At 26.0% G+C, this 108,681-nt stretch overlaps 5 protein-coding genes across 17 annotated transcripts; 3 read left to right on the top strand and 2 right to left on the bottom strand.

The window, feature by feature from the left end:
* The first annotated feature begins 440 nt into the window (after window positions 1–440).
* Window positions 441–22,138, top strand: LOC114133132 (solute carrier family 22 member 6-A-like). Of its 12 annotated transcripts, none has more exons than XM_027998774.2 (11): window positions 8,547–8,808; window positions 16,032–16,129; window positions 16,257–16,503; window positions 17,282–17,450; window positions 17,545–17,803; window positions 17,870–18,038; window positions 18,126–18,264; window positions 18,445–18,580; window positions 20,629–20,811; window positions 20,910–21,094; window positions 21,176–22,138. In XM_027998774.2, exons 3-11 carry the CDS (start codon window positions 16,289–16,291, stop codon window positions 21,341–21,343), a joined length of 1,623 nt encoding a protein of 540 aa, XP_027854575.1. In that variant the 5' UTR covers window positions 8,547–8,808; window positions 16,032–16,129; window positions 16,257–16,288; the 3' UTR covers window positions 21,344–22,138. The 12 variants fall into 12 exon arrangements, with proteins under 12 accessions (XP_050060203.1, XP_050060204.1, XP_050060206.1 ...); XM_027998773.2 differs by lacking the exon at window positions 8,547–8,808 and adding an exon at window positions 13,782–13,988; XM_027998775.2 differs by lacking the exon at window positions 8,547–8,808 and adding an exon at window positions 14,025–14,181.
* Window positions 22,084–31,294, bottom strand: LOC114133133 (TBC1 domain family member 19). Of its 2 annotated transcripts, XM_050204252.1 has the most exons (13): window positions 31,171–31,294; window positions 30,946–31,109; window positions 28,267–28,464; window positions 26,634–26,772; window positions 26,388–26,475; window positions 25,828–25,888; window positions 25,096–25,225; window positions 24,926–25,038; window positions 24,710–24,844; window positions 23,868–24,021; window positions 22,959–23,160; window positions 22,625–22,811; window positions 22,084–22,234 (listed from the first exon to the last, which is right to left on the bottom strand). In XM_050204252.1, the coding sequence occupies exons 2-13, from the start codon at window positions 31,045–31,047 to the stop codon at window positions 22,157–22,159; spliced, it is 1,587 nt and encodes a 528-aa protein (XP_050060209.1). In that variant the 5' UTR covers window positions 31,048–31,109; window positions 31,171–31,294; the 3' UTR covers window positions 22,084–22,156. The 2 variants fall into 2 exon arrangements, with proteins under 2 accessions (XP_050060209.1, XP_027854578.1); XM_027998777.2 differs by lacking the exon at window positions 31,171–31,294 and having other exon boundaries at window positions 30,946–31,156.
* Window positions 31,295–37,903: 6,609 nt separating this feature from the next.
* Window positions 37,904–56,133, bottom strand: LOC114118932 (metacaspase-3-like). The gene is given in 10 exon segments (XM_050204253.1): window positions 37,904–43,479; window positions 43,482–44,881; window positions 44,938–45,170; window positions 45,235–45,315; window positions 45,386–45,669; window positions 47,215–47,351; window positions 47,474–47,519; window positions 48,751–48,790; window positions 48,913–49,330; window positions 55,532–56,133. Coding segments are annotated over 9 exon segments (4,713 nt in total). The 5' UTR covers window positions 49,270–49,330; window positions 55,532–56,133; the 3' UTR covers window positions 37,904–41,344.
* Window positions 56,134–56,253: 120 nt separating this feature from the next.
* On the top strand, window positions 56,254–60,868 carry LOC114133117 (39S ribosomal protein L20, mitochondrial). Its single transcript, XM_027998739.2, has 4 exons — window positions 56,254–56,635; window positions 56,801–56,911; window positions 60,402–60,545; window positions 60,673–60,868. The coding sequence occupies exons 1-4, from the start codon at window positions 56,549–56,551 to the stop codon at window positions 60,778–60,780; spliced, it is 450 nt and encodes a 149-aa protein (XP_027854540.1). The 5' UTR covers window positions 56,254–56,548; the 3' UTR covers window positions 60,781–60,868.
* A 9,901-nt stretch (window positions 60,869–70,769) lies between these two features.
* Window positions 70,770–74,532, top strand: LOC114118913 (putative uncharacterized protein DDB_G0270496). The gene is made up of 3 exons (XM_027980346.2): window positions 70,770–71,579; window positions 73,092–73,315; window positions 74,309–74,532. Exons 1-3 carry the CDS (start codon window positions 70,772–70,774, stop codon window positions 74,402–74,404), a joined length of 1,128 nt encoding a protein of 375 aa, XP_027836147.1. The 5' UTR covers window positions 70,770–70,771; the 3' UTR covers window positions 74,405–74,532.
* The last annotated feature ends 34,149 nt before the right edge of the window (window positions 74,533–108,681 follow it).

Here is a 108,681-nt window from a genome sequence, read left to right on the forward strand (position 1 = left end):
ATTAATTAACCGCCAGATACAATGAAATACTCATACACATAGTAATTTCCTACTTTGATCCGAATTCTGCATAATATATACGCGATATCAACTTTCCCTTCATCATGATTTTTGCGTTGATTATTGCGTATCTGTACAACGTTTACGAGTCTAACACAGACCAAGCACTGCGCGTATAAACGGTTCTTAGCAGTAGTGTAGGTATTAGGTTGGTTGGTTGGTATGTGTATAATAGCTCAATTAAAATATAATAACACGTATATATATTTTGAATCTTAATAGACTACGTCCTGTTTATGTATACATTACCCGTGCATAGTTTTTAAACCGATGATAATATTATTAAATTGATGTTTATTTGGGGAACACCAATTACACATAATATTATAGTTTTTAGGTATAGGTAAATCAATTACTTTACATTAACAGTGAAAGGAAACTATAATGTATGAACAGTGGTTCAGTAGTTTTTCAGTCAGTTAATAGAGTAGACGATGTACATAATATAATATCATTACACACGACGTTGTTTTAAGTAGAAGATAAAATTATAAAACAATAATTTGTTACCTTTTCCGCGTAATAGTGAGGAGAACGTATTATGTATATTCTATATACATAGTATTAGTACATAGGCTCATATTTATTGGAATTTTTTTTCCACATAACCTCGATTATCGCGACGAGTACGAGAAGTCTTCGCGATCGAGATTACCTATCTTATATCAACTAACCGAATAACTCAATATCTTATAAGCTATATTCACATACTACTACTTACATATTCCTTCGAGCTGCAGTATAATGGCTGATGATCTGGAAAAATACATTGACAGTTACTCCAAACGACGGTGGCAGGTTTTCGTCTTGTTGTTGATGGTCGGCACTCCTGGGATATTCAATGCCATACAGCTATCGTCGTACGTGTTCCTAGTCGACAAACCTTCGTACTGGTGTGATATACCGGATCTAACATCGGCAGGTTGGAGCGACCGGATGATCATTAATGTTACCACGCCGTAAGACTAAATGAGGATATTTTTTTAATTTAGATAACCCACCATGAATCAAGTAGATACATATTATATACTTACGATATCCGCTGTATAGATATTGACGGTATAATATAGGCACCTCCGTTTATAAGTGTATTTATCGTTGGGATAAAACTATACAAAGTGAGTACAAAATATCAAAAGTTTAACTGATTTGAGAAGAAAAATTCCATCATAAATTACCTACGACTAGCCAGGTATCTATAATAACTATAAGAAATCTTTTATTACCATCTTTATTTTTCTTTTCTTTTTAAAGAGCCTACGACTGCACGCAATTGTGCAACTCAATACGTGGTGATCAGTGGCGAGTGGCTCAAGTGCAGAACAGTACTTCATATGTGTATTTTAAATGCGATTTCAAATATTCCCATTAGATTTTTATCGTACCCTTCAAATTTATTTATTTTGTTAATTATCTATCTACATTCTACATATATCAATAAAATAGGTATTATAATAATGTGACACAAGGGCGTATTTCTGGGGGGGGCGATGGGGCGATCGCCCCCCCCCCCAGAGCCTCTGTTTTTATTTCTATTTAATAGTACCTACTTTAATATTTTCGTAATTATATGTAATTATGATACAAAAAGTGTACACCGAATAAAGTAAAATAATTAAACATTTTAGAATAGCGCTCTTAGTTGTTTAAATAGGTTAACATATACATTTTTGTATTTTTGGTTTTTTTTTTTAAATTGTATCAATAAGTCGCCCCCCCTTGAAAATAGGGCCAGAGACGCCCTTGATGTGACATCATGGTCGAGTTTGCTTTTTGAGTAACAATGATCTTTAATTTTTGTTGCTTAACACATGACCAGTTTTTGAATTGACTCCATCTGCGATGGTTAACACCTGGACACAAATGCCCATGAACGATTTTTCATTTTTTTTTTTTTGTATAGACATTGTTTTTATGAAATTTTTATTTATTTCTTACAATTATATTTAAATTTATAATTCAAATAAAATCAAAGCCAGAGTGGATTTAGATTATTGTTAACATTGATATGATTTTTTATTATAATGCTAAATCGCCAAGGGAAAATTATTGTAATAAACTCCTTTTACACATTTTAAACCAATTCTGACACTGCTATTATAATAATTAATACTTACCAACTCAATCTCACAGAAAAATATGAAATAATACTGTAACTACGTGTGGCGTACAAACACAATACGCACTTTATAATCGCTTGATATTATTTTTAGGCATCAAAATTATTCATCAAACAAAATTGAAGAATGTTCTTATTACGATCGAAATTATTCAATATTTGCCAAAAATGGTTACAATTGGTCAATGAATAATTTAGAAACTGCCTCTTCTAAACCTTGTCAGTATTATAGATATAGTAACAGAGAATCTGTTGTAACTGAAGTAAGTAAATATTTTTCAAATTAATATTAATAATCTACAAAAAAAAAGATACCTATTATATTTTATTTTACTAAACCAATCCATAAAATATTTAGTGGGATTTAGTTTGTGATAATGTAGCGAAGAAGTCAAATATTCAAGCAGTTTTGGCTTTTGGAAAGTTTATTGGTGGACTATTATTTGGTTCAATTTCGGATATTTATGGCAGGAAGTTTGCTTTTAATTTGGCAGCTTTAATTTACATGTTTTCGGGACCGTCTGCTGCCCTAATTGATTCATATGTATTATTTTTATTCGCAAGATTTTTGATCGGTGTTGCTGGATCTGGACTTTATGAAACATCGTATACAATATGTAATAATTAAATTAAAAAAGTAATATGGTGTGTTAGTAAAATTAAAACTTTTTTGTTAATTACAGTAACTGAGCTGACAAGTGGTAAAACTCGTACACTGCTTTGTCTTTTAATGAATATGTCGTATCCAATTGGTTATATTTTGACATCAATTATTGCTTATTATATACGGCCCTGGAGAAAGTTACTTTTGGTTTTGTCTTTACCCATATTCGGATTGTTGATACAATGCTGGTAACAACTAACTGCTGTTTATTATTTTTATTGTACATGATAATAATTCACTGTTGATTTTGTTATGTTTAAATATTTTAATATGTCAACATTTATTTAATTTTTTAAATAATAAATAATAGTTATGAATTAATGTATATAATTATGAATTACTTAGGTTTCTACCTGAATCTCCTAAATGGTTGTTGTCTCAAGGTAGAAAAAAGCAAGCATTGATGACAATGGCTAAACTTGTTCCTTCTGTAGTTAACACGGATATTGATAATAATGACAAAGATAATGTACAAATTAAGATGGTTTGTATATTACTATGTTTTTTAATTAAGAATCATTAATTTATTATTATTATTAGTCAGTTAAAACCTTTAAGTGCTTAAAGTAATGAGTGGAGGCCTAAAGTTTTTCTGTGCTTAAACCCTCCAATCGCTTAAAAATGAAATATTTTTGAAGTTATACCATTTATTATAACTAATTAATTACTCATTAAGAACCCGTTTTTTATACTACAATTCTCGAATAAATAATCTGCTTGAAATTAAATTAAAATTACATAATTTTGTTCAAGAATAAAACGCTTAAAAAAGAAAACTATAAAAAATATATTGTTGTTTTATATTACAGTGCACATTGCAATTAACACTATATTAATCTTAAATATTTTGTGAAGTTGTTTAATATTTAATTTTATAAATAACTGTATTTTGTTGGAACGAATTAGACAAAAAAGAGTAATGGAAAATGTATGGAATTTTTGTCAGCTTATACGTCATTGTTTTCTACTCTGGATTTGTCAGCTAAAACCGTTATTTCTTTATTTTGTGGATTATCTTGTGGCTTATCGTATTACGTTATTGGTATGTTGGACTGGAAAATATAATATATAATGTAAAAATATAAAAGTAATTTATTAATTTATTATAATCTTGATTATTCTAAAGTAAATACTGCTCATAAATTCTTTTTTTCTTTTTAATTGTTTTGATCATTTTTTATAGAAATCAATTAATTATATGAATATGTTGTTATGTTATTATTTAGCATTGAATGGGGATAATATAACTGCTGATCGTTACGTTTATGTTGCTTTAAGCGGAATTTTTGAAGGTGTATCATACGTATTTACTGTTCCTCTATTAATTTATGTTGGACGCAAGAAAGCAGTTTCATGTTTATTTTTCTTATCTGGAATATTGCAACTGATATTATTTGCGATTCCACAGGGTACTGGCTATTAAATATACTTAAAACATGAATTATTTTAAATATTATGATAATATTTAGTGATTATTTAATTTTTTTTTTTTGTTCTCAGAAAAAGTAAACATTTTATTATGCGTGACCTTAGTTGCAAGATTTTTCGTAAGTGCCTTATTTTCAACCATTGTACTCTTCATATCAGAGTTATATCCAACTATAATCAGAAATACTGGTATCGGAATGTTATTGACTTTTTCTCAAATCGGATCTATTATTGCACCATATATAGTTGATATTTTGGTACATACAAATAGTGACAATCGTGCATAATTAACGATGTTTAATAATTTAAAATTAAAGTTTTTAACTTATCATTGATATTTGTATTATTGAAGGGAGCTAAAGCGTGGTATATTCCAAGTACAGTATGTGGAGCACTTAGTGTCTTTGTTTCAAGCTTGATTCTGATGTTGCCCGAGACAAGGAAGACAGTATTACCAAATACTTTAGAAGAAATGAAAAACATTAATTCTGTCAAACTTAGCAATTGTTTTAAATTTTGAATGACTTTCTTAGATTTATTTTTTTCCTTGTACGACATTTTATTTGTATCAGAACTCATTTTTATTGACATTAAATCTTTGGAATTTAATAGATAAATGTATTATATTATAGTTGTTTAAATTGTTTTATTTGCGTGACGTGACAGATGGAAAATAATAATGATGCAATACATTTGAATAATTATTTATTTAAAAAAATATATATTATCTATACTAGCTACCTATACATTTATTACTGCTGTAAATAAATATTTATTGTATAATTATATCTATTTATATATAATTTATTTCATCATAATATCCAATATACATACCAATAAGAAAATTACTCCAAACAATCGATCCTGTCTGCTAAGACTCCTCAAAACATCAACAATTCTAAACACATAATACTTCTGAATAATAAAATAGCTATAGGAACAAACTCCTTGAATCCAAAATGGTCATATAGCATACAATATTCTGAGTTTCAGTCAAACCATTAATTACCAATTATAAAAACTAAACCTCCAAAAATTAACTTAAGTTCACTTTTATATCTCAAACAATAAAACATTTCATAACGACTTATCCATCCCAACAGTATATATATGTAGTAAAACATAACTATTAACTAATATTATCAATAAACACTTTTACTTGTAAAACCACAAAGTTTCAATAAAAAAAAAAAAAACCGCTTTTACTTAAATCTATTCAACCATCTTTTAATCTAAAATTTAATTCTAACAAAACGCTAACAGTGGCAGGACTTTTTAAATGTTTAAAAACCGTTGTTTATTACAGTAAAGTTCCATAACTGGATGGATTCTTCCTTCAACACCACTAACCAATCACTATTCACTATCTTTACATCGTTTATACTTATTATAAAAAACATATTTACAGATTGTTTAGCTAATAAATATTTGAAAAAAAGCCATTTATTTAAAAATGTGTTATATATTAAGTAACATGGACATGGTGGCTTACTGGAAACACCAAACAACATATTACATAATATAAACTATTATACTATGCACATTGTTTATAGATATCATAAACTTTATAATATTGCGAGTTAAATTTTAAATCAATATTTATCAATATTTTCTATACATTCTTTTGTTATTATTATTATTATTATTTTTTTTTTTTTTTGATAAAACATTGAAACATACGACACATATTATTAAACATATATATTATCAACGACGCAATTGTACAATGTTTATGACATATATATATATGTGATATTTATATAGTAAATAATAATTACTTAATACATATAATTTCAGAGCTCTGAACTTTATATGCTAAAAAAATCAAAGAAATGTGTACACTGTGCAAATTGAATACATATTATATGCATTATGCATTATACAAATCCTAAATAATATGTAGTACTTACCTATGTTCAGTATGCCCTAAAACATAAAACTATTTTTTATTTTTATAAAACAATACAAATTTTTTTAGGAAATAACTACGAAAAAATCATATTTTTTCAAAAATAGTAAGTCATAATTAGGGCTCAGAATTTAAAGCATTTTTAGCAACAAAAAAAGCAAACGATTGTTTTTAAAAATGCAAAAAAGAAGCATATACATTTTTAAAAAAAACATAACCAAAACTTAACATGAACTATTGAACTAGTTATAAAAATGAATAAAAAAATTTGAAAAATTAATTTAATTTAAAAAAAAATAATTATTTACCATGTATTTTCCTTGATTTGCAGGAGTGAAACTGACTCTATTGTCCGACAGAATATTTTTAAACGTATAGAAGACAAACTCTCTAATCTCTATATCCACTGAAGTGATCGGTGCATGCTTCATACCAAAAACTTCAAATTACAACACAACATTTTAAATTTTGAAAAGATCGATATCGATGTTATAGCCATACTGACAGTATAGGTAGGTACTGCAGGCGTTATTATGCAAATCAATAATTTATAATTTTTTAATACATTTAACAAACAAGCTGATAACGAAAACGATAATAATAATATAATATAACCATTTAATCTGCATTCTGGGTTTTTACAATAATTTGTATTATTAATTTTTTTTTTTATTTATTTATTACAATAGTATAATAAATACATAAAAAAACACAGTTGGAATAATTTTTTTAAAAAGCAGTTAGGTACATAAAACTGTCAAAATAAATTCATTTATTTGGAATTAGAATGACGTGAATGTAGTTTATATTTAGGTATAACAATTAGATTTCTATCTCATATATAATATGCATAAAAAAAGTATATTCTTTAAAATCCTAGCCTTAGTAATAATAATATATGCATTCTTTTATATTATTATTAAAATATTTTTTTTATTTTTTAAACAAAACTTTAAATATTTATATCAAAAATAGGTGCCTATCTTGGTAATAAATAATAATTATTAAATATACTATAAGGGTTCTGCAAAAATTCCAAACATAAACCGTATTCAGCGCTTCCGATCCAAAACCCTAAGTATTTTAACTAAAGCACTCAATCAGTGCTTACATAATAATCTTGTCATCTCACTCGTCCACGATGTATCTACAACTTTCTACAGGCAATTCAACTTAAATGTTCAAAAATCCAAAACACACTAATCCCTTAATCAGAGGGCTTGTATCACTAAGTATTTCCGGTAACCTTAAGAAAAGATTAAAAAGGCGGCGGTGTTACTAACCTAGTTTAAATTTAAAATTGTATTTATAATATTATTGAAAACGTATATGCCTATGTAGGTATATGAGTAACTGACAAAGTGCCTTTATTAAAAAGCTTCTTTAATCCATCTTTTTCGAACCATAAATTCATCAATATTTTTTACTTAATGTTCTATTTTTTAACGAATTGTAGATTATATTATAAAAAATAAAAAATAATAATAACAATTCTTAAATATAGACGATCATAAAGAGGCATGAAGGTTATTATTATTAAATTTGTTTTTTTTTCAATCAAAACTTAAAAATTGTGTTAATGTATATTAATAAAATTTGATTTAAAATGAATAAAATCACTTAAATTAGTCAAACTACGAAAAAATATGCAACATATGTTTTTGGAATTTATGAGTTGTATTGAATCTTACTTTGAATATACAATTTCCCATAAGTAATATCTATGTGAAGTTTCAAGTCTTGCTTATTATATTTAGGTACTGGGTTATATTAATTATAACTTGTAACTATTCATCAATTACATAATTTTTAATTTCAAATAATAATAATAATAATAAATAGCTAACATACATATTATAATAATCTACATATTTCCTCGTGGATCTAGTAATATATTTATGATAGGTACATATTGTCATTATTTTTGTTGGCAAAATAAACATGAATAATCATAAATTAAAATTTATAACCAATTATAATATTCCAAATAATCTTGTAACAATAGAAACACAATTTAAGTGTAACTTGCATCCTTCATTATGTATCTACTGTAATAATATGATACATTATATTATTGTTATCTAAACAATTCTAAATTATTTTGTATTTTATATTTTTTTTTCATCGTAATAATTTTTCAATTTAAACCCGGTACAGATATTGTATTTATGTATATATTTACAATTACTACGGTAGAATATGTATATATCTATATTTATCACTGTACACAACAGCTTTACAGTTTGACCTTCGATGATGTAAGTATATCAGCTATCATAGAATATATGTCAATTATACAATTTATATATATGCTGTGTTTTAGTAACTATGTAGTGTCTGTATAAGTAATTAAATCGAATAACGACGAAATATTGTCAGTTGCTAACAGTTTAGCGTGTGTCATAGTTAAAGTACTCTATGAGTCTTACGATTCGAAATCGTAAATCATCGTTTAATAGATACGATTTAAAATAATAACAATTTTTATATTTTATACACATATAAGTATAGAAAAATACATAAACAAAAATAATTTCTTTATTCTTTATATAGTGACGGTAATTATTTTTTAGTACCGGTATAATATATTGAGTACATGTTTCAATTTTTCCATTAAACAAATAAAAGGTAAGGAGATATATTATACATATATTATTTAACAAGTAATTGTATATTAGAGCACTTTGCAGAATTTATTTTTACTTTTGTAATTAAATGTATATTGTAATATTATAGCTAATAACATTAATAAATAATAACAATGCAGCTTGCAGCTATAGTAGCTACAATATAAAGATATAATGTATAGTATATAATAGATAATCATTTTTTATTTTTTTGTAAAATGTTAAAAGAATTAAACAAGCATATAAGTAAATTCAATATATATTTTTGATGATTTATCTAACCCTGAAAAAAAATCTGTTTTTATTGATGACAATTTTAAATAATTTATTATACAATTGGATGATAAATAATATAAAATTATATTGTTAAAAATGTAAATGATTAAATTGTATAGATTTATTATATTTATTATTATTATTATTTTATGTAGGCATAAATTTAATTATTTATCTTATCTTAATAGTGTAAAGAAAAATATGTTAGTTATTTGGTTTCTATCTTTATTGTATTTATATCATATCACATTATCTGTCATTCTGCTCATTCATATTGTAAATTTGACTAACTGTCCATTATTTAAAAATAAAAAAACAGAACATTTAATATTGATAAGCCGATATCCTGACGCCTTAAATGTACAATATCCATAACTACACTGGTTACACTTTTATTTTATTTATTTAATGCAACTAGGTATAACATAAATTATAATAATAATAGATACGAGCAGAACACGTGTAATGTTCATATATGACCTTAAGCTAGGTTAACCTTGCACGGTTAAATATTTAACCCACTGTGTAAAGTAAAATTAATAATGGTTTTTATTATAGAAGTATTTTTTAAGAAGATCATAAATTTAGAAAAAATTAAAATCATGATTCGTGAAACTCTATGGGATAATTTAAAAATTAAGTTTAAATTTTAAATTAAGAAAATAAAGATAATTTTAATAAAACATCTAGTGTAAAATAAAGAGACGAAATTTTGAAGGTTACATGTGAGGTGACCTTCACATTTAGGTGGGTACCTACAGTATAATACTACAAAAAACTGTTATTAAGTTTGAGAACCAATAATAATTAATGTAGGAGTGGTACGGTATCGGGTTGGGTCAGTGCATAACCAGGAAAGTTTAGCTGTGATAACATGATGGATATTTAGAGATAAAAACCAAAGTTGTAGATGGCTGTTTTAAAATATTATTTTGTATCTGGAGACTAAAAATTTTAGAAAATTTTTACATCTTAACATCAAACATTTTTTTAATATAATATTCTTATATAGCAAAGTTATATTATAGTACCACACACGGGATTTTTTCAGACGAGATTGAGATTATCATTTTATTTTCCCGAAATTTCATACTAATAAATGTCTACTGATACTAAATGAGAGGATCATTTTTTTTAAATATATTTTTATGAAGTAAGACATTTCTCAAAGGATTGGCTGTGATCTTTTATTAGTCCCTCCACTATGACTGTGTTCGCCAATATATGTATTGCACTTATTTCAGTATAGGTACCTAGCTATTTGTATATATTTAAGTCTCTTTTACACGACTACTTAGTTTTTAGCAGTCTATCTAAATGCTTATCAATAATTATTACTATATAACATTATATTTATGGTATTACAGTATTGCCTATTTACCTATACAGTAGTAATTAACACCCATCTAACATATTACAATTTTTAATAAATAAATAATTCCTGTTTGTTAGCATTATTACTATTATTAACCATTACCAATTACTGACTACGTAGGTAATCTATACTAACTGTATACAAGTGTAAAATATAAGTATTGCTATAGCCTATACATGTAAACAATTAAGAAGTAAGAAACCAAGAACGAATAAAATACTTGAAAGTATCATAACAATATAACAATTATACTACTATAATGTAGGTATTACTAATACCGTATTAGGTAATACAATGTACCTACAAACGTTTTGCCTTTTTTATCGCTACATTTTATCCATAATTTTAGGATTTAAATTACCTATTTTATTTGTCTTTAATCTGAATCATAAAATACATAAATAAATACTTATAAAAAGTGTTAATTTTATTAATACTTCTCTGTTAACTGAGCACAAAAGAATTACCTAAGGTTTGAAATCGTGATATTGAAATTCATATTTAAAACGCATATTATAGGTAGGTATATTACCATTGAATATTGACTATATAAATACTATAGCAGGAGTTATATAATTTTAGTATTTGAAATAAATAGTATAAAAAATTTACAACGGATGTGGACCTGTATTAAATTTAATTGATGCGATGTTTCAATTTACATTCATTTATGAACAATAGTCACGCATAATATTATTATGCAGATTACCTATAAATATACACGTTTAAATTGCATTGGATTTAATAAATGTTAAATACCGACTTTAATTCTAAATAAATGAATAGTTAATAATAAATACTAATATATTGTTATTATAATACGTCTTAAATAGTAGGTAGATAATAGATACCTACCTTCCTATTATAGGTTAGGTAAGTTAGTGTGTTGTTTATAAAGTTATTTTTATGTTAAATCATTGATAATAAATAGGTACTGATTTCTATCAATAGTTGTATACTTGTATGTTAATTATTTTGTTTTTATAAAATGTAAAGGAAATTATAACATTATAATACTATGAAAAATTAATATTATTTTTATTGTCAACTTAGTCATATTATATATTGAATAAATAATGTTATTAACACGTAGAATAAGTTGCAATTAAACACGTTTACAGTAAAGTGTATGGTAGTTACTTTAGCTAAAGTCGATAGTTTTCCTCATGCTGTTCTAGAAGTAATTTTAAACTATATAATACCTACCAAACACTAGTGTCTAGTTATATAATAAATACATTACAACTATATAGTTATATATACATATATAACATATTATAATATACTTTAAAGGTTATACCTACCTGATCCTGCATGATGATAGTATAGTTCATCTTGACATCTTGTTAAGTGTACCTATTGTGTAATAGTATTTAATATTATAAACCATAGTCCATAAACGTACGATAATAATAATAATATAATACCTAAAATTGTACCTAATACAACAATTATCTATATATTATACTTCATGTCATCAATAATAAATATTAAGTATAACTGTTTATTTAGGATTGTATATAATTATCTGCATAATATGTACTCTTATACGACAATATTAAAATATGAGCTATTTTGAACACTAAGTGAAACGTAATATCATTTAAGTAATTAGGTACGTACCTATATATAAATACTGCAACTTTAGCTATAAAACAGCGATGAGTAATTTTATAAATATGTATTTTCAATTTTGGTAGCCCCGTTGTATGTGTTGGAATACTTAAAGAATTTAGATGAAGATTGACTCTGCAGTAACGATTAAAAAAAAACATAAAACACTGTAATTATCGATTTAAACAACTTATTAGTTATTACTATAGTACCAATTGACAATTTGACTAACAGAAAATTAGTTAATAGAAATCATAAAAATAAAATTTTAATTTATTAGGTTAATTAGGCATTTATAGGTAGATGATATAATATAAATAGGTATATTACTTGATAATAACTTGATATAAAAAAAATAGCAACTAATCAAATCGTAATGGAAAGCGAGGTAGTTCCGTACGAAAACTACTAAAGGCAAAGCCGTATACTAATGTTAAACTATATTAATGTTTTACCGTAAGGTTTTCTAAATATTGGGTCAAGATGGAAAAAAAATGATTGATATTTATTTATCCATGACCGTATGTTTATTTTTATCGACAACAATTAACCTCAATTCTAATAAATTTCCGCTCAAATTTCTATAATCATAAAAATATTTATACATCATTAAATCATTTTGTTGTGTGCACGAAAATTGTTTCAAACTACGAAAAATTAAGTTTAGATTATATTTAATAATATAATTTAGAGGAATATTTCTTATAATTTTTTCTTAACTAAGTACTGTTGTCTGTTGTCTGTTAATTTAAAGCCACCTAGGTACTGTGGGGCAAAAATGTATACCATTATGCAAGCTGTCTACAATGATAATGAGTCAAAAATAGAAATATTTATCAAAACTAAATATCAGTTAAATATAAATATCACTACCTAGAGTAGGTACCATGGTTGAAATATATAGGTACTTTCAAAATTTGGATTTTTTTTTTTAAGTTGTTAAAATTTTTTAAAAATTCCTAAATATTATTGAAGCTATAACAATATTTGTAATTTAATTATGCAATCCAATTTCAAATACCTACTTAAAATGTTGTAAGTTCTATACAGTGCTTAGAAGTTAATAGTACGATTCTGCCCCGCCTTCCCCTACTTGTGTTTTCTGGTTTAAAAAAAAATAATAATAACAATAGTATTAAGTTTTTCTAAAAGATGATTATTTTTATGCTAACCATTTCATTTTTGATCTTGTAATACCAACCATGGGTAGATTTTTTTCGTATTTGTGCGTGTATACGATTACAAAAGCCCGACATCTATAAAAGAAGTTTCACTTTCCACTCACGTAGATAGGTACTCGTGACACACATTATTTGTTTGTCTAATCTTATTTCCACGTGCAATGAAATAAAACAGAATATATTTCCAAATATTATCATAAATATAATTATTATAGATGCTCATTTCGATAGTCGAAGGTTTAGCACACGATTTTAGATTTCTATGGGACCATCTAATACCTATACAAAACTATGGTCTATAGTGTAGACTCTATAATATGCTAAAATGTAAATCGGAATGATGGGTTATGGAAATGTCCCGGGAGAAATTGTCCTACATTCGTTCCAATCATACTGGAGGAGGTGATGAAAGTCACTTATTAATAGATCGCCTACTACCTGGTTTCAGAATTTGTTCTTATTTATTATAATATATGGATACGAGCACAATGGCTGACGAGGAGTATAAGGCGAGGTGAGTAGGTACCTACCAAATTGAAGCGTTGAAATTGAATTTCTACAGCTAATGTTATACGGATACGAAAATCGATACCTATACATGGCTGTACATCTTAGTCACTTACAAGAGAGTTAGTCGTTGTACCGACGTCGGGTCCATAACTGGTATTGGCTGTATTTTTAGATTAGTAATCAGTGATCAGTGAATTCTAGTGTCTTGTAATGTGAATTATATAGGTACCTATCTATTATATTAATATTATTTTCTCAATAATTTTATTTAGATTTTTGGGTCGATTTTTCAAACTAATCAGTAATCGTGTTCGGTACTGCCGGGGAGTCGAACAGAGGACATCTCGGACATCAGCTAATATTATAAATTATAATCATAAACCTTATACAATTTATTTGACAAATTATTAAACTATCGGTAGGTTTTTTTTTCTACCCACTGATAATCGTAGACATATATTATATTATATTATGTCAATACTGATAAGGGCCGGTTTTTCAATTGGCATAATAACTGCCAGTTAGTTAACCATCAGTTTAATTTAACTATCGTTTAAAATGCCAGTTAAATAGTGCACTGTTTATCAAATGAAATTGATGTGCCAGTTAATTAACTAGAGGTTAATCGAAAAATCAATATATCTTATGAATGGTCATACTGTAAAAAGTGTATTATCTTATTTTGTTTTTGCTATTATCAGTTATAAGTTCGAATTTATACGAAATATGTCAAAATTGCGAAAATTTGCAAGTAATTTTGTGGTTGGAAAATCGTAAAATTTTTTTCTTTTATAACTAAGTTTTGAAAATTTGGTACAAGGTTCTCCATAAATTTTTTTTTCAAATATCTGTAAAAAAAACTCTACCGGATTCAAACAAAAAAATTTTATGAGTGTTTGAAATTTAAATTTTTACAAAACCGTGTTAAATAACGATTTATCCTCAAACAATTTTAAATATTTGTTATTATTCAAAAAGTATAAGTCATAGATACTTGACAATTTTATCAGTTATTTAGATTGGCATTTTCTTTACATGATTTAATTTTCAAATATTTTGAGTTTTTTTGAGCTATTTATAGACAACTGAAATTTTCAATTTTTCTGAAGAATTTTTTTTGAAGTGTCGATAAAATTTTTTTGGCCCTATCAAAATAATTGAAAATTTTATACAAAGTTCCTCATATGTTGTTCTTATAGTGATAAAAAAATTATAAGAATACACATGCACAATTTTTTATTATTAGCATTTGAAGTTCAAATTTTGACAAAAATTCGTCAAAATTATGAATATTTGCAAATTATTTTGTAGGTATAATTCATAAAAATGTTTGTATAGGTAGCTAAGAGTTGAAAATTTAATACAAGATTTTTCATAAGTTTAGCTTACAATAATTATAAAAGAACTTAAATGTTGGTGTATTCAGGCCATTAAAACATAAACCACCTTTTTCACCAACCACTGGAAATTATATCCTAGGCTGACAAGTCATCTTCGTTCAGAATCGTTTTTCGTATACAATGATACCTATCATTGCATTCAAATTTAACCTACCCTAGTCCGAGGTCAACCCCGCCCCCTAATGTACAGCAGAACGGTACCCAATTGCCCACTTTTTTTATTTTGACCCCCCCTAAAATTTTACTTATGGGCGCCCATGGTCATCATAAAAAAGTATTTAATTTTCGAAATTCATAGTTAGTAAGTAAGTATTTTAGTAATTTAATTCAAATTATGAAGAAAAATAGAAGTGAAACGTAGTAATAATAATATAAAATATACGTAATATAAAATGCACTTGCTAAAATAGTAAAATTATTATTATCACAAGAATAATCAATGATAATTATTAAATTAACTGACAGTTAAAATGTTAATCGGAAGAAATAGTAGTGGTTAGTTTAACTATCGGTTAAACCTGATGGTTAGCTTAACTGGAGTTCCAAAAACAGTTTAACTGGGACAAAGTATTAACCGGCAGTTAAATTCTACTAACTGCCAGTTAAAGTCAATTGAAAAACCGGCCCTTATTCGTATAAATTTATATTTTACGTTATCATTAAGTTGTATATTATCAGTATAACAGAAATATCAACATTCGACGTTATTATTATTGTTACCTATTAGGAATTTTGGTAGTTATTTACTTAAAGATTTTAAAAAACCACAACTATGACGACAAACACCGATGTCGCCAATAAAAATTGCCAAACGACTATAATTTATGATGTAGTAATACCTGTTACGTTATGTTTTTATCACTTTCAGCTGAAAATGTCGATTTCTGTATGAATGTATGCAATGATGTAAAACCAAACTGTTGGTGAATATTGATGAGGAATGTTGACTGGTTGTATATGAGGCAGGTAAACATTTAGTTAAATTGATCTATTATATAATTTATGAGATTATATTTTTTCATTTTTAATTACATAATCAACATCATTACTTAGGTGGTCAGTATAATAATAATTGTAATTTTTTTTTATCCAGTCAATTTACTTTCATGCACCACTAACTGCAAGATGGTTGACAAATTAGACAAATACATTGACAGTTACTCCAAAGAATGGTACCAGGCGTTCCTACTATTGTTGATGGCCGGTACACCGGGCATATTTAATGCTATACAGATTTCTTCATACGTGTTCCTAGTTGACAAACCTTCATATTGGTGTGATATACCAGTTTTGAAAGCAGCCGGGTGGAGTGATCAAATGCTCTTAAATGTTTCTACACCGTAAGACTAAGATACATTCTAATCGACCAAATACCTACTAAATTATATATTGATATTAATAAAATATAATCTTAAAAATGTGGTAGATTAAACTTCCATTTTAAGTGATGTATGTTTATAAATTTGGAGAAAAACTTAAAAAATATAATAATTAATCCTCTTCATCTCTGTTTTCTCTATTTATGTTGATTGTAATAATAATCAAATACTAATTAGTTAAAGTAATAATTTATTATCTTAATTTAACATACAAAGTCAAAATTATGAATACCGCCTTTTTAAATCTTAATATTGTTCAGTACTTAGAGAGATCCTATTACATAAAAAAAAAAAAAAAATTAATGACTTAGTTTTTTACACAATGTATGGGAAAAAATTCAATTTTCAAGTGAATTTTCCAACATTAAGACTGAAATTATAATTAAAGTAACTATAGGTACTGGAATTATGTTAAAATTGTATATCAATTGGAAATTAACTCGGAAATTAATGATTTAAAATAAATATTAAATTATCTAATTTAATCCTCTTTCACTTTGTAGTCAGTAGGTAAATAAATCTAAGTATTTCTCAAAACTTTAAAATATTACATACAGAAAACTGATAGTAAAAACATCTTAATTAAAATTCAAAGATAGTATTATTAAAATTGTTAATTTAGTATAATAAATAAATATAAACTACCCATGTATTAATATCTCTATTGGCATTATTTTTTTTTTATTAATGTTTATAAAAATATGTATTGATACCAAATTTATGAATATTATATTTTTAGGCATCAAAATTATTCATCAAACAAAATTGAAGAATGTTCTTATTATGATCGAAATTATTCATTATTTGCCAAAAATGGTTACAATTGGTCAATGAATAATTTAGAAACTGCCTCTTCTAAACCTTGTCAGTATTATAGATATAGTAACAGAGAATCTGTTGTAACTGAAGTAAGTAAATATTTTTCAAATTAATATTAATAATCTACAAAAAAAAGATACCTATTATATTTTATTTTACTAAACAATCTATAAAATGTTTTAGTGGGATTTAGTTTGTGATAACGTAGCGAAGAAGTCAAATATTCAAGCAGCTATAGCTTTTGGAAAGTTCATTGGTGGATTATTATTTGGTTCAATTTCGGATATTTATGGCAGGAAGTTTGCTTTCAATTTAGCAGCTTTAATTTACATGTTTTCGGGACCGTCTGCTGCCTTAATGGATTCATATGTATTATTTTTAATTGCGAGATTTTTGATCGGTGTTGCTGGATCTGGAATTTATGAATCATCTTATACAATATGTAATAATTAAGTTTAAAAAATAATATGCTATGTTTGTAAAATTAAAACTTTTTTGTTAATTACAGTAACTGAGCTGACAAGTGGTAAAACTCGTACATTGCTTTGTCTTTTAATGAATATGGCGTATCCAATTGGTTATGTTTTGTTATCAATTATTGCTTATTATGTACGACCCTGGAGAATGTTGCTTTTAGCTTTATCTTTGCCAATGTTTGGATTATTGATACAATGTTGGCAAGTTCTATAATTTATGTTTTTATGAAAAGTGCTCAAGTACATATATTATATTTGGTTGATTATAATATAATGTTTATTGTTAAGGTTTCTACCAGAATCTCCAAAATGGTTGATGTCTCAAGGTAGAAAAAGACAGGCTTGGGAAGTGATGACTAAGCTTGTCCCTTCTGCTGTTCATGCTAATAAAGATGATGATGACGAGGATATGGTTGAAATTAGAAAGGTTTGTCAATTACAATTTTGTAATTAATGATCAATCACATTCATTATTATTGCCTAATATTTTATTAGATAATAATATAATGAATTTATAATGTATATATAATTTATCTTTCAGTACATTTAATGTAATAAATTGTATAATCACTTTTATTTTAACAAATATTTTGTTTTAATAAAGTAGTCAAAAAAGAGTCAAGGGAAATGTAAGGAATTTTTATCTACTTTTACTACACTGTTTTCTACTTGGGATTTATCTGCCAAGACAAGCATTTCTTTTTCTTGTGGATTCGTTTGTGGCCTGTCATATTACGTGATTGGTAAGTTGAAAATCTAAATTTATTTATGTAGTAAAATTAGCTCACATATATAAATATACCTATTCACTTAATTTAAATAAGTCCTTTATAGAATAATGTATTATAAATTTTATCATTTATGTTATGTAATAATTTTTTTTTTGGATTACTTATATTAACTAATTATAAAATATTTTCTTATAATTTTTTCTCTGGCTTATCATTTGTATGATGCCTGATGATATAATATTTAAATATTAATTCATTTTTACCACATACTTTGTTAGTCCATGCTCTATAAATACTATTTGAATCTTTTTTTATTTACAATACAATTGAATAATATAATATGTACTATTAGCATTTAATATAGTATATAAGGTGATTTTTTTATAATACAACATTCATTATTTCAAAATTTCATAAGTTTTTTGAAAATATTTTGTTTACATAATCTCTTGTCAAAATAAAGCAATGTTTCAAAAATTATATATATTTTTTTTGAATATTTGTATTATAACTCTGAGCTTTTTACTTTTTTAAACGCCAACATACATTTTTAATTTAATATTCTCCGTCAGTTTATGAAATTGAAATGTATATTATCATTTAAAAAAACTCAAAATGTTATAACAATAATATAAAAAGTGCTGTTTTATTTTGACTGGAAATTATATTAAACATATCCAAAAACATTAAATATATTTTGAAATAATAAATGTTTTTCAATAAAAGAATCACTCAGTATTCATAATTAATAAAACATATATATTTTACCAATATAATTGGTTTTATAAGTGACATAATGGTTGTCAAATGTTTGATCAAAAATTTTTAATATTTAAATTATTAATTTTTATTTCATTCGGTTGATATAACATTAATTGATATTCAAAATTTTAAATATAAAGTATAGAATATTCATGTTCATTGTATTTTAAATTTGAGTTTACTTTTTGTTTTCTATCTTCATTTTATTACTGTAATAGGTAATACTATAAATGTGCTCTCTACAGTCACTACTAGACATAAACATACTACTCAATGATTTTTCTTAAATTATACTACTAAATTTAACTAGTTTTACTTTAATTTTACTGTAATAATTTACTGCATTTAATCTAAATCTAACATTATAAGTATTCATAAGTATATTTCCTGAATATATGGCGACGAGATAGATTATGGACACACAGAGTGGTGTGTGCAGCAAATAGATGAATGATTGTTGTATAAAAGAAGGAATTCTAAAAAAGATTCTTTTGAGATGATCTGAAACAATCTGAAAGCCCATTTAAAAAGAAATTAAGAGATATATTAAGTTTTTAAATGTCTGTCGAATAAAGTGGACTTTACGGAAGGCCCAAAAAGGTGAAATTTTATGCTAGATAACCAGACTTTTGAGAATGATAGAAATGTAAGTTAAAAATCTATTTTGAATATTATATTCAAGGTAGTTATCGTCTTTTGCAAGGAAAGGCTTTCAACACTATTTACGGTTAAGTTCTTATCATGTTCAAATGAAAGAGAGAAACTATAATAGTATATTCCAAAATTATCTTATAGATTTTGACAATGAGCAAGAGAATAAATTATATAGACAATTGTTATGACATCACCAAGGAGTCATCAGCATATAAGATATTTACCTTTTTTAAATAGGAAATAAAATGAATTGATAAACAGGTTTAAAAAAGGCTAAAATGTCCATATTGAGGAACTCTAGGCTAGACCAATATTATTTAGTAGTATTGGAGTATTATTTAGTTTAACAAATTGTGATTTCCTAATGAAATAATAAGAAGTGTGCCAAGATGGAAGCAGGTCCCTATTTCTAACTTAACAAGTTCTTTAGAGACTAGATTAAGTTGTAATCTATACTTCTATAGAAATAAAGGCTTTGAAAAATAAATAAATAATTAACATTATAACATTATTATTGGTTATCATGATAAATCAAACATTTCATAATAGTTAAATTAAATTTTTTTTTAGCATAATTTAATGAAATCAAAAAACATTATCTTGAGCATGCTAAAATAAATATACTTTTTATTTTTATTTTATAGCATTAAATGGCGATAATATTACTGCTGACCGTTACATATATGTTGCATTGAATGGAGTTGTTGAGGGCTTAGCATATTTATCAACTATTCCATTATTACTTTATGTTGGACGCAAAATAGCAGTTTCTGGTTTATTTTTTGCATCCGGAATTTTACAGCTTGCATTATTGACAATACCACAAGGTACATATTATATATTTTATATTTTATAATATGAAAGATAACAAGTATATTTAATTTTAAATTCTTGTACTAATACATTATAATGTTTTTTTTTTTAGAAAATGCAAATTTTTTATTAATTGTTGCTTTGCTTGGAAAATTTTGTGTGAGTGCAGTATTTTCAGTTAGTTTGCTTTATATATCTGAGTTATATCCAACTACAATAAGAAATACTGGTCTTGGAACATCGTTGACTATTTCCCAAATAGGATCTGTTATTGCACCATATGTAGTTGAATTATTGGTAATAACTAATGACCAATGGCCATTAATGCATGTTATAAAGGTTAATGTTAAAATTTACTGTTAAATTTTTGTTATTTAGGGAGCTAAAGCCTGGTACATTCCAAGTACAGTATGTGGCGTATTAGGTATTTTTGTTTCAAGTTTGGTTCTAATGTTGCCTGAGACAAAAGGAACAGTATTACCAGATACTCTAGAAGACATGAAAATTACTAGATCTGTTAAATTTACTAATTGTTGTAAGTTTTAGTGCTTTTTGTCATTCTATTACTTTTAAAAATTATACTTCTTACTATAAACATAATATGAACTATTAATTATGTCTATACTTCTGACAATATTGAACTGTCGATTACAAATTTTTAGACAATATATTCTATACTGTTGTTTTATTAAGGAATCAATAAAATTGATGTTAAATGGATTGAATACTAATGAGTTAAAATTATTCAGAAAAATAAAAATTGAATAATTTCAATATGTTAAATGTTAAAATACAGTTTTCAAATAATTTTTGCACATGATCTCAGTAATACTACTTTTATCATACTAAACAAGAGAATTTATTCTAATTTAGGTGTATTGGTTTATTTTTTATATCTCAATTTAGATCTTATTTATGTCATTGTGAAAATGTTTGAATTTCAAATGCACAATTAAATTTCTACACTTTTATTTAATAATATAATATTACGGTGATCAAGTGTTAGAAGTTGTATATACAATAATTAATTGTTAAATTATTAGTTATAAATATTTCAGCAGAAATGCATAGTAACTGCTGCATATTATTTTTGTAATTTTACTCGGATGTTATAATTTTTATTATAAAGTAATTATCTAACTATCAATTTTTATGTACGTTTAATGTTATTATGTTATAAGTCTTATTCAATATTAATATATTTTATGTTATCAACAATCTCAGAAATAACTTATACTAGCAAGTAAATGTTATGTTAAATGTTTTTGTTTGTTAATTTAGAATAATTGTTTGTTTTGTTTCATTTTTATTATAAATAGTTTATTTAAATTTGAACATTTATTTAACAAGTATTTTTTATTACATTTTAATTGGTCCTTTTAGTGCTAACTGTAGCAAAGACATAATGTTTAACGATGATAAATCTACCAGAACAGACTAAAAAAAAAAATATATATTAGTTACAACAATAGTAATTCCAGTAGAATATTGATTATTTTATTAACCAGTTGATCACCAACAATTATGAAAAACAAATATGAATATTTAATAATTAAATTTTAATTGAATGATTAAAAATGCTTATTTACTTAAATACCTACTCAGTTTTAATAAATCTGAATAAAATAATTTAAAATTGATATTAAAAGTATTTAATATTTAGTAGTACCTATGTATAGTCTATGACACTTATTTGTAAAATTAGGTACTTTTACTTATAGTTCCAATTAATCAAAACTATAATCTAAATGCTTAAGTCTCTCAATTAGATTAAATAATCAACATCCTACTAGAGTATTATTTTAACCTAATCATAACAGTACTTACATCAACATTTTGTAACGTGTTTACTTGAAGCAGATTGTCTTTTCTGAAACTTAAAATCGCTACTGCCAAAAGTGGCAATACTTCTAGAGAGTCATAAGCTATGATCATGTCCCACAGATTAAGTAGCTGTTCAGGAAGTAAATGTCCACTGAATCCTTTCATGAGCCATTTAAATACCACTCTGATACTGACGAGTAAGGAAACGTGAATTCATTATTAATTGGTTTTTAATACATGTATAAATAGAATTGTAGAATATACATACGCAGTCATAATCGAAAGTAAGATGTCTGTCATCATGTCAATATACTCAATAGGTATATTAAATACTTACGGGTGAATGTTGTGGCTCATAAAATGTGACCAAATTTTTGTCTCATGTCTCTGTAAAAGTCGCTGGAATAAAATGCATAGTCCGAGTATACTTTGCGGGTGTGAGCTTATTACGTGCAATCTGAACCAGTAACGCAGATAGAACGCTCTGAATGTGTAGTACAATGGTACTGGGTCGTTGAACAAATAGCAAACGGGAGCAGCTAAAAGTGAACAACGATCATTTTTTGTAAATATTATTTGACAGAGAAACAAAACGTTTCACATTTACTGAGAGTGTGGTATGTTCAAAAGCGCAATTCATCTATTAAAGTATTAATATTAATGATGCCTATACGAAGCCAACGGTTTTTGAAGCGGATAAGCTGAGCTAAGAAAGGCAATTTCTTGTTTTCAAGGGGGGAAACTCTTGAAAGGGCAGAAGAATCAATTAGTATGATCAACGAATGGAGAATGCTGAAGGCAAGAGGGATACCACCGCGTTAAAGATCATACAGATTCCCTAATCCTCATAACTGTATAGGAAGGTAATATATCGTTATATCACGACAAGGCGCTGCCTTTAGATGATGATGATGATTAATGATACTTAAAAAGACTGTAAGAGCATAGCGCAAAATGTGTAGGATACGCGTTGATCGATGATACCTACAGCATCATACGCAGTCACACTCTTCAATCACCATGCTATAATAATACGTAATTTACCCGATTTTATAAGTGTTTTGTACAGCGCTGCGCGACTTCTATAAGTAAGTATCTCGGATTACGTTTCTAAACCTATCTAAAAACAATTTTAGGATCCTTTTTTATTTTTGAGAGTAGGCCAGAGTATTGGCTTACACAGTTTACTACTATTTACAAGATGTTAGCGTTTTCGGCCAAAATGATGATTTTTCTTTGTCCTTACCATACATTGAGAATCCGTGAAAAGGTATAATGCCGTTTGGAGGATATATTGCCTCCATAGGTGGCTTACCCTTCAACGATGTTAGGATTGGATGGCTGGTTGAGTTGTTGAACACTGATAATACGTCAGTGTCTCGAGTAAAACACAACATGATCTAAACACCAAACACGGATATTAAAATATTATTACATCTGTACTTTAAAAGCCAATTATGCTACTATTTATTAGTCCTTCAAGAAGTAAGCATAACAAGTAATCTACGAAAAGGTTAGGTATAAAAATGTATTTTAACATTCAAATTTGTATAGACTTTAGAACCTAACTCATCAATGCCTTATAATAGTTCATTTTTATACTTCGCGGAGACATACCTAACTATAAAGTAAATCAATTTCGTTTTATTTTACCCATGTGAGGCCATTAAGTTAGTTAGCTAGGCTAATAGACTAGATATAACTACATAAGCAATATATTATATACTTAGTAGGTAATAGATAAATATATGTATGTACCTAAAATAAAAACCCAGTATAAATAAATTTGAAATAATCCATTTCTTCAAATTTACATTTGTTATTTAAGTAACTGTTATGGGTATTTGAAAGTTGTCATTCCCTCGAAGTCCTAATAATATTTAAAATAGGCTTTCTGGCCTATAACGGCTATCTATAAACAAAGATTTTCTTGGGATTCAAAAACTGATCAAAGAGATTCTTTGATCTTTATCCTCATATCCCCTCGGTGTTAAATGTTAATACGCTTCAAATCGTACGAAGTCGATAAAATAAAAGTAGGTACACATGCACATTGTACTGGTTACTGGTATTATATTATAAACGTACTTGATGTAAGACATCTTCAAACACGAAGTATTGATCGTCGTTGCAAGCTGTCAGTTGAACGTCTTTCGTGATCAATTTGTCGATCAGCATATCGTAGTGCAATACACGCTGTTTTAATTCCGAGTAATGTTGTTCCTGAATAAAATATATACACAATGTTCGTTACTCGTATGGACAACATATTTTAACAATAAAAAATGCGGTTGTAATTCATACAGAAGTTTTTGAATTGGACCCTAGAATTTGTGCCCAGAGCCTACCCCGGAGACTGCGTGGTGCGCCCAATTTTAGAAACTCTTGACACACTGGCGCATGCTGATGTAGTAAAACTGAAAAGATAAATATTACTCATTTATTTTTGACACCGGTGAATTTAATAAATAAACCTTTTTCTCCCAAAGTAATTCGTTCTTGTTCTCCTTGGGACGTCGACCCACAAGACAACGTCGTTAGACATTGACAGCATGTTAAGCCCAATAGCAAATCGGCAGTGGCCAAATCCCTGAAATGGTGTCTCTAAAAACAAAACGACATTTAAAAACTATTTTTACTGCAGCTAAGCTGCTTAGGCACTGTTAAGAGTTGACTATGGCGCAGTATCCAAAAGCTAAAACGAAGTGACCATCTATATTCTAAACACAATCACAAATTATCCAAGAATATTTAATAGGTACATACATCTTTATTATCTTGTTATCTTGTGATTATGCTTTCAAAAGTCGTACAAACGATATTAAAAGAGAATTTAATTTGAAATATTTAACAAAATGTTAAAAATTAGTATAAGTAATTATGATATATAAGTATATAGGTATCTACTATCTAGTTATAAATTCTAATGTTAATTTGATTTACACATTATAACAAGGCTATTGCCAAGGGGGTTTTAGGATTCAGACCCCCCCCCCCCAAAAAAAAATATATATTGCTGGCTCCAGCCTTGCATCATAATGCTTGCGGTGCACACGCATGCACATTTTAAATATTAAGTATTAACATAAAATAAAGACGTATTAGATGCACCACAAGAACTTATTGTTGAACTAAGTAAATTAGTACCTTTATAGATAAGTATCTATAGTGAATAATGAAAGTTAACCTTCTATTAAATAACTTACGAGTTCTGGTAGTGTCTTAACTTTCAGCGGCAAATACGAAAAATCCCATATCATGTCATCGCTAAATCAAATTAAAATATACTAATCAAACACTTTTTATCATTTAATATTTCATGCTATTATTAGGTTAGATATACTACACCTTTACTCCAACTAAGAATACGATTTCAATATTATTATTTAGGTAGGTATTAGTATATCTGGTATACCTATTGTGTATTGTGTTCAATTGCAGGTATTGTACGCATATTGAATATATATATAAATGACAAATATATAATTAACAATGTAAAAACATTGAATCGAATAAAAATATACATATGTTTTTTAAAATTATAATTTATTTATATAATGGTAGGTAGGTACCTAATTATCCAAACTATCGGGTCTTAGTATAACAAATTTATATGACAACACGAAAACGGTAAGAAATAAAATTTTTTATAATCAGTCCATAAATATATAAATTCTCATTTCTCAAATAATTTCAATATTCATATACAATATAGTTTCTAATTTTTAGTAGTAGGTATAATGAGTAGCCGGCAGGTGATACTTACGATATCATTCGATAGTTAGGATTATGCAATGAAAATAACACTTCTAAAAAATCTTTTGGCGCATACACCGGTCTCAGTCTCTCTAAACCTTAAAACACAATAAAACTTTTTAAATATTTGATGGAAATATCCGTATCGACAGTAAATATATTCATAATTGTACAATATTTTAAATTGGGTATAATAGCACTAAGTAATGACAAAACAAGTTTAATTTTAAGAACTATAAAAAAATTAATGTCTTACTCGTATTATATGTACTGAGTTCATTCCATTTTTGTAACATTTCATCTCGATCGGCACTGGATCGAAGACAAGATAGATTTATACCTATTTCTTCGCACATCGATTCTAATGATTTCTGTATCCTTCTTTCCCACGTGATCTACATATTTTTATAAACTTAATACGTTAAAGTGTTTTTCTATTCATAGTCGTGCGCAAAGTTTCAAGTGGGTAACAGTAAATATTTTACAAATGGCCTACAGGAACATTTAGTTATAGTTTATAATCTTTGTGTTACATAAATATTTCATTTTTATGATACGAAAAAACGATATACTTTAATAATTTTAAGTTAATTTCGTCGGTTTAATATAATTATACTGTTGTCTGCTATAAATATAGTGTGATATATTATAGAGTAAGTATAGATGTACTCAGGCCTTGTAGATTTACTATTTCATCGGTCCAATGGCTTTTTAAATAATTTATCAAATATTCTTGTTTAAAAAATCGTCATTCCTGATTAATTTAAAAAGACAGTAAATAGTTTATAATTATACATAAACATAATATTACTAAATTGTTTACGCATTATAATATACATAGATTTAATAGGCACCTATTATATACCTGCTTTAAAAATTATTTAGTATTTAATTTGAAAATGCTGGGTGCTAATTCGTAGTATAAAATATTTTTCTATATGTTTGATTTAATTTTAGATTCTGAGCGGAGCGAGGAATGTAGTGATTTTACAATGATGTTTATTTCTTTTTTATTCTGTAAACTCTTTTTCTCCCTTTAAATTTGTTCAAAAGTACAAGTGTAGCATATTTTCTGAAACGTTATGTTCTTGAGCTGGTACTTTAAAGAGGTCGTTTTTGGATTTTCAAAACGATACTCAAAATAAATGCGGTTAAAAGATAAAAAACGTACGATATCACGATTTTGTAATATTAAATAATTACGGACGACTATTTACAGCTTTGTTAATCTTCATAGAAACAAATAAAATTAAATAAAAAAGATCCCCTCGTCCGCTGAGAATCGTTTTTTATCAAATGCAATCATTACATTCAAATCGAATACCTACAGTAAAATTACACTATCCTGTCCGAGGACCGAAGGGACGATATTCCCTTATTTTGAATTTTGAAATTGAAGCATTATTTCGAAAAGTTATGCAATACACAGACACAAAAAAAAACACACACACATCATTGTAAAATCAATACATTCATCACTTCGTTCAGAATCTAAAATGAAAACATATACAACACCATAATTTATAAAATAAGATTCAGTTTAAATAATAACTCATTATTTATTTTCTCCGTGTCAATGTGTAAGTTTTTGTGACAATAATTATTATTAATTAATTAATAATTATTATGAAGATGTAATAAGTTAAGATAGATATAATTTGAGAGCCTGCAAGATAAGGACGTGGTGGATTATACCCGTGATGATAATTTATAAGTTATAACATAATATGGAAAATTGTATCATCAAATAATTGTATAAAGTTATATCAAGTATAAGTCAATGCATTAAACATTAAAAAAAAGGCTCTAGGGGGATCTATCGTGCGCATAGCTATTGTGTATAAATGTATATACCTATGTGTGTTTCTATAATATTGTGTTTACGTTACTTGAGCTTTTCTTAAATAATCTAACGACTCTCTGCTCGTCATTTCGTCCCTAACCACAATTTGTTTATTATTTCCGTGACTTCTCAGCCAATGGAATACCGCGTTTCTCAGATTAGTTTCCATGCTCCCTAAGTTCACAGCTTGCACCAGAGTCTTTTTAAAGTCGTCTATGGATACGTCTTGAGAAGCAGCTAGCATCTAAAATCAATAAATACTCGGCTGTAGATACTGCATGGTATTGGAATGACTTAATATAATAATATATTATCTTTCAGCATTGCACAACGGCATTCATAATTAATAATCGTGATGTCATAGCTTCGCGAGTGTCACAATCGATCACTGTCGCGACTCGCGATCATAAACCAAGGTCCAGGGTGATATTATATTATTATTATATTAATATTATATTATGTTCATATTATGGAGTGATCGTGTCGATACATCAATATATTACACGCTGACGGTATATTTCACGAACGCGAACAAATAGTACGATGAATACGGAATAAGCATATTATAGGTATTATAATAACCGGCCGAACAACGTGATAGAAACCTCCTGTAGGTGCAGTTGTTATGGGTAGTTTTACATTTACATAATGCACCATACACCAAACGTGAATGGTGTCCTACACTGAATTTTTATATTATAAATATAATATAATTTTGTTTATTTTTTTTTTTTATTATTATTTATTGAAGTATACCTATTACCTTTTCAGTCCTAGTATTCTTAATAATATCATGAATTCGGGCAGTGACATAATTCCTATTTTTGGAGCCCCCCCCCCTATGACGTAAGTGCACTTAAGTGCAAAATAGTGGTTATACTCATTTTTTTTAAATAATAGTCAAATAAATACATTTCTTTTAAACTATGTTTAAAATACACTTTTTAATTTGAAAACACTTAATAATTATATTTGAGTAAATTTCATTATTATTACGAGTGTTAAGATACAAAAATATTGAATGAAAATTGAATATTGAGAACAGTTTATTTGCTTTATATATTATACATATTATTACCTATATTATTTTAATTTTATGTACCTATCATAATTTACAAAACTTATTTTATTACATATTTTTTTTTCAAATTTGTTTTTATCGAAACAACCATCAGAGTCTTCATTGAAGTCTTTTCACTTGGGGGGAGGGTAGAATGCAGTGTGTAACACTTGTACCCCATTCTCTAAGAGAATTTTCACGTACCTATGTGTGGAATTCACTCCCAAAGGGGGCAATGTTGGCAACCAGAATGATAGCAGGGGAGAGAGACTACAGTAAATTCTGCAGAATATATTTTGTGCTGAGCCAAAAAGAAAAAAAATAGAAAAAAAAAGAAAAAAATAGAAAAAAAATCATATTATGTATGTGGGGGCCCACCCCTACCTACGGGGTCATTTATGTAATATTATAGTAATTAATACTAAATATTACCAGCTGGTAGATACTGTTACGAATTATTATAACACACAATTTAAGAATCATATTACATTGACTTATTGATATAACCTGATGGTAATAATTGCAGTTGCATCACTCGCACACAATAGGTAGGTATGTTTAATTATAATATATTCTATGGTATAAATTGTAAATATCGTCTAACACACTAACTACTACTGTACAGTGTTCACTGTATACGACAATTTACTATAAACCGATACTTACTGTTGTAAAATTGTAGGCATTTATATATTTTTGTAGTAAATAATAATTGTTATATCATAATACCTATAATATGACCATCGGCTAAATGTGTATCTATTACCTATTTAAACGTTAAAATATGTATAAATTGAATATTACATCATATAGGTAATTAGTAATATCATTATTTAATATTATATACTTACTGTTATAGGTATATGTATAATATATAGGTTGGTAAGTCAACCGTAGAAAAATGTGAATTAGTGATTGAGATTGTAAGAATAAAGATTTATAAAAGTATAGTACCTATGCAATAACTTGAAATTAATCTTATAGGCAGTTAATAATTGATACTTCAAAAATGTTGTGTATAAAAAATATTATGTAACATTTTTTAAGAATATGTCATTATTATATACATTTGAATAAACACCAATCGATTATGGAAAATGTATAAAAACGAAATATAAAATTTTATTTTTAAATTACAGTAAAAAGAAAAAAACAAAAAAGTATCTTATAACTATACAAGTAAATTTCAAGATTTATAGATGTTAAAAAGGCAATAAAATAATTTGTAGGTATGTTTTACTGATTTCGACAACTCAAAATCTAAAAGGAAGTATAAAAAATAAAATGTATACCTTAAATATACGTAATTTTTCCTATGAAATAAAAACGTAAAATTTTATATTACGTATAACTGAGATAAAACAATTGAAGAACAAAATAATTATTAGATAATTACTGTAATATTTGCCATTTGGTATAGTCGATAATTACTCGATATAAATAGAACGTAAACCAATTTTTATTACATGCTGATTTTCTAAGAAAATTATATTGGAAATATTTTAAGAACTTATTATAGAACCAATATAATTAAATCTAAATCGTTTCACAAAAATATTAATGCGACGTTTCATTATTGTTAAAATTTCAAATTGATTATGATTAATATTATTATATTAGCATATATTCTTAAAATGTAGACACATAAAATATTTAATGTAATACCTGTAAGTCTTCATAAAATTCATTATAGATATCCATTTTTTGGAGTTCTTCGGCTAGTTTTTCAGCGGTTAAATGTAAACTTTTGTCTTTTAATTCTTCCATATTTAAGATTTATTAATGAAGTTTAAACGATTGATTAGGTATACACTCAAAAGGTTTTATACCTAGTTAAACACGTATGCGTTTTACATTAGCTATACAGGCTGCAATTTATAGTTACCATACTGTAGTTGGTGTTATTGATGCAATAATCAAAAAATGTCACCTTGGCAACCAGAACACGAAGCATTAACCGTATTTTAAACTTTTTCAGTTCATAGTTTGATGTATAATATGTATTACTGTTGAAGTATAAAAATATGTTTAAAATGTGTAAAGAGTAGGTACAGCCAGTATAATAGGCATAATGCCATAATATCATATAACGTGTACTCATCTATATAAGTAAAATAATGTAGCTAACTATACTTGTTTTAAAATGTTATTTAAATTATTCGGAATTCAGAATTACATAATAGATATTTACGAGTACTTGCAATGAATACAAAACATTACATTTATATCATACAATTTATTATTAATTATTATTAACAACTATATTATCATGTACATAACTAATCGAAAAAAAAACTTAAACAATAATTGTTTTACTATGAAAATCTAGTTGCCTACCAACCTTATATAAGTAGAAAATGTACAATCATGGATATTTATTTAGTTGGTACTTCGGAAGGCTGTAATGTGTTGATTTTTGACACTGAAAAAAAATATTATTATTAATTAGTAATAATTAATTGCATTAAACTTCCTGTACTTGTATTATTATTTATTATTCGTTATAAATACTAGTATTTATAATTAATGGTATTATAATTTATAGGTATACAACACGTTTTATTAAACAGGTATGTACCTAATACGCCGTTTTAGGTATGTAAGGGCCACTTCAATTATAAACAATTTACATTTTTTTTTCAATATTAAATTTAAGTACCTATCTAACTTTTAATATAGTAATATTTTTACTTTATTAAGATTAACGTATTGGACCTATTTTATGATTTTTTTTTTTTAATTTTTCAAAATATTATGATTTTGTTATTTGTTGAGAAATACTGAAATTCGTAATCAAGTATGAAAATAAATTATTATCGGTTCGGTCACAATCACATACCGGTAAAATGTGCCTAAAGTTAAATTCAAAATATAACACAATATTTGTAAAGGTAAATATTATAAAATTGTTATAGTTTATTTTATAAATGTCCGAACTCTGTAATAATTATTAGCATGTTTAGAAAAGTGTATTATTAGTATATATTTAATAATTTACTTTGTGGTGGTTTCAAAAATTTTGTTATTGCTCTGTAGCCACGTTTTCCGTCGACTACGTAGTTTACATTTCTGATCATTCCATTAGGCTCTAGAAAACTATACGACCCTCTTACGTAATCACCATACTTCGATTCCCAACGATGTGTCACAACACCCGAGAGTAAGTCATTGATATTGTAATGAAATTCATAAGCTAACTGTAAAACAAAGCATATGGTAAATAAAAAAATAAAAAACTTTTCTTATTTAAATTGTATTATTATATTGTTTACATTGTGATTTATCGATTCATGGTTTATAAATAAATGTGTATATACGAAATAAATGCAAATATCTACCTCATTTTCTTGAACTGGAACGTAGTAATTTTGAGAAAGTGTTTTTGACCATAGCATGGCAAACGATAAAATAAGCTAAAAACAAGATTTAAATTATTAAATGTACCTAAACTACCAAAATAGGTATCAGATATATCCCACGCCTGTAATCTACCTATGGATTATGAATTAACTTCATATTATTTTTCATTCGCTAATAAATGGTAGATCATTCAAAATCTATGTTTAAATCGACAAATTGTTATCGTTTAGATAGGTATATAAAATAATAAATATAATATTATCTAGTTGTTTTGAATATCATTGGGTACTGCATGGGTATTAGTTATTAATTTTAAATTAAATTAAATATAAGATCGTAATCGAGTAAATTAGATACTTTCCCGGCGTGTGTAGCCAATATATAATGAGCAATAGATTTGTACATCATCATTATATGGATTATTTTTTAAATTAATACTATACAGCTGTTTCCGTTTTTAATATAATATTTTGTATACAAGCATTAGGTATACACACGTATTGATATATTCATTGTACGTTACCTGCAGGGCGAACTTCATCTTCTCGCGAAAATTATTAATTCAAGTCTTCATCGACTGTCGGTTGCCAATTCAAAACTATATCGGAGCGGCGTCGGTGCAAACGGTTTTGTTTTAATAAATCCATGTCTGGGCGTCGGGCTCGCAGAAAATTATACGTTTGGTTTATATAATATCTGTGTACCTACCTACCTACCTATACCGGGGAAATGAAAAAGCATGAAGTGCACTTGACGGCAAATGTCAAGGTGATTATTAGATCATCTTGAACTCGCGCGTACGAATAAGAGAATGGACCTAGTGTAGATCCTGGCGCGGACCGCTGTAGCATTGATGCGGTCTATACGAAACGCCCCCGCGTGTTATTCGTCGTGTACTATATATATATATACCTATGTATTATAATTATTCCGATGACCAATTATACCGTGACTACAGTTTATAGACGACAGGTACGTAGACCAAAAGTGCATACCTATTACTTATAGTTTAGTATATACGGTTTATAGAAACATAATATGTACCTATGTATAGGTACCTAATGATTAAACGGCGTGTTGGTGATGTGCATTCGCACATAAAAATATAAATAGTATATACTTTTCACACATATACAGTTGATTACTGTTTATTTAACACATAATTTTTTTAACACAGACATGGTTAGGTTAGGTTAGGTATGGTAACTATATGCTTAATTTAATATAGGTATGTGTGTGCTGCGTGTGACACAACACACAGCATAGACCAATAACCTATAATATTACGCAAAACGTATGAAGATTTAATAGACCTATACTTATCCATAGAGTATAATATACTATATAGAGTCTATATTATACACAACAAATAACATATCATAAAATTAATATACGGCCTAGGTTTACAACATATATGAAAATATTAAAATACCTATATATTGGTTAGATTAGGTTAGATTATGTTATTACTAGGGACAGTTAAATAACATGTATAGTTAAAATTTAACTAAGTTTTTTTGAAAATTATCAAGAATTTGTTACCTACCTAACACTCAAGTGGATATGAGTATATTCTGAATCTTTTGAATTAGAATACATAATAATTAAATCACAAGCATTTGGGCATGCTATTTTCAAATAAATACATATACCTGCCTTCACTACCTATACTTAATAATTTAGAATTCAAACAATTGGTATAGGCATATAGGACATAGATATTCTAATAACAAAATGACCATCAGCTTCTCCGCATATCGTGGTTTATTTAGTATTATAGTATAATATTATTAATGTATATAATAACTTTTTTCTCTTTTGGTACATAATGTAAAATGTTGCTAAATATTTATGCAGTATGCATCATGTTATCACATTATTTTAAGTATATACCTACACGAATTGATCATGGACTACCTTTGATTCTAAAAAAAAACAAGAAGTATCTCTAGGTTTAAAATAAGAAACCAATCAAATCAAGGGCCAAATTAAAGATTTATTTTCTAAAATATTTGTTATGTTCAAAACTTAAGCAAACGGTTATAAGTAGGTACCTACTAAATCAATGTTTTTAGAAATTCATCTTTATAAAACCGACATTTTCGAAAGTAAAATATAATGATAGAAGTACCTATGTTAATTATTTGTTTAAAAATATTTTAATTTAGATATCAGCCAGCAGGTTTTAAATCTATAATTATTACTCTCAACTCTCATCAAAAGTAATGTTACAGCGAAATATTAAGTTGATAGTTCTAGATAACTTTATAACCATTTCTACTACCTATATAAAACGCTGGAATTAAAAGTTAAATTTTAAAAAATCTTTTTGAATTTAATAGCCAAACAAAAATAAAGGAGATACTTAAGTATAGAAAAACCGCTAAGCGAAAACGAAGTAATAATATGGGTGGGTGTTGCGATGCTGTAGGTCAGGAACTGAAAATATCAGTTAATGATGAAATAAATTTAAATACCTAAGTCCTTTCAAAGAGGCAGCATATTTTACGAGCAACGCAAATCAACGAAGTGCACGATAACAGCTATAATAAAATAAATGTAGGTATAATATACAATGCTTTTATTATATTATGTAGTTAGGTACTTATAAAGTTATAAATACTAATAAATTGTTAGCTATTAAAAAAATATTTTCTGTAGATGATGAATTCTTGGGGACAGGTACATTTTCCAAGTGTAGAACACAAAACAGAATTTTGATATAACTTAATATATATTTAAAGTCATATATATTATTATATTAATATAGGTACATTAAAAGTGTGCAGAAAACTAGAATACAGCTTATGTATAGAAGGTAATAGATAGATACCTACCTAATCTAATAATGGCAATACCTTATGGAATTTTTATTTTGATATTAAATAGGTAAAATTTTTACCTATGTCTACTTGTCAATATAATATTAAGTACATTTTTAAATCATTTAATTTAAAGTAAATTATTAGAAAAAAAGTATCTACTTCAAACCTTCATATTTTAGGTATTTATAATACAAATAGTTTTAATCAATAATATAATTATTATTTATCATTAAATATTTTTATTTTGAAATTTTTGATTTTATTTTTTCGACTACCTACCTTATACACTTTTTTTTTTTTTAAACAAAAATGTCATTATTTCATGTACCTATTAAGGAATCTTGAATTATTATTAAAGTATATTGAAGTACTATTTTAAAATGGTAGCGTCAACATCGTATGTTCTGTTATTAAAAAATTAAATATTAAATAGTTCATGGTCAATCGTGCTCACTGCTCATCGTAGGTTGCGTGATGTATATTTAGGAATACACCACATAGCCGATCGACATTTATATTAAATGTTGTATAATTGTATATTTGTATATATAAACAATGTACATAGACAATTGCTTACAACATGTTGATCCTTGATGATATAATTTACAAATCATACCTATATTATTTAAATGTAATGCCAAATAACACGAAAGTCAAGTTGATAACTGTCTTTCAAAATTCACTCAATTCAAGGTTGCTGTAAATGATATTATTGTACTGCGTTACACTGCACGAACTGCATGGTATATTTAAGACCTATCTATACCGGCTATCGTTAAAATCTATATTATAGCGACATGTATTACTTTATGAACATACCAGGCCCTTGCACTCGAGTTAACCCGAACCCGTAACACCCCTACCCTTAAAAAATCAAACATCCGAAATTCACGTAATCCGAACGATATTTATTACAATCTTTATTGTGGTTAGTTCGGTTGTGTAGATGGTTTAACAATACTATATTAACGGTCGACGGAAACATATTAAAATTAATTATACGTAAATTCAATAGCTAAACAATTATCCAATAAAATAAATAATAGTACCAAATTGATTTCCCATCGTCTTGGTTTTTGTAGTTTCTAGAAGTTTCTTAAAATGTAACTATAGGTACTTACTGTACTTTGATAAACCGAGTTTGATCTAAAACAAATGTGCATTCAGGCTTTTTTTTTAAAAACTTTCAAATTCTATTTTATCAATTATAAAATATTAAATAGTAATTTTTTTTTTTTTTGTAGAAGAGGTATTAGCTTTCAATTAAATTTTGTGATTTCTCTAGACTATTGAACACCCGTATTAATAAATATTAACCCAAATGTTTGTTTAGATTTATTATTCTAGTTTTTTTTTTTTTTTTAATAAAAAACGTTATACAATTCTTTGTAAATTTTAATTTTGATCGTATTTATTACCTTTTTATGACATAGTTAACATATTATGTCGTAATTTCTGCAATGCTACAAAATTCGTGAAAGAAGCACGAAAATGCACTATGGCACATTATAACATTTTAGAGTTTAAGGTACGTTTTCCCTGCAGTAGCGTTTAGACGCATTGTTACTAAATACATGTATTGTGTATGTGATGGTTTTTTTACTTGCGTTTAACTCAGCGAGTTGGTAAATATCGCAGTACGTTCGTACGCACTAGTAGTACCAACTGCATCGCCTGCATCAGACTATGTGAGGGATATTCGGCACAGGCACCCGAAAGGGAGGGGCAAGCTGGGGCATTTGCCCCCCCCCTCCCCCGGCTTTTCAAAAATATGTTTTAAATTGAATGTTTTAAGATAAATTACAACTTACTATACGACAAATCCTAACATTGCCCTCTTCTAGAAAAATTTCTGCTGGCGCCTATGATAGTAGGAAAACTAATTTATATCATGAGACTATGAGAGGTACTCAAGTTAAATGACGGAAGATTTCTATCCGACATTATTTTGTACCTATACCAAGTTCTAACGAGAAACTCATATTGGTGAATTTCATTCATGTTTGGATTCATGATCGAAAACATAATCTCACAACAAAATTGAACAAATATGAGTTCTATTCTAATATCTAATACAGGTACTTATAGGTGATGACACAACTGCAGGACGTTTCGCGAAAATACTTCAGCAAATTGGCAAAAGAAAGTTTTTCGTCGATTGTGCCTACAATGAATGACACTACATTTTCTTAGTTTTTTTCGATATTCATAGGAAGTGTACTTCCTAATATCCGATATCATCATCAATCACAAAATCTGCGAGTGGCTCTGTGGGAGGGCTATTTTGTACTCTACATAACGATGTTGTTAACAATACTAACAAGTTAGGTACCTATATTGTCATACTGAACACTTAACCAGAAACGATAACTGCTTACAAATGGGGTAATAACCAATAGGGTAAAAAACTAAGGAGAGAAATAAGTGATTCAATAAAATTAAAACCGTGAGGTGATAATATATTTTTATTCTAAGTACATCTAATTGTTTGTACATAAAACATAAAATTAATTGCATGGCTTAGAAAAAATAAATATATTTTAATTAATGTAATGCATTCATTTTTAATTTCAAAAATGTAGATTTATAGTGTCCAAATACCCTGTGGGGAGGGGTTGATACTTTTGCACTTTCTCAAAAATGTCAGAGGGTAAGTGCTCCCTTAGCCACTCCCCCATGGCCCACATTATGCCAATGAATCCATGGATACAGTTTTCTATCAAGAGCAAGTAATAAATTATTCTACTAAGTTTTTGAACTTCTTAGAACCTCTAAGAGTGGGGCATAGTTTTGAAAAATCGACCCTTATTTAGATTTAAGATGATTTCATTTTTTTAAATTTTACAATTGAATGTATAAAATCTAAGTTATAGATAATGATAATTTAATTTAATTAGTTTATTACTTGTTGAGTAGAGACGTATAAAATAGTACTTTAAAGACATACAGTAAAAGCTGATCCTGTATAAACTTAAAACTCAATCATTATTATTTGCTTATTTAATTTAAACAGATTTTTTTTTTTTAATGACTCATTTTTGAACATTGAGCAAATATAAAATAATTTCAGTAATTTTTATATTTATAAGTAGGTTTGAAGTGACTCACGATACCACAATAGTAACATTCCAACAATGTTGGACAAGTTAGTCAATTTTTTAAACTACGTATTTTAAGTTAAGTTAAGTATCTTAAAAAAAAGTAATTAAGTTTAGTTATAAGTTAATTTTGAAATATAAATTAATGTGAATGACCAAATTAAGTTACTTTTTATTTTAAATATACCTTTTAGTTATGTTCATAGACACTTTTATCTCATTGAAAGGAAAATTACTAGATTAGGTATAGTACATAACAATAGCTAATCGCCCATATACTCGACAATTATCTTCACAGACAATATCCAATATCATTGAGTTCATCATAGCTGCCGAACATAAAGCCAAGATTTAAAATCCATTAGAATAATTAGAATGAGTAGACAATATATAAGTAATTAAAGCATTTAAACATTTAATGGACAATGAAAAATAAAAAAATAATCAGTATTATTATTGCTATTTCTAATTGATAGACCGGTTTTGTATAAACAGTCCAGGCCACCACGATAATAATATTCTTATCGCAGAGCTCATATGATAGTATTTATCTAAATTTAAAATATTATATGATTTTAAGTTATAAAAAAATTACCATAAATTAATGTAAAAAATATTACAATACAAAAATTTGTAAATAACTTTATACAAATAACTTGAACTTTAACAATAATTTTATTAACCAAGTTAAGTTACAAGACATTTTATTAAAAACAAAAAAAATTAAAAAGGAATAAGTAAATTATTAAGTTATTATTTTTTTAAACTAGTGTTATCAAAAAAAGTAATTTTTGGCTTTATAACTAGTGAATTTGTTATTATATTCTTCGTTGGTTTCAGGATTACAGCATCTACCATTTGATACAGATTTTGACATAATTTTTCATACATTTTCAGATACAGGTAAGTACTAGCTATTTTTTTTAGTCATATTGCATGATAATTAATCTCTTCACAAACAATCCAGTTTTTAATATCATTAAGTACTAATTGACTCCAATTTCCAACTGAGTTCTATGCACTTTTTTTTTAAAAAAATATCACGGATATAAAATATTACTTGATCTATCAAAAGCATCATCAAATTGGTAAAATTTGTAAGCTTAGACATTTGTTTAGTAAGTAATAGGTATTAGGTACCATTATATGTATTAAATATTTGAATTGTCGTTTCATTGGCAGTTTGTCTGTGTTCCCCGGAGAGCTCTGCAAAATAGTTCGTGATGACTTTTTGGGTTTCGGATTAATATAATCAATTAATAACTTTTTGTCCTTATTAAGCTTCAGTGTCATACATGGTACACATCTTAAAGTAACTAAGAGTAATACCAATCATTGCTTTTAGATAAAAAACATTAAAACAGCATCCAACACCACGTTTAATCCATATATTCAAATTAGCTTTCTTCAACGGAACCATGTCTGGTAAATGCCCAATCCACATCCACTTCTTCACCAATGAATTTTGTATTTCATGCACTTAAATTTCTATATTTATTCACAATTGATAAAAAAAAAAAGTTAAACTATAATGTACAATTCATTTAAAAATTTTACATTTCCACAACATTAACCTTACAACTTATATAAAAAATTACTGTTTGTTAATGAAAAAGCTACTGAAGTCACACACACACATAATGTGAATAAGTTAGGTTAGTGCTTACATTGAGTTTTGTAAAAAAAAAAAAATTAACAATAAAATATATAAAACCTACTCATGCCCATACATTTCCAATCAATATAATATAATATACATAAATCTTTTAATGTCATCAAATATGTGAATATCAAATTTTAGAGGTGTTTATATAGCATTGTATGTATTCATTTAAAGTCTATTAAATTGTTTTAGTATTTTAGAAAAATTGTAATATTCTTATTTCTTAATATTCAATGGCACCTAATCATTTTATTTGAGCAATAATTTACCAAGTAATTATAAGCTATTAACATTTTCGTTTGTTGGTGTTAATGTGTATATTAGGTTCAGTTGGTTGTACTAAAATCATTATTAATTAATTTTAATAATAATTAAATCAATATCTATTTTCATTTTTAAACATTGTCAATATTAAAAAAGAAAATAAATAATTAAAATAGGTATTAAATAATATAAGTTTTAATTCATTTTATCATAATATATATACTACATATATATTGATAGATATATATTATGATAAATCCTTTATAATTTTTATATATTAAATAGATAGCAAAGGATTTAAGATTATAATAATTATAACTACACAAATAGTATGAATATCTAAAATTTAATTTTAATTTATTTTTTTATCTTGTGTTTATTTTACATACTAATTAAAAATAATATAATGTGTTTTAAAATCAGCCGACAATAAATTCAGTCATAATGTAAAAGAAAGTTTTAGAACATAATTTTAAATTGATTATTCAATATTTAACAACTCAAGTTTAAAAATAAATCAGTTCATATTTTTTTTTCAAATTGAAAAAAAAATAGTAATAATAATAATAGATTTCTATTGATATATATTTTAATTTATCATATCATATTATATAAACAAGGATTTAATATCAAGTATAACTACACTTATAGTATATATAACTGATATCATTAATATTTTATATGTTTGAATTTAATTTATTAATTAATCTTATTTAATTATTTAAAATGTACGCAATGTATGCTGTGACTTGGTTAGCGATAAATTGATTTACAAGAAAAATATTGTAGTTAAAAAGAAGTTTACTATATCATTTGAAATCTATTATTCATTTATAATAAAATAAAATGAATTATTAATAATTTATACTGTGTTGGTTTTTTTGCAAGGAAACTGGAGGTTTTGTTTGCATAATTGATGACCTCATTGCATTTGGTATTGGAATAGCTGGTGGTGGTGGCGGAAGAATTTTAGGACAATAAAAAACTTTAGTGTTATCACGTTTTCTTTTTTGAACAGCAAATGGTAATTGGACTTTAATTTGAGTTTGATGTGGAGTTGAAGATGTCGATTTATCATTTGGTGAGTAGGGGATTACATTAGATAATAATAGCTTTGTGCATGGTGTGCGGGTTTTTGAAGATCTAGACACAATATTTCTTGAATTAGATAATGGATTCATTAAAGGAAATGATTTTTTAGCTTTGTAGGGTGTGTATCTATTTGTTATTTTAGATACACTTATGTCTGTTGCAGTATCTTTTGGCGGGGTATATGAAACATTTGAAGAATTCTGGACCGATGTACTAGTAAATGTAATATCCGTGATTTTAAGAGGTTCCACAGTAGGCGATAATCGTTTGCTATACTGATGTAAGCGTGATGATGAATGTATGAATGGCTTTGAGGCATTAATATTCAATTCAGGGACACCATAATGATTGTATAAAGTTTCCATTTGTTCAGTGTAATAATTTTGATCAGAGGGGCAGGCTGTATCAGAAAGAATTAATTCTCCTCTGTAAAGCATTCTTAAGTTTTCCATCAGATACAGAAGCATTTCTGTTTCATTGCCTATTACGGAACATAAATTTTTAAACGATTGATCTTCAACATTATTCATAAAAAATCTTATACCTTCACAAATGTCCTCAAAATATTCATGTAACTCATCAGGTAAAACATCAGGTGAAAAATCATTAAAACTATTATTGCCTGTTAGTTGTAAATAAGGAAATTCAAAAAAACCAGATTTATTTCTTGAATTATTAATACTCAACGGTTGTAAAGCTTGAGAATTTATTACATTATTTCTGTTCAACATTGGTATAATATCTGATATTTTAGTTTCATCATAAGATATAACCATACTGTCTATTATATTATTTTCATTCTCAGATATATCCATAGTTTGCGATTCCTCGTCACCAGACGATTGTTCAATTTCATTATCAGATACAATCAAACTGTTTATTATATTACTCCTATTCTCAGATATCATTATACAGTGAGATTCCTCATCACCAGAAGGTAGTTCAACTTTACCATGGGATTCTTCAATTACATGTTCAGACTTTTTTACATCATCCACAATTGTCCAATTTATTTCTTTTAGTTGGTTTAAACGGTTAGTTGTATTTAATATATTTTCAGATATTGCTGTTTCAAAATCGTCTGTATCTACTATGTCATTATTAAACTCTTCTGTATCTACTATGTCATTATTCAAATTTTCTGTATCTACTATGTCATTATTTAAATCTTCTGTATTTACTATGTCATCATTCAAATCTTCTGTATCTACTATGTCATTATTTAAATCTTCTGTATTTACTATGTCATTATTTAAATCTTCTGTATTTACTATGTCATTATTCAAATCTTCTGTATTTACTATGTCATTATTCAAATTTTCTGTATTTACTATGTCATTATTCAAATCTTCTGTATCTACTATGTCATTATTTAAATCTTCTGTATCTACTATGTCATTATTCAAATCTTCTGTATCTACTATGTCATTATTCAAATCTTCTGTATCTACTATGTCATTATTCAAATCTTCTGTATCTACTATGTCATTATTTAAATCTTCTGTATCTACTATGTCATTATTCAAATCTTCTGTATCTACTATGTCATTATTCAAATCTTCTGTATCTACTATGTCATTATTCAAATCTTCTGTATCTACTATGTCATCATCATCAGAATCTAAATCATTTTCATCTGAAACAATTATAAAATCTGTTTCCGGTGAATTAATGTTTGGAGTAAAAGAAGAAAATTCACTATCGGTATCAGAAAACACTTCACAATCCAATGAAACATCAGTATTAGGTTCTATATATTCAGAGTCTGATAAAGTTATGGATTCTGATGAAATTCTAGGATATCCACAACAATTTTGTTCCGAACTGCGAGCATGATTTATATCAAGTGTTGGCACATTAGCAATCCAGTAATCACTTGGTGACATTGTAAATATTTCATTCAAATTACTTGGAGATTTTGAACATTATTTGTACTTGTACTAGCATGATTTATATCAAGTGTTGGCATATCAGCAATCCATATTGCACTTGGTGACATTGTAAATATTTCATTCAAATTACTTGGGAGATTTTGAACATTATTTGTACTTGTACTTGGATGAGCAATATTTGTACTTGTACTTTGATTAGCAATATTTGTACTTGTACTTGGATTAGCAATATTTGTACTTGTACTTGGATGAGGAGCAATATTTGTACTTGTACTTGGATGAGCAATATTTGTACTTGTACTTTGATTAGCAATATTTGTACTTGTACTTTGATTAGCAATATTTGTACTTGTACTTGGATGAGCAATATTTGTACTTGTATTCGGATGAGCAATATTTATATTGCTGATAGTATTATCACTTATGGAACTATTGTCATAGGAACTGTTTATTTCATTCAGTCTTTGTTTCTTCACACCTCTATTTGAAATAGTACGTTTTCTCTTTAATAATTCTATTGCTTTAGGTGGTTCTACTGCTGCAATATTTGAATACACGCTGTTGTCAGACTCATTTAAATATTTAGTTTCATTTATTGTATTTATTATATTCATACACTGATTATTTACCATAAGATTCGTGTTATTTTTATATTGAGCAACATTACATACATCTTGTTGAGAATTAACATCAGAAATTTCTGACTCACTTTGATAATTTTCTATTTCATTGTGTCCATTACCAACTTGGTGTGAATATTCATCAATAATCTCTGACCCATTTTCCTCAATTTTTAAATTGTCAACATGATATTGATTTTGAAGTGAATTAACATTAGCAATTCCTGGATATTGATTGATATTTTCATTTGTAGACATCTCGTTTTTAATATGTGAGTGTAACAAGTCTTTATTATCGTCTATACTGGTAGTTACAACATAATTTGTCATACTATCAGTAAAATAATTATCTTCACACATATTTTCTGAAGAATTTTGATCAGGTATGTATTCAGTTTTTATATCAACACTCTTAATTAATGAGTTAGTTATTTCAATACCACTCACATTAGGATCTTCATTAGCCATAGATGCCTGAACATATCCTTCTTCAAGTTTTACAGAATTAAGTCCTTCATCTATTGGTTCTAATTTTGGTACACAAAGTTTAGTGCTTGTTATAAATGTATCTGTATTATTTTTATCATCATCATCATCATCATATTCATAATGAAAATTTGCAGTTATCAAAGGATCAGAAAACATGACTTTTATTTCTGAACGAACACGTTGTTGTTTCATCATATTAGGAACAACAATGGGAGGTGCAATACAATATGTTGGTTCTTGACATATATTATATAAGTTATATGGCGGTGGTCCATAAATTTTTAAACGCAGTTGTTTCCTGAAATTTAACTAGGTTTAATAAAGATAAATACATATATATAAAAAATATCTTACATTGAATTGATATTTTCCAGTAATTTAGGCAATACAATAGCTGGGAAAGCACCACTTTCTGTAGAAAGACTTATTTTACAAGTCACACATAGAAACATACCAGCTTTCAGCAGTAAAGGCATTTTATTGGTAATTAATTTCCAATTCCATCTTTCATACATTAACCAGTCATCAGTATTGAAAGGTTCTTGTAGATTGTCACCACATATTTGACATGAAGTTATCGTAACAATCTAAGGAAAAAATGATTATATAAAATTATGTTAAAAAAAAATATTTGTTAGGTATAATATTTACTATGGCTAAATCGTTATTGCAAAGACAAAAGGGAAACTTCAATAACTCTGGAGATGTTTTCCGGGAAGGAACAAAAACAAACTAAAATAAAAATAAATAATTATATTAATTTTAATTTATCATACAAAACATTAAAAACATTAACACTTACATTGTAAAATTCAAATGTTGATAATAATTGTGTGATTGTATTGTATTGTTCCACAGACACTTTATGGACATGAGGTTTAGAGCAATAATGCATTGAACATCGCCTGGACTGTGATTTATTTTTTGATGAAGATTTTTTAGGATATCGTTCTAATAGTCTAGCCCTTTTATGTAAAAAAGAAAGATCGCCAGTTTTTTTTTCAGCCATATTGGATTTGTAACTTTTTTCCAGAAATTTCCAACAAAAATCACAAAGGCATGAATCAATAGTTAGCGTTGGTTCAACTAAAATCATAAAATATTTAAAATTATAAATGTATAAACGTAATACCTTAAACTAATTATTTATATATTATATATCAATATTGTTTGAAGAAAAAGTTAGATGCCTGGGTTTGATACCTTGCAAAATTGATTATTAGTATGTTATATTAGATATATAAATTCAATATTAAACATTTAAACTATACATTTAGCAGCAAGTATATAATATCAATAAGCTGTTAAGTATTATTCTATACCTTTACTCATTTAAAATTTAATTGTTCAAGTACTTTAAAATATGTGGGTGCACTAAAAAATTAAACAATTAAGTGTAAAAACAGTGAATCAATATTAGTAGTAAATATAGTAATGCTTCTTTAAACATTTTGTTATTGCATTTATTTATTTGGTAACTAACATATTTTGTATTATTAACAGTATATATATTATATGATTCATATTAAGAAAATAACCAATAGCTGCTATTGTCTGTAATTAAGATAAATAAATAAAATTGTTTCATAATAAGGAATAAGAGGCATGTCAGAAAATAATGGGAATTTTTAAATTGAATGGTTTTGGAGTCTGATTGTCATAATTTTTTTTATGATGTTGAGTATGAACTTGAAGTATGATAAAACTATAAAAGTTTCAGCTGTTTTCATTGTTTATTTTGTCTGTGTCAGCCGCTAAGATTAGACGTATACTTTAAAATCTTGGTGATTTTCGTTTGTTAAAAAAAATAACTCCAACGAATTTGTATCAAATTTTGTGTAAAACATGAAATTAAAGTGCTTGAAATATTAATAAGTCTGCTATGAGTAAAACAAGAGTTTATGAGTGGTATAAGTTTCCAAGATGGCCATGAAAAAGGCTTAACAAGAGTGGTTTGGTAAAGGTGATGCTCACTGTGTTCTTTGATTTTAATGGCATAGTGCATCATGAATTCTTGCCATGAGGTCAAATGGTCAATAAGAAGTACTGTAAGTTCAACGCTGTTTGTGTGAAGCAATTCGAAAAAAAAACACTTAAATTTGTGAAAAAATAATTCATGGCTTTAGCACTATGATAATGCATGTACTTGCCAACATTTCATTGCCTGTTCATGAATTTCTAGACTAAAGTAACTATAATGATGTCATAGCTTTCATATTCACCAGACATGGTCTCCGTGTGATATTTTCCTATTTCAAAAAATTAAGAAAACATAGAAGAGTTGTCGTTTTACAACCATATATGACATAAAAAATGTATCGCTGAAACGCTATCCTAAGATCGAGTTTGAAAAGTGTTTAGAGGATTGAAAAAACAAATGGCACAGGTTCATAATATCTAATAGGGATTATTTTAAAGACGACAACATTATAGACAAATAAATAAATATTATTTGTTATTTTCTAAACACCTTGTATGTAGTAAAAAATAAAAATGTAATGTATATTATTTATAAAACACAAAACAAAATAGGTATAAACAAACTTTAGATCAAAAACGTAAAATAAGATGGTACATACATAATAAAAATATTATATATATATTTAAAAGATAGATATATTCAATGCTTACTTTTTAAAAATTCATTTTGCTTGTCAATGCTTCGAATCTGACTAATATGATAAGGACTGTCAAGTACACGAAAAAGTTTCTTACACCATAAGCAATTTTGTAGACAAACATGTGATAATGGTTTAGATGATAATTTCCTGAAAATATCAAAACATAATATTTTATAAATAAATAAATCATCATAACTAAAATTATTTTACAATTACAAACTGTAATTTCCAATACATAAATTATAAGAATTAAATTAAAATATACTCACATGATGGCCGTTGAAGTTAATCTTGTACACTTACTTGTAATTTTACCTAGACAAAAATATAAGTTCCTTATACAGGGTGATTCTTTTATCAAACAACACTCATTATTTCCATAAGTACCTATTCATGTTTTTGAAAATATTTTTTTACATAGTTTCAAATTGTTAAAAAAACTGTTTAAGTATAATTTTTTGAGTATTTTGATACATAAAAATCGAATTTAGGGTGAGTAGTTTATGAGTTATACTTAGTCAAAGTTTAGACAAGCAGAGTAGTGGACAAACACTTTGCGGGGTAACCCCGTACCACCCACTCCACTCCGCGCAGCTTAACTTTAAATACTTATAACTCATAAACTACTCACCCTAAATTCGATTTTTATGTATCAAAATACTCAAAAAATTATTCTTTAACAATTTTTTTAACAATTTGAAACTATGTAAAAAAATATTTTCAGAAAAATTATACTAAATATTTAGGATAGTTTCAGATATAAGATTAAATCTATTATGTAATTCATCAAAATTTCAAAAAAATTGCAAAATTTGGAGGTTAAAAATATGTAAAACGTTAAATTTTAAATTGTAATATCTAAAGCTTGTACATTTAATAAGCACGAGGTTCTTCATAAGTTTTAAACCAAAGTACAAGTATTGAAGAAGTATACTCATATTTTTTTGTATTTACTTTACCTTCAGTATTTGAACAAAAAATTTTTAATCTTATAAGTTTTTTAACATAATAATTATAAATATCTTAAGAGATAAAGGATGATACCTGGTATTATCACTAAAATCATAGACCTAGTATAAGGTCTATGACTAAAATACATATTTTTTGAATGTGATAGTTGTTAAATTTACTTTTAATGTTAGTGACTTAGGTATCTAATTATAAATTATATATATATGTGCACATAAAGATATTATTTTTTCATCCATGTTACCAATTATCAGTTATTATTAGAAATTAGTATTTTGGTGAATAGGTAGTTGATGTAGTAGAACAGTATAATTTTTCGTTGTTTTTGGTGCAGAATGAAAAGGAAATTAATTTGAGTAGCTTAAAAAAATATAATCTCTGAATCAAACATGTTTTTATATTGTTTTTCTAATTAAGTAGTATATTGGCCATGCCCACATAATTAAAAACTGAAAAGGAATATCATAGTTGTTGATCAGACAGTAAGATTAGAAAACTCCTTAAGCAAGGTTAGATAAAATGCTTAGTGGAAGCTATAAAAATAAAAAATACAAAATGATTTAAAAATAACACTTACTGTCAACTAATTCCTTGACTAATTTCGTATCTGAGAGTACCTATGTATAAAAAAAAAAAAAATAAGAAATAGGATAAAAGTGTACATAATTGTATTAGTATAAAAAATGAAGTTAAATAACTTATATATTTTTTAAGCCAATAAAATAAGTTGGTTAATTACCTGTGAATTTGATTCAGAAATATTTACATGTTTTTCACCAGATGTAGAAGCTACATTACACCACATATTTACTAGTGGTTGATTTATATTTTTAGTATCAACTGGTTCAGAAATTATACTGATAGTATCTTCTGAATCACTACATTCTTCATCAAAAAGTGAACAATTTTCTGTCTTGATATGATGTATAATGGCATCAAAAGCCTTTTCACTAAAATTTGTACTGATTATTGAACGAGGTACATTTGGCTCATCAATACCATCATTAAATACTCCCGAGTAATCTTCAGTTGAACTAGCATTGGGCTGATTATTGTTAGATGTTTCCTCGGATGTTTCTTTCATTGTAGTGTCCATTTTCAATTATTATTCCTTTTATATAATCAAATAAATATTCAATTACTCAAGGAAAAAATATCTGAAAACAAAATTATACATTAATAGGTTATTACAAATAATACAATACATATTTAAATTTATCTTCTGAGAAACATGTTAATATCACGAGGGTAAGTAATAGACGAGGTAATAGACTGAAAATGTTAACACGCCAAAAGTACTACCTACCAATATTCATCATATAAAATAAATTATATTAGGTATGAGGTTTTCCTAAACTTTAGGCAACTTAAATTTTGTGTCATCTGCCACCTGCTTATTTCATATCCATTTTATCTTAGCTCATGGCAAATAATGTCTTAACATTGTAGCTATCCTTATAATAATTAGGTATTAGGAATATTTTTAGAAATAGATAATTCAGTAATAGCACTATACCTACATCACTTTAGGGCAAATAAAAAAACCATTTGAGTAAATTAAAAAAAAAAAAATACATCTATCTATAAGTAGGTAAATATAAAAATGGATTTCTGTCTGTATGTCCATAGGTATGTCTTTTATGCATTCCTAAACAGCTGGACTGATTGTGACAAAATTTGGTACAGAGATATATTAGACCTATGAGCAGAAAATAGGCTAAATTAAAAAAGTGATAGGTAGGCCCAACCCCGGAAAGTGCTCACACATTTTGAGATTAATGATGGAAATTTTTGTTGATAGATGGTTGTTATATTAGTTTCAATAATAATAATAATAATTAGTGCAAAAGAAATTATTATCTCCGAATTTTTTATTATTTGTTTCCATAGGACGTGCGTTAAAAGTTTTAATTGATATTTTGTCGTATTGTAATAGGTAATTACGCCATTTCTATGTAGTTATGCTTCCTAAGAAAAGATTGATAGGTAGATCTACTGAATTAGCACGAAAGAAAATGGCAATATGAGCTTCAGAAACAACTGAGCAACGAGATGCAAGATTGGAAACCAACAGACAACTTCATGCTCGACATGGATAAATCGCTTATATAGAATTGAATCTCAGTGCATTCCATTACGATTTTAATTATAATTACAACACTCATTCAAGCGTGGTTATTGGAAAAATGGATAAATTATGCACATATTGTAGAGCATTCAAATTTAAGAATAAGGCACTAGGTAGGTATGTGCTGTGTTGGCCAAAAAGTGAAATTTCCAGGATTACATATATTACCCGAACGATGGTTTTAACGGGCTACGAAGTGTACGGGTTCAGCTAGTATTATTTATAATTTATAAAATATAATAATATTTAATTTTCTATTAAAATAAGATGTTGTACCCACATATGTTGTCTCCATATTGCGACACGTACGACATAATAAATAAATTTTCATTGATCAGTTTCAATAGTGTGCTTCAAGAGTTGATAATAGAATAAATTGACCTATCATCAAAATTTGGATAAGAACAAAAAATTATCTGCTTTTTCTCGTTAGTTTTATTACCTACGATATTTTAATTTTTAAGTTAATTATGAGCATTTTCAAATATTTAATATTATATATCATAGGTACTCATAGGTACGATATTCTTTAAATAAGATATTAAAATGTTGTTTTAAAATACCTAGATAGTAGTACCACATTAATCTGAAATGGCCATTGAATAGACATATTTATAAGTATGCTACTAAATAAAAACACTAATAGGTAACAGCTAATAAGGAAGCAATTTGAGATAAAATATTTAAATGAATACTTTATTAACTTTAATCACATAGGAGCTTTATTGTTCATATACCTTTACGTTTTAAATACAATAATAAGAAAATAATACAATATGTCGAGGGTTCATAACTAGATAACTAAATTAACAAACTAAATTACAGCATATCACATAGGTATAGGTAATATCAGAGGTAATATTGTTAGGTAATTCATTTAGAAATATTTAGATATTTGATTACATAACATAATTCAGAAATTAAAAAAACATATTTGGTCGGCTTTTAAAAAATGTCAATATGCAGTTAATGTTTATGTTTAACCCACTGTCAAACTTTCTATAGGTAGATAGCCAGATAGGTACTAATTATAATTAGCTTGCAAAATATTCAAGAAATATAGATGGTGCAATTTTATGCTTTTTAACACTTTTTAACTTTTGGCAGTTGTAGAAAAATATTGCGTTCAACAATTTTTATGTGAGTTACGAGTATTTTAACAATTAATATTTTATATTATGTTTTTATCTTTGAGTTTCATAAAAATAATATCAAATTTACTCTTAAGTCTTAATATTAAAGCTAATAACACAAAATTAGAATTATTGAACATATATTTTCGTATATTACACATTAGCAAGACAAGTTAAATGGACAGAAACAACATACATGGGTATAACATTCAATTAAAAAGATAAAAAAAACTACTTTGAAATAAAATTGGACATAACTGTTTAATAAAGATTATTCTTTTATCAATTCACTAGAAAATATCTATTTTATCAAAAGATGTGTTACCTATAATGGTAAAAAAAGAAAATTGTTATTTATAAATTACATCTACAATTTCTTACCCATACAACATAGTGCTAATATTTAATAGGTACTAATCGAGGTACTAATACTATATACCTAATATACTAATATTTAAGGGAATATTTAAAGTATTTTATAATATTTTAGGTAATTTTTGTTTAATAAAACATTAAAATTAAATAATATACCTAACATACATTATGATAGTTAATTAGGAAATAAACCTTGAAATAAATTTATATGGTAAATGTATACGTTTAGTTAAGTAAGTAATTTGGAAGCTAATGTGTGCAATTAAAATTATTTTTAACAAGATGATATACCAGGATTAGTCATATCAAGGGTCATTCATATACTCATATCTATATCTATCTTACTCACATACATCTCACATCTGCCATATTACATTTTATACTCAGAATAAGTAATTTTTGGAATCATATTGTTATTTAATAATAAAAGTATAAAAGAAAAACATTATCTAAAAGCTACATATAGACATAATTTCTTTATAATATTTGAATTTTTAAGAAAATTATGAACATTTTAAAATTAATATTATTAGGTAAAAACAACAGTACCTATAAAATGGAGAATTGAAATAAAAAGAATTCTACTTGTTACTGTAAGACTATAATATGTGGATATAGTGACCACTTAAAATTATACCATATTTATGTTTTGTATTTTATTTTGATACCTACCTATACGTAATTTTAAACAAAATATTTTAAATTAAAATTACATTTTGGAATAACAATTATTTTAAAATTACAATACTTTTTTAAATTTTAACTTCAATCCATAAATTTATATTAATTTAAATAGGTATTATATTACTTAACATATATCATAGGTACTTTTTCATCATAAGCTCAGAATGGAATCTAGTAAATCTAAGATCATAAACTTATGTTGTGACCTAGGTATGTCATCAAACATGAATTCAAAATAGTTAGGTATATTACGGTATATTATGATTAAAAGCTTAACAAATACAAATTGATGGAGCATATTATTAAATAATTTTATAGAATACTGGAAGATGGTCCGATATTAGCTGATGATGCAACACCTTACATAAAAATTCCTTTTATTTTTTAGTTTTTAATTGTGGCGGAGGAAGGAGGATATACACTAATTCACAACATTATGATCAATCTTGTTCATAGTAAATGAAGAAATACAAATTGAGGCCGAGGCCTTTAGAATGCCAGGCCCACACTAATTTTGGTAAGAACATGCAAAATAGATCAACAAAACAATCCTTGAATATTCAATTTCACATAAATTTATTCAGAAAAACTAACAAATATTAAAGAAGTAAGTAAATTTAGGGTTAAATTTAGTATTATGATAATTACATTGATAGAATTTATAATATTAAAATAAATTAAGTAGTCAAGAATAAATATATTTATAAATAATATGTTGGGTAGAGATAGGTACTATCAAGGGTACTATAGGTACATACAATAAATTATTGTTTTTATTGAAATTAAGTATTGATTTCGGATAAATAATAATAATAAAAAAGTATTTATTTTTCAAATATAATTTTTGTATGATAAAATAACACTTATTTAGAGCAAAAAGAAAGACATTTTTGGTAGAAAACAACTGATATATTTTGGCCTCCGTTTTGGCCAGACTAAGAGGAAACATTTAGTTTAACCCTCGGTTTAACCAGACTTTTATGCACCTTAATTTATATTATATATTGTATTTTAATTTATTAAGTTTATATAAAATATCTACTTATTTAATATAATAAGATTATGTGAGCAAAAAAAAAAAGTATGATAGCATGGCGGAAGAAGCTACTATTTGATGACATTATAGTCTAAATATAAATTATTACCTATCTAAATTTGATAAAATTTTAATATTCCATAAAGTTAATTTAAGTTAATATTATGATATTGTACCGGCATACATTTTTTCATCTTACTAATGTACAACATGGACAATTTGTGTTTAGGGACATCAATTTTATGCTGTTGGCTTTAATATTAGACAATTGATCTATTATCAAACTCAAAGGTAAGAATATTACCTTGAAAATCCCATATGCTTTTATTAATATTTTCATTATAAAGTGAGTTACAAGTATGTAAAATATTACAACTTTAAAAAACTCATCTTGCTTAAAAATTATAATATTAATAAAATCTCAAGAGATGCCTTAAATAATATTTTGACCTTAAGTTTTATAAGAAGTAAATGGCATATGTTATAATATGTTATATAACCTAACAAATTGTTGGTGTTATATGTTATTTACGAGGTTATTTATAAGTAATTACGTCATCTATTGACGATTATATAGGTGTAGGATTATACAGTTCTAATTGACATTATTTAAGTATATCAGAATTTAGTATGTGTTGAATTATTACCTAATACAAAATTATGTATCAAATTAGTTTGTTGGTGAACAATGTGCAAGTGAAATACAAGAAACTTTTAAAAAAAACCGAAAACGTGATTTAAACCGAGATTTTGTTGTAACAAAATAATTACGATGTCAAAAAAGAGTTGTCAAACATGGTAATTTATTTATAAAGAAAATCCATTTTTTACATACATCAATATAAATGGAAAAAATAATGGTGGATTAAGTTTGTGTGAAATAATGGAACTTGTTGTAGATACCATACGACATGTGTGTTATAAAAAACTATTTTTTCCAATTACTGGATAATATTTTGTATCATTAATAATAGTAAAGGATTTACCAAAACCGACGCCGTCGTGCTTCATGCTTATCATTATATTACGAGCAGTGTCGATCTGTACCATCCTATTTCTACAGCTCTATAATCAATTTCGAGGCTTAACTATATATTTAAACACATTTAATTGGTGGACTTAGAAGTGATTCGATCTTATGAATATTCTTTGAGAAGATCAATCAAAATAACAATATTAAACCAACGATTAAAATAATGATAATTGAATACAATATCAGACACAAGTAGGGTTGGGATTTTTTTCAAACTCGTGGGACTTTTAGAAATCTAATATTAAAAAAAAAAAAACAGGATATCCCGCTGTATTGTAAAGTGGTTTAAGGTATACACACACACAAACAATAAATAATTCTACTTTTTTTTTTTAACAATGTACCTAACCCTATTTATTATAAAAAGAAGTAATTTCAAAGTATTATCTAAGTAGTGCAGCATTTCCCAAACTGTGTTCCGCAAGTGTACCGTAGCGAGTCCACAAACAAAAATGAAAATACTATATACTCCGCTATATACCTACTAAAAAGTCTATACAATATTTAGTATTAAAGGGGTCTATACTCTTAAAAAAGTAATTATAAAAATAGAAAAAAAATATACTTTTGATTTTCTCAGCGATCTTCTTGTCCCTATCTCTGGTAAGATGGGACACGGGACAAGTAGGTAAATTATAAGTATATTAAAAATTGAGACGCATCCCAACCCTAGATACAGGTCTGTGCATTTACTCGCAATGGTTGTTAAATTTTTGTTCACCTACCTACGATGTAAAAAAACATATTATACGATCTATGCGACGGACAAACGTACGATCATAATGGCGGAAATAGTGGCGGAACATAACGCACACGCCTCGTGTGCGTCGTGACTTTAGTCGACCGTACGAATAATGTTTACAAAATACTATTTTTTTAATAAGTTAATTATTAATTTATGATCACAGAGCGTAGGATTGTTAGGATTTCGATGAAAAAATAAACACTTATACTTAATATCATACTTACAGCAGAGGCCATCGACGCAGAGGAAAGTGGTCAGTACACATTTACACTCATAAAATGGCCGTCAACTCGCCAACAGCAATAGGACAATAGGTTAGAAATGTCCGAAACTCCGAACAAAACCAAACATTGACTACCGAAAAGAAGAATGCGCACTGCGCAGTAGCGTGGGTACGCGGTTAACCTGTCGCGTCGTCCAGACACTTTTTCCGAAATCATGGACTAAGCGGGCACGGTTGTATTTATTTAAACTGTATAAGGTTAGTTTAGAGCACTGTATAAAATCCCGCGGTGATATGTACGCAACGCTATATAGTTGTTATTTATGCCATGCTCAAGATCGATAAAATCTTAAAATCATCGAACCTCCATCACCGGTTGGACCATTGTTATGTGTACAACCAGAGCTGTGTGACCATTAACCACTAATGGCGTTGGTAACCTGACGCCGCGTTACTGGAACTCATTTCTACTATATTGGTACTGTTACGCATCTACCAGTTGTAGTTGTAGTCTCAAATCTCAATCATGTCTACACTTCGACAGTGTAACCTAGTGACCTAGCGCCGGTCGGCGTGATATAATGATAATAATTCGAACCATGAGTTGGAGGTAGTTTTCGGGGATACGTATGATAACACTATAATGTGGACATTTGCAATGAGGCTGTAGTTGCGTATATCTGTAGTAGAGAAAAACAAATCGAGATAACATAGTAAACATGGTATTATCATGTCATATTGTATAACTTAGGTTATACGATAGTTTCATTTTCAATTTCATAGTTTGTTATATTTAGTTTATGAGTTCATTACTTACTTTTCGTTTTCTTTGACCGTCTGGTCAACATTTGAAATCTACGTTTTATCCAGTTTGTGTTCTACAATCAGTACAATCTATAAATTCGCCGGCTAATCACCATTCGCCGCTGCCCGTTGATAAATTTATAATATTAAATCTAATATAGTAACATTATTATTGTTTGTAGTTGTTATTTGATTTTTTTTTTTTAAATTTAAAATGGTTTTTACAACGGCAATGATGATGGTGAGAAGTAGAGGCCCCGACGAGTTCTGGAGAAAAAGGAAAATTTTCAAAATCGCTGCTGTAAATAATGTTTAATCCTATTATTTGTGTCAATGAACCCTATTTAAATGTCTTTATGAATAATCATCATTCACAAGTCCCAGTCGGGTTTAGTGATTAATGAAATATATATTTTTCTATCCTAAGTTGTATTATAATATTTTACACATAATATTATGTTTTTAGCATTTTTCTGGCCGTCGAAGAAATTGCTATTCTATTGCTATTAAGGCAGTTCACCGTGCTCTTCAATTTGCAACAATTGGGCGGACAGTGCGAAAAAGTGATATGATTGATGTAAGCTACTAAACTACAAGTATAGTTTATCTATAACCGTAGTCTAAGATATTTAAACATTACACAATTATAATATTACATTATCACCCTTATTATTAACCCCTCTTCACACACTGATTTTAAAAAGTTATTAATTTTTCGAAAATACCATTTTTTGACCAATCAAGAATATCCAAATTAAGATTTAATCATATCCCAACTAATAACAAAAATTTGAAGTATGCTGTATGCCATTAAAGCATTACAGCCATGATTACCTTTAATTTTACACCATTAACGATTGATCCATATTCTGTAAAAATGGTGCAATTTAAAAGCCATCAGAATCAATCTTACATTATAAAAAATAATAAATAATATAAATATTTAAATTAACTTATTTTTTAAAACCACAAACAGTAATTCATAAAATCATTAAAATTTAATAATTTTTACTTAATTATACACCTAATACTTGTAGATACAATAACAATATTATAATTTAATTGAAGTGAACCCAGTTTTTATTTTACCTAAGTGTTTGAAAATGTAAAAATGAATTAATTAAATGACCCATGGGCCATGACTCAAGTACCTACAATGTTGATTTATAATGTAATATCGTGTTTTATAATTCCTAGTTAACAACTCTTAATATATAGATTTATAGATTAAATTACACTATATATACACAACAACATTGCAATTTGCAATCATTTATCGTTCATTATTTTAGTTTGGAATTGACTCATAAGTAGTGTATTGTGGCATAAGGAGTTTTAAAATAAGTATCTACTCGTTTCCTGTCAGTATGTGCCACTAGTGAGTAAAATCCAAATAAAAAAAATAAAAAACCCTCAGTAAATTAAATTATTGTTTGTGTTAATTAAATTGTAAATCCTAGGAATTTTTATTGGTTTATTAATTATATTTCAAACCATTGTGTATACATTGTGATTGAATAAAAATTAATTAATTAGTCTCAACTAAGTTATGAATATGTAAACATGATTTGAACTTATATTATTTTTCATGTTAACTGGAAATAGCCTAGTTGTTACTTAATACTTTACTAGTTAAGTTATTAAGTTAACTAAAAATCTAATTAACTAGGTAATACATTTGGTAATAAAAATTAATTTTTAGTTATGATAACCTATGAAATACTAATTTTGGCTACTAAATTCTGTGTGTAGGCACTATATTGCACTGTATTTGTTAAACCTATGTATTAAAAATTTAGAATTCATATATGAAAAAAGCTCTGTTCAAGCACAGTTTATATTATTATTTATTACAAATTTGATAATTAGTAAATTTATGGTACTGGTCTAGTTGACCCCCCACACTCAGTGTTAATTGAAGCCTGCCACTTATATCTCTCATGTTTTTATGTTATAAAATGTATATACTACAGAGTTTTGGCCACCTGCTTAATTTTTTTTTATTTTTTTTATTATTTTTATTATCTGTATATTATAATATTTATTCATATAATTTTTTTACGATTTATTTTTTCATATTATTTATCCATTTTTATTTTGATTAGCTGAATTTTTATGTATTATCATAAATGTATAATGTATTGTTATTCTTACATTTTTATAAAAATAATTGATGATTGATTATAACATCGAAAATATCAGCGATGTAATTGGTGGCCGTCAGCTAAACCTGAGTGGCTGGGGGATTACCTTCTTGGTGTGGGTCAACAAAACCAGTATCAAATTTGTTCTACTAGGTTTTAACTTTAAACTGTAGTAAGAATCTGATACGCAAATTTATAAAATTAACATAATAACTAAATTAAAAGTGATAATTTAATTTTCATTAATGCTGTTATCTTATGTACTTTATGATACCAATGTTTAAGGTAAGAGTAAAAATGCAAATTAATGGTATAGTGTCTTTTTATTTAAATGAAATATGTCTTAAATTAAAACAACAGTACAAAACTTTTGATATTTGTATGTAAAATAAAATTAGCCCAATTTATTTAAAAAAATACTTTTAATTCTAAAATACTGAAGTATGGATTTATTCCATTAAATCATAATGTTTTTAATCTTATAAAAAAAAAGAAATATGTAGTTTTAAGTTGTATTAAAAAAGTATATAACAACCAAACTCAAATAGAATAATTGCAGTTATTATTATTACACCTGGTGCCAAGTGATTTTCTCAATTAATGGCTCGATTTCGCTAAATTAATTAGCAAATTAACTATAAAAGCATTCTTGTCATAAATTAAGATTATAACGAAGATTATAAGATATCTGTGGCACTGTTTGTAAAAAGTTATTGGGGTAGGAAATTGATAAAAAAAATACTTTAAGAAACAAATAGAAAAAACACACCATGAAAAATGGAAGAGTAGTAGTTGTTATCCTTCATTACCCTTTATTGGCACAACTGTAAGGTATTATAAATAGGAAAACTCTATTTCATCTCTATTTGTATATAATTGGTATTTGGTAGTTTTACTTAAATTAATTAAAGTAAAAATATGGTTAGTTAATTCAATGAGACTTTTCAGCAAATAAATTAGTTAAACTAAATTAGTAAATAATGTTTTACAAAAATATTCCTCAATCAGATACTATCAGTAAAAATTAATAATAATAAGCAATATTTCCATACTGGTATTATTTACTTACATTTTAAAATAAATTAAAAAATAATAATATATTGAAAAGTTAACTAAGTTGGTGTTTATACAAATATATTGAAAGTTAAAATAGTAATATAATTTTCCATTAATCTTAACTTTTATTATGTTACGAGTAAAATTTTGTTTGTAGATGTTTTAAAGTTCTAATCCAAATTTATAAACAAAATAATTTAGCTTCTTCGTCGTTACATGATGATATCAAAAATAAATAAATAATGCAATTGTTTGTAATTTTTAATTATTATTATTATATTATTTTTGTTGTTGTAGATAATTAATATACTATTAATTTAATATAATTTTTTTTTATTGGGTTTTACACCTTTTCTATAATATTAAACTCACGATTTTATGATAATGTTTTGTAGTATGTATTTTTGATTTGACTATTATTTACACATTTGTTAAAACTTAAACGTTATCATGGGTTTGTCTATAAGTTTGTTTTATGAATTTATGATTTGTTAGAAAAGTAATAGTATAATAAGTATAATAATTAATATTATATTATATTATACTAGCAAAATATTTATATTATCTAACTAGTTAACTTTAGTAAGTATATTGAACAATGTTCAGAAAGTTTTTAAGCTATTATGTAAATATTTCATGATTTATATTTAAAAATAAATTGTTGTACTAATCAAATAACTATCCATAACAATATTTAAACTGATTAACATTTTTTGAATAAGTATAGGTTTTATAATAGTTCTTAATATTAATTTGCTGCGAAAACGTATTATACCATCTATATAGATGGTATAATATTTAAAACTTATTAAAATTAAGATGTATTAATATTTTAGTATTATATTTTTTTTCGATTTAATATTTTAGTTATGGAACACTCGAATTAGAGCAGGCTGTGAAGAACATGGAATAGAAATAAATAATTTCAAGGATAGTTTATCAAGATGTGATATTCAGTTGAATAAGAAAGTTTTAGCTGACTTAGCTATTTGGGAACCTAATTCATTTAAAGTAAGTATACCTTATTTATTTTTCATATTATAATTTGTACTAACTACTTAGGTACCTATTATAGTTAGTTTTTTATATTTAAATACTTGAATTATGCAAATTAATATTTTTTTTTTTTTTTTTTTAGGCACTTTCTGATTTAGCAAAGTCTGTATCAATTGATTATAACTTACCAGGTACTGAAAAATACGACAAGCCAACAAATGTAGTCACTAGAGGTTTATTGAAAAAATAATTTTGTTTTATATTGTGTTTTTTAAATGAATCATTAAACCGTAAGAAATTTTGTAGAAACATAAATAAATGTTATTTGTAAAAACTAACTTATTTCTTTTAATCAATTATTATCTTAATTGTTAATCGAACATTAAATTATTAAAATCTAGATAATAGATTGTGGTAGTATAATAGCCTTTGACATGTACAGGGTGCACCTTCTTTTTCTTGTGGTATAAAAACTGAGATCAGAACTACAATAGTTTTACTATAAGCATCCTTCAAAATGTTTTTGGTAAAGAGTAAAGACCTAAATATCTTAGTTCTTATCTGTTATTTCCAAATAAAATCAACATTTTTATTAGAATATATGATACAAACATGAGCCAAAACCATTTAGTATCATTAAATTTTCCATTTACCTACTTAATAATAAACTGTTTATAATGATGGTTAAAATAGGTGTTTGTCATTTTGTTTTTATATTATTTTATTGTAGTTATAAATGTTATAATACATGCAAGTGGAAGTGTATACTGTACTTGGATCTGGCTTGGGTGGATGTAATTGACCAAAACAAGTATAAACCTTTATAAAAGATATACCAAATGATTTATTGGGATTATTTGATGATTTTTTTTAATCAATGAAAAGAAGTAAAACAAAATGTGAAATAATTCCAATAGAAATCATTTGAAGTAAGTTTTTTATAGAAAATGTAATTTTAAATCCTCACATTTTTATGATAATGTTTTGTAATAAATACTTTTTGATTTAACTATTGTTTACACATTAGTAAAAACAAAAATGTTATTGTTTTGTCTATAAGTTTATTTTATGAATTTATGATTTGACAGAAAAGTAAAAAGAAAATAATAAGTATAATAATTATTAATTAGTATTTTATTATACTAGAAAAATATTTATAATAACTAACAAGTTAACTTTAGTAAGTATATTATTAAACAATTTAGATCTTCTTAAAAATGATTAATCTGGTTTATTGTGTTATACCCTTTAAAAAAATTTCCTCAAATAATTTCAATGATTATATAAATTTCATAGATTTTAAAATAGAGATGAAATATTTTTTATAATGTATTTCAATGTATTATCTAGTGAAAGTGAAATCATTAGTTTTTGGGGGGCTAAGCTCCCCCCCAGTAACCCTTATTTGCACCTATGGCTACCACTTCCAGATGAATTGTTTAAATCGATACCTATGCATATGAATATGGGGATGTATACCTACATTTTGCAGTGTTTTAGAACTCTGACATCGTAGGTACTCGAACACGGAACAGACGGTAAATCAATTACCACTTATGCGATTGTGAACAGACTCGCCGACTGTTTGGGTACCGAATAGGTTCAAGTAACGCAAGAATGGATGACTTCAGACTTATCTTATAGTGGCTCAATCAGTCAACCAGAAATAATCCTAAACATTCTTTGAATTAATATTACAAAACTCGGACACGTTGGCAGTGATTTATTTGTTAATACATCTCCATATCCATTACATTGCTTTGGTATTAACTATCAAATACCAACTGATCCACACAGCAGAGAGACTTCCGCGGCTTTTAATTGTTATATTCTATCTAAATATATGTATTATCCGTTATTTTGTACCTCCTTCTCAAGTATTGATGACAACTACATACACGGTCTTTATTTCAGGGAGAAAAATGTCGTACATTGCTGCGTAAATTAAACATGTGATGCGATACGAGAAATGATATATCGGCTGATTGTGAGTAATTTTGTACCTACATCAAGGTGGATAATAAAATTGTGTGGGATTGCCTTTTCGTATGTCAATAGTCAATTAATGTGTACCGATAATAAATCGTAATTTATTTTATTACATAATGTATTGTATGTCAACGTACCAATCGATTTTAGGGACCTTATCGCAGTACCTATTGTATTTAGGAATCGTAGGTATTTTTTAAAACGCGCTGTACAACTGTCGGTCGGTTTCATTTGTTTTACTGGTCGAGGGTCTACCAGGTCGTTCATTATCCTTAACTGATGTTCTACCTTCCTTAAAACGTTTAAACCACTTAAAATACATGTTGTTAGAGATAGGACATCATCTTCAAAAGCTTGCTGTAAAAGTTTAAAATAGTTTCACTAGAACTTTTCCCTAATTTAAAACAAAATTGTACGCACACACGCTGTTCTTCGATTCTTTCCATTACGAAATTCGCCACACGACTGAAACATGTTTTTGTATAAATGCCATAAAATAAAAATAAATAATGGTACCTATCGATTTAAACTAACGATCAAATCCTCGTTAGAAGTTACTTTATCGAATGATATTATCGGGGTTTTGTTATCTTAATAATTGATATAAATATTATTAACACAGTCCGGGTATTTTTTGATCAAACCTCGTACATAGTCTACGCGTGCGTTTACGACTACGTTAAACTGTTTGTTTAATTTTTTATTGATTTGGTTGTAGTTTTGTGATTTTTGGTTCATAATAAGTTTAACAGTCAACTACCATTATATTAAAACGCGAAAGTAATCCTATTCTAGATATTTTTGGAAAAAAAATGAGACTGATATACGTGAGCAAGTATATAGACAAACAAATTGAAGAGCAATAAATTGAGCTTAAAACGAAATTTTTATTTCCTTTCGTTTCTTACTCCTATTGCATACTCTCTTGAAAATTGATCACACCTTTTAACCTTTTTGTTAATTTTTCGCAATTAATTGTCAAAATATAGGTATACGTAAGACGTAACGGTTACATAGATAATGAAATAGTAAATTACTCAACGAAAACATTTATTTAATATAACTTATGGTATTAAACATTTAATAAACGAACCAATGAAATACTTTGGCGACCATGTGTATAGAAAACATTATTTTAACAACAATCAGCTAATATAATTAGTATATTTTTGTTTTGTGCATCAGAAGCGTACAGTTTAATGTTTATTATAATATAACAGACAATTTTTTTTTGACTGTTTGCCTGTTATATTATAATTAACTACACCTCTGATGCACAAAACAAAAATATACTAATTATATTAGCTGATTATTGTTAAAGCAATGTATTTTATGCACATGGTCGCCAAACTATTTCATTGGTTTATTTTTAAAAAAATTAAATTAAATATTTAACAACGCGAAAAGCTTATATTATAGTTTGTAAACTATGCGCCACAACAAAACATGCGCCTGAAAAATCTTTTTATGCGCTTACATAGTGATCGGCGTTACAGTTTTTCCTTTCCAACGACTAAACTATCACTTTTAACTCCGAGTTCTTCTGCACACACGCTTCTTCGGTCGCTACTACTGAAGAATGTGGTGACTTTGTTGCGAATTCATAATTTCCGAATATCATGTTTGGCAAGGATTGGTTGACAACTTAATCTGGTTGTTTAGATTTTTTTATATATAAAAATGTGAACTTACCTACATTATATTAATAGTATGTCTGTCTGGTTGCATAATAGGTTGTACTCTCTCATCATTGAATTTTTCAATTATGTTTAGAAATGTGTACGATTTGTATTAATCCCGTTTAAAATAATTTTAATTAAATCATTTGTAAGTCGAATTATTACAATCCGATTGATTTTAATTGTTTTATTTTATAATGCAATTTAAATAAATTTTTTTAGAAATAAATGAAATATTTTATTTTAGATTTAATGTTGACACATAGACATAATATTGTTATGTCGTGGTAAACTATATTACTATAATCATACTAGTTGGTGCACCAACACATGTGGTTGATCACAGCTGTATCTACTGAAAGTAATATAAGTAATAATCATTGGAAGAAAATAGGTACTTAAATTTTATTGGGACAAAATAAGCTTCGTATATAGTCTGTATATAGATGTAATAATAAATTGTTTTTTTTTTTTTTTTTTTTACTGTCGTTTGAGACCGTTCAACACCGAGGTGTGAAGTTAAATAAATTAATACTCTCAACTTCTCAATCTCAAGGTTTTTTTAAAAGATAAATAGGTATTCATTTTATTATATTCTAGTACGAAGTATTAAGTTAACTTCAACGAATATACTTTAACGTATTAAAATACATTTAATATGAAATCGTACCTAAGAAAATCGAAACCGTATTGAAATATTAATCCCTAGATAAATTTAGAGTAGGTACATACATGTTGCACTAAGGCACTTATAGCAAATAAATTGCATGCAATATTTTGACGCTTATGTTAAAAATATAAATTATCTGATAAACATCGAAATAAAAAATATTTTTGTGAACCTTCCACATGTTTAACTAGCGGAACACAACTAACGGTGAAACACATATTATTAACAGTGTATAGGGAAAAACAAATATTATAATATATGACCAATTAAATAAAACCCTCTGGATTTCAATGGAAACAGATATGAAAGTCACAGATTTATAATATACGTATATATACGTAATCTAAATGACTAATAAAAATGACTGAACAAAAATGTAAATACAATTTTAATTATAGTTTATAACAACAGCAGTTGAAAGTTGAAAAGATCAAATTAAAACAATATATTACATTGAAAATTCTATATTTTTGATAAAAGATACCCAATTTGAAAGACATTTTTAACTGTTTTTTTTTCGAGTCGCGCTAGTCACGGAGGAAGATTTTAAGACGTATATTATAGTTTTAGCAGCAAAAATATTTGTAGCAAGTAAATTTACCATTTCGTGTGTTCAGAATCAGCTGGTGAACATTGCAATACTGCATGATATAATCTTACACACGAACGAATCTGGAATTAGCAGAAAGTTAGTGCAACTCGTGCGTGAATTTATTATTTTATTACAAGCAGACAAACTCGGAATTGTATATCAAACGTTGATTTCAATTTTTTTGATTTAACTTAAAACCGTTTTGAAAATGTGTTCACGTGTCTATAATTAACCTAGATGCTTAACACGGTCTATATAATTTTTTTAAAAACTTACCATAATGGTAAACACTAAATACATATGTTATGACATAATTTTTTATTTAAGAAACATTTAAAGTATTTTTAATAAATTTAATTTAAAATAGTTTTGTGATCTTTTTATGATTTAATTATAAAAAGTATTGGTTTATCTTTTTATGTTCAATACATTTTTTTTTTGCTATATCTAACATTGACCGTATCCTGCTGTTTGAAGTTGTATGACGTAGTTATAAGTACTTTATTTTTAAGTATTAATCGTTTTAATTTAATTATAATGTATTAAATAAAAATATATTATAACATAAAACACTTGTCTCTAACTTACACAATTAGGTACTTAAATATTACGTATCTCCATTAGTACAATTTATTGTACCACAATTGTGGTTTTGGTTTTGACTTATCATACCAAGTTCAAAAGTTTTAATATCTTTATTAATTCTTTTCTATGATTAAAATTTGCTATTTTTATTTTTTGGCGATCCTCATTTTCTGCATTTTTAAGCTCTAGTCGTTTAGATTATTGTGGTAAATGATAACTGATTCACTGATGTATTTAATTTTCGTGACTGTTTACTTTACTGATATTTTAATATTTATTCTAATTTCAAATATTAAAATTCGTTGTGAAATCTATAGCTATAATAAAAATAAATAATCAAAGTTTATTTTATCATGACTGAAACAATATTTTTATAACCAGAGTGAGGGGGGGGTGTTATATATCAATTATTTTGAAAACGAATAATATTATTTTAAAGTGTACGTATTTTATTCACGAAGACTAATAATAATAATATCGTTTATTACGAAAATAAATTTCAATTAAGAGTACCTACACATTAAAATATACAAGGCAGTTACATCATAAATAGGTATTTCAAAAGGTGTAAATCAAGGTACATGTACATTGTAGAATGTACGTACATCATATATTATAATGAACACACACACAAAAAAAAAAAATTAGTGAATATACGTAGAATTATCTTTAAGTGAAGATTGAAATAAATCTTTATTTTTTATAGTGTTTTCTAAATACATTAAATTATTAAATGAGGAGCATAACATAATATATTTAGACGGTATTTTCGGTAGAAAGAAGAGTCGTTTGTGTATAGATTTATGAGAGTTTATTTTGAAATTTAATCGTTCAATTAGTCCAATCTATAATATTGTTAAATGATTTGTAAAGAAATTGTATGTTTAATTGTGTAAGTCTTTTTTTTTAGGGTAATATATAAAAAAAGTTTATTTATAATATAACAGTAATCAAAATGAGGATCTGTATAAATTTTACATTGGAAACTAAAAAATCTTAAAAAATTATTATGGACTTAGAGAGAGGTTTTGGTTTTGAATGTTTTATGTACCCGAAATAATTGAAGCATATTCTAGTTATGGACGAATAATAGATGACGTGTAAAGATATTTTGATGTGAACGGATCATTAAAAGTGGAGTAATTGCGTTTACATACTATTTGAGTAGAGAGATTTTTTTTTATTAAATTTATAATACATGAATTTTGAATAAAAGATTCAAAGATTATTCTAAGATATTTTACTTGGGTGAAACAAAACAATTTTTTTCGAAGTCAGTATATATGGCATCAATTTATCGATTATTAGAAAAGGTGTTTAAAACGAATTTTTCGAAGCTTAATAAATTAATGATTGACAATAGTCGTAGTTTTGTTAGAGTGAAAACTATATTGTTGCGGATAAACATTTTTTTGAAAAGCAGAGCGAGTTTAAAGTTAATGATGTTAGAGAATAATAATTTGGGAATGATAAACATTAAAAATAATATATATATATATACAGAACAGTAATTTGAAGTTAGTGATATATTATATATATAAAATCGAGTTAATAAATGTACACGTACAAATAGATAGAAAGGAGACATTACCTAATGAGTCATTAAAAAAAAAAACGTAAAAACGTAATAGGAGAAAAAAGAGCAAATTCCGAGCATGCAGAAATGTAGAAGAAAGGCTATCAAGGCCAAACCCATTATATATCTTGAATTATCTAATCGTTAAAAATATAATTTGTGTTTAACTTCACAATAGTTAGATATAATCCTGCAGAGATTAAATATTTTGAGGACAAACACGAAATGCAAAATACCTAACGACTGAAAATGTTGTTATGGTCTCACCGACTGTTTCATGATCAAGAGGTAGAGATTTCATCTGATGATAACACATTTTTTTTTTTTTATAAAAGACCAAAATGACTATTTTTTGAATGCTGTGAAATTTTTGGATGTTGTGTATTTTTGTAAATACAGATTAAAGGTAATTTATTTTGTTGAATTATTAAATATAATTTCCAATTTTCCATTACTTTATAATAATATTATGTGTTATTAAATATTTATAAATGAAAATATATAAAGTACTAGGTACTAGGTGATATGACAATATAATACATAAAATTTACTAAAATACAATGAAAGTTGATGAATTCAAAAATGAAGTTATTATTGAAAATTTAACAGAGCTAAAGCATAGTTATAATTATATATTTCATTTTTCCGATTTTTTTTTTAATTTTAATCATTAAATAGTTACCAAACAGTATAGATGAAATTATAAATTTTATCTTATTTTTAATTTAGCTCGAATTAAAACTTTTATATTTTCGATTATTTTATTCTCGGTAAAACGGAGTTAATAAAATAATCTGATTAACTTTACCTGTGATTTTTTTGTATTATAAAGCGATTGAACCTTTTTTTCACATTTTATTAACAATTATTGTTACATCCAAAAACATATATTTTCAACACAAGTATTTGAGAGATGTTGATACTTTTTATGTTACATAAATTGAGATAATTATATTTTGTTTATCTAATTTCAAACAATTCAAATGCTCCTTCTATAATTTCAATGGATTTATTTTGATTGAAGTTTTAATATAGGTACTTATTTGATCAACTATAGGGAATTACATTCAAATGGCAAAGTTTGTCATAAATGTATTTATTGTTATATTATTATGGTTAAAACCAGTACAACTACTAAATAATTAAAACAACTTGTCCAATTATAAATAAAACTTTCTAAGTATTCACTGTTGTATGAGTTTTAACAATTATAAAACAGTTTTTATTGTAATATACATAATAAAGTATATAATAACATTTTTATAGTTATATTAATTAATTGTTTCATACAACTAAAAATCACACAATGAAGCTTATTGATTTTAAAATTAATGTAGTTATAGTGTCAGCAAAATATTAGTTTGTTTGACATGTAATTTATGATTAGTGGAGCTTAAAAATAAAATATTCTAATACATAGAATTTTTTTTTGACAAGGGAATTTAATTATTTATCATTATAATTTTATTTAAAAGCTGAATAAATTCAAAAAATGGGTATTGAGAAATCTTTTTGTTTTGCTAACCTTAACAGTATCGGATATTAGTTCAAATATTGTTAATATGATTTTTAAAAAATAGTAAATCGTCACATTTTAAGAATGACTCAGTAAAGATGAACTTATTTGAAAGTACACCTTCTTTTCAGATTCTTAAGTTCTTTTTGTGTCTTTTCTTTACGTTTAGTAGAGGAATTACATATCAAAAATACTTGGTATACCAACTATAGAACTAATTTACAACTGACAGTTAAGTTGAAAAGTGAAAACTCTCTCTCCATTACCAGAAAAAAAATCTAGTTTATTAAATTTAAGAACAAAGTTATTTATTTGATGGCTGAAGTGTAATAATTAACGTATTTATTATCTACTTGTCTCGTATACCTATTATGCTTTTCTATAGAATTTTTTACTATTGAATTTGATTTTATTTTTTCAAATACTCAATGAGAAATTAGTAGGTTAATAACTTCATATGGCAATTCAGATTTATCTTATAACATATAGTTAATAATTTATTTATAATTTATTTATCAAATATTGTCGGATAATCTCCAATTTACGATAAATTAGAGCTTACTGTTATAAATAATAACTAGGGGAAAACAGTAAATTACTTCACATACTGTGGACAAAGTATTATCCCGATCAAATAATAGTATATAGTATTCTCGTGCTTCGATCACTAGTGTGTATTATAATATAATATATCTACCTACCGATTTGTAATTATATTTGTAAATTCACGTAGACGCATTTAATATAAGACCGTGTACAATTTATTCATAACCAAGAAGTATAATTTTTGGAGTGGACGTTTTATCTGATGCGAAACAATACATTTTATTTTACAAAAATCTTATGTTTTTAAAAAAAATTTTGACAAACAATTTTTTTTTTATTTCGTTAGTCGAAGCAGAATATATATATGAAAGAGAAGATTTGGCAAAATACTTTGATAAAATTGGTGGTTTCTAAATATAATATGATATATTTAAAAAATTATTATTATTGTTTTATACATAATAATATAAGAATTTAAGTTTGGTATAATAGAGCACCATAGATATATTGCAGATTATTATTTGAAATTTATCTTATCTGAACTTTTTAAATCGTCAAAAAATTTGTTTGTTCAATATTTTATATATATTTTATGAACAGATATCGACCTTTTAAAAATATACAGTTTTAGACTATGAAGTTAAAAATTATGGATGTTATTATAAGTAGGTCTTCACGGATTTGAAAAAGTATAATTATTAGGCTTTTTTCTATCAATCACAAAAAATCACAAAATAACCGTCCAAGGTAATGAGTGTTCTAATCTAAAATCACTCTTTACTATTATAATATAAATGACTATGAGCTCGTGCAACCGTCCGCGAGTTATTCATATAATTATAATACAACGGTGTGCCTACGCGGAGTACCTACTATGCAGTTATGACGTGTACAGTTTGACACGTTCCGAATGGTTTATTAAAACTAAAATAACTGTTTTTTTTTTCTCCTGAAATGATAGTAATTAGGACAAGTATTTAATTCCTGTTGTCATCTCCGTCTTATAATAACTCTTCCGTAACTTTCAACAACTATTCTGCACACGATCCGACTACGATCGCTCATTCTTAGCGGTGACAAGACACACGATGTTTTACTTTTGTCCATCGTCCCAGTTATCGAAAACGATTCAAGTGATCGTGGCGAAATTACTATTGTCATTGGCAGTGTTATTTTGCGTTACGCAAGATTTCGGTGTCGGTAGTTTTGAAAGTGATCAATGGGTTCGGTTGTGTACGTTGACGAGTAATGGAAGTTCATTGATGAACGTAACAATGCCGTGTGGGGTTTACGTAAAAAGTGACGAACCTAAAGATGTTCTTAAAGACAAAACTGATGTTTCAGAAAGTTGGCGCGAAGTAGATGATTCACCGGAATACGTAAAAATCACACTAGATGACGACCGAAACACTAATGCCGCCACCAAATCCCCCAACATTATGACCACTAAACAGGATAGTAATCCGAATATCAAACACTCCGGTAATAAAATAATTGAAGGAGATTTAGAAGAAGAAGTAGATATAGAAGAAGGAGGTGATGTACAAGAAGAAGGAAGTGATGTACAAGAAGAAGGAAGTGATGTACAAGAAGATGGAAGTGATGTACAAGAAGAAGGAAGTGATGTACAAGAAGAAGGAGATGCAGACGTCATCGTTGAAGATGACAACGATGATCGAGATATAGAAATCGATAGTGTTGATAATGACGAAGACCAATCGACGTACGATGAAGTAGCTCTGAATGTAGGAGTTAATGGAAGTGTTTCCGAAGAGAAAGAAGATGATATTAGTGACGTGAGAGATCAACTTAAAAATCAAAGACCTCCGAATGCCGTAACCAAGGTGATGCTCGGGTACTTGTTGAATGCTCGAAGTCAATTATATGAAAAGATAAGTAAGTTTGATGATGTTATAAGGTTTGCTATAATAATATTATAATAATTTAGAATAAATGTGTTATAATTATTATAATCTTAAAAAAAAGGTAGGATTTTAAAAAGGTTGAGAAATATTATTAATTGTAGTAGTACTTGTAAGATTTGTAAGTGTAATTACGACTGTACGAGTATATACTATGATTAAAAAACAATTATTTTTACAAATAAATAAATGAATTATTGAATACAAGCATAGGTATAACAAAATGAATTAATATATTTTACTCATGAAAGAAATGTAATAAAAAAAAATTTACAAAAATGTATTATAATTTTATAAAAAGCTCAAAAAATATGTCCAACCTTATTTAGGTACTATATACATATTATTTTAATGTTTTAATATTATAAATATTTTGAATGTAAAAAGTAGACATTTTTTAAGATATATTTTTTAGTTATCTATTTATCACAGAATATAATTATATGAGTTTTAAAATAAGTTATTTACATTTTCATAAGTTATCTTTAATAATTATAGATAATTTTTAGTATGTTCTACTTATTTAAATCAAAAAGTGTAATGAGTGCATAGTAAAAATATTAATGTAGATATATTGTAGCTGTGATATTAGTTACCTAGTTCAGAAATTATTAACAAAAAAAAAAAAAAAAAATAGTGATAATAATAATAAAATAAATAATATTTAAAAAAAAAACTATAGTGAATAAACTGTAATAATTATGGCTACATAGTAATATACTTTAATTTATGATTTAAACATTCATTTTAGAATTTATTGTAATTACACTTTTCTTATATTTAAATAATATTATGACGTATTTAGAATATTTGTTTAATTTTTCATTCTTAGTTGTTATTATATATGTATAATTTTTTTTTGTAACATAATATAATATATATTACAAAAAAAACTTGTATATATTAATTTTATTAGTTTTACATTAAATTTATTGTGATTTTGCATTGTTATCTAAACAATATTATGTTTACCCGAATAGATTTTTTTTTATTTTATTCTATTTGAAATGATTTGAATGTATTAATTTCGATTGTACTATCTTAGATCTTAATACTATACTGAAATACTGCCCGTTACAACTATAAGTATTCTGTTAGATACTCTGATCAAATAATGTCTTTTGGTAAAATCAAATAAGTTTATAGAAATGATGTATTGTTATGTGTTAGAACTTAATATGAATATTATTGTTCCGTATACTCAGAATTTTGAATTTAACACGGGTATTTGATATTCTTGTAAGTTTATTTCGTTCTACATACTATTATTTACTATTTTTTTATGAATAAAAAATTACATGAATTTAAAGCTGTCATGATTTTTATTTCGAAGATATTTAAACTAATACAGTAGAAATAAATGATAATAATATTTATATATGTTATTTTTTTTTATTTTCATAAACAGCAGACATCTAATATGTATTTTATATTTTTTTGCAAAGCCTCTTTATATTAAACTATTATTATTATTTTTTTTTTATAGATTATTTGTTAAATTTACTGCAACGGACATTTTTCAATAGAAAACTTAATTGTCGACGTCGTCGTAATTCAATTGAACTACCGAGTTTATTAAATAACAAGAGGAAACAAGAGAATAAAAAAAACCCGTCGCTTTCCTCTGTGATCTTAGAACCGACATTTGAACGTTCAATGATGACCATGTCATTTTTAATGTTTGGTGTGTTCGTCATTCAAGTGATACAGGTACAATACAACTATAGAATAATATATTATTAGAATTAATAATAAATTCTAGACCAGATGAGGTTCTCAAACTTTTTACTGTACTATACATTTCCGAAATTTTTTAAATTTTGACGACCCATAATAATATCAACGACCTTTTTTTAAACACATGTTTAAAAAAATGTATTATTTTAAAATATTATTCGACGCACTAAAAATATAGTCGCGATCTACAGTTTGGGAACCTCTGTTTTAGACGATTGACATAGTCACATTATTTGCTTTAACCATACATACATTGATTCAAATAGAAATGTATCAATATTCAATTTATAAAACCGCGATTGTTCAGTTAGTATTATACGGCACGGTCATGGTTTCAACTCCAATCCACGTGTTATTTTATTTTTAGTCATCGATGCATTTTCTGGACTGTCCACCCTCTCTGCAGCTTTGCACGCGCTGGCCAAGAGCCAACTGACGGAGGAACCATGACACAATTATAACAACTCGGGGCTTGGATAATTAATTATATTTTAAAACTAATTTGAAAAAAGGTTTTAAATTCAAAAAGTATAAGTTAAAGTTTTTATTGAAAAATGTTTAATGTTTGGAACAATAGATAAAAAAGTTGAAAATTGTATCGTAAAATTCCGAACATCAATTATTATTACGTTTAAAATAATGTGATTTTGATTAACATTTAATTCTTAGTTTTAAAAAAGTTAGAAAATATTGTTTTATTCCTTTTATCGTTATAGTATATATACAAAGTTGGCTCTTCAACTTGATGAAATCGTTTTTAAATTAATTGTCGATCGAATCCGAATTAAAACGTAAATGCCTCATTGGGTCGTTAAGTTAAAAATTAGTCTCTGAGGAGCGAATTCGTAATGTCTTCACACTTCTTGTTCGATCGAGTGTTGGGGAACTAACTTCGTGTATCTACGTAAAATAAATTTAATGATAGATAATATATTATTTTTAATTTTATGTTATGTATGTCTGTAGAAATTAATTCAAACGATGCAACAACCTGGTGAAACCTCATTTATGGGTAATTCAATATTTGGTAACCTACTAACATTGCCATCGGACATATTTTGAATATAATTAAAGTGTATGTAATGAGTATTAACAAACAACGTAGATTGTCAGTCACAAATAACAGATCAGATAATTTTACAAATAATAAATGTTGGTATCTAAATAATAAAGTGTGTCATTAATTTAAATATCGATAATCTTACGATTTAGTTGAATAAGATTATTTTAATTGCGATTTATTTGTACAAGATAGGTAAACAACTTTTAAATTAATATTTTTTAGTATAAAGGAAACTATTTAAAGCGTGTTTGGTAAATTTAGAAATCCAACGTGGTAAATAACACAGAAAAATATGTCATGTAACGAAACTCAATATAATAATTACCTAACACTTTACTTTGCATTTAATCAATTCTGTGACATTTTAGTCTTTTATTGTACTCTAAATTTCAAAGTTTATATTTTATTCAATCATAATTTTAAATTTTAAATACAAGTATCTATTTGGTAATAGAATAAAATTTAAAAAATATTACTTCTATTAATCTATTTTGTTCGAATTAATTTTTTTTATTATTAATAAATTTTAGATAAGGTGTGCAAACCAAAAAATACAGCTATTTATTTTACCATTTAGAGAAAACATAAGCTTGTATATATTTATTATAACTTACGAAAAATAATTACTAAACATATATCAGTTGAAAATTGTTATACACATGTAAATATACAAGTAAATAAAAATGGATAATGGAAAAATGGAAATATTTTAACACTCGCTGTAATATCTTTATAAACATCTATTTTGTTGTTGAACCATTATTAAAAACTTTTGTACTTTATTAACTATACAAAATAGACAACTGTTTTTCTAACTAAAATTAATTTAATTACTTTGTTTATTTTTTGATGACATTAGACTTAAATGGAGTAACATATTGTAGTTCAAAACTTCAAACATAACTTTAAATTTTATTCATATTTTATTTATGAGCCATAGTATATAAGGGTAAAGGTTAATTAAGATTATAAGGTTTGTTTGAAAATAATTTTGCTTTTCCTTGATTATAAACTATGAACTAATATTATATTTACTAAATAATAAAACTATTTTTTAAGTTTTAAGCATAATTAATTTAATATTTAACTAAGTCAAATAATGTTTAGGTTTCTTAAAACTTTATATTTGGTTACTCGTGTTATGTTTAAAGCTATTATCTTAATTTTTAAAACGTTTATACGCTACGATGGTATATACAATATTCTTCTATTCTTACTAGACGTATTTAATATAAATATTTATTTTCTGATTATATGGGATTTTTGTTTCAGCATAGTAATCAAAGATTATAAACATAATATTTTTTAATGACTTGATCAATGATTAGTGAAAGTTTATGAAATAAAAATTTAAAGGCTTTAATATCTAAAACGATTAGGTGCACTTAAGTTAATATTATTAATTAATTTTAATTTACAATATTGTAAAAAGTTTTAATTGTTTGATAAAAATTACACTCTTGTAAATAACATTGTTTTTATAAACAATGGTTTTTATATATAATAAAAAATTCATTAATAATATTTATAATAAGAAATAAACTATATGATATTATATGATATTATTATAAAATAAATTTATTTTTAAAATGTATAGTCAAGCTTGTTTAATTGCAGTGCTTTTAGTAATTAAATACTTACATAAGTAGATAAAAGATTAAATAGAACCGTATGAGTAAACAAGAATTGTTTATCTAATTAAAAAGAATATTTTTAGAAGTATAGAACCAATATTTTTTCTTCCAAAATAAAATCAGTATATATCATCATAAGAAGTCATTCACTCATTTAAATTATTATTCCCGAGTTCTTTCAATAATAAGGTCTACTTAAAAATGTAGTTTGCTATTCTATTCATACTAGTTTTTTTTGAAGTATTGAACAAAATTAAATAAAGCTTGTACAAGTTGTTAAGCTTATTGGTGCTATTATGACTCAAGATGTTGAATTATTTTAAATGATTACTATGAATTTTAATTTACTTAAAATGTATGAATAGATTGCATAGCTTATATTGGGTTCTGGGTTTTAAAATTTTAATCAACTTAATACGTTCATATTATTTGTTTTATTATTTTGTAGTAACTTGTAGTTTCAAATTAAAATATCAACAATATCTCAATTTCTTTAGATCTATACTTAGATAATATACAATACACATTATCTAAGTGTATTCATTATATGTATTTTGTATTTATTTATCAATGTATTGTATACAAATGAAAATATCAATATATTTATGTTTGTTCTTTACGATTTTCATGGTGTTTTAGAATTTTAGTTGACGAATTATGGTTCAAGTTTACTTAGTTAGGTTAGGTTAAGTTACTTTTGTTGTTATTCGCTTAATAATACTTTAAATCAATTGAGTAATTTGTTAATTTATGTGAAGGTAGTTCTCGGTAAACAAGGAATTAAATTGTTTTTTATAAATGAGTGAAGATATTAATCCATATTATGCAAAAAGTAGTATTTTTTTAATTTAAATTTATATGACAATTTATTTGATAAGCATATAATAAAACTATTTACATATTAAACATATATATACAAATAAATAAATGTAATAAATGTATATATAAATATAAAAAATAAATATATTCATTCATTTTCAGAAATCTAATGATTTTATTATTGTAATTTCTATAAATTTCTATGTATTTTATACGAAAAATTACAACTATCAAATAATAATTGTAGAAATCAATATAAATACTGATCAAGTTCAATAAATTACTACACTTGTTCAATAAAAAAAAAAAAAAATTATATTTTAATACATTAAAATACGCTTCATATAGGTATTTGTTTTATAATGATAGGTGGTGTAAAATTGTGTATCTACCTATATACTCCACCGAAAACTGTATGGTTAAATTACAACGTAGCATACAAAAATAACAGAGAATAACTGTAAAGTGATTTTAAACCAACAATATTTGATAAGCAAGAAATTACTGAGATTGACTTAATAATTTCATTAGATAATACATAAATTAGGCACATTATAGTCTTTTAATTTAAATTTATTTAACAATTGAATAGTTCTTAGAGTATACATGCTTATATACTCATTATAAAACAAAAACATTGTTATAGATATAATAGGTGTAATTAATTGATTTACATTAGTAAATATAAGCAAAGATATTCTCAAAAAGTTTTACAGTAGCTATATAAATAACTAATGAGTAGTCATTAACAACAACTGTGTAGAAAAGCGGACACATTTTCAGTGACCTAGAGTGTCCGGTATTTAGAGGTTTTACTTTATTTACTAAATAAACTAGAAATAATTTATTTGTTTATTTGATTTAGGTTTTTAAAAGATTTTTTCCTTAATGAGAATTTATATTTTTATCGATATTTATATTTATTTAATTTTCTTCGGCAAAGCTGGGTTTATCAGCTAGTTAATAATAATAAAAAAGTTATTTATAAATTAAAAAGATTTATGAAACAGAAAGCTTCTATCTGTTTTGTTAATGTTTGCTTACGTTTGTGATAAAGAATAGAGACAATAAATGTTTCCCTGTGTGTTTTTGTTTCTATATTCTTGAGGCTAAAATTAACTTGCTTAAACTTCTCATTTATTTTCGAGTAGATAGGTACTTAACTATTAATCATTCTATATTTTAATCGTAATAACTTTTTCTTGAATTACTGTTTTATTTAGCACACAACTATTAATTTTTGCATAAATTGGCTTACGGTTTATATTATAGCATCTATGCATACATTTTAAGTTAAGTATAACAATACAATTTGCAATTGGTGCAATTTATATGACAATAAGTAAATTTTATGAAAAAAACAAACATAGACATAGAAAATCACCCATTATTAATAGTTCTCAAGTAAAGGTCCCGGTTTAAACCATATTTTTCGTTTTAGTCTGCGTGGTAGATTTTATGAAATGCGATGGTAGGTATAAGATAAATAAGTGAATACTAGATAATAATTTTAGCTAGTTCTGTAGTCATTTTATCCTTAATATTAAACGTAAAGTCTGATAAGAACAAAGGAGCTTGTGTTAGGTTAGGTTAGTAATTAATATCCTTGGTGCAATGTATTAAAGCGAGTGAATTGGCTTAATATTAGAGAATATGGTAGATTGCAATTCCACTGGATCGAATAGTTTGTTTTTTAAACAGAAATTAGTAATTGAACAATGTTTTGTAATTTAAAAGAAAATTTAATCTTATATTGGGTGATTTTTTTTTTCATTAAGATCAAAATAAACATTAATCTAATGATATAGGTACCTAAAAATGAAATTCTTGTCCAATTCAGACTGGAGTTGAATTTTTGTTCATAATTTGTTTCTTTAGAAAATTTAATTCATCATAGTTAAGTTTTGTTATTTCATTTGGATTATTTTTGTGTATTATTTTTTTTTCAAATAAAAAAAAAACATCTAAAATTTGTTATGTGAGTGATTATTTTAAAAACATTATTTATACATTTTAATAATATGTTTATTTCATAGTTCATTTCATTTCAATATTTATCATCTATTTTATTATAAAACCAAATATTACACATTTCTTATTTGAAATTAAGAGTGAATTTTACTATTTATTGTATTTCAGAAAGCCTTTTGATTTAAAATAAAAATTTAAAATAAGCTTTTATTTTATAAATTTAATTTTAATTTATCGTTTGGTTATAGGAAGAACATTATAACATATAAATGTTGGAATATATATATTTTTTACTAATTAACAATTATTACGATAATTAAATTAGTGGGTAATTTATAGATATTTTAATACGAATCAAATATTTATAAAACTATAGATTTATATTCTCTTTTAGACTATAGTACCATGTTTCATGTAACTGTCAATCCAATATTTCAACAGTAAATTAAACTACAATTTATATATACAAAGTTTTAAAACAAATTATACGCGATAAACTTAATTTTAAAATTATTAAAAGTTTTATTTCTAATTTACTCAGTTTGTTTATAAAACAAATAACTTGATAACTTGATAATTTAAAATCTTCATTGTTAAAAGTAAATCATCTCATTCGTTTTAGTCATTTTTTGGTTAAAAATTAAAATATATCACATAAATTATATTTTAAAATATAGCATAATTTGAAATATCTTTTTACTACTGTAATACTCATGTCTTACTTACAATTATATTTTATTTTGTAAATTTGATGTACAAAATAATATATATATTATATATGTATATTAAATCGTTATAAAGAATAAAAGAATCAACTTGTGTTGATGTAATTGGATATCATTAATTGTTTTTAATTTAAGTTCAAAGCAATAAAATATTAATTAAAAATAATGAATTTTGAGAATATTGTTTGATCAAAAGTTGTATAATATCAGTGTTAACAATTCACCTAATTAAATCAAAACTATTTTTTAACTCTGAATCTTTGTAAAACACAATTTTACTTATTTAAATTTTTTTGTTAATACTGGAATAAGCTAATATAACATTTCAAGTTGAATTTCAATAAATAATATATATTAAGAGTTATTAACGTATATTGATTTTACAATGATGTGTGTGTGTTTTTTTTTTTTGATTAAAAACATTATTTCTATTAGAAAAAATTCTCCCACAATGAACTTTGAAGGAGGTTTTTGGTAGTAAATTGGATCTAGATTGTATTATAGGGGAGGGGAAGATGTAGTGCAAAAAAAGTAATTTCTCAAAACTTTTTAAAATAATTGAGGGAGAAGGAACAAATATTTGTAAAAATTTCGATATTATTATTAAAAAAATGAATTTGATTGGCAAACCTGGGTATTAAAAAGTTGGACCAAGAGCCGAAGGGCTGGAATCGTTTTTTTTATCGTTTAATCACATTTATTATGGTTACTAACTTACTCAATAATGATGCATTCGTTACTTTCCTAATGTAATTGAAATTTTTTTTTTTAAGTTTAATATTAAATGAATTTATAAAATTAAATATCTCTTTGTATAAAAATACATTATTATATTTTGTGTTTTTTGATTTATATTTTTTTAATTAGGTAACTATAACCAAAATGTAATGAAGACATTAAAAATATTTATAACAGTTACTATTAGTTTAAGTTTTTTACAATATGTTATAAAATTAGAAAACAGTGTATTTTTTTTAGTTGTTATCATATTATAACTTGTTCATTTTTTTTTTTTGCTTATATAATAGGTATAGTTATTAGTGTATGTAATCAATTTATATACTTATTAAGTTAATACTTTTAATTATTGTAAGTAGCTACATTTTAGTATTATTTTATTTACTTATTAATTCCACTGATTGCATTTAGTGTAGGTGAATTTATTCTTCTATTCACTAATAATTATAATATATACCTACTACGATTCAAAACGAGTTTATGATTATATTATTATCATAAACCTGTCATGCGTATCATAAATATATATAGTGGCTATATATAATTTAAACAACCTTAGAAGTAACCCTTTTCGGTCAACCGTTGTTTCAGCATTACCATGCGAAACCGTACCATATCTTTTACTGTCACTACCACTGCCACCATCAGCTGTCCCCGCGTATTATATCATCGTCTCGACAGAAAGACAATTTGGTATTCGTATCATCGGTTGAATACGGACGTAAAATTATAGCTATCATCTCGTACGCTGTTCAAGTGCCGTGGCAAAAGATCGGACTGAAAAGTCATTTGAAAATTAGTGTAAAACGTGAGCGGAATAATATTTACCAAGTGGCACTAGTTACAGTGTGGTCGGGGGTTGGCTGAGGACGATAAGTATGTGTGTACGCCATCTGTGTGCATTATGCTACAATCGAATTTCGTCCCGTGTTAGATAGACAATATTATAACGCCGTTATATATATCTACGATTCAATCCCATCACATACCGAAGACTCCATTTGAAAGGATTGAGCATAATGACGTTTTTTAAAGTTATTGGAAACGACTCTGCCCCGTACGTGACATTTTTGGTCTACATGACAAAAAAAAAAAATCGTATAATCGACCGACTTGCGCGTGTCAAATATGCTTGATGTTACGCACAGAAGAGATTAAGGACCACTTATATATGTTTCGTGAAAAGAAATAAAAAACGTTCACCGAGGTGCTTCATATTTAATACAAGTACCTATATACTTTGTTTCTTTGTATACATACTATATTATAAAACAGGTTCCCATATTATATGTTTTACCGAATACAGAATACCTACACTATACAAATATGGTTTTTTTTTTTTATTTCGTTTCTGTGTTGTAGTATCATCGATATCGTTTTATACGTGGATCACTGTTACGTAATATTTTAATCACTAATTTAAATAAGTATGAAATAATACAATGGTTTTGAACTAGATTATATTATATTATGTATACCTATACATTACAGTTTACTATAATTAAAAAAAATAAAAGTATAGTTCAAATAATAACTTGATATCAAACATTTGTATTGATAACTAATTTGTGTCATGAATCATGATCTACATCAGGGGTCGGCAACCTTTTTACCTACTCGAGCCATAATTTGTTTCACTTTTTTATGGAGGGCCGTATACAAATTAAAATATTAAAAAATATAATTTTAACATATAATACTAATATATTAATTCAGATAGTTACTATCATATTATGTGTTAAACATTGCGGTTGTTCTTATTAACTATTTTTTAGTTAAATACATAAGTAGAGAAAATTTAAATGTTTTTTATTATATACCTAACAGTCATGATTAAATATTATTTATAACAATTTAAGCTATAAAATCGAAATTTTAAACACCATGAAATATATTTGGAGGGCCGCGGGTTGCCGGTGCCTGATCTACATGTCTATAGATTATTAATATACTATATAATATATTCATATAAATGAGGTTCATTTCCCCAGCCTATTAAAATGAAATTTTCAATTTTTTTTTTTTTTTTTTATTCGATTGTGCTGTGTTAGCGCGGTCTGTTCTACTTGGTCCTGTGTTTGTGCTGAGTCCCTAACTCTACGAAACCAAATTTAAAATAAGACATGGCTGGAGAAATGCTAGCCCCCCCCCAAAAAAATTAAAGTTCTGAATTCTTTCATTAAATTTTTTATATAAATGTTATGTTTAACTATTTAGGTGGTAACACGTGTAAAGTACTAACGTCCCCTCTTCACCTATCGGTAATATTCGACTTAGTCCCTAAAGCGAAGTTATTGTTTATAACTTAGATACTTACTGTTAGTAGAGTACTCGATTTTTGATGTATATAAAAGTATATGGATGTATCGTTTATTGATAAAGTACAAGCCAGAAAATATATAACAATGTATAAAAAAATTTGCGGATTGGGTATGATGTGAGTGTTCGCTGATGATCGTGCTGATGGTCGCGGACTCTTCTATACTGTCGAATTTCTATTCGTGTCGCACACTCTTACCAAACATGTATCGGTCATTAATCATTATTTTATACTACAACGCGTGCTGGAAAACCTTAAATCAGCAGTCGGCTCCGTTCGCCATTTCTCACACTCCGTATATTAGCCGCGCTCTACCCAAAGAGAATATACGATAGCGATAGACATTAGACAGTAATCGTTACATATACTACTGAATTTTTTCACCACTCAGGCAAACACAAAGATCAGATAAAATATCAAATGGATAAAAATTACACAATTTTAACTAAATTTGTGTATTTACGAGAATGACATAAGTATTTTTAAATTTATTTTAATATTATTAATATGATTTTAACTTAGAATCAAATTAATAAAATATAGAAAAAAATTTTGATTATGAAAATTAAATAATTCTCAGTTATCAGCTTTTAAGCGCCGCTTAAAATACTCTAAAAAATATATATAGGTATATTATATTGTGTGAGTATGAACATTTATATTATAACATAATATTGTAAAACCGGTCAAATTTGTTTTTGTCGTGTTTTATATAAAAATTAAAATGGATCATAATATCATCATTTGTTTTATTTTATGCTAAGTTCTAATTTTAGAACAATAAACATGTTAGGTTAGGTTATGTATAGTTATGCTTTTTAACCTAAAAATGAAAATTAAAAGAGTGTCTGCGCTAAAGTATAGGATGAATTTGCTTACGTAGGTAATTTAATACAATATACCTAATAGTATTAATAATTTCAGTATTTTTTTATTCTTTTAAATTATCATCAACATAGGTACTGGTCTAATTGACCCCCCAAGAAGGTAATCCCCCTTCACACAGGTTTAGTTGACGCTCATACAATATTTGTGTCCATGTTTTATTTATAGATAAATCTGACATAAAAACTATTACTTGTATTATTATAGATTATATTTTAAAGAATAACAATACGCAACAGCCAACAGGTTTGTTTTTATTATTATACTTTATTGTTTGTAAAGTTCCATTATTGGATAGATGATTGGAAGGATTAATTCTTCAAAAATATTGATCAATTCCTATTTCTAAATTGTTAACAATTATTACAAAAATGCAAATTTTCAAATTGTCTAATAAATAATTGAAAAAAAAAATATTGTTAAATGTTATGTAACACTGTATCATAAAAATATAAATTAGGAAATTCGTTCTGCTGTATAGACATACATCAGGTTTCCAGTGTAATTCGTCATTGAATAAGTCATCGTGACGTGTGTGCTAAATAGTTCAAATACAGTAATAATTAATAATTGTACACAAAACAAAAAGTTAGAGCGTATACAGTACAGTATCTAAGGATCTATCCAAAGATATTTTATTTATATTATTATATAAGTAGTTGTTAAGTAACTTATTTTTCTACTAAATATTCGGTAGGTTTAACAAATTCCTGATTAAAAAAACGGTGTATTTTATTATTGACTATTGTATCATGAATTATTATTGCTATTCATTTTCAAATCAATTTACAGATTTCAATTCAAACATTTTTTACTGAGAAAAAAATCAACATTTATAGAAAGAAAATATAAAATGTAAAATTATCTTTTAAAAACTTAAAAAGTGTAAGAATATTTTTCAAAATTATATTATTTCTAGAAAACATCAATATAAATATTTGGTACGAACCAATATTTCAAGTAGATACCCCACGGCTATTGATTTTTGAATTAAAAAAAAAAAAAAAACTTTAACGAAAAGTTTGTGTAAATATTCTCGTTATTCTATAATTTTATTTAAGTTTTTTCTGATTATTTTGACCCCAAAGTACAAACTAGATCCAATTTACTACCAGAACCACTCTCAATATCGAAGATGGAAGCATTTTGTGTGCTAGAAAAAGACGTCTTCAAACATACACACACACACACACACACATAAAAAAAAACATCATGGTAAAATAAATACATTCATTTTTTTTTTTTTTTGTTCAGAATCTAAGATATATTATATATTTATTTTTATTTTTTTTATTTGGCTTATACTATGTATACAATCGATGTACAATAATCTTAAATGCCATATAAGTTTAGATTGATGACTTAAGAAAAGAACCACTACTGGTGATATTCCTGTAATCTATATATATATATATATTATATATCTAAAAGTACTATCATGTTTATTTTAAATAACATATTATTTAATTTGACTGAATGCGTGTCTAAAAATTTCATGTAAATAGGATGTTACAAAAATGTTTTTTAATAAAAAAAAGAGTTTCTGATTTTATACGAGACAATATGTTGTCTCCCAACTTATACATCACACGGAATGTCAATAATAAATAAATAAGTAAATATTTTTTCGTAATCTAATGTAATAGATCATGTCATATACCAAAGTGAAATATGGATTGGAATGTATAAAGTGTTCGTGTTTACTGTTTAGTGTGAAATTCAAAAACTTTATTTAGAATATAACAAGTTGTAAGTTGAACAATAAATAACTTACGTTTTGACTGTATTAGGGTTGCTTGTTCGTTGCACCTTGCACGTAACTTTTTGAAAGTAAAATATTTTGTTTGAAATATTGTAGGTACATAGTCGGCGCGGTCTACTGAATGAAAATAATTACTTTTTTGGAAGGGAAACTTTATCAGTATAAAATAATCACATACCGTGTATTTAACAACTTCATTGATTTTAATGATCAGTGCATTATATAGATAATATTATAACTAAGTGAAATGGTACATAACTACTTATTGTGCAGATATAAATATGATAATACGTATTTTGCTTCTATTAACTGTGTTTTTTATGATTAATTACAGAACATTTATTTGTAAGAAATTATCATTTGCTTGTTAAATAGAAACCAACTGTGCGTCTCGATGATAATATAATGTAAAAATTGAAGAAACATAGTATAATTTTTTTAATTAAAATTTTTCTTAAAAAAAACGAATGGCTTATCAAACAAAAGTTGAATTTTTAATCAATAATATATACATATATATAGAGCAAGATTATGTTGCATGTTTCAATATGAGTACTTATTGATAATAAGTAAAGTATTCTATATAATTAAACGCAAAATTATGTGAATTATTTTAACATTTTACAACAAATTTAACAAAAATTATTAAAATATTTTAAAATTAAACTTAAAAAGAAAGTTTATGATAGGTGTTGGCTTATAATGTATGTAGAATATTTTTACAAACTTATCGAAAGAATTTAGTTATTTTTAGATAATTATATTTTTTCATTTTTATATCAGAATAGCGTCTGGTAGCATAAATTCAAAGATTCTATCTGAAAAATTAAAATTAATTGCTCATTAACACTTTGAACACTTGGGAAATACGATGATAAATTAGAGCGAATAAAAATCAATAATTACTTTCAATTATATTCAAAGGCCTATGTAAGATAGTAACTATTTTTTTGATTGTATATGATAAATATACATATAAAGCTAATTATATTTATATATCATTGTTTTTTGTACCGATTGAATGTGATTTACAATATCTCGAGTTTCTAAAAGTATGACAATACGGTTAAAATTAATAAGTAATAGTCCCCTAAGTCCCCTAAATAGTCCCAAAGTAGGTACTATTTTCAATTTATATCTTTTAATTAATTATTTTCATTGGGATTAAATAGCAGAAGCGATAAAATTTCAATTTTAATAATTATTATATTTAACAATAGTTTTATAGCTATAAATATATTTTATTTGTAATACAAGTTATAATATTATTACTAATAAGTACTAATTTTTGGTTTCATGAAATATTACTACTTTATAAATAACTTAGTAATAAATTTTTGTCTTTATCAATGTGTAATGTATAAATATATTAACTATAGGGTATTATTATTTATATATGTAGTTTTAATACTTACTTCAAATTGAATTAATTGTTTTTTTAATTATATCTTATCTGAACTATTAAATATTGATTTTGGTTTTAACAATATATTTTTTTTACTTTTTAATTTATGTATTTTTAAATTGAATTTAAAATGTTTAACTTTTATGACGATATTATAATGTTATATTATACTATCTATACTTCAATTTTATTTTTTGATATAATTTATGTACCTAAAACCAAAGTATTTACAGTATAAACATTGACATTATCGTATTTCAATGTGAAGTTATATTACATATAATTTATTTGATATCGCATGAGATTGTTATGATATATTCTTCACTCTTCAGTATTGCATTACAAATTTACAAACGTCAATATTAAAAAATTTTAGGAAATTGGAATAAAACTGAATTACTTTTTAGTTATTTGTCTCCATCGGATTTTATCATCTTCAGTCATAAAAAATTTTTTTATTTTTATTTACGAAAAATGTAAAGTGAAACGTTCCATACCACATTGAAAATCAAATTATTTTACTATTTATTGAATAATGTTAACTGTTAAAGTTTCGCTGATCAGTTTAAAACTATTATTTTTCTGTTAAATAATCTAAAAATGTTTTTGGTCATTATTTCATTTAGGTTTATAACAATGAATATTTGCATACCTAACTCTACAGTGCATAACCGTATAATATATCTTACTATGCAGTTTTAGTTAACCATAAATATGTTTATCTATGCAAATTTTAAGTAGAATAGTATGATTTATGTATTATTTAATCATATATTTTTATGAGTGATAAGCATGTATAACTTCATAGTAGTTAGTATTTTAATTTTATATTTTTTATTAAAAAATTACTTTAATGCGTTGGTATATTAGGAATTTAAATGCCATTTTAATATTTTAACTACCGACTACCGTATTTGAAATTAAGTTATTATAAGATAATGAATAAAACAGAATAATATGAATAATATAGTAATGAACTTAATTATTTTTGAAATATATCTGGTAAAAATAAAACACTGTTGTGAGGCATCGTTATGAATTCATAAACAACTTGAGAATATTTTTTCATTCTTTTGTTTCGTTGCTACCGTGAATCATTTTTTATTATTCAAACACTAATACTTAAATAGAGGCAGTATTTATTTTTACTACTAATTATAAAAACCAATATATAGTAAAGTAACGCACAAGTGACTATTTTTTTTTTTAATTTAGCCTAATAAAATATGTATATTTAACCTTATACAATGGTATAATATTATTAATAATATTATATTATTTATAACCCGCTTTATATTGGAGTAAGAGGGTGGTGGATGGCGTCAGTGTCGTAGGTTATGGTGTACCTATATAGTACGTATAGTTTGCATGTGGTATAAAATTATGATTAATTTTTTAATAAACGATGAGAAAGTTGAACAATAATAATATAATTATTTTATTATGCAAATCATTACACCTGGGTCAGAAAACGGAATTCGGAATGTAACTGTCAAGTACACGCTCGCACGCGTCAGTCGTCTCGCAAAAACAAATTGCAGTTTTGCCTATTCTCGGGAATATGGGCAAAATGTCAACGGTAATAATTATAAATTGTTTCGTTGTTTGCCGAGAGCAATTTTCGTTCAGGAGATATTTTAATACCGTTATATCTACACGTTAAATTCATAGCATTCTTTTAAAACATGTTGTAATAATAAAATATTCAAGTGTGACCTCTGCTTTATAGATTGAATGTCAATTTCGATACCAAATTGTGTACATGCCATCGTAAAGTAATACTATAATATTATAATATCAACACTCAGTGGTATTGTAAACAAATTTTTATATGTATATATGTCTGTATCTACCCAAAAGTTAACAGAACAATAATGATAATTAATTTAGCAATAAGTAAATTTATTTGATTTGGTGAAAGCATCACAGTTAAGACATCAACGGTTAAATTTTATAAAGTATTTTATAGGTCTTGAAATAAATTTCGGTTTATTGACTGTTAGGATTATTCGAGAGTGTTTTGAATGATAGTTTTGAGTGAATTTTAGCGTAGTGAGTGATTTTTTCGGTCAATTTTCGGGATTAATTTATTAACAGTAGTTATAATTAGGGAAATCAGAGAAAAAAAATAGTGCTTTAAGGTTCCATTTTTAAAAATGGAATGTTGGTTGGTTAATTTTAGATCTTCATTTGGGGTTATGTTTATACTATGAGTTGATAAATTTAGATTCTATGATGGAGAAGTGATTTTGATTGAGTGTTTCCTGGAAATTCATTTCATTTATATCAATTTCTCTCTGACTGCACTAATTTTGAATAAGTAGGGGATAAGAAGTTCGACCCTAGAGTATGGAGTAACCGTATAGGTTATGGAAATGTAACTTAATTGCATTTATACCACTAAATACAAATTTAATTAAATTAAATAGTTAAAGTTATGACAATTACTTTAAGTAGAACAGGAGATAGGTATTTGATGTACTAAGCCTTTCGCAATAAATTCTACATTGTACCAGATATGCTTAAAGTGTCCATAGTGACTCTTGTCTATAAGAATGCTATATATAATTTTAATTTGATAGACTATTGTTGACCAATTTTTGCTATTTATAAGTTTAATTATACTAGAAACTGATAAAGTCCACTAGATTATATTTTATTAAGGTAAAAATCTCCATTATAGGCAGTATATATGTATACATAATAATATACCTACCGAAATTTTAAATCTTTCACTTAAATTAGTTATAAAAAATGATTTAAATTTAAATATGGTGCAGTATAGAGGACAGAGGTAATAATATTATTTGTATTTTTTTTATGCCGGTTCAATTTTAAATAGATACAATTTAATCCTAAAATAATACTATAATATTAATAATTTTAAATAATTTAGGAATGATTTCTTTCTCCACTCTAACACGAGTCCTGTTACTAGGGCCCAGTATCCAATGTTTGAATTTCAAATAAAATAAATAAATAAATTGGTTTTATTTGATGGATGTTCGAAAAGAAAATATAAATATATGGAAAGAAAAGATAAATGAAAAACGAGCAAGATTTCCGTAGAATAGATGTGAGTACTGACATGACAGGCATGCATGACGTGACTGAAAAAAAGTACTGAATACGCCACTGATATGGCGTAGTTTTGAACTTCAATGGCACTGTAACGTAGAGCACGTTGCAGCATCATGAATGGTAATAAACTAATAACAGTGACCAATAGTCTACTTCGGTCGTTAGTCTTTATCGAATCCAGTATTACAGAAACCAAAATCTTTTAAAAGGAAACTTTTAGGTGATATATTGCATAATAAACAGCATGATAAAAATAAAATTATACATAATTTTCTATACTTTTTTTTTACTACCTTATAATGTAGTGGCAAAGAAAGAAACAAAAGTTGGTGCAAAACTTATTGTAATATATCTACATACTCGTATATATATATATATGTAATATGTATATAATAAAACCATTTGAATTCTATCGTTTCATCGCTGTAATGTGTCAGTTAAATCAAGATCAACCGAAAATACAATATTTTTTTCAAATTAATCTAAAATTTATTGTGTAGCGGTATGTGGATAAAGATGGTCGTAAACACGGGACAGTGATTTAATTCAAACAGTTACACACACGTTATTACCGACTCACGACTGAGTCAACCGACATATATTATTTGTTTGTGTATAAGTCATAATTACTAAACTTCACGGATGTGTAAAATAATTATCCACTTCCGTGACTTACGAGTATTATCATATTTATTACAATTAGTTAGGGTTTAGTCATTAATGAATTCAGTTTATTCTAATAATTATTATTATGAACATTTTTAAAATTGTTTGAATAGTTTTGATCTACTTATGCTGTACCGGTTAAAATTAATTATGTTTGACATTTTATTTTGAGGAATGAAACTAAAAATAAAGTGTATCTATAATATATTTTAATATAATAATAGTAAGTAAATTTATTAAATTCCAGGTAAAACAGGGACGTCATGGTGTGAGCAATTTTTTATTTTATGACAACTATGTTGCTATATTGGATGTAAAAATAAATTTCATAATCAATATTATTTTACAGAGTATAAGATACTATATATATATAGATCATATAGTAATATAATAATATTGATTGAAAGTAATAAAGAAGAGAATATAAAGTAAAATTAAATTAAATCATACGCAAAAATATATTTTTTTTATTGTGCTGATTTTTGTTTTGTGTTTCAATAAAATTGAGTTTTTATCACATAATAAATGTGTCAAATACAAACAATAGATAACAAAGGATTCATTGTTAAACAGTGATCTATAAAATTATTACGGACTAGTGATGTAAATTTTAATACGAAATTCAATGTATCTATATGGCTACACGAAATTAATTATATTTATCTATTCCAATTTATTTAATTTGTTTAACCAAGAAAAATACAAATATCACACAAGCAGCTGTACTACGGTAAAGATAAAAAAATATATTCATCCATCAACCGACTTAAAATGTAAATACAACGCATGCCTTTCGACCAGAATACTGTTGTATTAATCAAGGTTTTGTGAAGGAAAAGAGAATCTTTATTCGATTTCCTTTGATTTATTATCGTTATGTTCGATTGGTTCAAAGTTTAATAAAAACAAGACGCAATAGTTCGTTTTTAAATTAATCTCTTTTCGTAACATCTTGAATTTTTATTTCATAATTTAAAAATTATAAGATAATTTAAAAGTTGTTTATTATAAACTATTTTAAAAATCATAATATTTTATAAGTTCAAAAAACAAAACAAAAAAAATACAAATAATGCAAAATATGAAGTTTATATAGTATTATTTGTTTTATCTTGATTTAAAAAAAAAAATGATGTTTAAATATTAGACAATTTGGCATAAACGTAAATCAAATAATGTGAATTGTTTAATATGCTTTAGAAACTTATTATATAACTATGCACAACAATTTCAATTGGCTGAACATAAAATAAAGTAACGATTTATAGTAGGTAAATTTAATATTTATATATTTTCTTCTCGTTTTATATCTAACATGTTTAAAAATAAATAATCACACTTAATCGTTCAAAATATTTTGTGTTAGGATTTATTTTAAGTTGCTCCTTCATTATATTATAGTATATCATTATATTTAACTTAAATTATATTAATTTCTAAGCTTTTTTTTGAAAATAAAAATATATTAATTATTTATTCATCACATATAAATAATATTATATGCAAAATTTGTGAAATAACTTTGCTGTATAGTAGGTGTCATATTTGGTCATTAAGATGTGGTAATTTTAAATTTGAATTAATTTAATGATAAATTATTGTATGTGTAAAGCAATTCTAAGTGGAGAAAATCTGTCATCCTAAAATTCTCAGCATATTTTATTAGATATAATTATATATCTAGTGTTTATTATAATATCGTTTCGTAGTTTACTCGTATTAAAATAAGCTGTTAATAAATATTATAAAATATGTATACTGAGGTACCTTATAAAACGGCGTGAAAAGATTTGGGATTTAAATATAATATACTTATATATTTAAATAGCTGTCTAAACGTTGTCTATATTTTAATATAAAATTCCCCTCCATAAAAAACATCACGGTACTATGATAATAACCCTGATTACATTTTTAAGAATTAGCTATTGAGTTGAAAATGTTATGCATTTATTTTTATACATTACATTATATTGCGTGATTTGTCTGCTAAAAATTAGTTTGATTTATCATGTATAACGAATAGAAAAATTATTTGTTAATAATAACTTAAATTAAATATACGATATAATAAATTATCCTTGAAAATATGGCTGACAAGTTTGTCTCTGCTCAAAATCGTTTTTCGTATGCAAATTGAAGTTTTAACACATCCATTACAGTGACTTACTCAATAACGAGGTAAACTCGTCACCTTCTATACAACAGAGTAACTTCTCGGTTTTATAATATTATTATAAATATAAATAAATATATATTTTTTTTAAAAGGTAAAAACAAAAAAAAATGTAAAAAAATTGTAAAAATACTGTAAATCTGCCATCTCTGAAAAATTAATCCTTCTTCCCCGAACTTCATTTAAATATAGCCCTTCGAGCGTATTGTGTAATTATTATCATTTCTCTAAGGTACTATAATTTAAAAGATAAATTAACACATTTGTGGCGTAATTAAGAGACGGAAATTTAAGTGTTGTATCCCTTCTTATGATTTCTTTTTTTAAGATACCTACTACATTTATATACTTATTTAACATAGATGATTCTTTTATCAAATAATACTTATTTTTTTTTACATCGAACTAAACATTCCAATCGTAATAAAATAAGAATTTTGTAAAAATATTATATTTATTTTCTTAATATTTTTTATAGTTACCCATATTATATTTTAAATTTTATTTTACTTTTATGAATGATAATATACATTTTTAATTTAATATTTGGAATCAAATATTTTTCAAATATACGTAAAAATCGAAAATTTGGACACGTAGTTTTTGAATTAAAAGTACTCAAAGCTTAAGTGAGAGGAGTAGTAGACCGATATTATGTGGGGTAACTCGTTTTATTCCACTCCACTTACCTAAGCTTCAAATAGTTTATTAAATACTCATAATGTAAAAGCTACTCGATCAAATTTCGATTTTTATGTATTGAAGTATTACAAAAAAATATTCTGCTTCAGAATATGAAATTAAAAACATATGGTGTCATTCAAAAAAAGTAAAAATAAAAACTATGAAAAATATAATTTTTTTTACCAAAATCTTCTTTATTCTGATTGGAATTAAATTAAAAAAATATTAATATAGATTTTTAAATAAAGAATGTTCGATAAAAGAATTGTTGTATAGAATATTTTATAAAAATAACAGAAAATAACCTGTATTTGCTTGTAGTTTATAACTAAAATAATACTTTGTCATAAATACTATTGACCAAATAATGTATATTATTATACTGTGTCTATAAACCATATAGCTGTCGAATATTATTTATAATAGGAGCGACGATGATTTTTACATAAAAAATAGTTTTATGGAAATATGCTTTGCCAAAAATTTTTTGGAAGTAATACTCGTAGGTATCATGTAGGTACAAATATTTTATCGCCTTCCTCTACAACAGATAAAACCAAATTACATCACTGTCGAGGTGGATATGGCATAATATATGAATGACAGCTATGGATATTACGCCTAAAGACTTAAAGTTCTACACTCAGTCGAGTATGATTTATATTTTTAAACGTCAACTAGTATTGTCAGGTATTTTACGGGTAGGTTAAGATTTTTTTTATTTTGGTCAAAATATCAAATTATAATGACTGTAACTCACAAAAAAACTGTTTAACAGATTGTTTTAAAAATATTTTTTTTTTACATAATACTTATATTATAACATTGTAATATAATATTTTTGAATAAAACATGTTAATACAACTTTTGGCATTGTAATCTCTTGAGTTTTTTTTTACTTTTTTGAAAAACAGCATACTTTTTTAATTTCATATTCTTAAGTAGAATAATTTTATGAATACTTCAATATTTACAAATTTTAAACTAGGTATAGCTATATAGTAGTTATTTTGTTATTAGAAGTGGGTATTCAATACTTATATGAGTGACTTACTATTGTATCCTTCACTCATCTCAATTTTAAAATAATTTTATGCAATTACTAATTAGTAATAATTATTTGTTTGAAATTTCGTTTTTATGTATTGAAATACTGCAAAAATATTTAGCATTTAAGATATAAAACAAACAATATAATATACGGTAATTTTAAATAGTAGGTAAACAATTTAAAACAATTTAAAAAAAAAACTACATTGTGATAAAAAATTGTAAAAAAAATTGTTTTACATTGCCATGAGTATAGTAATGTAAAATATTTTCAGAAAGATTTAACTTTTTTGAAATAACATGTTTAGATACTTAATTGGATTGCCTTGCCATACAAAAATCATGATAATATTCATAATAGGCACATAAATATTTTCATAATATTAATATTTTATCCTTGTTGATTAAACAGTTAAAAATAAATATAGTTTTCTAAGTCAAATAATTCAAAGTTTTTAAAGTTTTTTAATTTCTCGTATTTTACAGTATATTTATTATATATTTTAACTCTACCCACCATATCTAGATACGGCATTAAGAGTAATGAAAAACATTTGATAATAATTTTAAGTTTAATTTCGGTTTATTTAAAACCAATTTTATTTTATAAAACGCATGAAAACTAACCTTCAGTAATAGGAAATACTACGGGTTAACGATTTTCATTCGGCAAGTTTACAGACAATTCAACGAAGATGTCACTTACATCCCATTTTTTCGCCACATGCACTGCAGCACTCTCAACTGTCTACTTTTATGAATGTAATCGTAAGTATACTTTAAATATATCTATTGATAATTCTTTTAACCATCAGTACTATTCCCGTACAACAGCTACATACTATTCTGATAATAATATCGTAATATTTACATCACAACTAAATTTTTCTGTTTTTGTACTTTAGTTTATTTATAATCATTAGTAAATCATATTTTTATTTCATTCACATTTTAAATCCTAATAGTTAAAAATGAATAATACACGTAGTAGATTATATTATTAGTTTCAATATTTTTACAAATATGCACGTGCCTTCTACTATTATTCTATTACGTCAAGAAAGTGTAATATGTATTTATGTATGTTTTTCCACTTATTGACACACGAGAGAGTAAATACACGGATTTACTAGTACATTACTATAATACGTAGTCTGAGCGTGGGTATGGTATAAAAACAATTAAATGGCGGTATCGGGGAAAATATATCACGGAGAAAAATAGATGGAAAAAATAGCTGTCATTGAAATTTTATTAACAATTTTTAAAAATAAAACATCGTAGGCACACACACACGCCACTGAACTCGGGTATAGCATATATGTAAATATATTATATTGACATGATATATACTCTGTATAGTTATTTTGTTCCATATCAAAGTATAAATTGGCAAACAAGCCTTTGAGACGAGTATAGTATAGTATATTTCGCTCACTGCCGTGTATAGTATTATTATTTACGACTTTATTAAACTTAGTAGATTCAGATTAAGTATATAAATATAATATACATAATATATTATGTTCGTATTGAAACGTCTAATAATATATTATTATTTTATCTTATACATACTGTGCATGTCCTATTTCGGGTGCGTGTTTTTTTTTTTTTTTTTTTTTATTTCGACTTTGACAACTAAACTATCTAAACAATTTTCACTATATTATTATACCTTATTCGTGTTGGCGTACGATTGTATTGTATACGTCACTATTTCCTATATTTCATGAAAACTATATGGTATATATAATTAATAATTATTGTTTTATACATTTTTTCCCTATTTCCGAATTTCATCGTACCTCGAGCATAGATTCTTTAAAAATGAATATGTATTTCGAAGAAATGTGTGACAAATTTCACTGTGTCGCTAACCATATTATTATTAGTATATTACCCTTGTGCAATTCATAGTGTTATTAATAATAGTCATACAATATGTAGATTGCTGTAAATTATTCCGTATAACATGGCGCCTATGTAAATAAAATATGTTAAACGTATTATAAGTTTATTTGAAGAGGGTTAACGTGAAATGAAAAATAAAATAAAATAAAATAAAATACTCGTACGAAAAAAGCAAAATTTTCAATATATTATAATATACAATATGGGCAGGTCTGTTATCGCGTCGGAACACACCACAAAACTATTTTCTTCTCGTCTTGGATTCATATAAAACATTGTGTCGAACAACATCATTATAATATAGATGTATATGGTAAAACGGCTTCGGTGGAAGCTGTAGTAATTATTTATTATTTATTTAGAAATTTTGTATACGAAACTCAGTGTGTTTGTGTAATTGAATCTTTTCTATTAGCTGAAAGTCAAAAATCAATACCACTACCGTGGGACATCATCATTTTTGTCCCATCAGTAAAAAAACACTCGAACAATTTAATTAAATCCAGGTGCAGATACCGGAATGAGAATTGGAAACGAATAAGTTGCGAGTTGTTCAGAATATTAACCAAATCATTCTCGAAGTTCTCTGTAAAAGTGCCGCATTCAATTATTAACAGTATCCCCTTTGGACTTGCATAAATTGTGTTTGCTCGTAATTTTGATGTTTGTGTGAGTATGTATACACATCTATGATAGATATATTGGGGATAAGACTCTTAATGAATTTCCATTTGATTATTATATAGGGTAACATACTTATAGTATAATACGACTTATAAGTCAACAAATCGAAATGAGTGTCATTGTTGAAGCTGTAATATACAAATAATTTTTTGTATAAGCGGGCGCAAACATTATTATTTATCAAAAGGATAGTTATAAATCATGTATAAACGTTCAAGTTTATACTTAAGTTCTGTTCCAAAAACTATTGAAAAGGAGTATGTTTTTAGACCACCAACGATTTTTTCATCAACCGCAAATACAATATTCATTATAAAATCATGTAAAATAAATTAATATTTTATTATTAATATGATTTACGAATTTGCAATTACTATGATTGGCTATAGGCACTACACTTCTACGCCAAATATTAATATAACGCAAGTAAATAGTATTCGCTAGTCACAATCCCATTTGCGTAATTAAGATTTAATAAAATATATTATAATGATTTATAAGTTTATAACCAGTGTATATTTTTCCAAATTAAACAATAGTTACCTACTAGTTTAATAAATAATTGAACCTAAAACATAACTTTCATTTTATACTTAATACCTATCTATAAAAAATTTAACAGTGTAGTTAACTGCCTACGCGGTTACATTGACTATTCTGAGTACTTATCCAAAAATAAGCAACAACAACATTCTACTGTAAAATATAATCGATTAACGATTATATCAATTACAAAGCATTTTATTTAAAATATGTTTGTCATACAAATATTTAATAACTGCTTTCAAAATTCCGAAACGACTTATCTAGTGGTAATTAAATTGCCACTTTAATTCTGAATATTATGATAGCTATTTATATTTATGAATAACAAAATTTACCTACAAAAACAACAATAATAAAGTTTTACAAAATATAGGATCAATATTTCATGAAAAGATGTGCAGGGGAATTTGTATAAAGGAGTCCGCAGTATAACATATTCAGATGTACTACGTATAGTTGTCATAGCCGGTGAGCTCCGAGCACTCTCGACTGCACATAACTGTTATAATACTACTTTTAAACTTGTGTTACTTATTGTTATTCGATATATACTATTTTATTTCAACTGATGGAAATGTCTAAATTAATTAAATTATTTCTACCATACAGTGTATCTAGAACGCTGGCCGAGTGGTATGTTACAGTTAAATCAATATGTTTAGTTTTTAATATTAAAAAAAAAAAAAAAAAAAAAAATACTATTTTTATTAGCTAAAAAGTACCGATTTCATACAAAAATTATGAAATTTAGTTCAACTCTTTCGTAGCAAATGTTATAATAAGTTTGTATTAGAATGTTTTAAAAAAAAAATAAAAAGAAACTAATGATTTTGGCTAAATTTTTAAAAATGGCCTTTTTTTTAAAAAAATTTAAAGATATTTTTAGATAATGTTTAACTAATACATAAGGTGATTTTCTGAATCATACGGATTCATAATCAAACTGTGCAATATTGCAATACATTAATAGGACAATAGGACATATATCACGTTCATTGGGACTCAGAAACTGGCTATGCAAAAATTGTTGCTTATAACTATTAACTTTGGTTTTAATATTTTAAAAAGAAGTTGTAAAAATACCGTTTTTTATCTATTTATTTTGTGTACAGGTTTTTTTTATATACGTTTAACAATATAGATACATTAGGATTAAACAGGACTTTATTCTATAAACGTACAAAAAACATCATGTTCGAAGTTTGTCAAAACAAGAGGACATAATGCTCAAAAACGGGCCAATCCCGTTTGACAAGCATACTCTACTTATTAGGTCTACCATATATTTACCATGTCTATATATGTGTTTTTTGTATTTGGGAAAAGTATATGGCTATTATAAAGAAGAGAGCTTTTTGCCATAGACAAATTTTACTTGAAGTTTGACATTCTAAAATTTGAATTTAAATCAATTCTTTGAAATTGTCACGTATAATAATTATAAATCTTATTGATTTTGTTTAAATTACACACTACACTCGTCCATACTACAAAGAAACAAGTTTTAAATATACAATGAAAAATTAAGAAACTTTTGTAAGGAAATCAATTGTTAGAAGTTTTATGTATGTTTAAATTTAACCTACCTATTTTAAAGTAAAGCAATTTTATCATTTAGTCTTGTAGTAATTATGATTTTTTTTATGATAGCAGGACATTATCATTAGTATAAAATATTATTATTTTATGATGATAACTGTACCCAGTAAACCCTGGTGCAAGTGATTTTTCGGAAGTAAATGTATCCTTGGTTGCAATTAAACCTAGATAATGTTGTATACTGTAGTAAATCATCAACATTATTTTAACTACCAAGTAATTCAAATAAATTAATAAGAAATTTGTTCTGAGATCACGTTATGTTAATTGTAAATGGCAATACATTATAATCGTAGGAACTCAGATACTCTTTTGCTAAGATGTTGTGCATTTTTTGAAATGTTTGATTCGATTTTATGTATATATGTATGTATGTATGTATGTGTGTGCGTGCGTGTGTGTGTGAGTGTGTGAATGTATGCGTATTTGTGTTTTGTGTGTTTGTTAAACACTGTTTAAATTAAATTAAGGTTATAGAGTATATTTTATTGTTTGCCATTTGTTTTAGATTAGAAGTATACTGCTGAATAGTACGTATACATCAGTACCTCCTAATTATGAGGGCGAAGTTAAAAGTTTATACATGTGTATGTATATAAATTAATGTTTCTTTGTTTATCCTCTACAGAATCAATAACTACGGATTCATTTTCGATAAAAGTTTTACCGACAGCTTACTTGAGAACCGGAAGGCGTTTTAGCTTATTATTTCCATTATTATAGATTTCTATAGAGTACCACCTCACACATAAACTTAGTTTCGTTTCATGAATATCGAATAAATTTTTTGTTCCTTTAAACGGTTGCCATATCTTCACATATGATATTACCGTTATGGTAAGTAGAAATTTAATATAGCATAATATAACAATGTTTACAAATATATATATTTTTTAAATCAACTCTAGTAATCAGTCATTACAGGTAAAAATAAGGGATGGTCGGGTAATACGTCTCCGGAGGATTGGATAAAGCGCTTAGTTTATTTCTATTTTAAGCCATCTCGGCGAGAGTACAGGTTTAGGTGTATTCAACCGTGATAAACCAACAGATAAATTCGTTTTCTGAGTGCATTCTACTATAGCTATGGGTTGTGATGTCAACTATAACACTTTTAATAAAATACATAGATAACGTGTGTGACAGAAAAACGGAGCTATGGGCAAAGCTAGGTAACATATTGGGTCACGTGTTATTGTAACAAACATAAATAGGTATAACAAGTAAAACTATAGACCTTACCTATTATATTTTCAGCACGTCGCGAATATTTCCTAACGTTCGAATCTGCTTATAGCGATAAAAATCACATCACGGTAGTAACATTGCCTAATAAACTACAGGATTGTTGACGACGAGGGTCTACCGAACCAAATGATTAATATTCCTAAAATACTCGAGAATTATCGTTAATTGCTGAATTATTAACATTTACATATACCAGCTACATATTGTACAATATATGTAACGTACTCGAGACATTTAGAGTTCATATGTACATTTATAATTATATAGTGTGACAGGAATTCGAGGACTGTCGTGATCGTAATAATTACTATTACGCGTATGCACGGTTCCTGTTATATTTCTGAAATTAAATCAGATCAAATTTATGAACACTAAATTGTTTTAGTAGTACAGACGTACGTGATCGGAAATGCTTGCAGCGGGGCGGACGTATGTGCGATGAAAATTAAACTGTCGTAGTACTTAGCTATATACGTAAGTATACATATATATATGCATGTCGAATTCACAGTAAAATATATAATAGGCTGATATACGTCTCCGTACAGAATATGTAATCCGGTATAATGATTATACCTCGCATATCGTATTGTAACACATACCCACGTGGTTTGTTATCGATTTATAGATGAGTTTTCTCTTTATTCAATATTATCCTTATTTGGTACGCGCGTATTATGTGCGACTACCGCAAAGAAGCGTCATCGAATATACTATTGCGATAATAATAATAATATAAACGGCTCTACTCGTCTGTCCTGCGTGCACGTCGTATACATTGCGTCCCATTGTTCCACCTTTTCCGTTCGAAAAATAATCTGTACGTATCGTGTGTCTCGGGTCTATTATATACACACCACACACACGCGCACACGACTTATTGTAAAATGTATACGCGCGCGTAATAATATATCAAACTTTGGCGTTTCTGGCGTGCCAGAAAGGGTCCTCTATAGGCTATCGGCGTGACGTGTGCGCGAGCAGACGAAAGGGATGCTGCAAGAAAAGGCCATTGTGCGGTAAATACGTATAGGCAGATAGATAGATTATTGGTGTACCGTACTACCGGTCTATACACACACGGTTTTTGCCTACCTGCTGATGTTACTCGGATCTGCCCGCTCGCGGTATAAATGTATACACAAGCGTATTATATACGTACTTATATATATATAGGTATATCGTCGGATAGATGTCCGCCTCGTATAATACGCCACGTGTGCGTGTGTGTTGGCGTCATCACCGGACGATTTGTCTTGCTATAGAAAACGCGCGACGCACTTATAATATATATATATATGTATACACGAGATAGACCTACAAGCTATTGCAGCTGTCGTCCTCTATTCCGACGAGCGTGTGCTCCGGTCGAAATAATAATTCATCGCTTTTCAACGAAACGTGTCCGAACATATACGTATATATACGTGCGTAACTCTGGCAAATGCAGCGCACACGTGTTACACCTATATGCATATTGTTTTTTTATATTTACTGTTTTTCTTTTCATCCGAATAGCGTAGGTACGCCTTTGCGTACTATGTCGCGATGATAAAAAATAAAATAAAATCTATACCCGTTTTGCCGTGGCGGGAGTTTGTAAACATGCCTTGATATTGAATAACTCGCAGGCAATTTTTACCGCGAATCGTGTTACGTAATATCGTGGAACGGTTGTTCTACCTTTAAGTCATAATATACGACTTATGTCCACGTTTAATCCGGCAGATAACGAATATTGTATTTTATACGAAAATATAATATAACGCTGCGATGTGATTAACGTATTAGATTCTAATACTACTGTAATATCGTATGATTTTAGTATACCGCGGTTATTTCAGACGAGCAGAAATCTACGGTTTGGAGACACAATTATTAATGTGAGTTTCGTATTATATTTATAAGCGTAGAAATCTATTTATATTATTAAATTATTACAATATATATAAATTATAATAGTGGGTAGTTGTCATAATATTTATGTATTTGAGTTTATAGAGGCGTTTGAATATTATTTATAAAGGTAAACGATTTAATTAATGCCAAATCAAACCACTCTAAATAATGTATTCAAATCAATGGTACAATTTTAATTTACAAATGTAGTCCAAAATTATCATTAATATTAATTTGCATATTATAATAACCAATGATGATAACTACGGCAAAGAAAGTCTAGACAGACGGACGGTTTAACAGAGATAAAATATGGTATATAAGATATTCAAAAAAACGATTAATCATCATTATTTTAGAAATATTTCGAACAGAAGTCAATGTATTATGGATTTTTATGTTAAATTCAACTTTTTCGTTGGTTTTGCAAAGAATAAATGGGATACTCTCGATTTATGTATATTCAGAGTATAATCTACATTCGATTTCCGGTCGAGTTTATAAAATACACTGTATTATGAATGTTTTAAAGTACATTTATTGATTCAAACATTTTTTTTCCAAATACATAATATATTTAACATAATATTATACTTAATTATTATACACTACTAATGACATATATAATTATTATGTACTCAAAAGATCCACTGTTATTTTGGATTGATATTATACGTTTTATAAGAAAACTAAGTACTTTTCTATATTTATATCAGCTACGTATGTAATAATAATATATTATATTAAAATAATTTGTTGTAGTTGTTCAGTGGTGGGTTGAATAAATATTTTTATGTAAAAAGGTAAGACCGTTTGAGTATCAAAATTATATCTTTCCACCTACACTATAATCTGATAAATTAGAAACTTTAGGATATTTACTTAATAATTAAGCCGTGCGTTCAACTCAAATAATTTTTCTCTAATATTGATTTCCTACAAATTCTTCAGTAAATACGTAACCACCTAAAAGCAGAATTCTTTGGTTAAATGTACATATTTCCAATATTTCCAACGTTTTCTGTTAATGTTATTCACAAAATTCTTTGTGTTTAGGGTTGTATTAACTAATTAATTAGCTTATAAAATTTGAATAATTTACCCAAGTTTCCATATGGATCATTTATGTTTATACGTGCAAAGCGTTTGAACGGTTAGGTACACTTACATTAATTACAATTTAAAATAATACATTTCTTGCAGGTAGATACCTAAGTGAAATTTAGAAATGTTATTCTAAAGAAAGATTCAATAGTTCCAGTGAATAATGTTATAGAAATCTATGAGTTAAGTACAGTTCTAGCTAAACCGGTGCAATCTACGTACATTTAATGAATATACTTATATTAAAAATAAATTTATTTCTAGCATATTTTTTAAATTGTTTTTCTATACTTAGATATTTAAAAGCATCGATTGTTACATATTAAAATGTAATAAAAATATTCGCTTTTTAATTTTTTTTTTTTTTTTTTAATCTGTAACGATAATCCAAATATAGTTTTTTTTTCTTATTTATTATAATGAGTTTACCGAGTAGTAATGTAAATAGTGTTGGTGTAATTATGTGTTAAAAAAACTAACTTACACAGTGCGTAATGACACATGGTTTATTGCATGTGAATATATTGTATCTGTCAGCAGTTAATTGTATTAAATCTGTAGTCTGTAGTTCTGTACTAATAATTATAAACGTAATGTAGAGCTTAAGTTTATATTACATAACATACCTACTCTACATATGAGTTTCATGTAAGTATGTAACATAATTGTATGTTATTTATGTTATAAATATTTTATACTTTAAAACAAAATATGGTACAAAAATAAAGAAATCATAAATTAATTAATAACTCATCACTAACGTACTCGGACTTGACAATTTAACAGAACAATATCAAATGTATCAATTTCGAACCACGACAATCTCATACCGCCACTGGATAATGGTTATTCGTTATCAATAAATTTCGTAAATGAACTCATTCTTAATATTCTTGAAAAATTGCATAAATAAATCATAATTTAGTGAAGAATGATAAATAAATAAAATTAATATTTATTCATTGATTGTATTATTTTTATAATAGTATAATACAAATGAAAATTAATTACAATATACTTTCCATTAAATTAATATGATAATAGGTTTTTAGGAGACAATTCTGCCACGATTCTGAGTATTTTGTAAATAATAATGGATTAAACAATTTGAATTATATATTTACATTGGTAAAACATGTATCTATGTAGATTCTAGGTATATAGGAACATATTATCTACTTACTAGTTGTTTTATTTATTTTTATTGCTATATTCTTAACAGTTAAATAGGGTTATATTTCTAAAACTTAATTTAGTTTTATAGAAATGTCTGTCTTTAAAACTTTTTAAACTTTTCTTATTTTTTTTTTTTTTTTTTGTAATTGATTTTCAGCTGTTTGTAGTATAATGTTCAAATACTGATACTTAACGTTTTTTTTTAAAATTGTTTTTCTTTAAGACCTATTATTATTAGTGACGTCAATAAAACCATTTCATTTTTTTTTTTTTTTTTTTTTTTTAATTAAAATATTAATCTGGATTTTAGTCTTATTTTGGCTTAAGATTATTTTCACACCATATGGTCATATTAATAAGGTTTAACCTATAGTTTTTATCTCTGAGACATTGACCAATATAGAGTTTATTAAGTATCAGTAATAAGTTTCGTGATCTTTATTTTGTTGCGGATATCACATTTAATGTTATGACATGTGGTTATAAATATTACATTTGTGATAATAGTTTACAGTATATATTGAACTATTAAATTAGGTATTAATTATTTATCGTTTATAATGTTTATAACGTAAGACGTAATATGTTATAAACAAAATAAACATAAAATATTATAATACTATTCAACACTACACGGCAAAAATGATTTAAAACTGAAAAGGTTAGTATTATAAGTCTTAAACTATCTCATTTAGTTACAATTCAAATATGTATCATGTATTTTTATTGGACGATGTTACTTATTTTAATTGCTGCGTGGACAAAATAAATTAAAATATCTAATATAAAACGAACATAAACATTGAAAATAAAACAATTTAATGTCAAATATTTTTTTTTTAATTGTAAAAAAATGCTATTATATTTTGAAAATTTCATGTATTTACAGTGATTGATTTTTGATTTACAATATTATATAATAAAAAAATCGATGTTTTTGAAAACTACTGGAAAATTCTTACTTTTTACCTCTATGGCTCTATAATACACCAATTATATTCACTTTGCATCGAAAACTACCCCTAAAGTTTTAAATTGAAGCTTTATTTAGACAAGTTAAAAAAAAAAAAATAAAAAAAAAACACATCATTGTAAAATCAATACATCATCACTTAATTAAAAGTCTAAAATATTAATAATTTGTTATATATCTATATGTATTGTTCTTATTTTTTAAAGTTAAATAATATGTTTGTATATATTTAATCGATAAAAGAAAATAATGTTAACTTACTATTTTTTTCACATAATACTTCAAACATCCCAAAAATAAATTAAACTTTGTTATATATTGCAGATAAGCAATTATATAAATATTATTGCATTAGATTTATCTTCATACGTGGTTGCAAAATACCCAATAATATATAATTTATAACTGTTCAAGTTTAATCTAAAAACTTTATGCCATGTATTTTATATACTATCACCATGGTTAATTATTTAAGTTTTGTAATACCACATAATATACTTATATTAGTGGTGCTATTTGAATTTTTTTTAATAGGGATTCCAAATTTAAGCAAGATAATTTTTTTTTAAATTTTCACACCACTTTTTGTTTAACGTGGTAAACATTATTATTTATGTTCGCGTATGACATAATGTATATGAGGTTGAATAGTTGTTTATGATAATGTTGTTAAATTTGGAAGTTGGAAATAGATCGTAATATAATATTGAATATAATAATAATATGTAAATATAAATAATATACATTGCCTCCATTCATATTATATTATATTCACGGATATCGGTTTTTTAATTTATGTACGTCGTCAAACGGCGTCAATGTAAATTTTATAACCAATAAAATAACGAATAATTTGTAAAAAAAAAAAAAATAGGAGAATTAAAATTACTCTCTGCTACCCTCCAAATGGCGCCACTGGCCAATAACTTAGCTTCAAAGTGAGTAAAATTAATTATTAAATCTTATTTGAAGTGCTTATTATTTACAGTATACATTTAAAATATAGTAACGACCTAGAGACTCCGATTTACACTTATCCGAGTAATTAATCCCCGCATTTCATGAACGTCATTATCGATGGTCATTTTCGTATTGGATTAATTGTTGTTATGGACAAGATGTTCTACCAATTTGTTGATAACTTAAGTGAGTACTAAAACTTTTTTCCACTTGGTTATAATCTTGTATTATGTTTATGTTTTAAAAGTTTCACGTATATTGATTAAAATAATGATACACTTTGAACTTTATTATTATGTATTTCAATAAAATAATATTTTAATGGATTTTCTATAAATTATATCAAATAAATTAAATTATAAATTTTAGGATTTTAATACGGATATCTTTATTCTTTATATTATTTTACTTGTGGGTTTTAGCGTACAGCGTCAGATTTTATTAGAGAGTCTATAAATTAATAAATCTATAAATTGATTTATTAATTAAAAGAAAACACAAAAATCTATTTATTTTTTTTAAAAATAATTTCGATTAGTACTGCAGACTATTTTCTACAAATAATAATTAAACACATTTATTTTTAGACTGAAAACTTATTCAATTTATGTATTACAACTTAAATACTACCAATCGTGAAACAAATTTTCCAGACCTAAAATTTGTTGAACACGTTTTATCTTCTACCTTTATAATAATCAGACAGTGCATTGAATCCCATATATTTTATATTTTTTTTTATTTTTTTTTAAGTGATCTTATTGGTATTAATATTTCGTTGTGTATAAATTTCTGTTTAATAAATTATTGAGTTGAATTATTATTAATCTCGGTGTATTGTGTACTAAACACATACACAACCTATATTAAATAGGTTTGCAGATGATTTAAAAATAGAATGAAATAATTTATTCCGAAACTATTTTAATAAAAAATAAAATAGTGTTGTAGTTACGTTTGCTATAATATTATGTATTGCATTCAGAGTGTAACAAAAAAAAAATAATTTATATAATTATCGAACTATTAAATAATTTTTATTTTGATAAACTAAAAAAAAAAAAATGATTTAAAAATCATAATAATTACCCGTCTAGTGTCTATATTCTCAGTTATATATTTATATATTTAAATTAATAAAAATAAAAGTTTCTACATTATGAGATATTTAAACTAGGTATCAGTTATTTCTATTAGGTCCTGTTCATACTATAATACTGAGTTTATACTGTAGGTTTGAATTTGAAGAAGAATTTGGGTTAACATCGGTTTAATAATTTGCACGGGTTGTGTTTTAAATATTTTATTATTCTAAATTTTATTTCATGAATCATAATATAAGATAGATATATTAAAACTATAATTGCAACTATTATTGTTAGTTAATTTTATTACAAATTATTAGTATATCATTTTTAGTTGTTATTTTATAATCGGATATATTTTATTCTTCACTCTGGCAAGGTTGGAATGAGTTAATAAAAATTTAATCACTTACAAATATGGTTCTGTCGTTAGAATATAAACTACATAATGGACATAAATAAGTAAAAGTATTGGTATGTATAAAAATCAATTTAAACTGATATAAACGTAATATGAGTATATTCGTACAACGCATCTCGTATTTTTTTTATTATCAACAAGTTTTAGTAGTAAAATCGTTATTATTTAGTACGACTGTAAACACTGTCAAAGGTTATTGGTTTTTAATCGCATAATAATAATATGTGCTTATTTTTATTTGAGCACATTCCAAGTTTCGTAGCACAATTTATTCGTATAAATTAATGATGGAGGTATAACATAGCATAAATAATAATACGTAAAGCATAAAGAATGATAATGATCAAACTGCAATACTATAGGATATAAAATAAATAACGCATAACCAAAATATTTTACTTACTACAGTTAATTCATGAAAAATAATGATGAATATAAAAATATGTCACAGCAACAATAATATTATAATCCAAGTGCCACTTAAAGCATAAAGAAATATAATGAGCAAATGAGCAACGTTTTAGAGTATAAATAAAATAACGCATAATCAAATATTCTACTTAAAAGCTAAAAGTAAAAGTAGATAAGATGTAAGAATGGAATTCAAAACCGAAATCTTCGGAGCCTACATCGGATGCGCGTCCTTTCGACGACCTGCAAAATAGGTCAAGTACATAATGAAGCGGGATTCCTTTGAAAGTGAAACCCTACCAGAACAACAAATGCTCTAATAAAAGCGATTAACAGACGCCAG

This window comes from Aphis gossypii, chromosome 3 (genome assembly GCF_020184175.1).
Source record: "Aphis gossypii isolate Hap1 chromosome 3, ASM2018417v2, whole genome shotgun sequence".
Classification (NCBI taxonomy): Eukaryota; Metazoa; Arthropoda; class Insecta; order Hemiptera; family Aphididae; genus Aphis; species Aphis gossypii.

Coding starts and splice junctions, on each gene's coding strand:
- LOC114133132 (XM_050204246.1), top strand. CDS start 805: ATGGCTGATGATCTGGAAAAATACATTGACAGTTACTCCAAACGACGG. Junction 18,039..18,125: donor GGATTATTGATACAATGTTG/GCAAGTTCTATA, acceptor TTTATTGTTAAG/GTTTCTACCAGAATCTCCAA. Junction 18,581..20,628: donor CCTGTCATATTACGTGATTG/GTAAGTTGAAAA, acceptor TTTATTTTATAG/CATTAAATGGCGATAATATT.
- LOC114133133 (XM_050204252.1), bottom strand. CDS start 31,047: ATGGAAGAATTAAAAGACAAAAGTTTACATTTAACCGCTGAAAAACTA. Junction 28,465..30,945: donor AATTTTATGAAGACTTACAG/GTATTACATTAA, acceptor TATTGATTTTAG/ATGCTAGCTGCTTCTCAAGA. Junction 22,235..22,624: donor ACACGTTACAAAATGTTGAT/GTAAGTACTGTT, acceptor TTTTTTTTTTAG/TCTGTTCTGGTAGATTTATC.
- LOC114133117 (XM_027998739.2), top strand. CDS start 56,549: ATGGTTTTTACAACGGCAATGATGATGGTGAGAAGTAGAGGCCCCGAC. Junction 56,636..56,800: donor AAATTTTCAAAATCGCTGCT/GTAAATAATGTT, acceptor TTATGTTTTTAG/CATTTTTCTGGCCGTCGAAG. Junction 56,912..60,401: donor GAAAAAGTGATATGATTGAT/GTAAGCTACTAA, acceptor TTAATATTTTAG/TTATGGAACACTCGAATTAG.
- LOC114118913 (XM_027980346.2), top strand. CDS start 70,772: ATGTTTTACTTTTGTCCATCGTCCCAGTTATCGAAAACGATTCAAGTG. Junction 71,580..73,091: donor TCAATTATATGAAAAGATAA/GTAAGTTTGATG, acceptor TTTTTTTTATAG/ATTATTTGTTAAATTTACTG. Junction 73,316..74,308: donor TCGTCATTCAAGTGATACAG/GTACAATACAAC, acceptor GTATGTCTGTAG/AAATTAATTCAAACGATGCA.